This window comes from Pipistrellus kuhlii, unplaced genomic scaffold (assembly GCF_014108245.1).
Source record: "Pipistrellus kuhlii isolate mPipKuh1 unplaced genomic scaffold, mPipKuh1.p scaffold_m20_p_6, whole genome shotgun sequence".
NCBI classification, from domain to species: Eukaryota; Metazoa; Chordata; class Mammalia; order Chiroptera; family Vespertilionidae; genus Pipistrellus; species Pipistrellus kuhlii.
Window position 1 is genome coordinate 9772058 of NW_023425562.1, and position 144179 is coordinate 9916236.

A 144179-nucleotide genomic window follows, 5' to 3' on the forward strand; every position below is an offset into this window, starting at 1 on the left:
GGGCATTATCACATTAGCATTCCAAAATTCCCAATGCAGCTACAAAATGTCCACAGGAAAAATATTTTCATATAAAACTAAAAATATGTAAAAGAATGGTTTGAATAAAAACTCTGTGGCTTGAGATTTGGACTTATTTTGAAATGAGGTCAGCCTGGTTGGGTTTTGAATTTCAATAGAGACATTTTGCATGGTTCTCTGAGTTATACAAAGATATTTTAAATGTAGGTAAGAAGAAAGCCCCTCGCAGATAGCAGCAGGAATCACACTGGCAGAGTTGAAGGAAGTCGAGAAACAAATGCAAAATGAGGAGAACAAATACATATTTTCTCTCAGGGTGTTTAAAGAGCAGGAGAATAAAAGAAACCAAAGGAGATGGTCATGGAAGGCAGCTAATACTGAACCTGCAGAGATAGCAGGGCTCCTTGTTGAAACAGAAAGGTGCTGGGTGTTCAGGTGCATAAAGCAATGACAAGGACGCTGTGCTAAGAATCTAATCTATTAGGCCTCTGTCCTGGCCCAACTATTATTGAATCTTTTGACTTTGAACACATTGTGACATATTGAGGACTCAAGTTTTTTTAACTGTGGGGGAGGGGTTTGGTTAAGGATTGGATGTCTCTGAAAGCAAACCTGGTTGGTGACATGAGTCAGGGATCATGTATGTCTGCACTCTCCATGCAAACTACTATGGACACATTAAGAGAGCTGCCATTGAGCCTTCTATTCACATAGACAATCGGTTATGCACACCAAGTTGTATTATTGCTAAAGAGGCCTACACACACCAAAGAATGTTCTCTGATAAGCAAAAAGAACACCTTTATACCTTAAAGTAAATGCTTAAAGTAGGGCTTTTACACTGAGTGGGCCAGATTATTATGATGTCTGAATGCATATAATCTGGTCACTCAGTGTGTGTGTGTGTGTGTGTGTGTGTGTGTGTGTGTGTGTGTTTAGAGTTCCGGTGCATAAATTTGCATATTAGACTTTTATTATATAAGATATACACTAAGTGGCCATATTATTATGCATTCAGAGATCATAATAATCTGACTACAATAATCTAACAATCATAATAATAGATTATATGTTAAAACTCTAAGGAATCTAGAAAAATGTATTTTTATAACTGGCCTATTGGAAAGTGGATCTTCAACAAGGCCCCAAAGATTTGAAAGTGGCTTCAGGATGACTCTGAAAGTTGTGGTTCACTGGGGTCTAGAATGGAGCCCTGAAATCTTTATAAAAATATCCCCATGAAATTCATATGAGTGCCCAAGAGGAGAGGCAAAGAAAGCTGGCCCAATAAAAGATATCCTAAGCTTCATAATGTCATATTGATTATCTAGATTTCATAGTACCTACAGTGAGCATACAATTTTGTGTTTGCTCAAGTATATATGCTATTTAACAACCTAGAGAATTTGGGAAACTGACTTTGTCCCTCTTTAAAGAGTAAATTGACAAATCTGGAGGGAGAGGTAAAAGGATCCCCCAGTACCCTCACCAGACTCTATTGGAAGGAAGGATTATGGCAGAAGGATTTGGAAGCTATGAAGTGATATGAGAAAAGATGACCAATATGACTCAGTTCTCACAAAAAAATTGTTATCATTGACTTTGTCTATCACTTGCTCATAAAGCCAAAGTGATTTGATTTTTAAATTTGAGGCTAGGTTACAGGATATCATGTATATGTCTACAATACATAGTTAAACAATAAATTCTTGAAAAACATATAGGAACATTTTAAAAATGTGTTTCATTGGTGTTAAGATTATGAGTGACTTTGAAATTTTATTCATATTTATCTTAGTTCCATCAAAACTCAAAGTAAATTTGACCTCACTCATGTCAACTACGTAGATAAGTTTGGCTTCATATTTTGCATTTCTTCTTTCCTTGACACTGATTTGGTCTTAGTGTACTGTTATTTTAAATATCCACATTTTACTACGTACTTCTTCATTGCCTTACTGAAAAACATGGGGGAAGGAAGAAGAGCAGATATAAGGGCAATGAATGGAGGGAAGAAAAAATAAATTAGAAGGGATGGAGGGGGGATTAAAAAAAGGAAGGAAGCCGGCACCAGTTTGGCTCAGTGGATAGAGTGGCCTGCGGACTGAAAGGTCCCGGGTTCGATTCCGGTCACGGGCATGTACCTTGGTTGCGGGCACATCCTCAGTAGGGGGTGTGCAAGAGGCAGCTGATCGATGATTCTCTCTCATCGATGTTTCTAACTTTCTATCCCTCTCTCTTCCTCTCTGTGAAAAATCAATAAAATATATTAATTAAAAAAAAAAAAGGAAGGAAGACAGAAAACCAAGAAGGAAAAAAGAAATAGGCAGACTCATCCAAAGAGAAAATCCTCTGAGCCTGATGCTACAATGAATTTGGAAATACATCAGTTTGGAAAGAAAAGAATAAAATCAATTTAGCAAAAATTAGTGAAGCCTTATGGAAGAAAATCATAATATGGGGTCAGAGGATGTGTCATTTTAAATTATGAAATTATCAAAATAACTTCATAATGGTTATTGAACAGGCATGGCTAACATTTCTTCAGAACAATCTTTCCAATTAAGAAATACAATATTTTCTAATTCCAAAGAAGGCAAAGCTTAAAAATGTATAGGTTGCTGTGAACAGAATATTTGTCTCTTAGAAACATCCCTTCTGTTTACCGAAATGTATGGTGTTTTTTTTGTTTTGTTTTGTTTGTTTGTTTGTTTGCTAATCTCACTGGAGGATACTTTTCCACTGATTTTCAAGAGAGTGAGAGGGAGAGATCGAGAGAGAGAAACATCCATTGGTTTCCCCCCACACCCGCACCAACCAGGGCCAGGGATGCAGCCTGAAACCTAAGTGAGTGCATGCCCTTGATTAGAAACAAACCCAGAACACTTCAGTCTGCAGGCTGATGATCCATAAGTTTGGCTTCATATTTTTTCTTTTCTTCTTTCCTTGACACTGATTTGGTCTTAGTGCTTTGTTATTTTAAACGTCCACATTTTACTATATACTTCTTCATTGCCTTACTAAAAAACATGGGGGAAGGAAGAAGAGCAGGTATAAGGGAAATTAATGGAAGGAAGAAAGAATGAATTAGAAGGGATGGAAAGAAAAAAAAAAAGAAGGAAGACAGAAATCCAAGAAGGAAAAAGAAAGGGCAGACTCATCTGAAGAGAAAATCTGACTAAGGCCTGAAATGGTTTTGAATTAAGCCTGAGAGTTACTTATCAATTAAATTTTCTGAATACAGCATTAGTATTGCTTTGTGCATAAAAACTTATTTTAATCAGGGAGAGAAACCTTGAAAATCTGATTCTTTAATATCATGTAAGTAATGACCTCAAATCGGGCTGATTTGCAGGATGTCAGGCTGTGAAAACTTGACTGGCACCTCCCAACTGTGTAGTTTTCCCAAATCAGTTTTACATAAATATAAAGGTGTGCAATCTGCCAGTTAATATTAATGTGCTCATTTGTGAGTGAGTTGAAATAACATGGCACTTCTGGGACTGGCCTCACTGACCCCTTTGGCAGTGGTGATTCATTAAGTGGTCACTCCTTGAGATAGCAATATCTGCTCAAGCAGCTATTAACATTTAGATTTTACCTAGGTATTTATTGCTTTTTAGTAGAAATCTGCATCATGGTCAGCTAAAGACAGGTTTTTCCTGTGTGTGTGTGTGTGTGTGTGTGTGTGTGAGAGAGAGAGAGAGAGAGAGAGAGAGAGAGAGAGAGAGAGAGAGAGAGAGAGAGAGCGCACGCATGCTAGAGCTAGAGTGGAAACAGGGTGACATAAGCTGTAATAAATAAATTCTGGAATTATCTACCTGATAGAAGATTATAGGAGAGTTTGAATTGAGAGCAAGATAGGTTTTCAAGTGAATTGTTACTGGTACCCTTGTGTAGAGCTTGAAATCCATTCCACACTCATCCATTCAACACATTTTCGGGGATACACACCACATTCCATTTAGGCCTGATGCAGAGGGAAAAATAGAAAAGATACCTCCTGTCTTAGTGGTGGGCAATAAACAGGTGAGTAGTAAACACGTAGATGCACTGATAGTGAGAATGTATAGGGTAAAGGAGGGTAGAGCGAGACAAAAGTGATGGGGAACTTTAGACAGAGTGATCAGGATTGTCATCTCTGATGAGGTGAAACTTGAGCAAGGACCTAACCAAGTGACAGAAGGAGTATGCAGGTATCTGGGAAAGAAGATCCCAGAGAGAGAAAGCAGCAAGTGAGAAAGACTTTAGGGGGCAGTGGGTTAGGCTTGTCTTGAAGAATAGCAAAAAGGCCCAGCCTGTGGTAGAGGGAAAATACACACACAAAAAACTGCTTGTGTGGGACTACCAGCACCTCACTACTTTAAACACACTAAGAAATGTTGTTGAGATAATCTACTTATTCTCAGTGGAAGCAAAATTGATGAGAGCTAATATTTAATTCTAAATCTCTTCATTCTGAAACTTGTTCATTTTCTATACTCTACCTTACATATTCTTATCAATAACAAGATCAATCCAATACCAAAATCAATTGTCTATAATAACCTTGCTGGTTCTTTTTTCATTATTTTATATCTATTTGTTTTATCTCCTAATATATCCCAGATGATCCAGTGAGTGATGTAAATCTTAATCTTCAGGAGCACTCCTAAACCCCCCACCTGACCCCACAGTCCTCAGCACCGAGCTGTGCTGGCAGTAATCAGTAACACTTACTGAGTCAAATAGGATCAACTTAATAAAGAGGGGAATGTGTTTTGAAGTTATTTCTCATTACCCAAATCAATCCTTTGCTTTACAACCTGGTTTCCCAACAGTCAACCAATTTTTGTATCCTGTGAACACTGCTTGAAAATGCAGTCTGAGGAAATCTCTCATACTGAACATTTGAAAATTGCTTCCAAACTAAATCCACAAGCATCCCTCAAAACCATCAGTTCTAGCAACTCCAAATAAATGGAGGATGTGGGTCGGGTAGAGAGCACTGTTCTCTGCTTGCTGTGATGCTTTTTGCAGAAGTTGTGTGACTATTATCAGTAAAGAGCCGCCCTAAATGCCCTCCCTTTATTATACAGCTCCTTCTTTTCTTCATTTTGCATCCTTCCTGCCTAGGTTTCTAAGCTACAGCCTTGGTAGGAAGGATGATTATTCATATCAATATTATTCCAGACTACAAAGATTTAAGTAAATATCTGAGATCGGAAATGTTGTAGAGAGGATAATTCTTATACAACACAAACTTCATTCTATGGGTCTGCCATCCTCCCCTCTCTCCTTCAATCTCTCTCACCCTAGTGCATCTTGTCTAGTTACTAACATTATCTCTTGTGTACTTTTACACTATATTCAGTATAAATGGTATAATTAGCAGTGGAAAATATGTTGCCGTCTTCTTGCATTTATTTATGTTCAAAGGATCATGTAAAGTTCTGCTACATTAAAATTTAATTCAAAAGAAATCAAGTTTTGTTCATTTCTCAATGTAATGCCCATTTCTGTTCAGCTTGTATGAATGATAAAATTTTATCATCCCATGTATTTCTATTTGGTTTCTAAGCATTTGTGTAAACTAGTTAGGAAAAAGCAAGTGTTGCTGTGTTAGGCTAGTGCTCACAGAAGTATTGTAGAGACATATTTTATTCCAGGCACCCTGTCACCGTGTCGACAGGGCCCAATCCATTATTTAGCAGTTAATTTGTTAATCGATTGACCAATTGGTCCAGGGAATTTTTACTCTTAGATTACCAAAAAGAAAAATAAAATAAAGGAAAGAAAGAAAACAACAGCAACAAAAAGCTTCCTCTGTAGGGTAAATTTAAGGAAATTGCATCAGAATTGAAAATGTACTGGTGTTTACAGATCTAGATTAAATCTGACATAGACTGGCAAACAATGAAAAAAGTTTTCTGGCTCGGAACATAAATATTTTGAATCTTACCAGTGGATGTTAAATCTCAGAAAGTTGGTAAACTGAATTTCCCTTCTGGGGTGCATGTGGGGACACTAGAAGGTGGGGGCATAACTCTATGTTTGCTGAAGGTCTAGTTTTTCCCCAAGGTCAGGAAAGGGACAGAATGATTTCTATTCCTCAAGATCCTCTCACAACGCTCACTTCTTCTTTCCAGTCTTTAGCTGGAATTGTACTGTGAATAATATATATATATATATATATATATATATATATATATATATATATATATGCTGATACCAAGGGTATGTAACTGGACAATCAATGGATCTGGGCTTCCTGCCATTACTTGAGCCAATTATCAGAGACAGAGTTGATCATATATGAATGTTTATTCCAATGATGCTGGCAATATGGGAGAGCAGCAGGTCATTATAAGCCAACTGCTTATATTGGATAAAAGGATGAAAATTATCTGGGAAAGTATGCCAAATGGTATGCCAAATAGGCAGTTTACAGGTAATGGGGGCTGGAGATTTGCAACAGCCTCCAAGTATGCAAAGGACTGGGTGTCTTCAAAGGGATGGCCTCTCTCGTTTTAGTAACATGGTTGTTAATCTCTCCATGATAATAGGCAGCTCCTGGATGTAGAGGAATGACCTCATTTCCAGGTGAGCTCCCAAGTCCTACATGCAACTCCCAGCCAGGTGAGAATGTGCTCTCTTCCTCTCTCACCTCACAGAGGCTTCACAGAACTTTACCACCTTAGACCCCACCTCCGCAGAGGGAACCCTTCTGAACAACCATTTTATATCCCAATTAGCCTCTGACATATGCCAGCAACTTCAAAAGTAGACACAGCTCTACAAACCCCTCAAAAAGATATTGTTAACATGGCTAGGAGACCCAAATCCAACATTGAAGGTGAGAACAGGCCAATGCTTAGGCCAGGAAGGAGGTCTTTCAGCTCCTAGCCACTGCTCTCACAAACTCAAAATGAAGGGCCGGTCCTCCAACAAAGGATAAGTTAGGGGCTAACCCTACTCTGGGCCCATGCTTTAAAAGCAACAAGAAAGAACAGTGGGCCAAGTCCTACCCAAATCTGAGAGCCCTGCCTGAGCCCTGCCCAAGGTGTGGAAGGGAAGGCCACTGGAAAGCAGACTGTAGTCTGGCCCCTTCAGGTTGGACCTCACCCAACCCAGCAAGGCTGCCCTTGATCTGTTTTGGAGTTCCCAGACCTCCTTGGACTGGCCACCAAGTACTGAAGCTGCCAAGGTCCTGACAAGGCCCCACAGACATATCACCCGGGCAAAGCCACGGGTAATGATTGCTATGGTGGGTAAGCTGATCTCCTTTTCTTATTCTGCCCTCCCCAAGTTCTCTGGGACCCTTGTCCTCTCCCCAATCTCTATTGTGGGGGTTGAGGATTAATCTCACAGCCATTAGCTATCTCACCTCTGCACTGCATCTTACCCCCATCCACTCTTTTCTCATTCTACCTCCTGACTGGGGCTACCAAGCATCCCTTCATAAAGCCCACTTGTCCCAAATGGTAGCCACCTACCTTGGTTTCATTCTCACCCCACAAGTCAAGCAATCACCTTAGACAGTGAACAGCTTATCTCCTCCATGACTGTCCCCTTCTCTAACTAAGAGACACTATCCTTTCTCAGGTTCACGGAATAAATTTTTCCATTGGGTTCCCAACTTTTGTTTTCTCACAAAGCCCCTCTATGATGAGCGATGGGACCCATCACTGAGCCTTTAGATCCCAAGGCCAACATTCTCACCCCCCTTGAATGCTCTAAAAATTGCTCTCACCTCAGCACCTTCTCATACACCCCTTTCCAAATATATATATATATATATATATATATATATATATATATATATATATGTATGTATATATATATATATATATATATATATATATATATATAATTATTGCCCAACTACAAATGCTTATTTAACAGTCCTGCTACTATAAGAAACTGAAGTTATTATTATTCAAATCTTATCATGGTATCTTAAGGAAAAATGTGGCAATTTTAAATCCAAATGGCTAGAGGCCTGTCCCAGAACCGGCTGAGGGGCCTCATTCATGCACCTTGTACTCCCCACCCCCACCCCTGCCTTTTCTCCAGGCTCATATACCTAATTGGTAACTTAAAAGCTTTGGAGCATTGCTGGGTTAAATGATGGATATCTAAATATTTCAACAAGTTCTAAGTTCACTTGATTTTAGCTTTTGTTACAGAAAATCTATAAAGTATTTTTGGAACTGTTAATGTAATGTCTTTATTGAAAAGGTGTTTCTTGAAAGTGAGAGTGTTCATAAATGTTAATTTAAGAAATATTCTAGCTGTTTACTTTTTGGTTATCATTGGAAAATTAAGGTTTCTAAGATTTAATGCTAATTAAATTTTAAAAAAATGTGGTTTTGGTAATAGAAGGCATGAGACATAGACATGACTTTTGAAGGAAAAAGAAAGTGAGTTAAAGTTGTAAGAAGGTTAAGATATGTAAACGACACAGGCCAGTAAGCCAGAACAAGTAGAATAGGGAAACTGAGATAATTAAACAGCAGTTTACAGCCATCTAGTAAATCCTCTTTATAAACCAAGGACAAATAAAGCTTAGAGAATAAATTTCATTTGGAATATTAGAATACAATCCCTCAAACTAATATCTCTTTTCTTTTACCAGACTGTTTGTCATAATTCTTATTCAATAATACTAAATAATACTTTTGATTCAATAATACTAAAATTTATAAAACATTGTGCTCCACTAGGTTACACCTACTACTTGTACTCAGGAAATAGCACCCCTAGACACCATCACAACCTTCTTTTGTGCCCGGGCCTCATTGTCCCTCTGACCCAAAGAGCAAGGATGATGGACCAGGCACAGGTATAGGACTTAGTGGATCAGAAAGCTCCAGATAACTAGCAAGGGACAAAACTGGGAAAACATGAACCTCACCCCCAGGATAATATATACTCCCCTTTTATATCACTAGTCAGGTAGCTTAGACCCCTGATCTTTTCCTTCATAAAGATAACATCTAGGCCTCAGTTGTATTTCGGCTCCAGGCCCAGAAAAACAGTAAAATCAGTAAATGTTCTATGGCAGCACCATGACCAGCTTCTACCACCTGGGACCTTTCAGTCTGCAGGCCAACATTCTATCCATTGAGCCAAACCAGTTAGGACTACTTCCTAGCCTCTTTTCAATGATTCACCTCAGGAAACAGAAGTTATTGCATTTATGGTAAGTAGAAGCACTCCTTTACTCATTGTTCCATTGAGTTTCAAAGACCTTCAGGGCCAAGAACATTTCTTCCACCTATAGGTGCACAATTTACCTCTGAAAAGGGTAGTATTGACTACATTACCTTAGGAGGTATGATCAGGATGGGGGTGTGGACATCTGGGCATTTTGTCCACAATAAAAGTGAAAAACATGTTCAGCATAATCTCCTAAATGGGCTGGGCAAGGCCTTTGTCATATAAGGCAATGGAAGTCAGCAGCTTCCTCTTCAGAAACGTTACTCTCAAATGTCATTTTAAAAATTATATTCCTCTGATCACCCTGTTCTCAGAAGGCGATTCTCCCTCTGATGTTTGTTTGACCTCTACTCACTTCTCTGTATTGCTCCCATGCTAGCTCTTCTGGAAATAACTGCTCCTCAGTAGGATCAGCCAGTCTCTTCTTCCCCACTCCTTCATTTCTATTATTGCTATTATTGCTGGCATTATGTTGTAATTTAATCATCATTGTCTAGGTTTGTTGTCCCCCTTTTCCAGCATTTGTCTCATTATACCAAACTAAGAGCTTCATGAAGCAAGGGAGACAGTATTTCTTTCTAGCTTCAACCACTCTGAGTTTCTGGTGTGCAGTAGAGCCAAATGATTGCAGAAAGAAATGATACAGTTCAGGATTATTTGATGAATGTCCCTAAATCAGAAAAGAGTGCATACATTTGCAAATGCCCTATAACAAATTTATCCTCTTGCAATAAATGCAGGATATCCATTTAATTCTGTTCTGTTCCTTCAGTTGACTCACATTTCAGGATTAAGTTGAAAGAATAACAGTACTTGAGATTTCTAGATTTTAGAAAAGTGGTACTTCGAGTTTAACATGCGTCAGTGTCTCAGGCTTGTTAAGCACAGGTTGCTGGGCTCAGTTCCTGAGACTCTCATTCAGGAAAAGAGGTTAGGGTCTGAGTATGTGCATTTCAGACAATGCAGGAGACGCTGATGCTGTTTGTTCTGGGACTTACATTGAGAATCGCTGTTCTAGATGCAATAGCTGCAGCTTCTACTTTTAGGAAAACATTCAAGGTAGGCCCATGCTTAATTCCTAGGCAGAGTCTGGAAGTTTTCATTCACTCTTCAAACTCTGCCTTGGGGATGTTCCAAGTCATTGTCTCATTTTGCAGGAACACAAACAGGGGTGAGGTAGGTAAACAGCCAGCATAGTGGCAAAGGGTTTGTATTTTGTTAACCTTGTGTACATTCATAAAAAAAAAGTTTTGTTTTCACAGATTTTCTTATCTTGAGACTGTTCCCTCAACCCCCAATCCACATGGTCACAGCAGGACTCTTGCGGGCTCTTTTAGTAACACAGGACATCATTTCCATGGATATGGTTGAGAGGTCCGGATGTGAATATCTGGCTGAAACTAAAATAATCATCATTGTCTGAGAGAATTTAAAGTTGGCCTTCTGTATATGCCCCAACCTGGGGTCAAACCTGCAACCCAGGCATCTGCCCTCATGGGTAAACAAAACCAAAACCTTTTTTTTTTTTTTCCCCCTGTGTTGGACAATGCTCCAACCAACTGAACCACCTAGCCAGGACTAGTCATTTTTTAAAATAATTTTTTATTATTATTCAATTACAGTTGACATAATATTATATTAGTTTCAGATATTCAACAGTGATTAGCATTGACATAACTTATCAAGTGATCACCCCAATAAATTTAGTATCCATCTGACACCATTAATTATTATTATAATACTAGAGGCCTTGTGCAGGGTGGGGTCTGGCTGGCCCAACCCTATCAGAGTTTATCAGGGCCTATCAGGCGAGTCCGGCACGGGGAGGTGATGTGGGAGGTTGAATGGCCAGCCCCGCCCCCAGTTAGGGTAGCACAGGCCAAGGGGAGGGACCACTGGCCGTTGGCCAGTTGGCCCATACCCTGGTAAACTCCCAGTCAAACTCTTGGTCAAGGAGCCAATTTGCATATTAGCCTTTTATTATACAGGACTAGAGGCCCAGTGCATAAAATTTGTGCACAGGGTGAGGGGTGGCATGTCCCTCAGCTCAACCTGCACCCTCTCCAATTTTGGGATCCCTTGAGAGATGTGCAACCACCGGGATCAAGTTTAAATGGGCAATTGGACATCCCTCTCACAATCCAGGACTGCTGGCTCCCAACCTTTCACCTGCCTCTGCCTGATTGGCCCTAAAGGTTTCTGCCTACCAGCCTGATCACCCCCTAACCACTCCCCAGCCAGCCTGATCTATGCCTTACTGCTAACTGCTTCCGGGCTGGCCTGATTGCCCCTAACTGTCCTCCCTGCAGGCCTGCTCCCTCCCCCAACTGCTCTCCCCTACAGGCCTGCATACCCCCCCGCCCGACTGCCTCCCCTGCAGGTCTGGTTCCCCTGAACTGCCCTCCCCTGATGACCTGGTCTCCCACAACTGCCTTTCTTTATCGTTCCAGTCATCCCTAACTGCCTTCCCTGCTTGCCTAATAGCCCACAACTGCCTAGTGCATCAGGCCTCTAGTTTTTATATAAATACATATGTTGTATATATTCTAGTATATCAGTATATAAATATATATTCATAAAAATGGAGAGAGACTAATGAACCAAGAGGTTACTGGTTTAATGTTTAAGGGGGTTTAAGTCACATATACACAATATCATTTATATGCTCACATTGACTTACTATTTTAAAAATCTTGGATCATGTACTTTCATATTCCCCTATATATAGATGATTCAACATGACAAATACAATTATAATTACCTGCAATCAATACAACCAATTCTAAATAGTGAGCAGGATCTATGAAAAGTGGTAATTTAAGATACTCCTATAAACCACAATTACAGATATGAAACCCTCCAGGAAAGAAACATTTATCCCAACAACCTGCTTATTACCACAGAGGAAACTTGAATTGAGTTTCATAAACTTTGCATTGAAGTTGGGTCTTTCATCTCAGTGAATGGAAAACAGTAGTTAATCCGTATCTGGTCTCAATGTCTGAGTGTTTAGGAAAAACATTATCCATTTTCTGCTGGGCAAACTGATTCTCATAGCATGCATTCATTATCCAAAGCCATGTTTAGGTAAGAATTGACCTCCTTCTGGACCTGGGCTCTTGATCAGGGCAAAGGGAGACTGTCAGGCATCGTTAAGCATGATTTATTCCTCTAACAGGCTTTCAAACTAAAGTATTTCATATGGAATTCAAATGCAGATGAAAGCAGCAGCCTCGTACTCCACTAGAAACGAGCAGTAGCATTCCAAAGAAAATGGGAAACTGAAGATCTAATCATTAACAGCAGATGTTTTAACTCAAATCTGCTAAACAAGTTGTGTTGTTTGCTTTCCTTTCTCTCCGTATCCACTTCAACTTAGTGCAAGTGGGCTTGCATGTGAAAATACTGGGTCCTACTTCAGCAGCATGGACTCACCTGATGGAAGGAAAACTGCTATGGCCAAGCTTGATTTCTTTTTTCAATTTGAAACACAAATTGACATCTGATTTTCAAACAAGTCCAAGTTGAAAGTATGCCTGCCTATTTTGGGGTGTGTGTGGGAGAGAGAGGGAGATTGAAGAGAGAGGTGGAGAGAGGTGGAGAGAGGTGGAGAGAGAGGGAGAGAGAGGGAGAGAAAGAGAGAGAGTGTTAAGGGAGAATAATGTCTCTTATTGTGGCCTTCTGACAAAGCCTCTTTATCTGGTAATATTCCTGTTCTTTGTCTGGTCTCTAATCAGGGCACTTGCCCTACTAAAATCACAAACCAGAAGGGTATTTGTTATGCATGTCTTGAATCTGTCATCCTCTTCTTTATATCATTTTTTTAAATATGTTTTTAATTGATTTTTTAGAGAGAAAAGAAAGGGGAGTGGTAAAGAGATAGAAACATCAGTGAGAGAAAAACATCATTGATTGGCTGACTCCTACATGCCCCCTACTGGAAATTGAGCCCACAACACAGACATGTACCTGGCAAGGAATTGAACCAGTGACCTCTTGGTTAATGGGTTGATGTTCAACTACTGAACAACATTGGCTTGGCTCTGTATTCTGTTTTAAAGAAGAACTCAAGGATGTCATGTGAAGAATATCAGAGAATATGATGAGCATCAGAATTCTATATCAGAAAACATCATAGACATAAATAAACATGCTTATGTGGTCCCCAAATTGTAGCTCCTAATTTGGACATGTAGGATAATTAAATCAAGTTTCACATTTTTCACCTTTATGCATAGTGGGTATATCTTTAATAATTTTCAGAATGAAATATCCTTTGAAACATGTAGATGAGTAGTTCCAATACTATTTTATGTACAACCCATTACTGTATCCTTAGTCTTTAAATGAGTGGGAGGCAATAGGTTGCAGAAGCAATATAGTATGTATTTTAAAAATAGCCTTAGTATTAACTAATCAGTCACAAAAAGGACCAGAAGACAATGAAGAAAAATTCTTTATCAGATTCTAGTTGTTATTATTCTCCATGACTTCCTTAGATGAAAAATTAGTAGAGGGGTCTCTTGGTTTACTTAGAAGAACCTTCTTACTTCAATTAGCTTAAAAAGGGTCCCTGAGTCTTCTTTCAAATCCCCCAGTTATCCACTGGTCATGCCTCAGAGACTCTCAGGTCACCTCTGAGAAGTCCTTCTCTACTCATTGCTACCCAGAGGACATGGAGGATCCCTGACTCCTTTGGTGGCTTCTCTTTTCTTCCACGACTTCAACCCTGATTGTCAACCATATATTTGCAGGAGATAAAGCTAAGAAAATGTGTGAAACAGAAGAAGGATAAGAACTAAAATATTCTATGTCTAGCCCCATGATCATTACACATATGAAATATGATATTTTGCGTTGCCAAAATTAGTCTTAGTAAAATGTTTCTATTGTATTATTCAGAAAGATAGGTGGTCTATTTTTTTGTGTGCATTTTTAGCTTTAATCACCTTGCAGAAGGTTAAATTCTGCAGACCACAGACTGAGAGGAGATCCTCATAATACATATATCCAATAAGAGACTTGAATTCAGCATATAGGTTTTCAAATCAGTAAGAAAAAGAAACAATCTGATTAAAATAGACAAAAGACATGAGTAAACATTTGACGGTCCCCCCCCCCCCCCAATTCAAAATTGCAAATAGTATGTGAAATAAGCCAGGAGGAAAATCCATTTTAAAACCACACTCATCGAAGGGCTAAAACTAAAGAGATTGACAATACCAAGAGTTAGCAAGGATGTGAATGAAGCAAGTAAAAGTTGTTTAGACACTTTGTAAGATAGGTAATATCTATCAGAGCTAAAATGTGTGCCTCCTTTGTCATTGTGAAATCCCCTTTCTAGGTATGACTCAAAGATAAATTAGAATTTCTGATGCCTTCTTTTAGGTCATTTATCTTGTATAATTGTTAGCAGGAAGTAGAATAGCAGTGCCTACATGCTCTATACTGAGACATTTTGGCCATTGGGGTAAAATGAGGAAGGGAGTAAGAGAACTGATGTAGCCAGAGACCTATTCCAATGTAAATGATCAAGTATTATAAACTCAGGATTTAATGGGGGGGGGGTACAGAATGGTAATTATTCTGGTCTGGTGTCAAAAGCCAAGGGTACAAGTGTTTGGCAACAGAAGAAAGCACAGGCCCAGAATTTCTGGTAAGTTCCCAATATCAAAAAGACTTATTATCCCTTGTTGAAGGGAAGTACATCAAAGTTAAGGTCCATCCCCAAGGAGAAGAAATTAAGAGAATTAACAGGTTATTTCAAGATCCAGGACATGCTGTGCTGACTTCAGGGCCCAGATCTGACAATAGCAGATTGCTAGTGTGGGTACTAGAGTCCCTGATAGATGCTCCTGCAAAGACATAATGTGTTGCCATTGGAGAAAGTTTATCATAATCTCTCCAGAGCCTGTAAGTGTAAATAGACTATCACCTCTCTCACACTCATGGAGAAGAAAAGTATACATACTTCATATATTTATGAGGTATAGTTAGTCCTAGTTCTAAACAGTTTGGGGTTTGAGCAAAACTTGGGCAACAGATGGTGGATTTTCATTATGTAGACTCGGCAGAGGAAGCAGGGAGTGTCAGTGGCTGACACTGGAGAAAAATATTTTTTTCTATCTACATGCAGAGCGTCAAAACAATAGATTAAAAGAATAGCCCAAGAGCTCGCCTGCTTTTTTCGTTTGTTCGTTTATTTACTGTGTAAATGAGACTCCAGTTGATTGATTTGAATGCACTGACCCTTGGTGGGCTGAGTTATCAACTAATACTATTAAACTATTTTATATATCTCAGATGATGTTTATGTATGTCACTGATGCCACTGTTGTTTAACCCAACTTCAGATCACAAACTATAGTACTTTCTATGGAAGAGGAACTCAATGGTCAGGACTTGTTATGGGACATATATTTCAGTTTATTGTTAATCTTGGAGAAAATTATGCATTTCCAAGGATAGTTAAGGTTAACTGCCATATTTTAATAACCATATATATTTTTGAAAAAGTTTTACCTTTTCCATATTTGTCAATAACTTGTTGAGCTATTAATTCATCAGTAATTACAATCAAGAGGAACTTGACTGGGAGAGAACCCAGAGGTTTTTTTGTTTTGTGTTGCTCTATAGTTTTATCCCTTTATATCTTAACTAGAGGCCTTGTGCACAAAATTCATGCATGAGGATGAGGGGTCACCCTCAGCCTAGCCTGGACCCTCTCCAATCTGGGACCTTGGGGGATGTCTGACCGCCAGTTTTGACCTGATCCTGATTTTTGGACATCCCTCTCACAGTCCAGGACTTCTGGCTCCTAACTGCTCACCTGCCTGCCAGGCGGATCATCCCTAACTGCCTCTGCCTGCAGGCCTAATCGCCCCTGACTGCCCTCCTCCCCACCACCAGCCTCATCAGTCCCTAACTGCACCCCCTGCTGGCCTGGTCACTCCCAACTTCCCCCCCACCGCTGGCCTGGTTGGCCCTCACTGCCCCCCCTGCCAGCCTGGTTGTCTCATGCAGCCTGCTGATCAGTCATTTGGCCATTCCTTGCTAACCCCCCTGCCAACCTGGTCACCCCACACAGCATGGTGTTCAGTTATTACTGTGAGGGCATGACCAATTTTCATATTACCCTTTCATTAGTATAGATCTGTGGTCAGCAAACTGTGGCTCATGAGCCACATGCAGCTCTTTGGCCCCTTGAGTGTGACTCTTCCAGAAAACATCATGGCCTGGGTGAGTCTATTTTGAAGAAGTGGCGTTAGAAGAAGTCTAAGTTTAAAAAATTTGGCTCTCAAAAGAAATTTCACTAGTTGTACTGTTAATATTTGGCTCTGTTGACTAATGAGTTTGCTGACCATTGGTGTAGATAATAGAAATCAAAGTATCCAAGTTAAATTATCAGTAATGATAATTTATATACTGTTGAGCAATAATCCAAAAATTAACTATTACAGATCCACAACATTGTAGGCTGAAGTTCAGTGTCTCATTAAAATAGATTATTTTTCCTATATATATTTAGATTAAGAAAGAGAAACAAGTCTTTCACACAGTATTCATCCAAATTCTAATATGTTGGCTGAAACATCAAAGGCTCTCAGTTAAAATAAAAATAATTAATGACTACTTGTAAACGACCATTGTATTGTTTCTAAGTCCCCCTGTTGGTTTTGAGAAAGAGAATTATGTATTATTGCTTCCAGGACTTTCACTATACTTTTAATTCTGAGATGATCATAAATCTAGCTTTGCCTATAAAACATAGACAGACATGACATTCCACATCTGAGCAGAAGCTCTAAAAGACACTGAGAGGTTTCACCGACTCTTGATCTTAGAAAGAAGCCTCAGAGCCAAACAGGATGGCATGAAACCTGCTGGTATGTAATTTGAGCAGGAAATAGACCTTTGCTGTTGAAGGCCACTTGGATTTTACAGAGCTGGTGAATATACTTCAATTATCAATTGAATGGGCAGGGAAAATGTGTCACCAGTTGAATGCTTAACCCAAAGCTGTCTGTGTGTGTGTGTGTGTGTGTGTGTGTGTGTGTGTGTTATTTTTAAACCTGATTAAATAATTTAATAGACTTTTTTCACTCGTAGTAAATTCAGGAGAGGGTCTTTCTTACCCAGGGAAGCCAAGAATATGTACCTAATAGGTTTTCACACAAAAGGAAAAAAATAGGTTAGGGCTATGTCAATTTATAAACCAGAAAAACTTTGATTAGGGTCTAGTTATCATAGGGTAAGGAGACTTCAATATGCAATGAGGATTTGCGCACTTTTATTTATTTCCTGGTAGATTTCATTTGTTGTTTTTCAGAGCTTCTTAGCAAAGTTGTTCACATGCCTACCATTTTGGTTGTCTCAAGGGTAAAAAGGTTTTTTATTTCAACTCAGTTTTACTGTTGACAATAGAAGAAATTTGGATGGAATGCTTTAGTCTGCAAGTAACAAAAAACTCAAATCAAAACAGTAAAATTAAGGTGGTAAATAAGATATGTGACTGAAAGACTAAAGATCAAGTAGAGTCCATGTTTCTTGTCTTTAATACCTTCACTTCTGTTGTATTTTGCCTGTATTTTGGGGGACTAAAACTTGCTTTTATTGTGTTTATTTTTTTAAATGGCATCTAACAAAAACTAAGACAATATTCTTTGTATCAAATTGAAAGTTTAAAAAGAAATGGTACCATGCTGAGTGAAATAATCCAATCAATGAAAGAGAAACACCACATGACCTCACTCATTTGTGGATGATAAAGAACATTATATCCTATAAATTGATGAACCAAGAGACAGATATAGAGACAGTAAAGCAACAGGCAGACTGTCAAATTACAGTGGGGAGGGGAGGAAGATCTGGAGGAGATAATAGATCAACTGAAGGACTTGTGTACATGCATATAAGTACAACCAATGGACATAAAACTCTGGGGAGGGAGGGTATGTATGGGAGGGAGGGAGGGGGGCAAAAAAATCAATAAAATATATTAAAAAAATAATAATAAAAAATAAATAAATAAAAAGAAATGGTACCCAAAAATTTTGGAATAATATCCCTCACTCTGTCTGATTGGTATAACTGGTCAACTTTCTTCTCTCAGGATCATCATGAGTGGAAATGCCAGTCACTGAGTGGGTCAAGTTTGGCTGACTGAACCCATCACTGACAAGAGTGATAGGATTGTGGTTAGCTTCCCCTGAACTGATGGCTGTGGGGTGACCAAACATTGGTGGTTCAGTGGGTATAATATAAGGTGTCATGGATGCTGATAGTCAATCAATAGAGTCTAATCTACTGGTGTGGAGCCTAAATCCTGAGGAGTAGAAATTCAAATAGATGTGGTAATTATTGTTACTTCCTTCTTCTAAAGTTCTCCTGTTTGCCTTCAGAATAAATTACATTTTCTTAAATCAACACTCAATTTATCTCTTTACTATACCCTCAGTATATCTACATTTTCATATCCTCATGATTATTTCATTCCCTCTGCCAGAGATGACTTTCTATAACAGATCTACTTATTCAAGTTCTGCATATCCTTCAAGACCTGGTTAAATTATCTCTTCCTTGGAATCTGTCCTGTTCAATTCAGCCCACAGTGATCTCATCTACCTAAGATCCATATAGTCCTTGTCAAAACTACCAACGTATTAATTAACTATATACTGTCTTATGACAGTATAACTATTTCTTACTGTTTCATTAACCTTTTTTTTATAAGCCTTGCATTTCACATTTCACTGAGATTTCATTTCTACAAAAAGAGACTGTCTTTCTAATCCCATATAGTTTTTACAATTATCTACCAGACAGAATGTGTAGTAAAGTTTTGTATATAAATTTTCAGTAAATTTTGAATGATATTATTATTAACTTTGTTTTCTTTTTCTTTTTTTGTGGGGTGGCAAGTAATGCTTTCAAAAGTTTATTAACACTAGAATCTATACAAGTGCAAATTTATGTAAGTGCAAATATATAAACAAACCTTTTTTTATGCAGCCTGGACAAACACAATTTGAAAGTGAAAATAACTATCCTTTATTCTGTAAGATGGCTTGAAACAGCAATACCCATTTATAGAAAGGTGTTCTTATTTCCAAAGGATTCATCTTGGGATTTCCTCAGGTCTGGTTATTTTCTACAGCTCAGGTTCAGTTTCAATCAAGTATAATGGACCAAGTTTTGGAGAATGATTTTGAAAAACATCAGGATCTCTCTTATTGAACTTTATCCTCTGGCTCTGTTCCCATAGATCATAACTGAGTTCTAGAGATGCCTTCATTAGTGAATAAAGGAAAAAAAAAAAGAGGGATAGGTTACTTTTTTATTTGATTTGATTGATTTTTTACAGAGAGGAAGAGAGAGGGATAGAGAGTTAAAAACATCGATGAAAGAGAATCATTGATCAGCTGTCTCTTGCACACCCCCTACTGTGGATGTGCCCGCAACCAAGGTACATGCCCTTGACTGGAATCGAACCTGGAACCTTTCAGTCTGCAGGCCGAGGCTCTATCCACTGAGCCAAACCAGTTTCAGCCTTTTTTTTTTTTTTTTTAATAAATGAGGCAAGAATCAACAACTTGGACTTCATTCATTCCCTCTTCGAGTATTTATTGAGCACAAATCATTTCCTGACTTGAAAAAATGAACAAGCTAAACTCTAAATCTAAGTTCCCAAGATCATACAAGGTGGATATATCAAGAACAGAGCCTGAATTTCAAGTTTTATAATCATTCTCTTTATGCATCCTGCCTCCATAAAGTCCCCTTGGTCCCTCACACAATTTCCCAGATGGACTAATGCTCTGAGAGTTGAATGTTCATGATAAGAAATTGTGCTGAGTCTGTGGCCATGAACTTCAACAAGGGTATGTGCCCCACTTTTCTTTCCGCCCCACTATATACATAAATGGATGGAGCTACTTACCTGACATAATTAGCTAATGTGCTGCAGGCAGCCCTCTACCCAGTGACTGACAGAAAGACTGCTGTTTTGATCCTAACTCCCCTGACCTGCCTATCATCATGGTGCTTCCCCACCCAAGTGCTTTTAAAGCCCCTCTGAATCCAGTGTCCAGACTTGGAGGCCTCTGGTTGTTTTCAGTATTAATTTGATACAATTGATCTTGGAGAATGCAATTAGACACTATAAATTATTCTTTCTCAATTAAATATTTAATCACAACAGAAACAATGAAGATCCTAAATGCAGGGAATTGGAATCTTTCTCTATGCAGAAAGCGAAAAGAAATGGGGACTACTTTTTTTTCTTCCTAGAAGGAAGAAATAATCTGTAAACAATGTAATAAAAATAAGAAATATTTAAACTTAATTTGCCAACACATAACTGGATTACTTCATTATAAATCAATAATAATAATAACAATGAAACTTTATACTAGTTTGCTTTTATTTAATTATTTTATTTAATTAGTTGCATCTGAATGTACTGCAATTGTTAATACATCAAACTATAAATGATAAAATAAGATTAAACAGCAGTTCCCAAAACATGTATATTTTACAATGTAAGGGGGGCAAATCACAGGAAAATGTCATAAATAATATAAAATATAATATAAAGTATTCAGTTTGTTAGGAATTATTTTTGAATAATGAGAGTAGAGATCAAAAAACTAATAACTTTCTCAGAAGTGTTTTTCCCTATTTCCCTCAATAAACCAGTATTTACATATAGGTGATTAGAACTTAATGTTCCCAGTGCAGTAACTAATTTACTCCAAATTATATATATATATATATATATATATATATATATATATATATATAGAGAGAGAGAGAGAGAGAGAGAGAGAGAGAGAGAGAGAGAGAGAGAGAGATAAAGATTCTGATGCTTCCAAGGAGTGGAGAGATTTGCTCCAAGCTGGAATTAGAACCCTGATTTTATGAAGTCTCAGACTGGGCAGAGCTTTTCAACTTTATAATGCTCCCTCCCATTCTCCAGTGATGATTATGAAACATCCATTTCTCTTTGATTCTCAGAAAGTTCCCCCTATGGCTAACACAATTTGCTTGATATTTGAGAACAGAGCACAAAATAAAAGTTGTATTGAGTCACCAGGAAATAAAACTCTTACCCTATTTTGTGCTACTAAGTATAACTGATACTTTAGATGCTGAAGGGCGATAATTTAAACAAAATTGACACTGTGCTGGTTTTATGGATTTCTAATGTGTTTCATCTTAGGTACATTGGACATATTGCTGCCTGGGCTTCTGTCGCATCTAATAGTGAGGTTTGGAAATTTATACAAATCAAAAACTACAGGCTCCTTCTTCAAAAGGCAGGCACAATACTATTTTTTTCTTCCATATTCAGTTTGTGTACTTACTAAAAACTACATATTTTAGGAAGAAAAGAACATTTGGTTAAAAATTGATTTAGTAGCTTTTAGTCTTTATTTTTATTGATATCAAGTGATTTCTTAAGTTTTTCACATTTTGATTAAACAGTTCTCTTTGTAAGCTTTATAAAATTAGCCTGTCTTGTGGAATTTAAGACTGAGTTATCTGGCATGTCACATCTAAAAAACAGAAACAAAAACACAACACAACAAGGTAAATAACAACAAAACAAAACCCCTAACCACCAAAACAAGGACACAGAGATTAAAATTCCACAAGCACTTTATAAGCAGAAGAGCCAGGTAGAGCTTTATTCAAGTTTTCTGAGGTCAGCTGTCTACTTTGCCCACTGGACATTACTCATATTTTCTTTTAAGTAGAGAACAAGAAAATTATCCTATTTTCCACTTGGCAGCCTGGTGTAGAGAAGGAGGTAAATGCACTTGTGTCTCTCTATTTCTGTCCCTATCTGTGAATTTCTTTCTCTTGCCATTATAGCTTCTGTCCTCTAGAAAAATTTATATTATTCCCAGAACATGCAGTGTAAAAATGTGTCTGTCTCTGAGACTTTATGAACCAAGAAAATAATCACAACTGGTAGTTTTTAGGATTCCCAAACCCCATAACATGTGGTCTGACTTTTGCTTTATTTTTCATAATTTTGTAAATCTATTTACATTAATATTTCCTCAAGCATGTAAACATTGAGAATCAAACTTTTAATGACTGCATATATTGGAGGAAATAATAATACAGTCCTGTATAAAGTATTTCAGAAGTTGTCCTCTGATAGAGCATCTGTGTTTGGACCCTACCTTTCCCAAAATACAAATAAAGGGATCTGAGATCCAAGATCAGCTCAGTAGGCTGCTGTGTGCAATGGGTGTACACCCAGTACTCTCTAGTGAGGTTTCATTTTCATGAGAAAATCCCACATGTCTGTGGCCTAAAATGCCCCATCCTTGTGGGACTTTTGCTTTAGAAACTAATATAAATTTTAATTATAATGCTTACTGTTTGAGATCACTTAATTATTTGTAAAATGGTGGCCTGCCATAGATATTTTGATACATTGTAGGAAAAAAATGTGCTGAACATTTTAAACTATGATTGGCTCAGGAAAATCTGAATTGTGTAGGCACTGGTTTTATGTATCCAACAATGGATATGAATCTGGTTCCACTAAGGATTTGAGGCAGCTAACAAAAACTAAAAAAATATAAGTAAATAAAAATGAATAATGGAATTGAAGTAAAGGGAAAACAAAGTATACACAATGGCCTTCTATTGTTTGTAAAGAAGATTGTCAGATTTGGCTGTAAGCTTCCTTGCAGTTAAAGCAAAGAGGCTGCACACAGTGTATTTGACACACACTGAGTATTTGTTGACTTAATAGGATTGTTGATTCATGAATTATGGTTGAAATATTATTTGCAACATAACAAAAGTTTAAAAAATCAGATCAAATAGCTTTGTATGGTGTTTGAATATATGTAATATGGTGCCTTCCACGATCTGTTCTCATTAAGTTCTGAATGCAATACATTCAATGCCAGCACTGTATCTAAAATGGCCATGTATTACATTATTTAGGCATGATATAAATCCAAGGACTTATAAAAGTACATAAAACCTATATTCTTAAAATGAATTTAAAATTTAAAAAAAATATTAAAAAATAAAAAAATAAAAAAATTGTTTTATTTTTATTAAAAAATAAAACAAATTTTTATTAGTTGCAAATAGATATTACTAATTGGCTCATCATTTTCAAATGGTTTGATATGATATTTCAAAGAGCTAGTGTTTCTCTGTGGTCATGCAGAAAGTACTTGAAGGTGACCGCTTTATTCTTCTAATGGTTATCTGTCTGTCTATCTATCTATCTATCTATCTATCTACCTATCTATCTATTATCTATATATTTATATAAAGTCAGAAATCATAATGGCCATAATGGCCATAACAACTGGCACCCACTCTATGGCACCCACTGTGGCCAATGAACCAGCAGATCAGGGGGCAGGGCTGGCCAGCCAACCACCTGCAGCCCCTCCCCCCAGCTGGCCCTACCCCCAATGGGCCTTCATCACCCTGATTGACCCCTCAACCTCTCCTCCTGGCCACTGTCTCCCAATCAGCTCCCCAACCCTAATCAGGGGTGGGCCTCACCATCCAATCATCCATGGCCGCTTCCCCCAGCCTGCCCAGACCTGATTACCCAGATCAGAGCAAGTCAGCTGGCCAGCCTCCGGCCATCTCCACCTCCTGACAGATCCAGCCTCGATTCACCCCAATTGGGGCCGGCCGTACCCCACCCATGCACGAATTTGTACACTAGACCTCTAGTATTGTAATAACATATTTTATTTTCTATAGCATCCTAAATTTATTTGGGAGAGGAGGGGAGGGAAGTGATCTATAAACTTTCAGATAAGCTTGGAAGAGAAGAAAGTGAGGATTTGAGGAAATAAAAAGTTAGCTGTCATGAAAGACATCTTAGAGGCTTCTAGATTTCCCATTTCATTTGCTCTTAAAATAAGTCACAAGAACAATGTCATATGCCTGAGAAATCAGAGATCAATAAATAGCTTATGTTTTATTTTTTAAGTTGTTTATGAACTGGCCTGACACAGGGAATTAATCACTGAGTACCGTATTTTCCGGCATATAAGACGACCTTTGAAAGGAAAAAAAGTCAACCGAAAATCGGGGGCAAAAGACCAAAATTGCACAAAAATTACCTGCAGATCTTGATTGCAAAGTAAGTCTTTTCTTTGAAGTGTGGGGTAGTCTTATACAGCGAATATAGGCCCAAACCTATGTTTTAACTGTAAAATTAGGGGGTCTTCTTATATGCCAGAAAATTCGGTATCTGTCTTCCTCTTTAAGAAAAGTTCTCATAATCTCAGAATCTTCATTTCCAAATTTGTAAGTGTGGTATTTACAGAAGGAGCTAAATTTCTTCCAACCGTAATATCCATGTCATTCAAAATAATAAATGAAACTCTAGATGTGAATCACCAATGCATGTGATCATCCCTGTTTAGAAAAGTCTGTATTCTAGAAACTGGAAAAATTTACTTACAATGCGTGGTATTTAAGAAAAACTCAGAGGAGAGCTTGAGTTTATTCTTTCCTAATGTTAAGTGTAATTAAGAGTGCTCCCCCAAAGGAATCTATAATAATAAAAGGGTAATATGCTAATTATACCAATCATCAGTCATTCTGGATGTCCTTCCAAATGAAGCCGGGGCCAGAGGGTAGCCCAGGTCCCAGATGCACCGGGTCCTGGGTGCCAGAGGGAAGTGGGTGCCAGCAGCCAAAGGAAGGAAGGCTTACTCTTGCATGAATTTCGTGCATCAGACCTCAAGTGTTAACATATTTTAAGGGGCATTTTATATGACTACCCTATCAAAAATCAATAAATTATATACAAAATATCCCCTTCACTTTTCTATTCAATTTATAAATAACTGTTGAGGAAGTAGCATTCTGCTCCTATCTAGGGACAGGGGAGTGAAGATTTATTTCAGAGCTCATGAAAGGCACTTGCTCATTCAATGATTATTGAGTGAATGGGCCTTCCTACCAACTTTGGACTATCCTGTCCTCTTACAAGACAGGACTGACTATCAGACTCCTAAGAAATCTGAGAATATGAGGGTTTTGTTGATGGTTTTAAACAATGCTACTGGGGAATGAAGAAAGTGATAACTCTTCTTTGGAAGATGATTATTATCTATCTAAGTTTAATAATTTTGTGTGTGCTATGCTTATTTTGTTATGTGCACCTATTATTCCATGTGTATTTGGACTCTCCATCTATACTACCTGTATTTCAAGTGCAGAGACCATTCTCTCATTATTGCATTTGCCCAGGACCAACTATTAACATCTCTGTTGATGTGCAGGCATGGGGATGCTGGAGAGATGCCTTCAATAGTCCATGACAAAGGAGTCTTTTTGTCCCTCCACTTTTATAGTACCTTCTTTTTCCTGAGCACATACCATAAAACATGAATTATCAGTAGGTTGCTGTGTCTTTGTAACAAACCTGAAAACAATGAAGCTGTATGTGTCCGGGATGCTCATTTGCTCTTTTAAAATCAGGAAGCTCTCAGTTGTAAATGACATGCATATTTATGAGTGGCCCAACTGTTGCTCCTGCTTCCTTTCCTTCCTGGTGGGTGTCTCCTTCTGAGAGTGCTACATCTGCCTTTCAGAGCCCTTTGTGGGGGGTAGATAAAGGAGAAGGAAGGAGTTCTCTGTTATTTTGCATATCTGACTCTCCCCCTCTCCTTTCTTTTAACGCCTCTTCCCTCCTCCATCCATATAAGCACATGCAGCATCTCTTCTCCCTTTTAAAAGAGTAAAAATATGAGAAGGGGAGGTAGGAATTTGCAGTGGCAGATTTCTGAAAGAATACATTTCTCTGCATTTGTCTTTATAGACTCCAAAGACATGCCACATACACAGATGTGACAACATTTTTTTTAAAAGCTAATTTGAGCAAATGCCTGTCTGGCAACTTACTCTGGGAATAGTTACACTTGCCCGAACTGCAGTTTGCTTTTGTAGAGGTGACACTGATGGCGTACTATTGCTGCGCTCTCAGAACAGAGACACCAGAAGAAGGAAAAAGGAAAAGACACAAACATGAAGCATGCATGGCTGAGTTTTTTAGCATCTTTGTTAATTGGACTAGAATAGAGGTGTTTGCCTAAATCTGACTCTGCTTTTGTAAACATAGTCTTATAGAGGCATCTGGCATGTACTGAATTTCTTTGTTTTTCTTAATAAAGACCTTCCTCTAATGCAGCAGGAAGGAATCCAATCTAGGGACTCCAATAAAGATTTGGGAAGGGTGAGGGAGAGTGAGCTGGTTCCCATTGCCTAATTTATTTTTAAATTGTACCTTTTCCTCTTAGTGATACTTGTTTGTATCTAACTTGTCACATTGCTCTTTCAGAGTAGGTGCTGTGTGAACTTATGGCAAGTTGGGGAATAGTTCAAGTTCTTGCCAAACTGCTTGATGAGGACAGGTGAAGGCTTTTGTGGAGGGAAAAGAAAGTGGCGGTTCCTCTATCTGGATTGTACACCCCAATTTTCAAGTCATTCGCAAAACAACTACCCTCCTTTCTTCCTCCCCATTCATTCTTGGTATTACAGTATCTCTCTTCTTCTTTCCTTTATCTTCTTGTGTTCATCCTTTAATCAATGCAGCTTATATTTCTATGTCTTATTTAATGCATTGGGGGTTGTGGGGAATGCATAATGCATTTGTGGGGAACATAAAGAATATTACGTGCTGCTCGTACCCTCAGGAGTTTGCTACTTGGGAAGACATGATATATATATATATTTGTGTGAAATGTTGAATACAGATTCATGATTTGAATGACAATATAAATCAAATGAGTAATAAATACTATCAAGATTTTAGTTGAGAGATCAGCACAGACTGGATGGTCGGAAAAAAGCTTTGTTAAATTATTTTATTCTTCTGGAACATACAATGCTGACGTACACTTTCAAGTATTATCAGGTTAGTTACCTTTGATGCCTTCCCTGTTTATCTTCCCGAATGTTTCCAAAATACAACTCAGCCTTTAAAGTTTTGATTAACCTTTATCTTTCCTGCAAAGCATTCTGTCACCTAGGTTGACCCCCAGCATCTTTCCCTGAATTCCTTGATATCAATACTTTTTTATCACATAGTGACTGAAGGACAACACATTATATAATTTGTACTTTGTCTTATATGTATAAAGCTAGTCCGTATAAAGCTAGTCCCACATTTGCACTCAAAATCTGTATTGTTTAAAGCAAAGGATACTGTGTGGTACTTCCTGTAGAGCTCATAGTACTAAACACATCCTCTGATCCAGCCTGTTCAATAATCATTTATCAGGTTGATTCATAGCCTAGACCAGTGGTCGGCAAACTCAGTCAACAGAGTGGCAAACCGCAGCTCGTGAGCCATGGTTTGCTGCCACTGGCCTAGACACCTTGGACAAATTCCTCCAGTTGAGGGTATCCCACATCTCTTCCAGATATAATACCTAATGAAGCATTGTTTTTATAGCTTGAAGCCAAATCATTCTTACAGATATTATAGGAACAACTAGAGGCCCGATTCGTTTACGAAATTCATGCAAAGGGCCCAGCTCTCTCAGCCCCAGCTTCACCTGGAAGGTTGTTCTGCTGCTTGGCCATCAAGTCTAATTAGCAAATTACGCTTTTAATATTATAGATTCCTGTTTTGCACGATCATGATAGAGATCAAAGCAATTTGGGGAGATACATTCTCATGGAGTTTAATGGCTAACAAAACTGGACACCGCTCACAGCAACGGGGTTGCCACATAGAATAGACTAGTACACTTTTAGATGAGCTAACTACTTCTGAAATGCCCAAGACCACCTGATAAGTTTGAACCTTTAAGGATTATTTTTTGCGATTTCACTTTAAATGCATTTGAAAAGCCATTCAGTTGCGGGCAGCATAAGATGATCTCAATGCCCCTCAGGCTGTCATTTTAAGATTTCTGTATCCATACACATACGCATACACAAACACATAGAAGGCATTGGGATGTGGCTAAGTACAACGTTCCCTCACAGACAGACTCCCTGTCTTTGAGATCAGCACCCCAATTTTCTCCTTTGTGCCTCCTGGGCTCAAATTCTGTTTGGCAAAAGAACAAGAGCCATTGTGATTCCTGGGAGAGTATTTAAAACGACAGTTGCTGAAAGGTTACAGCAAAATCTATTAGAAAAGAAAAGTTGAGGGAAATCAGGTGAGCTCATAGAAGAAAATAAGGAAAGATTGGATCCCTTTTGGGATTAGGTCTAATTAAGGTGAGCAAGCAGCTGGGCCTGTTTGGAATAACAATTGTGCTAGCATGTCACTTTTTTCTGCTTAGTTGAAATTTATATAGTTTGGGAATGGTGGATATAAGAAAATTAGAGCTCATTTAGAATCTGTTGAAAGGACAGTGTGCCTTCATTATTAGTTTTGCATCTGAATTTTCCTGGGGCAGTCCTCTCTCTGTTATAGGTAATGGATTTTTCCCCAGATGTAATTGGATGAGTTTAATTTTTTCTTTCATTACCTGTCGAGGAGGCCTATGCCCCTACTTCCCTTTGTGTTTTATTAGGACTGTAACCCCTATTTAAATAAAGGCTTTGATTGTGCTTATATATGTTCAATCAGCACTTTCTGATTAAATAGTTCTGGTCACACAATGCTCTCGCCTCGCATTTTTTACTAATTACATTTTCACCCTGACTAGGTATGAGGAAACTTTGATGGTGTTTGTTTGCTGCTTTTGATTACACAGGTGATTTGGTCTATATACAGTAACACAGGACTGAGAAAATAGATTGTCAAAGTATTATCCTACTGGTTTTTAATGGGTGACTTAATTTTGTCTTTTCTTTTACTGAAGAGATATAAAGTCAAGTTATATGGTGGTATATGGTATATTTGTCAATTAGTTTAAAAAAAAGAAAATAAACAAATAAACAAAAGACATCTCTGACTTGTAGTTTTTGCTGATTTCCATGATGTAAATATTCCCAACATGGCTAATTTCCATGTGACATAATCAAATGTGGAGTTGGGAGGAGATGGGTGATCTGATCCCCAGAGCTGGTTAGCAGCTCCAGTCACCACAGAGACTCTCAATCACTGAGGTAGCACCTTATCATCTTCACATTGTAGTGATCATGGATACTGGTTTATAAGCTGACTAAATTAGAATATGGTTTCAATGGCTTCTATATGGTGAGCATATTTATGTTTTGTAGTCAAAGCCATTTGTGGTGGTTCTTCTGCCTGTACTGAGAAGTTAGAAATATAATGGCATAGTATCTTAAATGAAAAACGTTTCCTGAGTATTTTTTTAATATCTATGTATTTTATTAATATCTAGTATATAAACAAGAATTTTAGTAGATGCACTGTACTAGGAGTCAGAAGACCTTGGATTTTTGTCATAACCATCCCTAATGTCTGTATTCTTGGGCAACCCATTTAATATCAGTGCTTCACCAATTTACTCATCACTTATGGAAAACGAAAATGTGCAATTATAACCTCTCATGGATACCTTCTCATTTTTACCTGGATGGCATCACATTATTTTTCATTGCACTTTCATGGTATTTTATCTTTATCTGCCCTAAAGCAGATTTATAACTAGACGCTTAAGTGATAACATGTTTACATATATTGTATCTGAAGTAACTTATATTGCTGTATTTTAAAAGCCTACAAGGAAGAAACCATGCTTTATTCATGTCTATATGTTCATTAACATTTAGCCCAGGAACCAGAGCCGAGTGAGTACTCTGCTATTTTCATGGAAGGACTTAGTGGCTGATGGCCTTCTCCATTAGCCATAGATATTAGTATGGTAACATGAAGTATTTCAAGCAAAAACTTGAAATTAAAGGCTGTTACCAATGATAAACATTAATTTTATTTTATATAGTGGTACAAATCTGTTACTAATGTCTAAGTAGGGGTGTCGAACTCAATCAGAGAAGGGGCCAAAATCTAAAATCCAGCCTAAATCGCGGGCCGAATGGTTTACTGAACAGTCATAAACTGTCATTGCGATGGAAACGCAGCGGAGTGCAGTGATGACAGCGCGGTGCGGGCCACATTGCAAGGCCTGGCGGGACGGATTTGGCCCGCGGGCCTTGTGTTTGACACATGTGGGACTCTAATGTTTAGAATGCAATACTACTCTACTGGGTTTTAACGGGTAAAAATGATTAAAATTAATTTTATTCATATATTCCTTACAACTACATTTTGACAAACTTCCACATAGCTGAAGATTTAAAAAATAATAATTTCAGTTACATTCAATAAATATTATACTTTAAGTGCAAGGTTAAGGTAATAGTGAGAAAGACACTTCTCCTATGTTGGAGGAAGAGCCCATGGGATTGAGATGGTTTTTGCTTCCCAGGTCAGTACTCTGGGGAGGCCTCCGGGGCTGGTGGTGTAGACAGTCGCTTGGGTCAGTCTTCAGGACACTGGCTGTGCTGAGCTTTGCTGAAGCCTGTGGCTAACAGGTTAGGAGACTGGGCCTTTTCTTCTGAATCTTGTCACTCTGCCTTTTAAGTTTCCATATTTTCTTTCATAATAGAGAACAGATGATAATAGCTACTTTGCCATCCAGTATCAAGTGGAATATGTATAAGAAAAGAACTTTAAAATATAAAAGACCTATAAGAAAATAGTCTCAGAATTTTCATTGCTTCTCCTCAGTCCAAAGACTTTCAGGCAATACATCTAACTATAATATTAGCCAGTATAATTGAGGAGGCTGTTGTGACTTCAATATGGAACTGGGTCTGAAGTGCTGTAGCAAAATGGTAGACTAACATAGTGCTGATACCTCCCACTACAAGAATCTCAAATGAAATGAAACAAAATGAAATACAACCAAAAAACTACTCAATACATGGCTGAGTTGATAAGAAAGAAAGAGAAATACTCACTTTCCCCAAGCAAAGAGAAGCAGTGAGGATAAAGAGGGCCAGAAATAGCTAGGTCTTAGATTTTCATCAACTTACAGAAAGATGAGACCATACCATGGCCTGAGATAAATGGGAAATAAGAATTGAGAGTTTCTAAAATAAAACTAGGATCTATCTGCCTGCAACAACCCACACAAGAATGTTCTTCGGACTATTTATGTGAGAGAAATGTAAAACATAAATAAGCAAGAAAAAATGTTAAGGTGTCCAGCAGGCTCATACTCTTATTACAGACCCCTCCTTACCCTCTGTCCTCTACCAATTCTCATTTGTTGGGATGTATACACTAACCTTTGTAAATTAGTCCCTTCCTACACTTCACTATCAAAAGTAGGGGTGGGGTACAGTTGGAAATCATTTGGTCTGGCTCTACCTAGGTATTAGGGGTTATTTAATGAAATGTTTGACCAAATATAGGAGGCTAATTTTCAAGTTGATAATTCTGTATGGCCCGTGAACACTGTTATAAATATCCAAAAGGCCTTGGCAAAAGAAAGGTTCCCACCCCTGATCTAAAGCAAGGTCTTGTCTCTGGCAGAGCAAGTTTGTATTTTGGCTCTGATACCTTTTCATTCATCATGTTATTTCAAAATGACTTAGCAGTGGGTGGTTATGGGAGATCTCTGGGAGAAAAGCTTTAGCCATTGCCATCCTATTGTGCATACAAACTGCCTACATCCCTTTATACATATTTATATAGGCAGGAGACTTGGGTGGTTGTGTTCCCCCCCCCCCCCCATCATGAATAATTTTAACAGCACAGACATTTCACTTTGAATCAACAACTAGTTTCAGAAGAATGTAATTGCAGCCAAAGAAAGTTTCTAGCTAAAATTAGTTACTTCTCATGTTTAACAAACTACTGCCTGCTGCATTTCCTGTGATCTCAGCTTTCATCTTCCTCTCATATGGTCACATGTAACAATGCCTCCTTCACTTCCACGTCTATTTTCTTCTTGGCTTCTCTAAGTGTAAAACGTGTCACTCCTCCTGCCAACTGACTTTCCCAGGCTGTGCTGAGAGACACCAGTCCAACTCATGCTCACACTCTTTCTCATATTATCCTCAGACTTCAATGGCTATGACTTCCTTCGACCTTTACATGTATCCAAGAAATGAAATGTGATCTTTATAGAAAAACAAACAAACAAATAAATAAAAACACTGTGAGAATAAGAATTTAAACAAGCACAGCCTGTGTGACAGAGTGGTTAAGCATCAACCTATGAACCAGGATCAGGTTAAGCATCAACCTATGAACCAGGATCAGGCTCTGGTCAGAGCATATGCCCAGTTGTCAGCTTGATCCCCAGTAGGGGGCAAGCAAGAGGCAGCCAATCAATTATTCTCTCTCTTCATTGATGTTTCTCTCTCTCCCTCTCCCTTTTTGTTTGAAATATTTCTTTAAAAACTTGAAGCAAGATCTCTGGGTACAGTTTCAGGCACATAATGTGTTGGTTGTTTTCAAGAATTATATCTCATTTAATCTTTATAAAAGTTGGGATGGTAGCTATGATTATAGATATTTACAGATGAAAAGTTTAAGCAACTTGCTCCCAGTTTACTGATAAATCCTCAACTATGATTATTTTATTTGACCCCTGGGAAGGTAGACCTCTGTCTTAGTCAATTTGGCTGCTATAATAACATAACATAAACTAGGCTTAAACAACATTTAATTCTCACAGTTTTAGAGGCTGAGAAGTCCAAGGTCAAAGTGATACCCTGTTTCCCTGAAAATAAGACAGTGTCTTATTTTAATTTTTACTCCCAAAGATACGCTAGGTCTTATTTTCAGGGGATATTTTATTTTTCCATGAAGAAGAATACGGTACACATTTATTGTTAAATGAAAGTAAAGGAAATTTATTACCTGTATACGGTACAGTAGTATGGTAGTTGTCAGCACAAAACAGACAAACTGAATCCTACAGTATCAAGAATTTACTCATTTATTCAATGACAAGCATGTCATCATTTTCTGGAACATCATCATAACAATCCAATTCCTGAATTTCCTGGTGAATTTCTTGTGACTCCATTTCTTTCAGAATCAGTAGAACAAATCTCTCATGTTTAGCAATAGCATTCTGAGACAGAGCCTGGGGAGGCCTTATTTTTGGGGGATGACTTATATTTCACTCAGATGGAAATCTGTAAGTAGGTCTTATTTTCGGAGGATGTCTTATTTTCCGGGAAACACAGTAGTAGATTTGGCTCTTGTTGAGGGCCATCCTTTTGACTTGTAGATGGCCACCTTCATGCTATATCCTCACATAAGGAAAATCTGATAATCTACTTTTCAGATAAGGGTACTAATCTCAGTATGGGGTTCCACCCTCATGACCTCACCTAACCAAATTAGTCCCCAAAAGACCCCATGTCATCACAATACCTACTTTGGCTTTGACATTTGAATTTAGAGGGTCAAAAACATTGTCTATAACATGGTTGTCTCTTTCTGACTAACTGTTTGAGGGCATGATAGTTACTTTTTAATTTATTTATTTATCTTTATTGTTGAAAATATTACAGATGTCTCCTTTGGCTTTTTTTCCCATTGACCTCCTCACCCAGTACCTCCCCTTCCCAAACCTTAGCCACACTATTGTCTGTGTCCTTGGGCTATGCATATAAATTCCCTGGTTAATCTCTCCCCACTCCACCCCTTCCCAAACTTTCCCTTTAAAATTCTTCAGTCTATTCCATGGTTCTTATGTCTCTGGATCTGAAATCTAATGAACAGAATAAACTGATGAACAAAACAGATCCAGAGGAATGCATACTCCTCATAGGAGCTGTCCTGATTTGTATGGATCATCTGTTACAAAATGGAAATGGGAAGAGTAAGCACAGGGCTAACTGAAGGAAGCACCCTGCTTTACAAGTTAAGATTTTTTGTGACTCTGTTTTGTGGTTGCTAGAGACAGATTGAGGATTTTATTAAGGAAACTTCTTTCAGTCTCTAGTTCTCCCTCCTCTCTCTCTTTATCCAGCTTCAGAACTCCTGTGTTCTCAGCATCAGAATGCTCTTTACCAACATTTTGCATTCAGATATTTAACACTGGAGGATGTGTGGTATGGGGTTTGAAATAGGGGCTCTGGGATCTAAGACTCCACCTCAATTTCCAGCTCTAGCATATACTAGATCCATAATTGCTCATTGCCTCATCTCAAACCTTAGTTTTCCCTTCTATTAATTGGGGCTATTAACAGTATCTATTTCATGTAGTTGTGGGGAGGATAAAATGTCTGAAGCTCTTAACTTAGGTTAAAATATTCATTAATTCTGAATAGAAGCTACAGTTTGAACTTGCTTATTTTATTAAGTGTAGCATTCTTTCCGCTGCCAATTCTCATGATTCTTACCATAAATATTTGACATTTAATAACATCTCATTTTATTTCCATGTTAAGCGATAGATAAGTTTTTCATAAAGTTGTGCTTTATTGAAATGCATCTGATGTCTCTAAAGGATAATGCTAGTTATGGTAAATTTATAGGTTACCTGGAAATAACAATCAGAAAAACTGAAATACTCACCTGGCACCTTAATTTTACCTTCTTATATTCCTCTTTTGTGCAAAAGGAAACTGGATTTTACAGAACTAGGTAGTGGGCAAAGAAAGAAACTGACAAAAATCCTAAAACTTTCTGGATCTCAATTTTCTCATCTATTTTTGAGGGGTTTGAATTTGAACCTTAGTAAACAATACCTACATTTTCTCCTGCTTTAGGTTTAAGTTTCTGTGACTATGATTGTTTCCCATCTAATTCAGATTAAACAAACAAAAATCTTTATATCATTCTTGTCATCTTTAAAAAGGGAATTCTAGAAGGCATATATGATTAATTGGATTAATTTAAAAATGCTTTTAAAAACAAAAGTTGAGAAGTGTTTCATTTCAGATCTGTGTGATTTATACTATAAATCATGGTTCCTGGTGAAGTTAATTTTGGTGCCAAGACTGACTCCGTCCTTGGATCAGTTTCACAGAAGCATGTGAGAAGGCTGATGTGTGGGAGTGAATGAGTTTCCTGCTAGTTGATGGTGCTCCTGGAAGAGCCTGACCCCTGATGTACTTAGAGATTTTTCCAAAGTGCCTATTGCTCCAGGGTCAGTGGGACTGGAGAAGAGCCTGAGGTCCATCCATGACTGGGGCCATGAAGGTTTGTGTAACATTGTCCTCATTAAATTCTCTTTTTTAAATCTATCTGCTTAGCTCTTCCGTAGTACCGTTTTTCTTAGCATATGTACTGACTTAATACAAACTAAAATATAAAAATAAAAAAATAATTTATCCTACTCTGCTACCTTCACAAGCTACTATATTCTCTCCTTCTGTTCTTACCACTGAAGTTCTTGTATGCCTTGCAGCACTAGAATTTCCTGCTGAAGAGGCAACTTTCTTTTCCCCTGTCGTGTCATTCTTAGAACAACCCACACACTTGGAACTTTCTCCCCATCATAGATACTGAAAGACAACTCTGTTTCCCCTCATCTTTTCCTAGGGGAGTAAAAGTAAGAAAACCAACCATTTATTGAGTAGAACTAATACAGGAACTGATTGATGCTCACCTTAACCCCTAGCCTTGGGGGAGGAGGGACAGGAGTAGAGTGGAGAGTGGGGAAAGGTCAATGTTTGCTCCACATATTCTCTGAAAGGATCCCAAAATATAGACTTGAAACTGAATGGGAAACTGGAGGAGTATTCAGCTTGAGCTTCTCCATAAACTGTCCCAGAAATACAGTGAAATCGAGCAAACTGTGCTCTTTCAAGAGTTTTGTGGTTGAATAAACAAACTGTGGTGCCTCAAACACATCCAATGTGTTCCTTGTCTTTGCTCTTATTTCTCCTTATAGTGTTCTAGAACTGATTTCTTAGATATTGTTTCATTCTCTTCTAAACCACAGCACTGTAAACCCTTCCTATTAAAAAAAATCAGAATTGTAACTTTTATTCTGTATCTTATCTTGGATAACTGTTTCTACCTTTCCTTCTCCTCCTTCTCCCTCCTCTTCCCCCCCACCCCATGCTTCTCAAATATAGGAACTACAATTTGTTCACTGTTTATCCTTGAACATGCATAACACAATGCCTTGTATGCAGTGAAAATTCACTACTCGCTATTTAATTGTTAACTGGGGCAATGAAACTTTAATGCCTGATGGAGCCTCATGGCAAGCAGAGAAGATGTGGGTCAGTAAATGCTCTGACAATTAGGCAGCCTAGGTTTTGGTATCCATCACATTTTGCCTGACCAATTCTTCTGCTAATGTATGACCAAATCTGATCAATATAAGTATCCTTTGGGTGGGACATCATCCACATGTAAAATGAAAACACTGCTATTAAAAAATCTCCAGGACTGCAGAAACCGGTGTGGCTCAGTGGGTAGAGCATCAGCCTGCGGACTGAAAGGTCCCAGGTTCCATTCTGGTCAAAGGCATGTACCTTGGTTGTGGGCACATCCCCAGTGGGGGGTGTGCAAGAGGCAGCTGGCCGATGATTCTCTCTCATCGATGTTTCTAGCTCTCTATCCCTCTCTCTTCCTCTCAATAAAATATATTTTTAAAAAATAAGTAAAATAAAACAAAATAAAAAATCTCCAGAACTTTGCCATGTTGCCATATTAACACATTTCTCAAATTCAGGGGTAAGACAGGGGTTCTAGTCAGAGTTCTAGTCTAAGTTTCTTACTTTCTCCACTCTCCTTTTCCGCTCAGCACTTTCTCTCCATTTTCCTGATTCTTTATTCCACGTATTGATCCTTGCTTATCAATATCTCCCATTGTACTGCCTCCCTTGTGTTAGGCTTCCTAGATACTCTGCCCCTCTTTCATCCCCTCTCCCCCAAAACACCCTTAAAACTCTCAGCTCTTGAAATTGTTCTTGTCTAGAGAGCACTTCCATTTCAAGATAACATAATATTATATTTACCCTGCAGTATGTTTTTCTCAGACATAAGAGGGGGGGGGGCACATTTATAGACGTAGTAAAAAGTTTATAGAATGAAAAGTAAATTGGTGTAAAACCAATTTGGAAGAGTGAAAAACATTTTGAATCCTGGAAAGGAGAAAAACATAGGTTAGGATGAAAGGAGAGCCACACCCTGGGCTAGCAGGGAAGGGTCTCTGGAGGAGATATCTAGGGAGCTTTTCCCTGAGTGGTAGAGCATGAGCAAAAGAGGGGCCAGAGCAGCAAGCAGTGTGGTTGAGGTGCCAGAGCTAGAGTAGCCGACATGTTGGCCACTGATCCCTCCCAGTGAGTCTTAAGTGTTTGAGTGACTGCAAGAGGCAGTGTACAGTCCAGATTCTTTGATACTTTGTGGGGAATTAAAGGGCACCGAAACAACTGTTGCTGCGTTTAGTCTGTTCTTGTCTTTTTCTGACTCTCTCTGAATACACTGCAGAACACAGGACAAAGCAAGACCTTTAAACCATTTTTCCTCTCAAGAAGGTAGCCTGATCCAAAGATGTAGCAGATAGATGTACAGGATAGCCTGACTATAAAGATGGGAGAAAAAACCCAGGCTCACTTTAACTTGTAAAAAAATGTTAACATATTTCCACAAAAGAAATAGGTTACATATAAGGAATAAGTTAATGAGTGTTTTCATACAACATTCCAGCAGGGATTGTGGATAATATTGTATCTTTTAAAAAATGGAATAAAAATTAATAAGAGAACTTGGATATAAAAATATAATTGATAAAAACTGGAACAATAACAATTAAATTTTCAGTGTATGTTATGATATAAAAAATGAGCACAGAAGATATGAAAATTGATTATATAAAAGGCCTTGCCTATTTTCACAAGGAAGTGTCACATGAGATTAAAGTAAGGTGATCAGACGTCCCACTTTTGGTGGGATAGTCCTGATTCTTAACAATTTGTCCCGCGTCCCATGGCATTTTAAAAAATTTCTGATTTTTGGAAAGAATGCACAACAAGCTAAAGAATGGTGGGAGAACGGGAAGGAAATATACAGTTTTCGGCGGCCATGTGACTATTTAGACAGGATATGAGTTTTATATTATTTTTGTTAATTTTATAATATTAAACTTTAATAATAACAAATAATTGTTGAGAACTGATTATCGAGAACTGCTTATCAAAGTTCACATTCTTAATCAGTTGTTAGAATTGTGGAATAGGCACTGTCCTTACCAGGAACTAATGCTGCGACTGAACGCGTTTTTTCTATGGTAAATAAAGTATGGACATCAGAAAAATCACAATTAAGTGTTGAGATTTTAAAAGCCATTTTATGTGTGAAATATAATTTAACAAATTCTTGTGAAAAATCTCATGACCTTTTAAACAATGACAGCAATCTACTAAAAAAAATTCACTCAAATGAGAAATATGCCAAAGAATAAAATAATACTATACATATTTTTCATTTATTATATTTGTAAATTGCCCTTATGTTGAAATTTAGAAGAATATATTACAATAATATTTTTGTATTCTATGAAAATTTTTGTTGCTCCATATTGACCAAATTTTAATCAAGACCCTCCCGCCCCCCAATCAATGGTGTCCTACTTTACCAATATTAAAATCTGGTCACCTTAGATTAAAGAGATGAGAACTGTATAAATAAGAGTGTCAAGAGTGCCCTGACTAATATGTTTAGTGGTTAGAACATCAGCCTATGCACTGAATGATCTGGAGTTCAATTTCTAGTCAAGGGCATGTACCTAGGTTGTAGGTTCAAACTCCAACCCCAGTTGGGGCATGTACAGGAGGCAACCAATTGATGTGTCTCTCTCACATAGATGTTTCTCTCTCCTCTCTCTCTTCACTCCCTACCCCCCTTCTCACTCTCTGAAAATCAGTGGAAAAATATCCTCAGGTGACAATATAAAAAAAAAAAAAATGAGTGTCAAGCGTTATTAAGGAGCCATTATCATTAGGCTAGGCCATATGGGTCAGGGATTCATTGCTATCTTTTCATTTAAATATACAATGAACCCTTGAAAAAGGTGGGGGGATTGAGGGCACTGACCCCTGTGCCATCAAAATATAGTGTGTAACTACATTTGACTCTTTGCATCATCAGATTCCAACTAAAAATTGAAAATACATGCATTTACATAGATTTTTCTATCTAATAAAGAGTGTATATGCTAATTGACCCTCACACTGTCACAAAGATGGCAGCACCCACAGCCAATAAGGAGGGGATATGCTAATTGACTATCACACACTCAAAGATGGTGGTTCCCAGTCCCTTCAGCCTTGCCAGGGTGGCAGGCACATGGCAAGGCAAGGTCCATCCCCAGAACGGGGCCCTGTCATGCTGTGCACCTGCCTCTGGAGTCCCCCAGACCCTCAGGCCCTCAGCCACCCAGGGCCGTCCCAAGGTACATGCAAGTTTTGGATGGTGGCTACCCAGGTAACCAGGTAACCTGAAGCTCAGGTAACCAGGACCAGCCAAGGCTTGTGCTTGCCAGAAGTGGCAGCAGCAGAGGTGTGATGGGGCATTGCCTTCCCTGGATCACCTGGTCGCCTCCTGCCCTTGAGGGCTCCTGGACTGTGAGAGGTCAGGCTGAGAAACCTCTCCTCCAGTGCATGACTTTTCATGCACCAGGCCTCTAGTAAATTTTATAATATGTTTAAATAACAAGGTGCTACAGTATCACTAGACCAAGAGCCAAATGAAAAAAAAAAAATTATTCGTTATTTGGACCACCATTTTCCACTGAGAATATGTTTGCCAATTTTGGAAGAAGCAGCAGAGAGTTTGAGAAGTGCTTTTGACATTCATGGGAGGCTACATGATCACAACATTTGCAGTTGGCATGCAAAGCTCACCATGGGTAGAATTCCTGGTTAAGTCCCAGTACATTAAGTTATCCATAAAACAAATCTCAATAAAATCTAAAGGGCTGAAATCATACACAATATGTTCTCTGTCATAATAAAATTAGGCTGTGAGTCAACATCAAAGGGATAATCAGATATGTTTAGAATTTAAAATATATACATTGAAGTATCCAAAAAAATCAATGAGTAACTCAAGATGAATATCAGGAAACATTTGAAATTGACTGGTAATAATATATATATATGATACCAGAGCTTACAGGATGCAAGCTAATCAATAATCAAGGGAAACTTTATAGTCAAATGTACACATTTTAAGATTTTATTCCCCCCAGCTTCATTCAGATATAATTGACATATAACATTGTATGATTTTAAGCTATGCAATGTGTTGATTTGATACATTTATATTTTGCAAAATGATTACCCCCATAGACTTAATTAACACCTCCATCATATCACATTATTACCTTTCATTTTGTAGTGAGAACATTTAAGATCTACTTTCTTAGAAACTTTCAGGTATATAATATAGTATGGTTAAATATAATCACCATGCTATACATTAGCTTCCCTGAATATATTCATTTTATAATTGAAATTTGTATTCCTAGATCAATATCTCAATTTCCCCAGCCTCTGGTAACCACGATTTTACTCTCTGTTTCTATGAGTCTGACTTTTTTTTATTCCATATAAAAATGATATACAATATTTGTCTTTGACTTATTAAGCACAATACTCTCAAGGTCCATCCATGCTGTAAAAGTAACAACATTCCCTTCTTTCTCATGGCTGAGTAATTCTCCATTGCATGTGTGATATCTTCTTTACCCATTCCTACCCATTCATCTGTTGATGGGCACTTGAATTGTTCCATGTGTTGGCTGTTGTGAATAATGCTGAAATGAACATAAGAATGTAGACATCCCTCTGATGTCCTGATTTTATTTCTTTTATATGTATGTCCTGAAGTAGGACTGCTACATCATATAATCATTCCATTTAACTTTCTGAGTAGCCTCCATATCAGAGGTTATATCTCATTGTAGTTTTGATTTGAGTTTTCCTGATAATTATTGATGTTGAGCAATATTGTTGTATAAGCTAAAAAATCAAATAAAGTCTGTAGTTGATATATTTGAATTAAGAAATGAGTTTTGCAAAGTTACTGGATGCAAGACTAATATATAAAATGTAATTGTATTTTTATATACTGAAAAATGCATAGCTAGATAATCAAATTAACAGTAAGTATACCAATTTTAATAACATTAAGAAATAAAAAATGACAATTAATACAAATAACACAATGCAAGGTTTCTACTCAGAAAACTATCAAATAGTACTAACAAAAATAGAGACCATAAATAAATTGAGAAATAATCCTTATTTATGGAAAATAAATTCTAAATATTTCCCAAATTAGTCTTATCATTCAGGGTAAACACAATGAACATTTCATAGATTTTGAAGAAAATTTGAGAATCTGATTCTAAAGCATATATGGAAATTCAAAAGGCCAAGAAGCACCAGGATAGGGCAATTAGGGAGGGGTTTAATGTAAATGATCAGAACAGGACTATTTGGCGCAAGAATAAACAAAGAATCTAATGGAACAAAATAGAGAGCTTAGAAAGTGTGTACCATGATATACAGACATTCATTTAATAATAAAAGTGTCCCTAGACAGCAGTGCAGTATGGAAAGTGATTTCAATAAACGGTATAGAGTTAGTTGGATATTTATATTGAAACAAAATGTAAACTGGACAAATACCTCATCCCATACACAGTAATCAGATCTGTAAGATATTTAAATGTGGAAGGAAAACAAAACAAAACAAAACAAAACACCCTATTAAATTATATAAGAAGACTGTATTTTTTACCTTGGAATAGGGCAAAAAGGAAAAATTGACTTAAATACCATGAATCTTAAAGAAAATATTCACTTTTTAAAACTGCAATGATATATTTATTTATGAAAGACATTATTATATGTGTGAGATTTAAGTGGTACTGTGGAAAAAGATATTGGAAACACATACAAAGAAGAAAGACTATACCTAATAGAATCCTTGGTGCCCAGGCTGATGCTCTAACCATGGAGTATACTAGCCAGGGCAGGAGGCCCTGTTTTTTAATCACCCCACTAACATCATTAGGCTAGAACTCACTTCCTTTTTTTTATTATGCCTTACTAAATCAATAACATTAGTAACCTCCAAATATATTTATTATATACTAATTACCTCACCCCTAGCCTTCCAGTGAATCCATTTCTATGAATCTATGGTTATTTCTTGTGGTTTCCGAAGTGTCTAAGTAAAATTAAATAATTTGGACATGGATATGATTGGTCCCAGCTATCCTAAACTGACATTTTATATAGACTTGAACTCACTATTTTATATTTACAATCAGTCATAGTAATTGACTAGATCTTTAAAGGTGAGATCTGTGGTTAAATCTGCATAATTTTAAGACTGAGCTGGTTACTCTCTGGGTATCAGCTTTTTTTTCAGCCCTATTGTCCTAGCATTTATCACTATGAGTTCTGAGACATGGAGTTAATAACAGAATTAAAGTACCACCACTTGTCAAAACTTAAAGCAAAATGAAGGTCATTCATGTCTTGGTTTATGGTTGCATGTTCATTAACTTGCCTCTGGATCTTCTTTGGAGTGAGAATTGTGTAACAGAAATAAGCCTGGCAATGCACCCCTTTAGGAGGGAGTACAAAATGACTGAGAATGGAAAGATAACTCCATGGACATATTTGAATGAATAACTTATATAGGACTGCTTGGTGTTGTATGGTAGTACTCAGGAATCAATTCTTCCCATTTTTCCTTATCTTTTCCTTCCAGTGTGTATAGATAACCTATTGTCTAACTTGAATTTTATATAACTCAATCAATAGATGTAAACAGTTAGAATAAAAAGAATACATGCAGAAATTATTTACTATATTCACTAACAGTTCTTAATTTGAAGCATCAAAATAATTTGGATTTTTATTTTTGTCTGTAACTCAAAAAACAAATGATTTATTCCTAAGATCTAGCCAAGGGCTGTATTGGAACATGGTGACTGCAGTTCCAGAGAATTATGGCAAGGTAATATTAATTTTTTCAATCAAGATCCTCATATCTTGTTAGCAATATGTCACCACATTAACATATTAGCAGTATCCCATTGCATTGTATTAATATTCATATCATCAGAATTTATTGTTGCTTATACAGTGTTAAAGTCATATCACATTAGCGACTTTCATATCAGGTTAGTGAAAGTGGATCCTAATAAGACTTTCATATTCAATTACTAAGGTAACAGTTTTGTCTTTCCGAGTCACTTCTAACTCAAGACCAGAGTACAAATTGATGAATGTGGTAATAAAGCAATCTTTCTGGCTGAAGATGGATGGCACCTGGGACCAATGCCGCTGTGAAAACTGAACTTGAATAAAGGGGCCACAACTGACAGGAGAAAAGTTCTACCCTTTGCCTACATGGCTGTACTTCTGAAGCAAGGACATCATAAACTTAAGAAATCAGAGATTCAAATGTTTTCCTTGAATATTTAGACCCCCCATCACCCGGTCCAATGATTTAAGGCACTAATGAACAAACAAACAAACAAACAAGGTAGATTGAGAGAGGAAGATGACAATTAAAATTCTTGGTTATATTTTATTTTTGTAATTTCCCAAATTTGACAATATTTTTTTCCTGAAATTTCTCAATTTATATAAAATAAAATACTAAGGAATAAGTAAATTAAATAAAGTACCTCATAAAAAGAAGTGGCATAGTTTTCTAGGACCATAGAACCATGGGACAATTTTGCTAGAGCATCCATTTTTAGAAATTAATGTAGGTTTCATAGGGAGAGAATGGAAATAAAGTTATATAGCAAATACCACTAATAGTGATATAAAGAATACCACACACACACACACACACACACACACACACACACACACATATGTGTGTGTATGTGTATATAGATACAGAATTTACCTCAAAAAAAAATATATATATATATATATGTTGAGGTAAATTCTGTATCTCAATAAATTAGATACAAAGGAGTAGATCTACATATTGGATGGCCTAAAGGGTTTATGAATTTGAAGAGGCCACTTTAAGAAAGTAGTAGAACTTCATGGACACAGAATTGCTAGAGAATGGAACAGTGTTTAGGCATTGAAAAGAAAACATAGATTGTAAATAATGAAAAGATTATCTTGAAAACATACTTATTTTTTCTTTATTGATTAAGGTATTACATATGTGGCCTTACTCCCCCATTGTGCCCCACTCCCCTAATCATACCCTCACCCTCACCCCCCGTGGTTTGCATCCATTGGTTATGCATATATGCATGCATACAAGTCCTTTGGTTGATCTCTCTCCCATACCCCCACCCTCCCCTATCTTCCCTCTGAGGTTGCAGCATCTGATGGATGCTTCTCTGTCTCTTGGTCTGTTATTGTTCATCAGTTTTTGTTGTTCATTATAATCTACAAATGAGTGAGATCATGTGATATTTATCTTTCTCTGACTTATTTCACTTAAGCCTAATGCTCTCCAGCTCCATCCATGCTGTTGCAAATGGTAGGAATTCTTTCCTTTTTACAGCAGTGTAGTATTCCATTGTGTAGATGTACCACAGTTTTCTAATCCATTCATCTGCTGATGGGCACTTAGGCTGTTTCCAAATCTTAGCTATTGTAAATTGTGTTGCTATGACCATAGGGGTGCATATATCCTTTCTGATTGGTGTTTCTAGTTTCTTGGAATATATTCCTAGAGCTGGGATCACTGAGTCAAGTGGGAGTTCCATTTTTAGTTTTTTGAGGAAGCTCCATACTGTTCTCTGTAGTGGCTGCACCAGTCTGCATTCCCACCAGCAGTGCATGAGGGTTCCTTCTTCTCCACATCCTTGCCAGCAGTTGTCATTTGTTGATGATAGTCATTCTGACAGTTGTCAGATGGTACCTCGTTTGTGTTTTGATTTGCATATCTCAGATGATTAGTGGCTTTGAGCATGTTTTCATATGTCTCTTGGTCTTCCTTATCTCTACTTTTGAAAAGATCTATTTAGGCACTTTCTTCTTATAAATTAATTATTTTAACTGCATAGTTTCTTATGAGAATATAATTTTTAAAATCAATAGTAGCAAACAGAAATACAATGTTGCTATTAATATCATTTTTAGAATCTTTAGCCATCCATTATACTCTCACTGTCTCTCTATGAAAAGCATCTCCATGAGACACAAAGTTCCCAGGCCTAGCCTTCCAGCTTTGGGAGTATTCCCCCATGTCTCACTTTGTAAATGTTCATTTGCTTGTAATGGCAATTTATGTCACTGTGCATTATACGGATGGCCTAATCCAAGGCCAGTACCCGGCCAGTGGAGATGTCTTCACTTGGAGGGAAGTTGGTTAATGGTTGGAACCAGGATGTTTTATTGTACCACATCAATGAACTGTATTCTCTACAATGGCTTTTTACTGACTGCACCTAAAAACATTTCATTATGCTCAATCATATGCACTCATTCTCATTAGAAGGTTATCATTTCCCTGTAGCCCTACCTGCCTGTTGGCAGTGATGCTATGAAGGGGTTTTTCAGACCATTCTAAGAGAAGTGTTGGTTTTAAAAATGAGAATCTTTATAACCCATTATGTTTCTAGTGTTTTAAATAAATAAAATGTGTCATCCTTTATTGAAGGAGATAGTTCCCTTGGTCAAGGCCTCACATATGTGGAAGTGGAGGGGGCAAGCTCTAGGACCTAGGACTCCAAAATGCCTCTCATAGGTCTCTCTTCCACCAATCTCTCCCACTCCACAGCATCTTTTTCCTACAGGAAAGCTCTTTCTGGCATCCCTTAAAATTATCTGTTTCCTCCCTCTCTCCCTTCTTTCCTCCCTTCCTCCTCCTCCTCCTCCTCCTCCTCCTCCTCCTCCTCCTCCTCCTCCTCCTCCTCCTCTTCTTCTTCTTCTTCTTCTTCTTCTTCTTCTCTCTCTCTCTCTCTCTCTCTCTCTCTCTCTCTCTCTCTCTCTTTTTTTCCCTTTTTTTAATAAAAGCCTTGGAGCAGCAATCATATTTTGTAATTTCTGTTTGGTTATGCAAATTCAAAGATAAATTATTCAATATTATTAACATTAAAGAAAATGATGTAAAATGGAGATAATATATACAATCTTAGAAATGATATTGGGAAACCCAATAACTATAAGCAAAATGCCAGTGGAGCACAAGGAAATGGCAGAGAAGCCTCTAAGGAAGTCACAGGTTTACTTGAGAGTTAGCAAGGGGGCCAGTTTGACAGAGGGAAAGCACTGAAGACAGCCAGTGAGAGGACAACATGTGAGAAGGAGGTGTGGTGTGCTTACATAAAAGTGAGTAGGTTTAAGTAGGCTGAGAAGTTCAGTGGAATGAGAATGTGAAGTCTATATGGTGGGTCAATACTGAGGAGGATCAAATATGGGTGGACACACAAGGATGGAGAGTAAGTCAGAGTTGGGTAAAGGTTCATATTGTAACTACTGTTAGGTAATGATAACAATGAAGGTTAATACATTTTTGGAGTATTAATATTGTTATAAGTATCGAAGTTCTTTGTATCAAAATGGCATCATTAAAATGACTATCTTGATGTAGAATGTGTCTACTGCATGTATCCGAGCTACTATCTCTGTCTCCCCTTTGTCAGCTTCAGAAAGCAGTGAGTTAACCAATCCTATCCAAACTGTCATCAACTGAAAGTCATCTGGAAGAAGGATTTTTAATGCTATCAATTTCCTATCCTGAAAAAATGGCTTGAGATCAAATATTAAACACACACACACACACACACACACACACACACACACACACATATCAACCTTTTTGTCAATTTCCTCCAAAATTTTATAGGCTTATATATTAAATCTACATAGCATAGGAGAATTTATTCATTTAATTACTGAAAGATAAAGTTTGTATGACATTTACCACCAAGAATTCACCAAAAATTTCTTTCTAAAAATACATATTTTATAGATACTTACATGCTTGAGATTTTTCTAGGGCCAAATTGACTTACTTTGAAATTTTTCCATTCTTAAATTGTGATTACTTAGTAATGCTTTTATTTTAGGATATATATCATACTTTAAAAAAAATGTATTGAAGCCACTTTAGTAATTCCTTAAGAGCAAATCACAGTCCTTATTCTAGATTTTTCATGCATTGTTGAGATGTAGACTGACCATCTTATTTCATTTGTGAATTCTACAACCTATGGGATTTTCTTCTTTGCTTTTCCTGCTTTCTTACAAGTAGCTCAGAGATAAATTTATCACTCCCATAAGTTTGAAAATTCTCATTGTACATATTTCAGAGTATCAATTTTACACATTGTGTCTTTTTGTTTTAATTTATTATTTTTCACCTTGGCATTTTTTAAAGTTATCTCTATTGTTAAAATTATTAAATTTCAACAAGTTTCCTTCCCCCTGCCATTGATCCCTTCTAGCCTGCACACACCTTCTCTCCCCCCTTCTTGCCCCAGGCCTTCACCTCACTATTCTCTGAGTCTATGGGTCATTCATATATGCATGTAAGTTTTTTGGTTAATATTTTCCATCCATCTCCAACCATCCTCATCTTCCCTCTAAGATTCAACAATCTGTATTTTTAGATGTTTATTTCTATTTTGTTGTTCCTAAATTTAATGTTTATTTTATCATATGTTCTACAGGCTGCCTAAAATCTAATTTTAATCAAATGCAATAAAAACATATAAACACAGGAAGTGTTCTTCTTCACATAAAACTAAGCATAAGCAAATATGACCCTGTGCTTTTCCACGTTATGGATGAGGTGTTGAGGCTGAGTGAGATAACTTGATTGGGGATGCCACCTACCCAGAACTGAAGTTGGGTGCTAGAGGGTAACAGATGGCCATGTGCTTATCAGCTAATTTGGCCACAAGGCCCTATATTCTATGTATGAGAGCACTGCATAATTTAATAAATAATAACAATAATGATGACAGACAGGAGGAGAAAATTATAACTGTTGATGAAAAAATACTACCTTTGTTCAGTAAAAAAAGCAAAACAGAGAATCTGGCTTGCCACCCACCAAAGAATGCTGGGAGTTTAATAATTAAAGGCTGCTTCTCTAGAGCCTAGAAGCTGTCTCTCCCTCCTCATTGGCAATAAAATATAATTCATTTCACCTCGCCCCCACCTTTAGAAATCAAAGATCAGGCGACCGTAGCAGATGCATTTGAAGGGCGAGGTCTTCTTCCCCCTTGCAATACCATGTCTCCTCTTCAGGGATCATTCTCCTGTTCTATTAATTATTGTGCTTCGATGACATTATTATTCATGGACTTGCATGTCAAAATACTTGACTTAACTCTGGGTCTGGAACTAATACTAATAAGTACAAGACTGAGTAGTGGGTAAAGTTTTTTCTTTCTTTTTTTTTTCTTCATTTTTTTTCATTTTCCCTTCTGCACACAAAGAAAGAGGATACTTTTTTTTCCCCTCACCCATAATTCAACTGCCTTGCACTTTCATTCAGAATTTAGCCTGTTGGCTCATTAGGGGGAGTGCCCATAGATAAATGCACCTCTAGGGCATTCCTAAGAAATTGAAAATGCCAATTCCAAATGTCCATGAACGATCTAAAGAGGAAGCTGACTTGTTTAATTCGCTGATTTTAATACAACTTACAATAATATCTGTTTTGGAGGGCAGACAGTCTTTACTCATTCGCATGATACCGGTGATTGCAAACATGGAGCTGTGTTGGTGAAAGGGATGATGGTATTTAAGGTAAGATTATGATATAATGAGATTGATTTTTTTTTAAAGCAAACATAGTTGAATACATTCATTCAAAGAAGACAAGTCCTCATCAAAGTAGCCAACATGAAATGCTATTGTATCAATTAATAGTATATTCCCAATTAGCAGCTGTTTCTAACTAAACAGACTACTAGTATTATCAAGAATCTTTTGACATTGGGTCACCTGTGACAATGAAAGCGAAGTCACTTTCTATTTCTTTGCTCTACCATCCAAGTCACAGAGGCTTTTGACTGTTATTTGTTGTTCCGGGGTCACATCATGGCTGACTCACCTTCAGTGTAACTTTATATACAAGGTGCAAAAAGGTGGGGCAGGCAAGCTTCCTCCTGCTTCTTTACTTCTTATCAGGAAATTAAAAGACATTTATCTTTTTAGCTTCTTATCAGAAACTGGCTCTCAAGCCTTTCCGGAGAGAGGTTGGCAGAGCAGATATATGACTCTATATTCCCTATTGTGGTAGGTGAGCAGGGGAGAAGTACACTGAGGTTAGCAGCAGTGCTGACCAGAAAAACATGTCTAGTACTGAACAGAGGGTTACTCCAACAAGGCTTCATTATTTAAGGTTCTTCTTTGTTAACGAACTTCTTTTTCAAAAAAATTTCCCTTGTTCCAGAGAGCTCCTCTGCCTTTGCTTGACATTGTATCACTGCCAGCATAATGCCTATGAATACATTTATTGAATGAATGAATTCACAAATGAATAAATGAACCAACACAGTTTCTTCACTAGGTACCTATGGGTAGGTTGTATGTGACTTTCAACCAAAGAGGGGTGGATGATAAATTGGCAACTGAAAATGTGAAGCAGAGGAAATATATATTTTTTTCTTTTTTTTTTCCTTTTAGTGGGTGAAGTGGTACAAAATATTTTGAAAAGAGGATCAGAGATGGACTGATCAAACCCTGCATGCTCATCCAGCCCACATCTTCTTTCCTGTGTCCCCAAAATCTAGGACTGGGACTGCTCCTCACAATTAACATGGCCTAGAACTGGACTGAAGGGCCTGATCCTGTCCCCTACTGATCTATCTCCTGGTCATTCATGCTATTTCTTCCTGCCATCCCCTTCGTATTGTTGTGTTTGCATCCTAGGAACTCCAGCTAAAGAGAAAGTTGACTTTAAAACTTTAATTAGTTTTTTCATTAATTCCTTTTTTTAATAAAGATTTTTTTCTTTTCACCTAATACTTATAAGCTACATGTCAATCTCTAAAACAATACCTCCACCATTGAAATTGCTTGAGCTGCCTGTGAGTTTATTGAAATGCCTGGCTCTCAGTGATTTAATTTTTGAGAAGCTGAACTACTGAGGTTGTCTTTGTATTGTAGTTTATGTCTGGGAACTATCCTGGCTGGCATCCCTGATAGCTTAATTGAACATCTGTGAAATGATGGGGACAAACACTAGATGTGAATAAAGAAAGGACTATGACTAAAATTCTCCTGAAGCAATAATTCCACCACATACAATTAAAAAATATATAGGTGGACCATTTTAGCTCTGTCCATGATTTGTAATTATTTTCTTCCCTTAAACTTGCACCTCCTCTCATTTCATGTAATCTTCTCACCTCAGCCCCTACCACCTTACCTATTTTCTCAGGTTCACCAATGTTGCTTCTCCCCACAGTCCGAACAAATTATTTAAATTACTGTTGCATGTTATACATTTAGAGCTGTCATAATCATTATTGAGGTTAATCAGTTGAGTGATACGATGCATAGAATGAATATGATTACTTCTCTTTAATAGAGTTAGAATAAACTAGGGTACTATGAGGTTAAATGTGATCAAGCCAGTAGTGCAGCCAAAACTAAAGCCCTTGTGTTCTCAGTCTTACTTTTAGCAATATAAACTCAAAAATAAGAAACAACAACATAAAAAGATATTGTAAAGGTAGAAATATTACTCTTATTATATTATATCTTACTAGAGGCCTGGTAAATGAAATTCGTGCATGAGGAGGGATTCCCTCTGCCCAGCTTGCACCCTTTCCAATCAGGGACCCCTTGGGGGATATCTGACATCCCTCTCACAATCCAGGTCCACTGGCTCCTAACTGCTCACCTGCCTGCTCACCCCTGACTGCCCCCTGCTGGCCTGGTTATGCCCAAATGCCCCCCTTTCGGCCTATTTGCCCCCAACTGCCCCCCCTCCATAGCCTGGTTGCCCCTCAGTAACCCCCTTGCCTGCCTGGTTGCCCCATGTAGCCTGCTGCTCGGTCATTTGGTCACCCTTCACTAACACTCCTGCCGGCCTACTCACCCTACGCAGCCTGTTCGATCATCTGTTCAGTTATGATAGTCACTTAGGCTATATATATATATATATATATATAGATATATAGATATATAGATATATAGATATATAGATATATAGATATATAGATATATAGATATATATAGATATATATAGATATATATATATAGATATATATAGATATATATAGATATATATATATAGATATATAGTTGTATAAAAATGAAATGCAACAATGTCTCTAACAAAATTAAAAATACTATGAGTGGTGTCCAGCCTGTATGGCTCAATGGTTGACCATCAATATATAATCAAAGAAGTTAGGGTTTAATTCTGGTCAGGGCACATTCCTGGGTTGTGGGTTCAATCCCCAGTGTGGGATGTGCAGGAGGCACCTGATCAATGATTCTCCTCTCTCTCTCTCTCCTTTCCTATCTAAAATGAAATCAATATATATATTTTAAATACTAGGAGTTGGTAAGGTGTCAGCATATGAGGCCAATATATAAGGGTCAACTGTATTTCTATACAACAGATGAACACATTTAGAAAATGTAAAGGTTATATAAATCACTAGTTAAAATTGTAGGTTTCTCTGCCCTCATGTGTCTACTAAATCAGAACCTTCATTTTACTTAGTTTTGCAGGTGATGCTTTTATTTTTTTAATCCACTAAAGTTTTTAAAGTATCATCTCAGGTAAGAGAGAGCCATGCTATATATTTTTTTATCAGTAGCAAAGTCTTAATCATATAGAAGATAAATGACTCTAAGCAGATCTGGACTCTGAACCTCAGGGGTTTTGTTTGTTTATATGATGATTCAATATTAAGTGCTTTCCTAATATTAAACTTCTCTGAAATTTCTAGAGAACAACCAACTTGGATATCAGGAATTTCTCTTTCTTATGTTGTTGGGTTGTACGTATTAATGTGTTGTTAATAACTTTGAGATAAAATGTTGACCTACATGATTTTCCCTAATTTTATGACTTTTCACATCAAGGTCATACTAGCATCATAAAATGAGTTGAGGAGAGTATATTTATATCTTACACTAAATCCTTTTTGTTTATTCATTCCTTATGTGAGATAAAAAAAAAGTCTGTTAAACATCACTAGAGCCCAGCCTGTGTGGTTTAGTGGTTGAGCATTGATCCATGAACCAAGAGGTCATGGCTCAATTCCTAGTCAGGGCATATGCCCAGGTCAAGGGCTAGATTCCCAGTGGGGGTTTGTGCAGCCAATCAATGATTCTCTCTCATCATTGATGTTTCTATCTCTCTGAAATTAATAATAAAAATAAAAAAACTATATATTAAAAAAACATGGCTGGTGTCGGGCAGAGTTTTCTTCCTGTGAAGAGATGTTAGCAATGCCAGAGGTGTAGTCTTTCCTTTTGGAGAGCATGTATTTTTAGGGAGAAGAGTCTCAGGTGGGGCACAGAGATTGTTTCACAAGGGCTTCTCTTCCTCTTCTGCTGCCGGGCTCATAATTTTTTTATCCTCTCTATGAATGCTTGATAGGCTTCTAAGAGGAAAGGCCTAGGAAAGGACCCCCCACCCTCCTAATGCTGCAGATGTCAGGAGCTTCTCTCTTGCTAGCGCACACTCAGGCTCCAGGAGCTCATCAAAATGAGTGGTGAAGTCTTCTGCCAGCTTGTGGTGTTGGACCACGTTTGTTCTAGGTAAGCAAACCTCAGATCCTACATTTCCCTGAAGGCAGCTGTATTCCAGAACACGAGATGACCATTTGTGCTGTGATTTTAGTTCTCCGAGGAGTCCAAGAAAAGTGGTAGCTATTCAGTTTTTCCCCCAACTTTTTCTTGTTGTAAAGTGGGAAATGATGACTCCCACCATCTTTAGTTGTTGAATGAGAAATTGAAAGAGTGCACAGGCAAAGGGGAACATTATTTTATTGCGCTTCACCTTATTGCTCTTTGCAGATATTACTGTTCTTTACAAATTGAAGGTTTGTGGCAACCCTTCATCAAGCATGTCTGTCAGTGCCCTTTTTCAAATAGCATTTGCTCACTTCCTGTCGCTGTGTCATTTTTCGGTCATTCTTGCAATATTTCAAACATTGTCATTAGTGTTATGTTTGTTTTGGTGATTTTGATCAGTGATATTTAATATTATTGTTGTACCATTGACCCTTGAATAACATGGGTGTTAGGGATGCTGATGCTGGCATAGTAAAAAATATGAGTATAACTTAAATTGCCTTTCCTCATATGCAGATTCTAAGCCACAAATTGAGATTAGTCAAGTTTCTAGGTAATTATAGAAATGCTAAAAGCTATTAAAGCTTCCCCCTAAAAAAACTCATCCCAAGATGAAGAGATGGCACATATCCTGGGAGATTTCTTTTATATGTATACTAGAGGCCCAGGGTACACTTGGGGTAAGGGGAAGGTTCCCCATCCTGGTCTGTACCTTCTCACAAACCAGGAGCCTTTGGGGGATGTCCGACTAATGATTTAGGGGAGCGGGCCTAAGCCATCAGTCTGACATCCTTAGTGCCTCTGCAGAGAGGTTCCCACCACTGCTGCTGTACTCACCAGCCATGAGCCAGGCTCAGGGTTCTGGCTGAGAGGCGCTCTCCCTGTGGGAGTGCACTGACCACAAGGGGGCAGCTCCTGCATTGAACGTCTGCCCCTGGTGTTCAGTGCACATCATAGTGACTTGTCGTTCTGCTGTGTGGTCAATTTGCATATTAGCTTTTTATTATACAGGATATGTATGTATGTATGTATGTATGTATATGCATATATGCAGATTATATACACATTTTCCCACTAATACTCTTATGTTTGGCCACTAAACGTCAGTGGCTATTAGAGAACTGGCAACTCCTTTCTTCTCGTTATTCTCTATTGTCAGAGGTTGTTGGCATTGTTATAATTTATATTCATCTGATTATCAGAGTGTGGAGGTGACGTGTCCCAGAAAGCTGAATTGAGCACAAGAGCTGCTTCTGGAATGAAGTAAACAAACAAACAAAAAGACTTCTCAATTCAGAGGTTTCCCAAAGTGTCTAATTCATATATGAGTCATTCTCATGAAGTGGATAAAATTCACATTTACAAAGTCAGAAATGAAAATAAAGTTATTTTTAATTTAGGAGACAGAAGAGTGGGATGAATATCTAGCTCAAGAGGATCCTTCTGAAAATGGATTTCTAGCAGAGAAGTTTCACCCCTCTAAGCATAGAGATGCAAATTTTGCCTCCCATAAGCTAATCAAGCCCCCCCCCCAAAAAAAAAATAAACAAAAGAAAACCAGTCTAATCCTGAGTAAACCTGGCTTTTTCCTTCCTTATTGGGTCTTATAGGAAAATCAGATTGCAATGTTTAACTCTCTAATATATGTAATAAAAGATTTCAGCAATATTTCAAGCTTACTACTTAGCCATTCAAATCTTTTCATATTATACATATTTCTATGCACTGTCACTTGAGATTACTTTGTGCAAGAAAGCTTTGTTAGGACAGAGTAATTTGATGAATGTGAAAGCCAAATGTATATAGAGAGATATAGATATATAGGATGGGGCCAATCTAATATCTATTTGACTCTCACACAAATCATACTTCCAACACATTTCAATGAATCACCGTTCCATGCCAGGCTGGCAGACAGGATACACTCTGGACATGGCCAGGGAGTGAGATTTGAGATATTTCAAACATGGCCTCTGAAGGGCATTTTTTTTTCAATAACATCAGAAAGTACAATACTGTATTATCTCTGCAGTCTATTTTAACCAAAGAATTTAAATGAAAATGATACTCTATCTAATGTCTCCATGAAAACATGGCTGCCTTCTTCTGACTCTTTGCAGAGAGGAGCCACCCTTCATAACACCTTTTTTATATTTCTAGAAGTCTGCTCAGAAATACTTTGTGCTACATGAGAATATTTATGATTGGGTTGGGGTGTGCAAGTGCTTCTCAAGCACACACATTCTGCCTTATGCCTGCACAGCTTCCCTTACATGCAAAAGACAAAGCAAAGGGCTTGCAAGTATCTGACACTATTGAACAGTTGGGACTGAATTATTGGCCTAGATATCTACCTTTAATTTTTATCACTTTGATAAAAGGTACCGCAGCTCTGATATTAGGGCTACTCTGGAACATCTGTGAGCAGGTGAGGCAGGGTCACTATGATAGTGAGATAAAACTTAAGAGTCTTCAATTTAAGAGTAGCTGTTGCTACCAATTCTCTCTTACGTACAATCCTTAGATTTCGAGAATATAAATATTTTATATTGAATTAATTTACATATACTTTTGAACAGGTGTCTGTGACATGCTCAGGTTGAATTTTATCTGAACAAAATTTATGTTTTACTTTGTGATCTGACTTCCTCGCTCTTTACTGATTCTCAATTCTTTTATGTTCATTGATATTACTGAAGATGCTATCAACTATCAAAATATAAATATTACCTGTAAAACCTAACTATGAAAGGCGTGTTGTAGCACTATAACATGGAATTATTTGTTTGGGAACACCTTGATATTTCCTATGCCAAATGCCTTGTCTTATTTTTATTAATTTATTTTATAAAATTTATTGGGTAACATTGGTGAATAAGATTATATAGGTTCCAAGTGTACATTTCTAAGACATGCTATCTCTATACTGCATTGTGTGATAATTTGACTTTGGGCGAAAATCCCTTATTTTATAAATGAGGAAACTGCCACAAGTGTTTCTTCCCTCAGGCACAAAGCTACTTAAGGAATTAACTAGATTAATTTTCCACATACATCTGTTCTTTAAATTACTACAGCACAAGACTAGTTTGAATGAGAATGGTTAGAGGTAGATCACTGTGAATGTACAACATACTAGTACACCCTCGTAGCTCATATATACCTTGTCTCTCCCCTTCCCTAATCCTGGGCATCTAGGAAACTCTGAGCTTTATTGGAAACCAGAAAAGCATGTCTGCACTGCTCCATATAAAAGGTAAAAGGTAAAATTATGCATCTTAGTTGATCAATTTATGTGTGTAGACAGTGTACAAGTTAAAAAACATGGATTCCAGACTAGATTTCCTGGTTTAAATCACAGCTTTAGTAAGTTACATAATGTGTCTGCTCCTCAGTTTTCTCCTTTGCAAAACTGAAGTAATAATAGTATCTAATTTGACAGGATCATTATGAAACTTAAAATCTTAATACATGGACATTTAATATATATGAAAAGCATATAATATAGTACCTGGCCTATAATTAATGTGAGCTGTCATTATTACCTTCCAGTTGCCTAGGGCTGTAGGAGTGGACAGAGAACACCTTTGTCAATTTGGTGTCTAGATAGGAACAAGTTAATTTATTTAGACTTATTTCCCAAAATGTTCTCTCTTCATGTAGCTTCATAACAGCATGCTACTTTCCATATCATTCCCTCTACCTAGAATAGCTGATTTCTCTCCTCTTGCCTCTTCACCTAGTTAACTCTTCCTAATTTTTACATAGTTTGAATGCATATCCTCTAGGAGGCTCTACCTGACTTGAGTTGCTCTCTTAAGCAATAATACTCATCTTAATCATATTTCTGGATAATTTCATGAACTGAATTATATTGAAATAATGTTTACTTGACTACACTCACCTATCAAACTATAAGTGTTCATGTTCGGTGTCATAAGTTTGTTTATATCCCCAGTTCCTACTATAGTGCTCAGCACATATTAGATGCTCAACATTTATCTGTTGAAATAAACCAAGTTGAACAAGCAAGAATCACATTTCTATTAATCTTAGAGTCCAGAATGAGGGATGAAATTAAGGGAAGGAATATGTTGAGTTACAGAAGGGAGGAGGTATGAGGAACTAAACTGAAGTCCCAAGAAAATAGTTGTGTAGATGAATTTGGTACAGAATTCAGCTTAGCATATACAAAAAAATATAGACATTGCACATCACAGGTTAATATTTACTAAATAGCAATATAAGAATAAAGGGATCAACCAATCAATACATAACCCATAAACAAAATATCACAAAGAATGAGCCCATTTTAGAGAAGATAAAGGGGATTGGATCAATGCAAACAAGTATCTAGAGGTACTTGATATAAAAAGATGTAAGAATGTATTTATAATGATATTATTGGATAACATGATTATTTGAAAACAGACAGGTTGCATAATTGGAATTCTTTTAATCAGCCATTCCACAAACTTATATTTATTGTGCATTCTGTGTCAATCCCTGCTGTCTGTACTTTTGTGCTCACATCAACAATTGGGAAAGGTGCTTAGTAAAAAAAACTACCCTCAGACAAGTCACAGCCAGAAACGTAGAAAATAAACCTTTATACCTTGGGAGAATAGCCTGATCCCAGGCCTTTTTTTACTTTCTCTCTGATCTTCTGGGCTGTCTGTTTAAAATATTATTTTCTTAAATGCATAAACGAACATCTGTTTGTATGATCCCATAGGGAAATAAAAGCATTAGTAATTCAGTTCACTGCCACCGCTCTGCTAATAGCCAGAAATGCTATAGATGGAATAAGTTTAGATACACTAGATGTTGATCAGCTTTCATAAAAATGCACCACAAATATAAATATAACTAACAAACATTGCACTCAGGGTCCCTGCTTACACAAGGCACAAATCATAACAATACTGATAGAATTGTATGGTTAGGTGGCCTGGAATCTTCAGTGTATTACCCATGACCTGCCCTTGAGTCTACATGATCTTTTTAAGCTTTTTCTTACAGCACAGGTTTATGCCTTCTTAGTCCAAATATAATGCAGTATCTTGAAAATTAAGTCATTTCTTTGACTATTCTTGGCTGCCCTAGCATGGGTTTTGGCACAGAGTACATATTTACTGACAGATTTTAAAGAGGCTTTAAGGTAGACTTCAAAGAGACTTCTACAGTGAGAAATGTAGATCAAAAAAGAGATGGAGGAGAGGCTGGTGAAATCCAGAGGGAATGGGGTACAAGAATGAGGAATATCATTCATGCTCTCAGAAGCCAAGCAGGTGGCAGTGTCTTTACCCACAGATCACCTGCTTTTACTTAAATGAGTATCTGTGACCTCCTTCCAATGGTTCCTACTATGGAATTCATTTAAGGGAATCCAGGGCTGTGATCTCGGGGTTCTTAATGGGGTCATTTGTGCCCAAGATTCCATTTGGTGCCCGTGCAGCACATCCATTAGCAGAGGGTAAAGAAATCATAACCATGCACATCTACAGAAATATGGGTGGAAGACTAAAGAGAAACGGGACTGAGAATGAAAACCCTAAGCTACGACAGTAGGACAGTAGTTCAATCACACCCCTCCCCCCCTTACACAAGCATCTGGTGACCATAAGTAGGCCATGAGTTGTAACATAGAAATAACATAACGCACCTAAGCGTGGATGTTTGAGCTCTATCCGTAATGCTGGATTTGTCTGGGCTTCTCTTTCAGGAATAGGAACATGCGCCAATGATTTTTTAAAAAATTATGGTGATTGTGAAGATAAAATCAAATGATATTTCTAAAAGTGCCTGCATAGTGCTTGGCTCTCAGTAGATGCTCAGAAATTCTTAGTTCTTTTTCTGCCTGAAAGGGGCATCAATAGGCAGGACTGTGCCAACGTAAATAACACCGAACCACCTTGCAGTTGGCTTATTCCTGCTACTTTATGTTCCACTTGGGCCAGCCACAGAGGCAGCTGGAGGCTTCAGTTTAAGCAGAGGCTGGGGTGAGAGTTAGAAAGAGAAGCATCCAAGAAGCATTGACTGCACACTGCAGAGGCAACTGAGATGTAGGGGCACAATGAATGCCTGGGGCAGCAGCAAGTGGGTTAGTGTGAGTCATAATTGGTCTATACAGTGTAGTTTTATTGAGATCTACAGGTTCAGTTATCAATACCTTCTATTTCTCTTCAGCATTATAACCAGGAGGAAGTTGTGGTTCCTTGCGATGTCCTACAAATGGCAGCTTCTTCCCCCTTCTTATGTGGTTGAACCTCTATTATGACAGAAAGCTTTAAGAATCTTTAAATTCTTAGTCATCCTATGCATATTTTTATCTTTTTTAGCTCCTTTAGCAAATCCCCCTCATATTGCTCCATTGCACACTTTGGTTCATTAAGAGACTGTACTATAATTAAGGATACCAAACACGACCTCACTCAATGCCTCACTTTACAATTGGGCAAATAGACGAGAAGGGACTTATTTGATATCAAATACTAGTTGGAGACAGAGCCGGGACTAATTATATTCCTACTTTGTAGCAATATTTTTCTTTTTTTCCCCCCTGAAGGACTTATTGTTATCAGCCTACCTGGGAAGCTCCTTGTAACCAGGGTCCATCTCCTCTCCTTGTGGTGAGGAGCTTTCTTATGGGGCTGCCCCTTTGGTGTTACAGCAGATAATTAAAGAATTCCTTTCTCTCTATCAGCAACTTGATAAGGAAAAGCTCACTTTTCCAACAAATACAAGTTAACAGCTGCCATCTCTTGGCTAAAAGAGGCCTCCCAAACTGCTTTGCCTGGCCCTTCTGAGGTGGCCAACATGATATAGGACATCCCAGTTTATGCATCAACTCTGCTGCTGGCTCTGTCATTCACATTCTAGAGAGTTGGTCTAAAGAAAGTGGGCTTTGGTGACACAAGGTATGGGAGGCTCCCTAGCAGCAGAAGTAGAGCCACACAGACAAGCTCCTTTCCCCATTTCATTTCACACTTCCAGTGAGACACCAGAGCAGAGCTACTGCAGGTGCCTGTTGGCGTGTCCCCTATCTCCTTCATGCACACCTTCCACACCACCTGAGTCTGCCATGGTTCTCCATCTGAACTCACTATTATCTTCCACTCATTTATCAATCAAGTATTCACTAAAGGATGGTGCTCTTTTATCTTCTATTCTTTTTATTTTTATTTGATTTATTGCATGACATGCCTTGACTCTCTGCCTAGACTATGAGCTTACTGGTGCTAGGAAAGATATTATTTGTTTTGTCTTCTTCATCTTACCTCATATGGTACCTGATACAACAGTGTCAATAAACACCCAGTAACTAATGATCATTGAAACTGTTTTGCATCTGATTTGAATAGGCAGTGCCTTCTGTAATATACCTTGGGTTACTTTTTTTTTCTTTTTGCACAAAAAAAGAGGGAAAATTGTTTCTCACTTAAGTATATGTGTCTTTTCTCTCTACTGTGTTCAGGAAGATTAGAAAATTAAATTAATAACTAGTATTTATTAAGCACTTATAATATGTTAAACATCATAATTAGAATTCCATTACCAACATCAATTTCAAAATGTGGAGATTATTAACACCAGCCTTCCCAGGTTGATTGTGAAGATTGAAGGAGATAATAACCTGTGAACAGGAAAACATGACTGAGATATGGATTGTGATAAGGATGAGTCCATTTATCATAATGGTGGGATTTCACTCTGGAATACTGAAAGACCTATGGGACCAGATATTTTAAGACAAGTTTCAATGAGGGAAAATCTTTAGGAAAAATCTGAGTGCCAGGATAGATGGAGCATAGATTTTGGCCAAAGAGGGAAGTACAAAATAAATAAAGGTTCCTAAAAATATATTTCAAAATGCTGGTCCATGCTAACCACTCTCTATTCCTGCCTAGAGCCACTCCTGTTCTTTCTCTAAAATTGTGAACAATAATGCCTTTGATCTTGCATATTTTTCTCAATCCAATCATTGTTTTCTTTTCAATCTAGTTTCACTTCTCCTGAGGGCTGCTAATTCAACAATAGGTCTGAATACTCAAGCTTAAATAATATATATTTAACTTGTTTTTAAAGGAAAGCTCTGTAATTCCTGTAAAAAAATGAATCATTAATTCTGCCATGACATTATATATGAAATCTACCCAGGAGCTCCCAAATACTCTGCAATTCAGAGGAGTCTAAAGTTCAGCAAACCAAGCTGATGTAATATTATATTTGCCCTTTAAAAAAGGTCAGAATATTGTTCAATTGATGCCAACATCCATGAACTAAATGAAAGGGGGCCTGAGAAGATTAGATGTGGTTCAGAGTTTTATGGAATTCATGAGACTCCTTAGTTGCTGTGAAATAAAACTCCCTAGCAAACCTTCTTGAGAGTAAATCCTGGGAGTATTTTGACATTGGATATGAGCAATCAGCAGGACTATTTTCATTGAGTTTGGATCAGCAAAGCCATTTTTCAGTTTTTAAAATTCATAGTGCATTATTCCTTCCCCTAATATTATTATTTTTATTTTTTATGAGGAGTCAAGAAAGAAATGAGACTTGGGCCTATTACAAAGTCAGGACCAATATACAGGATCTGGGAATTGTGATTTAGCATTAAGACAATTATATTTAAATTTTCTAGCTTTTTTACTTTGGGCAAGGCTAGAATGTATGTAATACCCATAAGTAGTCTTCAGTGCAGCCATTCTCAACTGCAGTGTTTTAGATTTTTAATACTGTTTTTCTTCATTCTATTTTACCCCTTTTAAAAATACTATTTTTAAGCAATCAATGTACTAGGATACTTTTAAAAATTCAAATCATAGTATAAGTTTCAAAATGACAAATGCTGGGACCCCTTTGTTCCCAATTCCCACCTGCTAAAAACAGATTCCTATTCTTTTAGCTGTATTTTTCCCAATTTACTTTTAAATATCTGCTTACACTGCTGTATTTCTAGGGCAGTTTTTGCTCTGATGACTGGCTCTCTATGGCTGGATATGGGCATTCGGCACTATTACATGCTTCACGTTTACAGTCCTCCTTTCATCCACCTTCCCGTGTGTGGTTATGACAATAAGGCAAAATTCGTCCTCACTACATACATTTTTTTGTAAGAATTGTTCATAACTGAGCCATAAATGCACAGTGAGCACACTTTCTTTCTTATTCCATATTTGGTCATTGCTAGAGGTGGTTATCAGTTTGCTGGTAACTATATCACTAATTGGGAAGATTTTTCAGCACTTAGCCTGGAATAAATGCTCATCATTTTCACCCTCATTCCACAGCTAGACCTCAAGAACACAGCCACTTCTCACTGGCAGGCTAGAAAGTAGAAGCCAGAAAGAATGTAGAGAAAATGGAGAAATAGGGATTGATGAAACCTTTCAGCAGGGTTTTCTTTTCTTCTTCTTCTTCTTCTTCTTCTTCTTCTTCTTCTTCTTCTTCTTCTTCTTCTTCTTTAATCTTATTTGTATTTACTCATCTTTATTTGTTTTAGTTGTTTAGCTGGATTGGAATATATTGTGATTCTTAACTATGTTCAACTGAAAGTTTTAATAGTGTGATTTTTCCTTTCCTCCTTGCTTTCCTCCCTTCCTTATTTTCTTCTTTTTAATTTTCAAAGATCTAGAATAAAGGTTTTATCTTTTTCCTCTCAATAATATGATCTATTAATAGGAATATGCTTTCATTCTTGTGGCTATTTCCCATGTACTGTACTGTAATTGTAGTATAATTTAAAAAAAAAAAAAAGTTTAAGACCTAGAGAATTTGTCTCAGAGGATAGAACAGTTTGTAGACTGAAGGGTCCCCAGTTCAATTCTGGTCAAGGGCACATGCCAGGTTGTGGGCTCAGTCTCCAGTAGGGGGCGTGCAGATGGCAGCTGATCAATGATTCATCATTGATGTTTCTAGCTCTCTCTTCCTCTCTGAAATCAATAAACATATATATTATTAAAATTAAAGGTTTAGCATCCCTCCTCCTACCCCAATCCCAGACAAAGAGCTTCTGAAGCATGCCTACCTGACTGTGACTTCTGTCATGTTCTTTTACAGCCTGATATGAGTGGGGGTGTTTTGTTTGTTTCTTTCTTTATTTTTATAAAATAAAACAACAGGGACTAGTGTAAAAATATAATTTGTTGAGCAGAAATATGCCTGTTATTGTATTTGGAAATTTCTATTAAGTTAGGGTAGGCACCATATCTCTTAAATCTCATTTGATTGTTCTTATCACCATGTCCATGTCATATTCAGATAAAAAGAAGGCTTCTGACTCTTTTTTTTAATGTCTTTTATTGATTTTCTACAGAGAAAAAGGGAGAGGAAAAGAGAGTTAGAAACATCGATGAGAGAGAAACATCTATCAGCTGCCTCCTGCACCACCCCCCTCCCCTGGGGATGTGCTTGCAACCAAGGTACATACATTTGACCAGAACCATATCTGGTACCTCTCAGTCAGTGGGTCAACACTTTATCCATTGAGCCAAACCATTCAGGGCCTGATCTCTGACTCTTGCTTAAGAAAGTTCTCAGTATGACCCGTCAAATGTCCATCAACACAGCGTAATGGAACCCTTACTGTTGAAGGAATAGAGAAGCAAGTATAGACAGAAGATTCACATATTGTTGTACACAAATCAGTGCTAACAACAGATAAAGTTTGCAACAATAGCACCAACAAAGATATATGAAATTAAAAAAAATCTACTTCAATCTCTCTTATTACATAAAAATAATTATACAGGGTGGGACAAAAGTAAGCTTATAGTTGTTTGTGTGGAAAATAATACAATGATATCTATACTAATAAAAGCCTAGGTGGCCCTTGCACGTGATGGCATCACAAGATAGCCGCCACAAGATGGCCACACACACAGCAGAGGCGGAGCGCAGTGGCTGTTCCACACAGTGAGGCCTGGGGGTCCCACAGCTCCACACAGTGTGGAGGAGGCTGGTATTGGTGGAGGAGGCTAATCATGGCAGGGGAGGGCAGTTGGGGGCAATCAGGCAAGCAGGGGAGCAGTTAGGCATCAATCAGGCTGATAGGGGAGTGGTTAGGTTGAAATCAGGCAAGTAGACAGGCGAGCAGTTAGGAGCCAACAGTCACAGACTGTGAGAGGGATGTTCAACTGCCAATTTTGGCCCTATGGGATTGGACCTAAACCGGCAGTTGGACATCCCCTGAGCAGTCCCAGATTGGAGAGGGTACAGGCCAGGACACCCCCCCCCCCCCATGAATTTTGTATACAGCCACTAGTATAGTAATAAAAGTATAATATGCTAATTAGCCCAGACAGCCAAATGAACTTCCAGACATCATTCAAGACATCCTGGTGGCAGGGGCCAAAGTAGAGGCTGTTAGGGGCGATCAGGCAAGCTGGCAAGCAGTTAAGGGCCATCAGGCAGGCAGGCAGAGTGGTTGGGCAGTGATCGGCAAACTGTGGCTTTCGAGCCACATGAGGCTTGCGAGTCACAGTTTGCTGCTCTATTGACTAATGAGTTTGCCAACCACTGCATAAGGCATTACCCTTACCCAGAAGTTTTGACTTCATGTTAAAGACATTAGTACATTATGAAAATGTTTTTTAAGTGTTTTTAAGTAAGGCAGAGTGATTAGGGGCAATGAGGCAGGCAGGAAGAGTGGTTAGGAGTCAGTGGTCCTGGATTGTGAGAGGGCACAGGCCGAGCTGAGGACCCCCACCCCGCCTCATGCAGAATTTTGTGCACCAGGCCTTTAGTGAATAAATAATAATACAATAATACTGTCTGTGTTGCCAACATTCACAACTATAAACCAACTTTTGCTCCACCCTGTATGTTAGCATAAGGCACTGTTGTTCTTGTCACTATGCCTTAATACTTAACAATACCATAATATCTTAAGAAATATATTTTAAATACATGGGGGAGGAAGTATATATTTTTATCCAGAAACTGTACTGAGTTCTATATAGCCTAACTCATTCAATGTTCATAACTTTTTGTTTAGGTTCCATACACTCCAATTTTAAAAGGGTAAGATTAAGAATGGGAGAGGTTAAAAAAACAATCTGGCATTACCTTTTGAGAGTGGCATGGAGCAAGACCCCTTAAAGAGAGAGACCAGGAATAAGTGAGAGAAGAAAGCCACATGCAGAAGACATGAAGAGGAATAGATCCTTCAGAGAGATTCATGTTTAAGAGAGAAATGAAATTATATTGGTGAAGAAGAATTGAGCTAATTTTAGCTATTGTTGCACAACAAGGATAGCTAAACCGAAAGTTAGTATTTGAATAATATCATTAGTAGAAAAAGGTCTTCTTTAATCAGAGCAAAGGTAGACTTTGTATTAAAGTCTTATCATGGGTCTTGGTCTGCTCAGTGCTCATCTCCCCTGGGAGAGAAGTAAATGAAATCAGTTGAGATGTTTGTATCATCAGCATGCACACACTTCTCTGTACCTGGAAGAGTCCATGCTTCTATCAAACAGGCCTGCTGCTTTTCTTCATTCTGCTGTGATTGAATTCTAATGGAGAAAAACAAGTATATCGGTAATTCACACTCCTTGCTTCCAATGGTGTCTATGTTTCTACCAAAGGCTTTCAAGACAATTCCTTTTATCTCTCTACTCTCTGCCCTCCTAAGTAAATGGTTTGTTCTTATTAAAAGTGGCTGTTTTAAAGATGCCCTTTTCTTAAGGAAATTCAACCAAATAGTTTGCATTGCCCTATTTCTTCACATTTTCTTGCTTCTCTGGCAGGCAGTCTACCTGGTATCCATAAATGCCATTCTACCTTGCTGTCATTTAACCCACAGTTCATTATTTGCTCTTCTTTTAAATGCATTCGTGATAATTTCCTCAGAATGTCCTCCTTGCCAGCTGGCCTCTTCCCTGCAGATTTCCTGTGGCCAAATGTCACACCTAAGCTTCTGCACCTTTGGTGATTTCTCCCAGCATTTGTTTAGACCCTATCAATCATTATCTCACAATAAACAACGGCTTTGCAAATGGAGAGCAAGGCTACCCAGTGATTGATGCTTCTGGATGCCTGTCTTCTCTCCCCATGAGAATCACAAATCCCCCTCTCCCTTTATTTTGAGGGCTCTGGCTGTACCTGCCATGGCTTGTGGGAAAACAAGGTTAAACTGCCAATACCAGAGGCTCTCTTCTTTTTCTCTTACTGCATTTCCTTATCGGTTGTGACAATATGCCACAATTAATGATAGCAGAAATACCCACATTTGATACCGCATGCATCACACTTAGGCTTGATGGATTAGCAATCAAGGAAATTAATTCTGCTATTACAAAATAACATCTGAACTTTGAAGTTAGGCAGTTGTATTGTGTAGGCTTGTTATGAATTCAGCCATAAGTATAACATTAGGCAATCTTATTTAGGAGCAGAATAGTTTCAATATTGTTAGATTTTTAGTTTTCCCAAGCAATGGTTTGCAAACCCCCCCCCCCCATATCAACCATTTTTATTTAAAAGGGATATAAAAATTATCAAATTTCAAGGTCAGAAAAACATTCAATGATATTGTGTATTTTTGACCAAGGAAATAATATTTCTAATATACTGTTCATGATCACAGGATCTTCAAAACCAGATCATTCTAGACTAAGTAATTCAGTGTTGTCAGAAGGCATCAGGCTTATTGTAGTGTGCTTCTATTGGTTTGAGAAGCCCTTCATTCGCCAAAGGCCACCTGTTTATCTGTGTTTCCTGCAATATTTCACATTTGGTTGTTTTATATAATTTTATCCAAAAGCATGAATTTTGGAGTTCTCTTTTACTTGCTCAAATACCTGGTTCTCAAGTCTGGACATCTTCTGTTGCAGTGTATATATATACAAACCATGGGATTGCTGAGGCTGCCAGGTCAACCAAGTAAAATAAAAACCATGCCTATATGCTATACAATGTAGTAAACAGTCAAGACATATAAAAGTCTTCTATTAAGTGCAATCATATATTCCACAGGGAGTAATTTTCTATTCAGCTTTGGTTTACACTGACACAGTCATGCTTCTATCGCCATTGTGGGCACAGACTCAGCTAACATCAGTGGATCTATTTGTCCCACTTTAGTTCAGTTAAAGCCATTCTGCATAGGACCAATGTGGTAAATGGCCATTTCACAGCTGTCTACTGATCTGGTTTGATCCACAGATAGATAGTAGATTTGGGCCTCTAGAGATTCAAATGAGAGGCAAAATGTTCCTCTATATAATAATTGTTTGGAGAAAACATAGAGAAGGAAGAGGAAATCAGGAAGGGTGTTGACTTTTTTCTTTATCACATCATCTACAAAAGGGTCCTGATTTGCTGATTTTTTCTAGTATTGTTTCTTTGCAGTAAAGCACTATGATTCTCATGAAAATACCAATTAAGCAAAACTTTATGAAGTCTACTAAATATCTCCCTCACCAGTACCTCCATTATTTTGGAATTAACATATCTATATCTATATTAAAAAAAACCATATACCATAATGACCAAATGACCAGTCACCAGGAGGTGCATTGCTGGGCCTTGTGCCACAGCAGGTCTGGGTCTCATGTGATTTAGCATGCTGGGCCTCTTGTTAAATAACATTCTGAATCAGGGATGGAGCAGCTAAAGCATTTCATAAAAAAAAAAAAGTATTTGGTCAGAATATTAAGAATCTAATTAAGTACTCAGAAGAATGTCTTAGAACATTTAGAGAATCATTTCAAATGTTTTAGACACACTAATTTGATTGTATTAGTTTGATTTATTAATTGTGAAATTTTATTTATTCTTAAGATGGTTTCTCTGGAAGTTATACATGATAATACTATACTATATTCATTATAGAATGTGTCATAAATGTTGCATTTCCTTAAAAACTTTCTGATAGTCATAATTCATAATTTAAACTGTCATTTTACTCAAGTAGTTTAAATGAATGAACTCCTTTCTTAATTGTTTGGCTTTTTGCTGTTTTCATAGTTTTATTCCATTTAGTTAAACACATACTCATTAGCAATTTCTGTAAGGCATCAGCTGTGCTGGTTCCTAAGAGTTAAGGACAATAACAGTTAGAGATTACTATTTTTATCATGCCTAGCTTTCTATAAAGTGGATCCATGGATGTTGAGCCCATGTTCACAATGGCTATTGTAGTCAAAAGACAGCATGCTTATCAGTCTCCTTTTACACAAGAGTAAGCTGAAGTCAGGTGCTAAGTATTGTACATTCATTTGTAGCAAATACAAATCTGGAACTAAGTAGCCTCTATATTATTCACATGATACATTCCTATTCAACTGCTGTAATTTTTACTTTTGACATTTGTTTTAAGGGCCACAAAATCAAAATGGATTTCTACATATAACAAGCAGTTAAAATGTATCTGAGGCCAGGGATGATCTATGGCACATGTTAACCCATAAATCAGAACTTTTCCTGAAACAAAATTTAAGTTTCCATGTGACTAATGCCTTTTTAAATAATTGCTTCCCTGACCCTTCTCATTTTTAATTTTATATTTTAAAAATACTTCAAAATACATTTAAATTGACAGTAACCAAATTTTCCATTTGTTTGAGACACAAGCTATCTCAGAAATTTGACATAGAAATTCTCCTAATACCAGCCTCTTATTTTTGTGTTCATATATTTGTGGTTTCTCTAAAATACCAATGCAAATTGAAAACCTATTGTGAAATAAATAAGATTTGAGGGGAAAAGTACAGTGAAAAACTGAAAAATATATATGTAAGCTTTGTTTCCTGGTAGCTGTCATGTGACCATGATTATAATGTCATGTTCTTCACAGTTATTTGATCAAGAATGTGATGAAGAAGGAAGGAGCATGTTTCACTGCCTTTACAAAATGCAATTTTTATTCCCCAGAGTGATGGCAGCATGATTTATGTCCATGAAGTTAGGTGAAGTTCTGGATGGTTGTTTCAGATAGTGATATGCTTCCTTCAAAGCTCACATGCTCTCACTCTCCACATACAGAAGTGTATTGTCCATAACACAAGAGAGGAGTATCTCACTATAGTAATAATGATTATGAAAACTTGTTATATTTATGAAAACATATTGTAATGATTATTTTGCTTATAATGATTGCATATTGAAATTAGAATGTGTGTGTGTATATCTTGTGTACGTAAGCTTAAAATAATGTTGAAGTTCTTTATTATACCTAGCCTTGTTCCTCAAAAACCAAGTTAAAACAATGTAAATAGTGTAATCAGTATTTGATTTAATTAGCCCAGTATCTTTTTTAAATCACAAATCAGACATTGTTTCTATTAAGAAATACCACTGACAGAATTAGGCATCCATGTAGCATCCAGTTTGTTGATCATGTGTGCCACGACACAGGTGGGAAAGAGAAAGATTGAAGAAGTCAGCTTATAGCCCTGGCTGTTGTGGCTCAGCTATCTGGGTGCTATCCCATGCACTGAAAGGTTCAAGTCCTGTTAGGAGCATATAGGGGACAACTGATCGGTGTTCGGTTCTCACATATATGTTTTGATGTCTCTCTATGTCCCTGCCTCTCTCTCTAAAAATCAAAAAGAAAAATACATATTTTTAAAAAGTTAGAATCAAGAGCAGGGTAAGACAAAAATGACTAATGAGGAACTTCATGTTTTCTGCAAATATCTTATGCTGTCTTCCTCTCCCTGGGCCTATTCTATTCACTTCATTTCCTCATCCAATGGCCATTCCAGAGAGACTCCCCCCTTCCTACACTGTCTTCAAGCCATAAATCTACTATTTTCCTTCCTTTTTAAAACTCTTGTCTTTCTCCTGCTCCTCAGAACATGTTGCCCAGTGACATCCATAGAGTCTTTATCAGATGGTGTTCAATCCCCTTTGGCTATAGCCATAAGCTCTTCAAGGAGACAGGTGACCAACATGACAAAAGTTTCCAGCAGGTCGCAAGAGAAGGTGAAAATAATGTGATAGAGCAGAACTTCTTTTCCTCTCTTGGTAACTTAATGTTATTCAGTTTTTAAAAATTACTCAGCATTATCCTAATTATATTATGGATGGATGGTTAAGGGCATTAGTTCCAGGATCATACCTCTTGGATTCAAATATTGACTACTCTACTTACTAGTCACATGGCATGAGACAAGTTATTTAAACTCTGAGCCTCAACTCACCCAGTTATGAAATGTAGGTATCAATAGTGCAAACTTTATAGAGTTACAATAGGATTAAATTTCTCATCATATGAAGTACTTAGAACAACTGACATATACCTAGTACTGAGTGTACTGGTATATCATTTACCAATAGAAAAGTACAGATTAATTTATTTCATCATCAAACAATACTAATGATAGGTATTAGATTGTTTGAATGTGATAAAAAACAACAACTAGGAAGTATCTGAGCCAGCATTTGAACTCAAGCTGACTCCATGAATTATAATCTTTTTATAATGATTTTAACCATTTGGGGACTATGCTTCACTCTTGAGAAGGCCTAATGTTGTACTAACAAATTGGTTATATGAACAAGAGCCGTACAAGATGTCCCAGGCAGGCGTAATCATGCCAGTGTCCCTCTAGTCTACATCCCACAGAGAGTTGTCTTCTTTGTCTTGTGAATGTGGATTCAGTGCCTTATGCTAAATTGTATATTCCTTTTATACCATCAACCTCTTAACTCAGAGGCCCACCTCTCATGAAACGTAAATACACATGTACAAAGATTACTATGGCAGTAATCCTGTCTCACGGGAATATAAACCCTTTTCTGGAAATAAACAGAGAAAAGAAATCCTCTGACAACACAAATTAATTGTCATAAAAACCCAACTACAAAAGGCAGGTACTTATGTTCTCCTTACAATACCTAACAGCTTGGATGAACACACTGCGCTTGATTATCTCCTTATTCATAACAGAGGATAATTTAAGTTTCAAATTAGAGAAGAGATAGAGGTTTTATTTGAATCAGGGCAGACTGACATTTGCAAGAAATTATAGTTAGTAACAAAAAATGTTATACAAAAAAAATCAGATTAAACATATCAGTAAAGTATGTATTTCCAGATAGTACAGAAATAATCATAATGGTACTGATGTATCAAGCAGTAGTGAAATGATGTTTAGGGTTTTCTGTGATCAGAAAGCTTAGAAAGATTTCCATCACACTATATTGAAATAAGCTTATTTTCCAGATTCTGGTTATCTGGAAAATACCTGTACCTTTATAATGCTAGATAAATTAAGCGATAATATAGTATGTTCTGCACAGAACATAGCTATGCTATGATGATTATTAAGCATATACATTTTCTTGTTAAACTGAATACTCATCAAGGAGAGATTGAAATTTCACCAGGAGGCTAAACATTGGTCACTCTTGATAGTATGCATAATAATTAGTTTTATAGCAAGTACACTTAATATGCAGAGTAGAGAAGTAACATTTCAGAAATCTGGAGCCTGCAGATACTGCATCCTGTACATAAAATAACTTCTGAAATAGTATTCTGTTCTTCTGCTTCCTTAATAATTTAATTCTGTTTGAGAAAGGGAAAAAAAAGATCTCAGAAGATTCAGAGTTCTAATCATATTAGCAGTCAAAATTTGGGATGTGTCCTCGAATCTCCTGGGCCTAAAAATGTTGGCTAGAAATGCCATGAAAACACAGTTTCTTCACAGCATTTCTGGCAGTTCAACTTCCTGCTCCTGGCTGCAAGTTCAAGTGCAGAGACGCATGAAATTGAACAATGATAATAATAAAAACTTTTCTGAAATCATTTTGAAGCTGCAAAATGTGGGGTTTTAGGTCTATCTAATCTGGGGAAATGGTTTAGGTATAATTTTATAGTCAAATGGATTCATCTATTTTTCTTTTTCCTCATTTGGTTCCTCTCACATGATCATTTTACCCCTTTGTTAAGGAATTCAAACTTCAGCACCACTGAACTGATACCTGCTAATTATTTGGAGTCTAACTAGTTCATTTGTTGGCTAGCAAGACCCCTTTGTTCTGGCTTTTCTTCCTGAGCAATAAAAATTTAACTCAATGATCTCACTCTTCTCTCACATGTGCTTGGTGATGCTGTGAGAAAACTGATTAAAGTGATAAGTGAAGTACAATAAATTTGGAAAATTATCTCTGCATTTTATTCCTTCAAGACCTTCTTTGTCTTAATAGTGGGGAACACGATGTTAAGATCTGTGTCCAAACACTCTTGGAGCCATTATCATTTCTACATTTTAAAAGGCGAATGCTTCAGTATTAAAATTTTCATTGAATTTTAAAATATTGTCCCTAATATAGGAACCTGTAGAAGAGAAAGCAGAGGTAACATTATTTGTCCTCTTTTTAATCTGGTTCCTTTTTTCCCCCCTAAAGTATTTATTTATTTATTTATTTATTTATTTATTTATTTATTTTTAGGATATGAAAAGACAATCCTCTTGGATGAATAGTAAAGATGAATTAATGGGTTGTTAAAAGTCTTAAACTTACAAAAGAGGTGTTTATGACACCCTAAGGGAATGTGAAACATTATCTATCTGTTACTTTTACCATCAAAGAAAGGGATGCCTTTCTGAAACAAATTCTGCCAAGCTAACATAACCCAGAGGCTCCCAGGAGACATTTTGGTGCAGAGCCTCTCAATTATTCCTGATATATGATTTAAGATGGTACAGATGGGAAGTGATGAAGAAAGAATACATTGATGCATTGAAATATCTGTGATTTCATGAAAGAGTTACCCAGAGTCCTAACATTACTACGTTCTGTCAATCATATGCAGGCAGGCTCTATAAAAGGTTCATTTTCTTAGAAGCTGCAAATACCGAAGACCCTTTAGTGTTTTGCACATGGCATTTGTGTGGTCGTATAAATGCTCTGTTCATTTTTCTTTCCAGACATATTCATTTAGTCAGGGATTATTTTTATATAGACGGATTATTGTGATTAGAAGTTTCCAAAGGAGTTTGCATTCACAATAAATACTGATGATTTTTGCCTACTGAGAAGTTGTGTATAGCAGTTTGTTTTCCTAGCTCAAGACCCTAAGTCTACCTTTAGAAACAGCGGGGTCAATCAACCACAAAAGAACTGCTTTATGCGAAGCCCAGTAACTCAAATTGCCAGAAAAAGGAGAAAGTAAAGAATTTTAAGAAATGACCACTATTGACTAGTTCATATGGTGGTTAGCATTTGCCTTCACCTGTGGGATAATTGGACCAGGGGATTGCAAATCCATAGCAATACAAGGCTTTACTTACAAGACAGTTAATGCACCATCAATCAGCTAGTAGGAATGGTTTTTGTGTTGTAATTTAAGTATGTTTTCATTCAGCTCATTTGCACTTCAAAGCTGAAGTCAATAATTCAGGCCCAAGTAGGTGCAATTTGGGCTATTTCCTTTTTGTAGCATAGGAACACAAGCTGAGAAAATCTCTCAATTCATTTGCACAGGGCATTACTGGCCAGAGGTGCAAAGCTGAGAAGCTTCTATTTTTCTATAGGTAAGTATTATTGCTATGAGAGCTAGGGGCTCCAGATAAACATGGTTTGCTCTCTGTTGGTAATCAATGGTTTTATTACATAAAATATAAGGATACTCTTTGCTTTACAGCAGATTTTGGGTTTTTATCTTCAGCAAAAACACTTGTGAGGTGAATTAATAAGCCCAACCAATCATCATCATGGATTAAGGAATGTTTGGTGAATGGGAAGAAGGAAAATGTGACGGGAAAGGAAAGCTCTGTGTAGTTGGGCAACAAACTGGATTATCATCAGGAAGGGCAACCACCAGAAAGGTGGTGGGAAGACAATTGCAACCCTTTTTGTTCAAGTAGCATTTAATAAAAACTCTCAATAACTACTGCAGCACCATGGGGTACCTCTGTCATATTGCCCTTCTGTAATTTTTTTCTGTTATTTTGTTGAATCTGGATTCCACTAGAACTTGCTAAGTGCCTGCTTTATGTACTGACACCTCATATCACAATTTCTCAGGACAATCTGCAAAGTTAGCCCCACAATCAATCTCTGTTCTCACATTTCTACTACAGTCAATGCAGTCACTTACTCTTCATTGTGTTAGGGAATTTTGCAAGCATTGCATGTTTTTTCAAGTTATTTTTTTATTGTTGAGAGTATTACAGATGTCCCCTCCCCCTCCCCCCATTGACCATTCCAGCCCCCTCTTGTCCCCTTTCCAGGCCCTCCCTGCATTATTGTCTGTCCATGAGTTATACATATATGTATATAAGCTCTTTGGTTAATCTCTTCTCATCTTTTCCCCTTCCTTCCCTCTGAAATATGTCAGTCTATTGCATGCTTCAATGTCAGGATCTTTTTTTTTTTCTTCTCTCTCTCTCATCAGTTTATTTTCTTTATTAGATTCCACATATACTGTAAGTGAGATTATATGATACTTTCTTTCTCTGACAGGATTATTTCCCTTAGAGTACTACTCTCCATTCTGTCTCAAAAGGTCAAGCATCCTTCTCTTTTATAGCTGCATAGTATTTCATTGTGTAAATGTACCACTGTTTTTTAATCCATTTATTTATTGATAGACACTTTGGCTATTTTCAGATCTTGCAGTATATAATAATGCAAATTTTGTTTTATGAGCTACTTATAAAATTATCTGAGAGATGATTACATTTAAAGTAATTGGCTCAACCTACCAGCTAGGATTTCTTTGAATTATTTTTAAACTAACACTTATTGAGTACTTTCTTTATGCCTGAAACTGTACAAAACACTTTGTATACATCACATGATCTCATTTAATCACTGAAACATCCTTATGTCTGTGCACTTGCATTGCACCTATTTTACAGCTGTAAACATTGAGGCAGAGAGAGATTAGGTGACTTGCCCAAAGTTAAGTCACATGTTCAGATTTTTCTGCATATAATTAGATTATTATACATTGGTGTGAACTTTTGGAAAGATTTATTGAAAATGTTTCAAGATGACTGAAAGCAGGCAATAACAGACAAAGTAATTAATTGAATTTACATAAAATTGAGAAAAGGGAGTTCATTTAGGAGCAATGTGATTAGGTTTGGGGAGTCTCAATATTGGTATTTAATCATGGGAGGATAAATGAGATGCCATTTCTGGCAAGGACATAGGTTTTAAATTAACTCAGATTTCCTGATGGTGAGTCCAGAGTTTTTATATTATGCATACTACCTTTCTATGCTCATGACACAGGGTGATACACTTGTGATATTCTTTGGGATACATACCATGGCTTATTTAAAGGAGGATATGAACTTCTTCAAAGGGGATAACTCAACTTGGGAAAATGCCTATCTAGCTTTTCATATTCTTCCTATCCTGGACTTCCCCCAACTATTTCATCATTTGTCTGTTATTTCTCCAATGCTTGTCTTTGTTTAAATCAAGTCATTTGCTCATTGCTCCTGAAATACCTTATTATCGGTATAAAACTCCAGATGTTCCCTTGCCTGGTATGCCACCTCCTGTATCCTCCCATCACTGGGAGGATCTTTTTATCATTGAATAAAAACCTCACCATCACTTTGCTTCTAAATGAGCTTCCTTTCCTCAATTTCATACAAATTTCTATCTCTCTATTCCTCTCAATCTCTCTAAAATCAATAAAAATATGTTTAAAAGATTCACAATTGATTATATTTGTCTGTTCTTGCCTGTTTGCTGTCATCTTGAAACATTTTCAATACATCTTTCCCAAATCTCACACCCATATGTCTAATGTCTTACTGCAGATTATTGTGACCTCTTTACACACAAGCATTGAGGCTTTGAGAGATGAGTTTTTGTCTAAGATAATGCTAGTGGCACAGCCAAGACCCACAAGTCATGGCTCCTAAAGTTCTTGTCTATCTCACATTATGATGACTGTTCCCTTTAGAGTGATTTTCCCTCTCTCACTAATTCACACAACTTTCAAAGGTATTCTAGTGATTGAAAGAATCTAGTAACATTTACAGTAACGTCTGGAGTCTCAGCAGATCATGTCAGGCACACTGGCCTTATGTGGGTGGGCAGGCAACCTTTCTTGGGTCCCTCTAATCCTCATCTAATGGGTAGAAATATGCACATCAGGGAAAGGATGGGCTCTTGGGTCATCCTTCCTGTTTGGGAAACTTCATTCGAGAATATTAGAACAGTAAATGTGCTGCTTTTCTGCAAAAGTAAGATATTTTAAGCAAAAGTTTCCATAGAGACTCCTTCGAAATTTGCATGTTTTCTTTTGTTTCAAAATTACTGTTATCATCTAATGAAGAGAAATAGGTTAAATTAATCAAAGGAAAATTTTAGTCTGAACATAAAAAAAAAAGTCTGCTAATAGTGAGATCCATTAGACTCTATTAGAAGCCCCATTGATTGAGTCATTTGAAAGAAAACTGATGATCCCCTGAGATGATTCTGAGACTTCCCCAGGCCAGAGGAGAGAGGATCAGATGGAACCCACAGGCCCCTTGATTTCAAATTTCTTTTCTTTTTCTTTTTCTCCCCTGAATTCCCTCATTTTGTCTCCTTATCAACAAATCCTGCCATCCTCTTTCTCTCACATCTTTGCAGCATGTTTCCAGGGCTGTTAAGATAAATCATTCCCTAGGGAGTTGGAAACAATGTCATTTTGTCATTTTTGGGGGGGACAGGAAGGGAAGGACAGGCAGTTTCTGCTCTTAAAGCTTTCATGATGAAAAAGGAAGAAAAAAGGGAGGCTTCTGGTTCACGAGATTCAAGAAGCAACTTCACTCAGCCTCCCTATGCAGACGGTGACTGGACACTCCATAGTCAGCCCCTCTCATTATTAACTAGAAAAAAGAACAATTTGGGACCACGTCCACACCCCTACACTTACTGGCACTAATGAGCTACATGAACTTAATCATTACATTATATCTGAAAAGTAAGAGGGATTTTAATGATCACCAGGTATAACCTCCTTCTTAATGCAGAAACTCCTTTTAATTACAGAATTCCTGTGAGATGGCCATTGGAAGCTCATTAGTTCATTGAACTCTCCATCCCAGGGTTGTTTCATTTGCTAAGAAAGTTATCCTTTTATTTATGTAGGACATTTATTTCTTAGTATTTGTTTTTTCCCATCGTGTTAATAATATATGATAAAATGGTAATAATAATGATGAGTTTTAGTAACAGAATTTTTTTCTATATATTAACACATAATATAATTTGCATGTGTTTATGTTGTTTTTAATGTTTTATTGATTTCAGAGTGAAGGGAGAGGGAGAGAGAGATAGAAACATCAATGATGAGAGAGAATCATTGATCAGCTGCCTTCTGAATGCCCCTACTGGGGACTGAACCCAAACCCAGGCATGTGCCCTGACTGCAAATTGAACTGTGACTTCCTGGTTCATGGGTTGATGCACAACCACTGAGCCAAACTGGCCAGGGCTATGTTCTCATTTATTATCACGGAAATCTTATGTTAGAAGCATTGCTGTTTGCCCTTAATTTATAGAAAGAAGAACTGAGATTTAGAGTGCTAGAATGACTCTGTTGATGTTCATACGACTAATAGATGGAGAGTTAGAATCCGTGCCCAATTTTGCTTGATTGAAGAATTCAAGCTCTTACACGCTTTGCACACTGGACACAAAATTGCTTCCAGCCCCTCATTTTACACATTCAAAATCCATTGTCTCCTCCTTTCTTTTTCTTCTGGGTTGCACATCTCAGCTCCCTTAAGCATTCCTTAATTAATAGGACTTTCAGTCACCACATGATCCTGGTTCATTTTATTTTAGAAATTTCTAGTTACATCCCTAATGCATGGAACCTTAAACTGGAAATACACTAAAAATGTGCTTTGACAAGTACCGCATATAGAAGATTCTATCGTCAGCCTCCATCACTTTTAAAAATCCATTTTCTGCATCTGCAAAAGCTATTAATAGCAAAGATGATACATGACATCAGAAGAACGTCAAAGTACAAAACTTTAAGGAGATAGGAAATATAATTGGGTTTGAGTAGGTTGTATTTTCAGATCAGTAGGGTTCCCTTTATTTGGAAGAACTCCATTTTCTCTGTAGAAGTGAATATAGAACTTAGTTTAAATGATTTCCTAGTTGGTTTGAGAACATGGTACTGCATCTCTCTTTGTCTGATGACATTTGGACTCCCATCTCAGCTACCCACAAGCAGCCACACAATGAGCACATCATTCCTGTGGGTTCCAGAGCCCCTGGTGTTGCTAAGAGGAGCTTAGGCTTTCAGATTAGTCAGGAAGTGAAATGAGAACTATTAATAGATGTGACTGTCTTTGGGTGGCCAAAGAAAATCAAAGAGGTCAAAGAGCAGGAGATGCATAGGCATTATTCCCACAACTATCATGGAGTCAGACCGTTACAAAAGTTACTAGATGCTGAAGCCCTTGCTCAGAGCTCTCAGGGAAGCTCTGATGCTGACATGGGAATTGTTCTAAACAAGAGCAAGTCTCTGAGAAATTTCCAGGGAGATGTGGGGAAGGAAGCTAGCGTACTTTCAAGGAGTTCAAATACTTTCCTATCAAGTAGCAAGACCGGTGTCAAAAGAAGATAGAACTCAATAAAGGAAGAAAATAATTATAAACTTAGTTATAGTAATAAAATATATGTAATAGAATAATATCTATCTAATAATAGAATAATATACCAATTGGTTTGGACGCTTTCATGTAATTACTAATCAGCAGACTGCGTCCCTGCCCACTGCTCAGCAACTGCAAGGGCTGTTGGGATGGAGGGGTGGACAGTCCAAGGCCTTCCAGTCGGAGGCACTCCTGCTTCACAGTAACAACACTCAGGTCATGCGGGCCTCGGCCACACTCTCTGGGTAGGGTGCCCTGCACTGGGAGGGGAGGTGCAGCTTATCTGGGGTGGAGTTGGACACTAAAGAGGGTACCGCTTTTGTCCTGACGGCTGGACCCCAAAGACACTAGCCAGGGTTAGTGTCACGTTAAGTGTACTTTGTTCACCAGAAGTTGGGGCATCCTGGGCAGGGAAGAGAATGGCAGTGGGGAGGTGGGCAAGGGAGGAAGGGAGGTCAGTGAAGGCCTGGCAAGGGCTGGGCCCTGGGCACGCCAAGGTGCAGAGGGGGAGGGAAGAGGGGGAAGAAGGGGGTAGAAAGGGGGTTTTAGCCACCACCCCCCAACGGAAACTTTGGAAACTTTAATATCAAAGTGTGCTCAGGAGGGCCTGGAAGCAGGTTCTAGAGAGAAAAGGGGAAGGTTTAAAAGAGAAACCCGTGAACATGGTGGAGGGCAGGGGGTTAATAATAAGGAAGGAGGGAAGGATTTACGGTTCAGGCTCACAAGGGAAAGACGAATGCAGGGGAGATGGGGAGGAATAAGAAGGGGACAGACGTGGGGAATGAAGGGAGAGAAGGGAGAAGGAAGGGAGGGAGAGGGGCTGTAGGAGGTTCAAATGAGGGAGGGAATGAAAGCAGAAAAGAGAAGGATGCTAAAATGGGGTGAGGCCAGGAAAATAGTTAAATAAAAAGAAAGAATGTGAGAGTGAGGGGAGTTTAAAAGAAGTTAGTAAAAAAAAAAATTAAGTACAGGGTGATATTTTAAAAGTGTGGTTGGACATCCGCTGAGGGACCCTGGACTGTGAAAGGGCACAGGCTTGGTAAGCCCCCTGCCCTGCCCATGCATGAATTTTGTGCTCTGGGCCTCTAGTCAGTAATGTAAGTTATTAAGCAAGAGAAACTCTGGAGTTAGGCTATGACTATGCAAAAAGGGTCCACAATAACGTGTCCTGGGAAAGGCAGCCCACTGAATGAAAAGTAGACACTAGTAAATGCCAGGAATTCTGAGTTGCCATTCTGATCACTAAGTAGTACTATGGTTGTGACACTTTTGTGATTAGATTAAAATATATAAAGATTTTAGCAGTGGCCAGTGTGGTTCAATTGGTTGGGGGTCTTCTAGTGCACTGAAGGGTCATGGTTGGAGCACATGCCCAGGTTGCTAGAAGTTGGGGCTTAATCCCCAGTTGGGACATGCAGGAGACAATCCATTGATGTTTTGCTCTTGCATAGACATTTCCCTTACTCTCTCCCTCTACCTTCCTATCTCTCTTAAAAAAAAAAAAAAAAAAAAATTCAGCCCAGCCTGCATGGATTAGACCTATGAACCAGGACCAGTTGCTAAAGTAACTGGCAAAGTCTCAGTTGGCTGTTTTTTGTTGTTTTTCTTTTTATGCTCTGATTTTATGTTTAGAAGTAGGTATTTTTTTAACCCATTCTTTTGCATAATTGGGGCACCCTTTAAGTAGAAGATTCATGCCTTTTTTCAAATATGCAAAATTCCCCCGAGTTATATATTGCTTATTTCTTCTCCTCTATTTTCTCCTTCTGCACCTCATTTTTGTTTATGTTGATTAGTATCCTTGATTGTTCTCCTATGCCTTTTATATTTTACCCCATATTTTCTGTCTCTTTGTCCTTTGTAGAAACTCTGTTTATGTAGAGATTCTTGACTTTTATCTTACTCTGTTTTTTTGTGTGTTTTTTTTATATCACCCTTTAAATCTCTCTCAGAATACTAAGTAGATTTTTCAAGTTTCTTCTTTTCCATGAGTTATTTCTATTTCCACTGGGATTGTTGTGTTTGCTTATTTTGCCATTTTAGTGCTGCTAATTTTTTCATATACCTGGGTGATTATAAATTATTTATGCATATATAAATAGCAAGTATTGAGTTAAATTATCCAAGTAGTGAATTGGATTTTCTCTACTGCTATATATCTCTTACTTGTTTTCCCTGCAAGATTTTTCAGTAAGAAAGCTGACCTGGCCAGGTAGGCACTTAAATCACTGGGAGTCTGGGTTTGGTAGGGGATTACCAAAATGGGAGGAAGGTAGTGGTTCTAATTCTACCTAAGCAATGCATTACATTTTTTAAAAGAAGGGATCAATGTTTTCCTTATGGTGATTGTTATTTAACTTTGTTTTCTTTTGACTTGGGTCAATGTGTGATTTCTTATACTCCTGTTATGCCTAGGAGTGTGGGAGAGAAAGTAGAGGAGTTAGGAAATAGATTGGTCCTTTGATGTAGAGAAAGAATTTTAGTCAGATCCTCTATTTTCTCCACCCACCAATTTTGGCTCACTTTCATGATCACACCCTTATACTTATACTTACTAATTTTATTCCAAAAGCCTTTGGGATTTGCCTAGAAGATTAGCTCTCTCTTTCACCGCCATCTCTTCCTGTGTTAATTCTGGGCTGTTGATTGTTCAATTACATGGTTCTCATCCATTTTCCATCTCCCAGAAATGCTTTGAAACCTAATGTTGAATAATGGCTCTTCTGCCATTCTCTTTCCTAGTAGAGTTTATAGATTTAATTCTGTTTTTATTCTCTCTCTTTTTAAATAAGAAGTGGAGGTAAATGTAGGCATTTGATCACCATATTTTAAAAATATATTTTATTGATTTTAGAGAGGAAGGGAAAGGAATGCAGAAATAGAAACATCAATGATGAAAGAGAATCATTGATTGGCTGCCTCCTTTACACCTTCTACTGGGGATCAAGCCCGCAACCCAAGCATGAGCCCTTGGCTGGAATCAAACCTGGGACCCTTCAGTCTGCAGGCTGATGTTCTACTATACACTGAGCTAAACTGGCTAGGGCTGAATCACCATATTAAACAAGAGTCACCCTGTGCACTTGCAAAACATAAAGCATTGTATTGCTTTTTTTTAATTTTATCTGCAATGCCATCAACTTTATTCTTACTGAGGGCCATGTGTGATGAGTCGGGATAACTAAAACACATATGCATATTATTAATGTTTCCTGCACACAAGGCACATCACTATCTTTCCAAGGTTTTTAATTTGCTTGAAAAGAACACCATAGTATAATGAAAGGCTGGTGAAAGTCAGGATTTGAATCAATAGCCCTTTCTCTTGCCATATCTGTTTTTTTTCCAACTGAGACTTAGAAAAAAATTGGATATGTCAATTACAAAATTCAATGATTAAACTATCAGTACTGCTTTTGAACATACCAAATTGCAATAACTAAATTGAAAAGAAACTTAAAAAATAATAAATGCAGTGTCATAAAACTAAACCATTTTAATAGGTTTTTGTTTGTTTGCAGCTTACATGTTGTATCTCAAAGATCTTGAATTCAGGTTTTATTCTTGCAGTTTTCTACATCTATAATTAGTCCCCAACTTGTTTTCCTCACTTCTTATGAGAAATACATCTGGTGCTTCTAAAAAAAAAAATACACTCACAAGTGCTTGTGGGTGACTTATTGGTGCTTATATCCAGTATAAGTGGAGTGTATAAAATTTGCCTACTCCAAATGTCCAGTATGGCAGCAGCATGGTTTTTTATAATTCCTCCAGACTTCCCTTCTGTCCACCTGCTTATCTTAAATCACTCTGCTTTGGCGCTCCCTGCATTTCTAGACTCTCATGATATAGTCTGGTCCTGGTCTGTGCCTTAACCTCCTCCTGCCTCTGCTATTTCATTTGTCTCTTTTTCTCATTTATGATAATCTTGTTGTCTGTCTTATTCAAAGTTATATGTTCAAACCTCTTTTGACTCCACGTTTATTAGCCTTTTTTTTCTTTTTAAGATTGGACTAACCAGTGGTTGCGAGCTGCATGTGGCTCATGAGTTGTGGTTTTCTGCTCTATTGACTAATGAGTTTGCTGACCACTGGACTAAACAGCACAGTTTAATGTAGATGAGGAAAAGAAGGAACAAAGGAGGTTTCTCTGTTATGAGCTCTGTGCATTAAACTAGAGACAAATACTTGATTGCATGTAAGGAGAACAACTGTTTGTTAAGGCCAAAGTGGTTGTGGTGCAAGGTATACAGAGTGCTAGAGAATAGAGAAATGTGTTGGAAAGTCAACAGAAGGTGGCCTAGGTGATTATCAGAAATAATGGATAAAATTCTCAGCTGTACTATTGTGGGTGGTGATACTTTATAAAGTAGAAAGTACATTTGAAATTAAAATTTGAATCTCATCCTATTTATTATCCATTGGAATCAAACATGAATCATTCATGTGTTTATCAAAGATTCAATAGTTGCATACTATGCAATGCATTTTAGTTAAAATTATGGGAAATTCAATAGTGACTAAGGCATTACCCTCAAAGAACTCAGGAGAGGGGGATAATTATACATGCAATGGAGTGATTGAAGAGAAGAAAGAGATGACAGTGTTTTATACATGGGAATATATTTTATTAACTTGTATTTTATTTTTTAAAACATATTTTATTGAGTTCAGACAGGAAGGGAGAGAGAGTGGAAGAAACATCAATGATGAGAAAGAATCACTGATTGATTGCCTCCTGCATGCCCCTACTGGGGATCAAGCCTGCAACCTGGGCATGTGCCCTGATTGGGAATTGAATCTTGCTTTCTTGGTTCATGGGTTGATGCTCAACCACTGAGCCATGCTGGTTGGGCACAGTATAAATTATTTAAAACTGAAAGGACACCATGCATTTGTGGCTGTAGTCTTAAAAAATATAATTTTTTTTATTCTAACCCTTGGATCCACAAAATCAAGCCAGCCCTTCCATTGGGGAGCAAATGGGAGGTGAGAAATAACAAGGACAACTTGCCAGACAGCTCTGTTGTAGCCCAATGCAATGCATAAAGTCGAATTTTCACCTATTGAAAGCAGCTGAAGGGGGCCAGAAAAGAACTTCCTGTTAAATCACTCTTGTTTGTCTACAAAATGAGGATACTTACTTAATAAAAATATTTCAAATTGTGTCACCTGGCAAAGCATCTTGCCTAATTACAAGTCTAATTTTTTCCATTGGTTTTCTCACAAAAGTTGAAGATACCATTCTACTTTTGCAATCATCTTTGAAAACTAACATGAAATGTGACTCACCCAGCTCTAGATGATTCTTTAGATAACTATACCTTTTAAAGCATTTTGCTCACTGATGTGTTTATTTGTACTTCTATAATATATTTCATTTATATTGAGCCATTTTGCCAAAGGGAAGGTCATTCTGTGGTTAATGTAACTCATCTTATTAGAACATCCAAGCCATTATTATAATATGACTTAGAAGACAATCTACTCAACAGAATTGTTTCTTTTTCCATTCTTCTTGCTTTTGGTGTTACAATAATCTGTTTAATTCTTGTATTTCTAGCTTCTGAGTACACACAGTGAGAGGGTGATGCCTTATTGTAAAGATACCTTGCAATATAAGTAGTGATGCTTGTAACCCAGACTAGGTCTAGTGGGTCGTGCTCGGCCTCTGAATTGTGAGGTAGGATAAATTGTGAAGAAAAGGAAGATACTACCAACAACCTTAGCATTGCTCAACATCTAGGGGTGGCACGCACAGACTTTAGTGAATGGGACTGCTATCTTGTGGAGGCCGTACTTCATCTCTATTCTTTGGTCAAATACAACAAAGCTAAACAGTGAGTTTGTTTAGGGAAAGGTAGCATCCCACTGCCACATAGAAGAGAATGTTGTGACAAATATCCAGGTTATCCCATGTCAAGAAAAATAAAAAGTGTTAAAATATGAAATTTGAGTATCCTCTCATTCATTGAAATCAAACATGAATGATCTGTTAATTTATCAAAGATGCAATAGACACATATTATGTATAATTTATTCTGCTACTTTTATGGAAAGTTCAATGGTGAGTAAGGCAGCATCCTCAAAGAAACCAAGGATCTGGCAGGAGAGCAAGATAAATGCATATTTGTTAGAACAAGGAAAAAGAGGAAAAAGGGGGCAATGAGTTGACCATAGAAAAATCTATTTTCAGGATATCAAAACCAAGACATAGGTTTTATGATATAGATTACAGGTGATATAAAAAACAGAAACATAGTTGATGATAAATATATTTATATTTACAGAGCATGCAGATATATTTTTATAGATAAATTTTTGTGAATTTATATATGATATTGTGTGGCTTTGGTAGATAATAGATATAAAATATATTTTTAAAATATGTAAATATGAGTGATGAATGAAGTGTCCTGTTAGAAAAATGGACAGAATAGATAAATGATGGGTGGATGGGGGAGAGAGATAGAGTGCAAAGGACAATTATTTATTTATTTATCATCTCCTAAGGATATTTTTCCATTGATTTTTAGAGAAAGCAGTAAGGAAGGGGAGAGACAAGAAGAAACACTTGTGTGAGAGACACACATTGATTGGTTGCCTCCTACATGCACCCTGACCAGGGCTGGGAATAAAGCCATAACCAGTATGTGCCCTTGACTGGAATCTAACCCAGGATCCTTAAGCCCTGCAGGCTGATGCTCTATCCACTGAGCCAAACTAGGTAGGGCTATTTTATCCTTTAATATCAAATATAATCATGTTTGTTTGGACAAAAATTCATTAAAAAAATCTTTACCTGAGGATATGTTTTTCACTGTTTCTAGAGAAAGAAGAAGGGAGATGAGGGAAAGAGAGAGAGAGATTAATGTAGGTGAGAATCATAAATCAGTTGTCTCCTGTATATGCCATGACCTGGGATTGAACCTGAGAGGGGTACAGGAGGACACTAGGCCTAAAAAGGCATTTTGAATTTCTGATATTGTCAGGGATGCAATTAAATTTCACAAGAGGTAAATTTCAACCTAGAACTTCCTTGTGCTTGATGAAGTCATGGTAACAATTCCATTCAAGTCTCTATTAAGTGAGTTTTTTGGGGGGGAAAGAAAAAGGATAATTTATATGCTCAGTGTTCTTTATTTTCTTAATTTTGTTTTTACTTATTGATTTGAGAAATAGAGAGAAATATCAATTTTTGTTGTTCTACTTATTTAGGCATTCATTGGTTGATTCTTATATATTCCCTGATGAGGATTGAACTTGCAACCTTGGCATATCAGGACAATGCTCTAACCAACTGAGCTACCAAGCTAAGGCCTATTCTTCTATAAATTTGTCCTTGTTCTTCTTCAAAGTTAAAAAAAAATAGTTTTATAAATGTGTTCCTATAGTTAATATAAATTTGCCCTTGTTCTTCTTCAAAGTAAAAAAAAAAAAAAGTTTAATAAATGTGTTTCTAGAGATACCCGTATGATAGGGGGAAAAATAAACATTGATAAAAATGAATGTACACTCATTTTTTTTTATCAGAATATAACCTTGTTTCTCCTATCCATTACTCTTCTCTTCAGGAGAGTTCCAGAATTTGACTCAATCTGGAATCATGTTCCGCTACACTAGCTCCCTGAACTAGCCAATTATCTATGAAGGTTTCTTCTTGGATGCCCTCAGTTAGCTCTGTTCATTCAGTGGAAAACTTGTGGTACTGAATTCATTCTAGATGACAGGCAGAAAAACTTGTACTATTTGAATGGCAACTTAAATATACAATGCAAGGTATTTGATTAAACTTAGATTAATTTAATTTAGCTGTCAAAACCCCAACAAAGATGCTTAGTGTTTCCTGTGATGTCTATTTTATATATAGAGGTGTGTGTATGTGTGTGTGTGTGTGTGTGTGCGCGTGCAAGTGTGTGTGTACATGAGACTGTGCAATTTTCCTCTGCAGTTCTGATGGAAGTTATGTTTGTTATTTTTCCCTTGTAAAAGTTAGAAAAATATTTTACATTAACTTATACAAGTTGTAAAATATGATAGAAACTATTGTCATTATAAATTACATCACATAACTTTCACTAGTGTTTCTTAGGATTCTTTCCATCTATTCAGAATTCTGCTATAGCTATGCTTAGACCATCTATCTTCTAAGAACAGAACCACAACAAATTGTCTATAGTATACTCTCTACTATCAACAACATGTCAAATCAACAACATGTCAAATTCCAGGACTGGGTGGAGGATATGAAGGCATAGGACATATAGTTTCTATCCCCAAGTAAGTTTTCCAAGATTCTTATTTACTTTCTTGGAAAACCCCACAAGTATTTACCTGGACACATAACTTTAAATAACAATGTGAAAAAGTCCAAAACTGCTGTAGGAGTTTAAAAGAGGATATAACTGAGGAGACTACATAAGGCATGTTAGAATTGAAATTACCCAGCAGTTTAACATAGTTAATATTCCTATGAAAGGAAACATTGTCACTACTAAACTGAAAAATGGCCCAGCCTGTGTGGCTCAGTGGTTTAACTTTGATCTATAAACCTGGTGGTCACAATTCCATTCCAGGTCAAAGCATATACCTGGGTTCCAGGTTCGATCCCCAGTAGGGGGTGTGCAGGAGGCAATTGATCCATCAATGATTTTCTCTCACCATTGATGTGTCCATCCCTCTCTCTCCCTCTCTCTCTCTCCCTCTCTCTCTTTCTCTCTCTTTCTCTCTCTTTCTCTCTCTCCTCTCTTTGAAATCAATAAACCATATTTAAAAAAAAACACACCTGAATAATGGATGGCAAACAATGGTTGAAAGATCTTATCTAGTAAGAAACACAAATTTGGTGATAAAGATCTGGGAAAGGAGAGGTAAAAATAGAACAAAAGGTGGTGGATATTAAAGTAGTACTAGTAAAAAAAAATATTTACCTCAATCTGAAACTGTTTTTCCTCAATAATTAAATTTTAGGAAATTTCTAATAACTTTATTTCAACATAATTTCTCAGTTGTTGTTGGGATACAATTTTGTCATTTATAGAACAACATTTTTATGACATTTTGGGGCAACTTTTCTCATCGGCTCCTTCATCTACTCCACTTTACCCCACAGATGGGTTCTCGAGATGGCTGGAGCACAGTGCAAGGCCCTGCTGAGTATAGATGACCATTGCAGATAGCTTCTGAATGAGTGGAGGAAGAGTGTGTCTGAAAAGCCACATTATCCAGAGATACCAAGCAAAAGAAATGGATATTTATTTAAATGTGTACTTTAGAGCAACTGATTTTTTAGCCAACAGGATGAATATGTGGGAAACCAGAAAAAAAAGAAGGCCATTTTAAATAGAAGTTGGAGAAAACACAGAGATGCCAAGCACTTCCTAAGAGATATTTGCAATGAATATTTAGAGGCTGCCTCTGCCATTAATGGGAGGGCAGTCATCAAAACCACCCCCTTTGCTATGGGAAATTGAAAGTAAGTTTAATAGTAGTGTCTTCATCAGGTATAATTTGAGCTTTTGAGCTAGTTTCAGAATTTAACTGGGTTTATATAAATGAACTTCATTCCATAATCCTATACTAAATACTGGGACATTTGGATCCAACAAAATATTAAGACTGAAAATGCTCCCTCTGGCTTCCCATGTATCTGTAGCACTGGTGTGAGAATGTAGCTGTAGACCTCTTATATTGATCCTATCTGCTTTCTAGGGATCTGCCCAGCCATAGTCCTTCTGGGGTGTGCATCTGGCAATGTACACATGTACCAAGCAAGAACTGGCCAATATCTTTAAGTTATATGGTAGATGAGATTAAACTAAAAAATCTTAAAAAAATAAGTTATTATATCACTATAGTGGTATTCTCAACAGGTCAAGTTTGCATTTGCCTGACACATGGTAAGAAATGAGACCACAAAATATTGCCAGTCACAAAGGAAGCATGCTGAGCTCTTGGCAAACTCTCTAATTTGCCTATCTGGAAAAGACATTACAGGTTCTTGCTTCCTCCGGGATTGATTTTCTGACAAGAGGCATGTGCCCTATATCAACTTTTAAAATATTCATCTAAATGTTTTTCTCTCACCTGTGTAAGTTTTTTTACCAAGCCCCTTTCTGGAGGTCATTGAGTATGTGATGAAGAGCTGAACATAGTCCCATGGAAATGGGAAGACTAGGCAAGGGTTTGCGTTGTCACTCATTTGCTGAGTGTTTTAGCCTAAATACTATTTGTGGCTGTTCCTCACCATATTTGTATTTCAAAGCTTCAAAGTGTCACTTAAATGTACTTGCCACAAAGCCTAATTGATGGCTTTGAGAACATAGTGTATAAAATACATTTATTTAGTCAACAAATGGGCCGGGATTCTCAGCCTTACCTATCAGAGGAGACCTGACATGTCATGCTCAATGTGTTGCTTCTCTGCTGGTTCCCACATTCCCCTCCCATTCTTCCCTTTGTTTGAAGCTTGATTTTGAAGATCACAATTTAAAATTGTAGGTGAATCTTTACTGACTGTCCACTGTTATTTCTCAGCTCTCTTCTGGTTTCTATGTCTAGTTGATCAAATATATGTGCTATTCCTTCTAAAGAAGGGGTTGTGATTTCTGACTAATAATAAACACTGGTACCCCTCCACCAGAGTTCTGACTCCCTCTGGTGTGTAATGAGTAGGTGACTACAAGATAGAAATTGAGCCATAGACTCCAGGCTGTGCCAGCAGTTCTTGCAACAGTATTCACTGTGGACAATGCAAAATATCTAACTCTAAAGTAAAAAAGCAAAGCCCTTTTGGGCCTTTTTAATATTTTAAATGTTTGTTGACATTTTTATTTATTATTTTTTAAGATATATTTTTTATTGATTTCAGAGGGAAAGAGAGAGGGAGAAAGTGATAGGAACATCAAGGATGAGAATCTCTGATTGGCTGCCTTCTGCATGCCCTCTACTGGGATTGAGCCTGCAACCCAGGCATGTGCCCTTGACTGGAATGGAACTTGGGACCCTTCAATCCACATGCCAATGGTCTATCCACTGAGCCAAACCGGTATGGCAATGTTGAGTTTTTTAAAAAAGCAAAACTTATCTTTCCACTTACATACCTTCACATGTAATTGGAAGTAACACAATATACATGTGGATATATATGAAGATTGCAACCTAAAATGAAGAAATGAAAAACATTACATATTCTTGAGTTCCAAATAATATAGAAAGTAGACTTCCAAATTATACAAATAAATATGATGTGATGCTAAAAGCAACATTTACTATGTATAAAAAAAAAACTGGCTTAATTCGTTTCTCATTCATTTATTTATTTAAGTAACCTTGCTACTTAGCTCCTCCTCTATGATGTATTAGTATATGGTGCTTAGTGTTAACTATTAAGTATATTTTGTTTCTATCTGAGGATTGAAATTTTATTGTAATGTGCAGCATCCCTGCTCACAATATGCAGGGGCTCTTTCTAATTATGTTTGTAGAACTGGTGATATTTTTAAATAATAAAGTACTAAACACAAGCATAAAGTCTGGAATTCCCACATGGCAGTGGTGACTGGAGAAGGCAATTAAAAGGATGAAATCATGGTAGTAGTCGGCACTTGATCGTAAAAGAGGCAACTTCAAGATGGCAGCAGCACCTCCTCTGATTATTAATAAATAAATATTGACATTAATTGAGCACTTTTCATCTCCCAAGCACTTTACAATTATTAATTAGTCCTCTTAGGACTATTTGAAATATAATTTCTGAAGTTTGCATTTAAATAGGGTACTCATGATGGTGTTTTTTGGCTTCTTGTATAAGGCTTTTTAATTTTTTTTAATTCTTATATTAAAAAATGGAATTAGAGATATTAGCATGGATGTAGCTAAATAGACATTCCAAGAAAGGTTACCTCAGGACATTGAGTCTAGAGGAGCTGCATTTTCATGTTCTCACAGCAATGGACCTAGGTCATGGTTTAGTTTCTCTAAAGGCTTTCAACCAAGGAGAGGTCTTTACAGGTCATTAAATGAATCTGCTTTTGCACCCAAACTTTATACAGAGTATTTTCTATGCCTGGAGCTTCCACTCCAACTGTTTTCATTTTCCCTTTGCCTGCTAACTCCTATGCATCTCAGTTTTATGTTTTATAACTGTGGATTTAAAAAAGTCATAAATGTTTATTAAGTAAGCAAAAAATTTAAAAATATAGATATAAATCCCTGTCTGATAGCCCATAGGCTAACAAGAGGATGAAGATTATATGAATAACTACTATACAGTGTAACAAGTATTTTTTAACAATTATGCATTTTAATCAGTTTATGTTTACTAAAAAAAGAAAAAAAATGAGGGAAAAGTAGAGAGAGTTACCATATACTTCCTTAACACAACCTGTCTCCTTCCCCTCCTTTCACTCTCTGAACATTCTCCTACTATTCACATCTTCCATCAGTGGGGCACATTGGTTGGAATTAACAAAACATTAGTGTTAATTAAAACCCTCAGTTTCCATTAATTTTCATTCTTTATCTATTCTGTTTTAACAATTGTATAGTGATATGTATTTACCATTATAGTATCATACAGAGTAGTTTCTTTTGTTGTGTGTTTCTCTGTGTATGAGTTAATAAGAATTTGACTTTATGCACTCACCTTTCTCGCAGACCTGCATTTCAAGGAAGTTGTTTGTGTCCCTTTGGTGACTGCTTCTACAAACACCGAAACATCAGTTGTCTTGACTCCACTGAGCGAGGAGTTTCTCTGTCCCCAGAGAAATACATTTCATTCAACCTGACTTGAAGATAAGACCAGAGTCTAAGGGCTAGTGATGAAGGGAGGATGTGTGCAATTTAATCCAGTTTGACTTAGAAGAGGCATTCCCAAATATATGTGCCTGTCATGCATCCTGTCCAGTTAGGGAGCATTCTGGCACCTTTTTTTTTTTGTTTGCAACACCTGTCACCTTCCTTGTTTATGTACTGTTCAGGATCATTGTAGGCTCCACAATTGCATCTACCCCATCTGTGAAGCTGCAAATGGATATACTGATGGTCAGTGGAGAATCAACTCTATATTTTCAAAAGGCAGCTTGAGCTTGTTTAACCCAAACAGATATACTCTCTTATATGCTTTTTTTTTTTTTTTTTTTTTTTTTTTTTTTTACAAGATCCATAAACTATTGTTGAACTACAATCTCCTACTTAGTATACAGGGACAGTCATTTCATATCAACCTAGGCATCAAATTGCTTTGTGATTATTTGTCTATGTCTGTGTTCTCTCCTAGTCAGTAATTTACATAATGAAAAGAAACTATTGTTTTTATTTACTCTTGGATCCCTCAAATATTTGAATTTTGCCTGCCACATGATAATCTGAATTTCTGAATGAATTTAAAATATAAAAAATAAAAACAAATTTAAAAAACACCTATGGGGAGACTAAATCAACTAGAAAATTAACTTTCTGTAATTCTTTAAGGAGATGGTTTGAAAAAAAATTCTAACTTTGCTACTTAATCCTCACACCTAATGAATTTGTAACGGCACAGAGAAGATGAAAGGAAGGGGAAGGTATGCTTACGCTTTGTAATATCTCGGCATAAAACCTTGATGAGAATATTATATGTGCCTCAAGTTTAGCCCCCTTTTGTCCTTGAAACTCCTCTAAATGTCACATTAAAGCACTAAGGATAAAGGTACTGATGATGAAAAGGGTAATTTTCCATTCCACCAGTGAGGACACCTCATCTCTTGACCTAGAGAGGAAATTTCAGACCCCCCCTCAAGGTACCTCAGATCTGCCCAGAGTTTTGTGTCTCCTTAGAGGCTCAAAGGCAAGGCTTTCAGTTTGCCTTTGGGCATCCTCTGGACAGCTCTCCCTGGCACCCTCCTGTATCTGGACCAGGTGTCACTATTAGGGCTCCATTAGCACGCTACAGCCTCTCTCATTTCCCTCTCACATTGGATTGTAATTGCCTGGATACTTGCCCATTTTCTCCACCAGGCTTTGGGCTACATTATGACAAGAAGCCTGTTTGCCTTGCTTACTGTTGCATCTCTTATGCCTAGCTGAGTGTCTGGAATATAATATGGGGACAGGCAAGGAAGGAAGGAAAGGAGGGAGGGAGGGAGGGAGGGAGGGAGGGAGGGAGGGAGGGAGGGGAAAAAAGCAAGCAAGTCTCACATTGAGAAAACCATAAACTTTTTCTAAAAAGCCCAGGTATATCAATGTGTAAATTTTCCTCCTAGACTCTTGACTCCTAAGAAAGCCCTTAGCTTTGGGGGGAAAGCAAAAGGCCTACTTAGCAAGGTAAACTAGTTGGCCCAAGCTCTTTTGGAACCATCCTTGATACTATGATTAGCTTTGATATTGCCTTCCATCTGTCTGACCTATATTGGATGATGGTAGATTCACTGACCTCGGCTATAATTTATTGCTGTATTCCATGGGATGCCTAATCGCTACAGCCACATATGGTCATGTTCCTGGCACTAATAAACATTGTGGTCTTATGTGGTTATGCCTTGCATTATCCTAATGCCTTTTCCTTGGCTGACTATAAGCTATATTTGCTTTTGTGTCTTTTCTGTGATCAGAGATGAGTAACTTGTTATTCATACTAGGCAGACTGTCTTTTTTTACTTATTATATATTTTCATTTTTATACCTATCATGCATGTCTTATTGCTCACATTAACTGAAAACACAGACCATGTCATATATTGCCTTGTTATATCTTTCTATGGTTAGCATATTATGTTGAACACAATAGGTACTCAGTATTTTTAAAAATGATAGAATGTATGAAAAACAAAGGGACTTTTCTTATCAGAAATAGAAATATTTCTTTCTAATTCAATTCATATGTGCTCCAAGATTCTGGGATTTATATTAAGAGTTTAAGATATTCAAGGGACAGTTTTCAAAAACCAGTGGCTATATTTGTAGGTATATTATGTATGTTTCTATTGGGTAAAAACAAAAACAAAAACAAAAAACACACAAAAAAAACCTATACGTGCTTTCTTTTTCTGTTGGATCCTGGACTCATGAAGGTAAAAGATTCCATTGCAAATACTCTCCTCTCTGTCACCACCCATGCAGACCTACTGGGCTCTATCCTCATCCATGTCCCAAAGGGCACTCAGCAGCAGAAAGGTCAGAAACAAAAAGTTCCAAGTTCTTAAGATTGAAAGGTAACTTCTCAGGAGTTGGATTGGAGCCCCAAACCATAGAAGGCTGTAAGGTCAGAGCTGAACTGTTTTTCCATTTTATTGCTCAAGGACAAGAACACTTGATGCATGAGATTCTGGCACCATAAACTGTCTACTGAGGTGGCCATTTCATCATGTATAGTTGCAAGTTGAGTACTGACCACACAATTTAAATCGACAGCGGCAGGGCCCTGGTGGGCATGTGAGAAGCAATGTCACATACAACATCCTTTTCCTAATTATTAGGACCTGGACAGGTGGCAGGAAGGGAACAAGGGGTGAAGTGAGGGGGAGAGGGAGGGGCGGGGAGGCGCAGTGACATTTCCCATCTCAGGAGTACAAGATTCATTACCTCTGATGAAAAGTCACCGGGCTGCGGTGAGTCCTGACATACTTCGTGACAGGAGAAAGTGACATGGCCGTTTGACATTCAGGGCTAGAAGGTTGCAGGTCTGTAATCACTAGTTAAAATTGAATCTTGTACATTGCACCCTGCCAGCACAGCTCAACTCTTGATAATTATTTGGATGCTACTGTATTTGGATTTTATTTCCCCAACAGCGAGGGGAAGTTGGATTTATAGTTTACTGCTGGGTTAAGATTGGAACAAGCTAGATCTTTTTTTATGGTTAATATGGCAGAGCCAAATAAATCTAGAGATGTTTTTGTCCCCATTTTAATTCTAAACCACTTGGGGGTGGGCGTGAGGAGCCACATAGAAATCAAAGGGTGCGTCTTCTAATTTTCTGTGAACAAGCTACAATTCTGTCTGTGCTGATATTTTTCTCTTTTTTCCCTCTCTTACTTCATGATGCTTTAAACCAGCCATCTGGACACAGACAGGGCTGGGAAATGTCATTTTGCAGCAGCTATAGCATGGGCTGCCTCTTGGATGAGGATAGAGACGGTCAATGCCAGTTAACAACCACTTATTCTTTACCTGGGGGTCAGTAAAAGGACAAGAGAAATGTTTTACAGTGGGTCATTTTGCTGTAATTATAGTGTGGCCTTGAACTGTTGATTTTCATACAGGCAGGCCGATATTCTAGTAAGAATATTCTCTTCTCCTATACCTACCTGGATGCACAGAACCCTCTGGTCATTGCAAGAGCACAGCCTGTATATTCACCCCATTAAGCCCAGGAGGATCCCCAATATCTGGCTTGACAGGTGCAATCTAACGTTTTGAGGAGTCACAAGCTACCTGTTCGTAGGAAGGGAAAGTGACAGCCAGAACTCACTTTCTGTACAGACAGAATAGGTGCTGTCTGTGTCCTAAGGGTTATCTGGGCCCTGCCAAGCAGACTGCTGGTCTGACTCAGATATCCTCACCATTCATTCCCTCAAGGTCGAACAGCCCATCATTAGAAAAGCATAAACAAAAACAAAAAACAACAAAAATACACACAAAAACAAAACAAAACAAAACAAAACATTGTGTTCCAAGGGTTAAAAAATAAGGGACTACTACTTCTTACAAGGAAAAAAAAAAAGTATTTTTTTCAAACACAGCCAATGCTAGGTAAGCATGGTGAAGAGTCCGCTGGGAAGAGGTCTGGATTCATTTTTCTGGGGGGCTAACTATGCCAGCTGATAGCTATCCCATCACTAAGAGGTCTCATTACTTGCACAGCCACTAAGTTTGTAAGACTGATGTTTGGAACAAGAATGTAATTCACAGTAAGGAATAATAATGAAACAGGGTTTGGAATGTGTAAAGGTCACACACCACGCAGACACTGCAGGTAAACAGGCCAAATTCTAAACAGAAGGTGTCTGATGGTCCAAGAATGACCAAAAAAGTTAAGATGGATCCAACTCTTTTCCTCTTACTGATAGTGTAGGTGTAGCCAAGGCTGTCGTCACCAAATCCAGGACTGTCTTATGGAGTTGGAGATAGCATCCTTCCTCAGTAGGGCACCGCTGGGACGACCACTGACAATCGCTCTTTGTTCAGTTCTCAGTAGTAGTGCCACCCCCTTTCCTCACTCTCCAATTACACCAGACACTGTTGATATCAGAGCTCAGATTTCAGAAGGCAGTTTGTATTTTTCTGCTTTGCAGGTCACATAGAGATATAAGCAACTTGGAATGAATAAATTCATTACTTGTTTTATTCCACTAGACAGTACACTAATAGAATAGTGCACCTGAAGGACAAGGTTTCTTGTTCAAAGAACAGATTTTTGAATAGGGACAAGTCTAGGGAAGTCACTGAGTTTTGAGAAAGTTTGCCATCATATGTACAATGAGAATACTTGGGAACATACATAAACAATTAAAGGAAAAGTGTAAAGGACAAAGAAGGGGACATAAAGAAAAGAAGAGAAGGGAAGATAAAGAAAGGGAAGGAAAGAAAAGAGAAGGGAAGGGAAGGGAAGGGAAGGGAAGGGAAGGGAAGGGAAGGGAAGGGAAGGGAAGGGAAGGGAAGGGAAGGGAAGGGAAGGAGAAGGGTAGGAATGGGAGGAGAGGGGATGGGAGGGGAGGGAAGAGAGAAAGAAAAAACCTTTTAAACCTTCTGGAAACTCAATTTTCTCATCTACTAAGATGAAGAAATGGAAATATGGGCCTCAAAGGTCACTTCCAGTTCACATATTCTGTAAAACTATGTTGTGCTTCCTTTGTTCTTCTCTCTGAAGGGAAATATATTTTCCTTTGTTTAATTTGCAAACCCCTGTGTCCAATCCAATAGAAGCAGAATGCCATTGAGAGCCATGCTCAGGACTAGACTCCAGGAACACCATAAGGCATATTCAAATTTCAGCCCTCCAAGACAGCAACAGAGCTGTGCTTCACCCAGTGCAATTGTCTCAGGCTGTGGCACTGCTGATTCTGCAACCAGAGCACAGGAACTCTGTGCTTAGATAGGATCAAATTTTATTTTTTGAAACATTCTCATTAAAAAAACGTGTCCCCTGATTCTTCCTAGCCTCCTCTCATTTGTGAATGTTTCTGAGGAGACTGAGCTGTCTGGAGCCTGTTTCTCACACAGCTCCCAGTGGGGAGCCTTCCCCACAGCTCTTGGTGCAATTAGCATCCTGTAATGTGGAGCAGAAGTGATGCTTTCATGTGACCAAGGACACACAGCTAAGGCTAGATGTCAGTTATTGCTGAACACCAAAAGGAAGGAAGAATACGAACGTAACCGCACTCCCAGCTGAAAGGAGCATACACCTGCAAACAGACACCTAGGAGCGAGGGCCTTGTATTTTGATATTATTATTATTTTAATATGAACCTAGTGTTCTTGTGGAGTATATCCATTACATGCATTGGCATTACATAATTGGTGATAAACTCATCAACATGCCATTGAAGAGGGGAAAGGGGGAGAGCATTTGTGGCAGCCTCAGCCTCAGGTGAAGCCCAAAGATTGGACAACTGGGTTTGGATAGATTTTCTTTACTTTCCTTGGAATCTGTATGTCACCCAGGAAGGAAGATTTTTGTCGCTAAGTGGGGTCGGAGCTTACTACTTGCCTTAGAAACACAAGGGACAGGAGCCCCCTTGTCCTAGGTGTCCCCTGGCCATGCCATCCGATAACTCAGCAGCACTTCTCCTCTGCCTTCCTGGGGCTATTTCAGATGCAGGAGGTAAACGTGGCTTTGCCTTTTGTGTCACTCTCTTAATCAAGGTGGTTTTCTGAAATGCACCTGCAGGAAACAGAATCTTCCATTTCAGTTTGTACAATGGTAGGGGAACCTGAGCCCCTCCTTAACAACATCAGGAAAACAAAACTGTCCCCACCTGAAGGCCTCTTCACTGGTCTTGAAAAGATTTTTTCGGCTGTTTCCCTTAAGCTGCCTTCTCCTTCTGTGTAGCTTCCCAGTCCCATTCACAAACTGTTGCCATGGTAAATAATTATATCACAGATGAATTGTGTATACTTCCTTTTCATAGCTGGAAGAGAAATTGTATAGGAAAGGGGGAAAATCAAAATCCTTTAAAATTACAGGGGAGATGGCTGAGGCAGGATTGCCTCCTAGTTAACATAATTAGCTCCATGAATTATAAATTGATGTTAGAAGTTGCTCTTCATGACAAAAGGAGTAATTATATTTACTCATGTAAAATTAAACAATACCCCCAAAAAAATTAATGGGACTCACCAGAAGCTCTCTTGACATTATAAAATGCAGAGATCTGAATATCCTGCAATCTGAAGTGATTTAAGCAGCATAAACTTTACTGCTGCTCAGATTTGCTGTGCAGAAATATATCTCCTGGCTAGTTTATAATTGAACTCCCATGTTCAAAAACCACACACACACACACACACACACACACACACACACACACAACATCCACCAAAACAACTCTTAAATGGCTTATTTTATAGACTGATGTACAGAAATAGCGAGATTCTCTGCACCTGAGTGAAATGTGGAAATAGATTACATGGAAGAATATTTTTTTATTGATTATTTCAACATCAAAGCCTCTGAATAGAAAGTGAGTGTTTATTTAAGTAACTCTCAGTTGTGTCTAATAGTGGGCCTGATAGGAGAGAAAGTTGTTTGTCTAACTAGCTGTGCACATCCAAAGAAGTTTCCCATTTGGGGAGTGGCAATGTGCCAGAGTGGCTCTGGGTCAGAATGGCAGTATGGTGGTATCTCTGCATTTGCTATTTAGGCACTCTAATAATACCTGTGATTGCCAACATTTCAAACCGGTGGATGCCTCACCCCAGACTAGGAGGACAGAAAATAGAGAGGAGCCACACTTGTACCCAATTTTATAAGAACCGTTATGGATATTTATAGGCAATGTTGATTCCTTATAAAATTGTGGAGCACTGTTTTCAAATATTTATATTTTTTAAAAAAATGTTCTTTTGAAGGGGGTGAGGGGAGTTCTGGACTAGCTAATCAACAAAACCAAATTATCCTCTAAAAATCCTTACTTTGTTTATTGCTCTTATTTTTTATTCACAATTTGTGTACATGTTTTATTGCCCACATTTCCTCTGCCTGGCCAGACTCAGTTCCACTCTGTGTACAGGGCACAGGTTTAATAAAACCAATGACATTTTACCCAGAAAACACTTTTCATAGGATCTTATTACCTTCCAAAATGCTATGGAAGCTTTCAGCATATCTGTTCACTTCTACTTGCCATTATTATATTTGGAACTCCTCACACTACTTTCTCCTTGTAAGGTAAGTCGCAGGAGCCTCCTTTAAAATATATGGCTTATATAGCATATCAGATCTACTGACTCAATTGTATGAAAACAATGAAATAATACTTGCATCCTAGGTAGAAGGATGAATACAGGTAGGAGTCTTTGAAGAAAACTTTAGTGGATACATTCATTCACCTATTGACCTCTTTTGGAGGAGGGGGGATCAAAAACATTTATAAATGTATGCTGAATGCAGGAATGGGAGGAGAGGAACAAATAAAATAAAAAACTATTTCCTATATTCCCAGAATTTATGAATTCTAAAATCCCAGACTTTCATTTGGAATAATATGTAGCCAAAATTATGTTTACAGTTGAAGCCTTGAGAATATGACAAAATGATTAAATCATACGTTAAGTGAAATAGCGAGATGTAGAATTGCTATTCTGATGATGCCTGGTATGTGCATATGGGATGACAATCTGTCACTGCTTTTCCTTCTGGCCATTCTTCCTCCTCTGAACTCCCAGAGTGTAGATGATGGGCTCTTTATTGGAATTATCTTCTAGTCTGTCCCTCACTTTGCATTTGAGGATGTTAATTTAGGCTACTCAATAGGATGGTGGATGGTGGGCTAGGAGGCTAATCTCAGGAAAGAACCACCATCTTGCATGTCAGGGTATCACTCAGGGCCCATCAGAAAACAGCTTGTGCACCTAAATGGAGTGATTATGGAGCTATTAATAAAGGGCCCATTTACAAAAATATAGACAAGATTAAGAGAAATCAATAATGGGTGGTGCAGTATTTCAGAACTAGTGACAGTGAGGAGTCCTCACCATCCCTGAAGGGGACAGAGGAGTAAGTGGTCACTTGAACTTGAAAATGGAAGCTTTAAAGAAGGAAGACTGAACAGGATTTATAACCTCTGGTATAGGGTCTCAGGCAGCCTGTGGCAACTTGACTGAATAGGAACAAGAAGAATGAACACTCCTACCCAACACTCTGCCTGCCCTGTGTCTTCTGCAGGTATCCTCCATCGGCAAACCCTGATGGGAAGCCAAAGGGAAATTGTTCTTTCATTTATAAAGATTGGTGTCTTGGGACACAAAGCATAATGGAGAAGGGAGAGGTGTAGGTTTGGAGAGACAAGAAATAGCTAACACAAATGTGTGAATAGCACAGACCCGGAGACAACTTTTTGAAAGAATAGAAACTTTTTCACTGTAGAACATTATGTATTTCCAAGTGAAAATATCTGTCATTAAATTTTAAAAAATGATGCTAAAAATATGGTATGAATCATTACAATAGACTGTCTCTTTGATTTTACTTTGCAGTTAAATACATTTTTGAACCAAATAAATCATTTAGTCTAGTCAAATATATTTTGACTAAGTTTCTAAAACCCAGATTGTCTCGCCAATAAGACAGTTTCAAGAATAATTTTGTTCTATGAATATATGAATGAGAGGATGAATGGTGAAATTCCCTGGGGAAATTTTCTCTCTTATTGGTGGAGTCCTTGATTGGATTTTGCTGGATTTTTGTTCATAATCTTACTTTCTTCACCACAGTAGGCTCTGCTTTCCACATCTGAGGAGATCAGTCTTGTTTTCCCCTGAAATTATGTGCCTTGAGGCTCATGCTATGTTTTACATTAAGGCTATTGGGTAAAAAAATATTTTTTTCTAATGAGGTGGCATGGCTGACTTTTATTTAGCATTACTATGTTATCATTTGTAAGTAACTCATTAAATATATGTGCCATGGTTATTTACTCTAGGGAAATTTTTTACTCTGGGCATTTTCTTTTATCTTTTTTTTTCTTCAGGCTAGCACACTGATATTAAATAAATAATAGCATAGGTTGTTTCTTTTTAAATAGGCAATATTAAATTTTAACCTTTCGAAATTGACCATCTCTGCTTTTGTTTCCTAGACTATTTATCTAATAAATTTTATCAATCTATCTCTTTTAGGTTTGATTATATACTACATAACCACATAAGGGTTTTTAATAAGACAAATTGTCTTTGTCACTAATACCTTCTTAAAGGTATAGATAATAAGGGCCCCTAGAGAAGAGACACTAGAGTTAAAGAAAGAACAAACAAGCTTAGGAACTGGGATTTATTTTTAGATCATATATGAGCAAAAGTGTGAAGATACCCAGGCAAAACAAGGTCAGACCAGGAATGGAAAAAGCCTGTTGTCTATTCTGTCACATGAGAGACACGGCAGAGACCAAGCACCATGTGTCCTCTAGATCTTAATGCAGTGCAGCCGCTTTGCTCCTCTTGTGCACTCAATCACCCAGTCTCAATACATCAGCACCCATCACAACTTCTGCGAATGCCTCAAATATAGTAGCTTGTTTTCAATGGAAAGAGCTTTGAAAGTATGTCTTAATACACCGTAATGTGAAAAGAACATGCTTTCTTTTCTATCATGTTCACATTAAAAATTTAGTGCATGACGCAACTTGGATCTGTAGAATTGAAACATGTAACATCACTCATGCTTATTTCTTTTGTGGGATTCATAGATGATATTTAAAGAAATAGATACAGTTTTATAATAACAATAACTATATATTTTATAATTAATTCCATAGAGTGTAGTAAACAGTAGAAAGACATTACTTAATTTTACCCATTTAAAATTATAAGGGATATTATTACGTCAACTTCACCACTAAGGAAATTGATGTTCAGAGGATGTCTGAATTACCCAAGATCACCATCTATTATAGTAGCCAGTATGTATTCTGCAATCATGATGACTGTCCGTTGTTGAAGACATACTAAATTTTCATGATAAATTTATAAAACAAGTATCATATTCATGTTATTGACAAATAAACTGGATTTGGAGAAGATAAGTGACTTTTCTCAGGTCATGCAGGTGCCAAACTTACAGTTGAGAATTGAACGCATGGCTGCCTAATAATGTCATGCATTTAAAATGTATTATCTGCCTAACCAATTCTTAAAAATTTAGGGAGTATTTGACTATGCTTCTGTAGGTCAGAATCTGGTTCTTTTCCCATAACTTTCCTATAGTTCACTGCCCAATCTGGGCAGTAAAAGTAAGCACTCAGTATTCATTGTCATCCATGTGAAGGTCAGAGGAGGAAGCTAGCTTATTTAAAGTTGGGTGTGCATCTGGAAATAGTGGAGATCACCTGCAGTTAGAGGTTAAGTATGGAGCGAAAATCAGATCGCAGCATTTGAAATAGTAGCTGCATTCACATCTAAGCTATCCATTGGCTGAATGCTCGGAAACCAACTCAGTAACAAATGTTGCTGGAAGTCTGAAAGGCATTCACAATGGCTCCTTCCCTGCTGGCTGAAATCCTCATCAGGGCAAGCTCCAAAGAGAAGTTATTTCACCTAAAGCCTGTCAACTTTTATTAGATCACCCTGGGCATTAATTTCAATTTTCATGTTTCTGCACCATGAAAAAAAAAAAGATGCAAAAAACTTTGTATGTGCCAAAGCTTAGCTGCCAACTGTTAAGGTGGGGGGTGGGGAGGGGGATTTGATTTCTATTGAATACTGCACTTTGGAATGAAAGAAAACATTGTCTAAATGAAGCTGAGGCTCTCAGTCACCTATTCCTATATTACTGTGAAATCAATTATGTGGGCTCTTTCGAAAGTTACTGATTGTAGCAAATTGAATGGCCTTCATTTCAGCATAATTTGGAGAGGTTGATGTAATCAGAGACCTTACACCACAGTGAGATACAAGATTCGTGATATTCAGATGGGAAAAAGCTACAGTGGTTAAGCTTGTTCCTTACCTTCCGCTTACCGGCTGTAAGGCTCTCATAAGTACAAATGAAATTGTTTTGATCTAGGCGGTGAGGGTTCTGCAGGGATATGTGAGGGGGTAAGGGAATGGAAATAAGGTTTCTGGAAATTGTACGATTGTCTTCATATGCAAGGAGGCTGCGAAATCTAATCCTAGGCCTAATTGGCTGCAAATGAAACGCTTTAGTATCAAATCTTGAGTTATGCCTCAGAACTGAGGTTCAATCTTAGATGGAGGAGAGGTGAAATACTTGATTTTTCCTGCTGCGAACGTTTGTTCCACTTCATTCTTTTGGAAGTCTAGAGGCCCAAATAATTGCTCTTCAAATTATAAATTGATTCTCTCCACCTCTAAGACAGTTTTTGGCTTGAGAAAATTCCCGGCAGCTTTGGTTCCATTACATTTCCTAAATGAAATGCATTGTATGCTTTTACATATGGGGAGCAGCATTTTGTAGTCAGGTGTTTCTACTTTGTTATAGGCCAATTGGCACTGCCCAATCCTGAGACAATATGGCTTGTTCCAAACCATTGGCAAAGTGACCATACTCCATCACAGGTCTATGTGTTATGTGAGCACAAGTTATCTGGCCTTTGGGAGGTACACGATAGTAAGCAGCAATACAATTCTTACAAATGCTTATTCCAGCTTTGAGGAGTGTGTCTTTGACTTGGAGACAGATGACAGTACTGTTTCCTTTTGTATGCTTAAGTCTGTGCATTTTTCTTCACCAATTTCAAAAAACCCAGCTTTAGAACATAGCGCTGGCAACCATTTTCTCTGAGCCCTGAAGATAACTCTCTGGGAACCTACCCTTCACTAGAGTTGAGAGACCATAATGTAGTCAGAAAAAAATGGACTTAGCTTGAATCTTAAATCCTTCTGCCTTGAATCCATGGTTTATCTGGCAAGGTCTTCACAAGTATGTAGGATATATTTTGTAGGTTAATATAATTGTAAAACGCATGTATGTTAACGTATAATGATGAGAAAATATTAGTTATTATTATCCACTCAGCTAGATTGTTAGAACTATAAAAGCAACAGTCACAGTTTTCTCTTTGCATTGAATACATCTGGCATATATTAGGTACTCAATATTTATTGTTTGACTCAGAATCTTTCCAGTCTTTCCAAAAATCAGGACTTTTTAAAAACGCCATGGGACGTGGGAAAAATTGTTAGAAATCAGGACTGTCCCACCAAAAGCGGGACGATCTGATCACCTTATGCTTGAGAAACATAATATTTTAAAAAGAGAATAGATTAGAATTCAAAAGCTCTAGGACTATTTCCTTCCATCATTATTCTTTAGGGACATCTGTGGTCTAGTCAAGTTGGTACATGGAGTTGACCATCTCACAGCATTCCTCTACATGAGGAAAAACAGTATCACCATGGAGCTGGGACCCCATGCTTCCACCACCCCCTCCAGTTAGGAAGTAGATTCATGCTCACCTCCAACCATGAAGGAATACCATAATTCTGAAATTATTGTTATTTGCTAATGTCATTCATATGAAAAAAAGCTTTTAAAAAACACAAAGAAATATTAATACATTACAGGGGAAATTTTGAACTATCTCTGGCAATCTGCACATTTTTACTTAGTAAATACTAACTATACTAACTCTCTCTGTTGCCATAGGTTCTAGTGGATTTTTACTTTGCCTGAATGTTTTACTTTATATAGTGAGAAGTTAAAGCACACACAAAGTTTTATTACCTCAGTTCTATCATTCACTTAAATATTTACTGAAATACAGTGAAGAAGCATAAGGCAACTTTTGCTTGAGATTATTTTATAATCATCTAGGGGAGAAAATCAAACATATACGAATATTAGAGAAAAATAAGATTCTAATCCTCTACTAGATTTTGTGGGAGACAATTAGTGTCTAAAGAGGAAAGTCAGATAGAGACTAGAATTTTAACAAAGGAGCGACTTGGGCAGAAAATAAACCTTGAGAGATACTTTGAAGAAGCAAGAAGGCTGGAAAGCATCCCTGGCATGGATAAAATACACATTGAAACAGGATGATGAGAGTGGGCATCGTGTATATTAATGACATTTTAAAATTCAGCCTGAATGTTTGGGATTTAACATAGTCTAACTACAACCTAGCTCTTTTATCCCCTTGATCTGAACACATTTCTTAACATATACAATTCATCTGATAGTCTAATATGTAAAACGTCTAAGCAGATATCTTCATGTAAATCTAAAAGTTACCCTTCTGCTTTTCTCTCACTGCTTCAAATAGACTGAGTTATAATTATACAATCATTGTCTTTGAAAATAAGTATATTGGCTGCATTATCACATCCTGTAATGCCACACTCGGTATCTGTGTTCATTTTAAACGCAATGCTATCACATTATCCATATTAATCTAACTCACTTTAAAAACAGCCAAGGTGTCTTGTTGTGTCTGAGTCACCTTATAGGTTCTACCAGGCCAGTGACAACGATTCACCTGAGAGGTTTTTTCCCAACATATTATTAAAAAGACCAGAGAATGAACCTAAAGTAATTGAAGAAATATGATATCTAAAAATAATATTTTTTTAAAAGCTTCCAAACTCTCTAGTGAATCAATCATCTTATGAGGGCCCTGCTAGTGAATACATTTGAAGAGTGTTGGGGTAACCTGTTTGTTCCTTCCAGGCAGCAGACAGAGAAATCATGATTTAGACCAGGGTTTGGACTCAAATATTCCTGTTTCTATCCATACTGCCCCAGCCTCTCACTGCTCTCATAGATTGTCAAACTTTCAGTTTCCTCATCTTTAAGATGAAGATAATAAAACCTACCGCATTCTTTTACCATGAGGATTAAACTACAGAGTATCTTAACAATACCTAGTTCAGCATCTGGATTCCATTGTAATCCCCATTCCTCATGTCACCCATTGTTATTAGCTTTGCTGAAAAGATAATCACTCCCAAATGCCAAGATGCAGTTAAATGTTAACACCTCCAAGGTCCTTTTCCTGATTCCCCTAGTCAAAAGCATTGCTCTCTAAATCTAATAGATAATTGAATTTGTACATCTCCGTTAATATTTATCATACCATCTCAATACATATTTAATTTCCTCTACTTCATTGTTAGCTTCTTGAGAATAGGAACCACAATGCAATTCACCTGGATATTCTCAGGAAATGAGTAGAGTAGCAACACTAACACACATTAATTGAGGACTACGTAATATATGTCAGATGCTCTCTCAGTGACTTTTTAGATTTTTATGAATAATTCTATGTCTGAGGTAGTAGTAGTATTCCTAGTTTGGAGTAAAAAAAGAAAAGAAAAAAATAACATTCCTGATATTTAAGAGGGTTCAGCAATTTGCTGAAAGCACATAACTACTGAGAACTTGAGCTAGGTTTTGAAATAAAACTATAATTCCAGAATTCATCTATTCATCTCTGTATTATGAACATGAAGGTCTTGATCTGAATGTAGCCTTTGGCAGTGGAGATTTATTTTGTTATTTCTGCAGTAATAAATCTATCTTAGGTGATAGAAAGAGTTCTAGATGGAAAATGGCATAGCATTTTGATCCTAGGGGTTAGTAACAAAACTACTAACCAGAATACACTCATGCCATCTGGGAAAAGCTAGATCCAGACATAACCATTGGGAAGGCCTAGTAGTGGAGATGGGCTTTACTGCAGACCAGAAGGGATATTGCAGAAAGTAGCTCAAGACAGTGTAATGAGACAAGTAGCCACTTTCAGGCAGATCCAATAAGGAGATGGGGAGCATCTGAATAGGGAGATGCAGTGTAAACATGTTTCAGAATAGAACCATATGCTGGAATCCAATAAGATTGCATTTGAAGTTCAGTTCTATGGATTATCAATCTCTTAAAGGAACTTATTAGAGGAAGACACATTTCTGATCTTAGAGGGACTGTGTTCCAATACAGGGACAAATTTTGAGAGTAGGAGGAAGAGATCCAATAACCACACAAGAGAAAGAAGTTGCTAATTACATCTCAGGATCAAGACGGACATGTTGTGTGCTAAAAAAAGGTACAGAGTCATAGACAAACTAGAACCACTGTTGATGCGATGCTGAGCCAATTGAAATAATTGCATCTTAAAACTAAGCTTTCGGTGGAGCTGATGTTATCTTCATTATCTCTAACTATAGATGGTGGCGGGAAAAGAACTTGGCAAATCCGGATGGGCACATTTTGTAGAGAGAGCCAAATTGGCTTTTTGAATTGTACTAAAATGAAAGCAATGCTAAAATTTAGCGTAAACACCTAAAAGAGTTTTATAAGCAGGCCCATAAACAAGATTTTATTTCTGATAGACAACAAAAGACAGAGAATGCACAAAAATAATGACGTCATTTCTATTACTGCTTCAATTATAACTTTGTTTGTCAAAGTCTTGCATTTTCTCAAAATCACCCAGAGAGGTCTGAAAGCACCATTTTCTAGGCCCCACCTCCAGAGTTTGTGATTTAGTATATCTGTGATAAGTGATCATAATTTGAGAACCCTTGAATTAGAGTAAAACTTCTTCTGAGTATCACTAATAAAAATTGATCCAAAGTCACCTACTCTGAACAGGGAGTAGAAATCATTACAGAGAAAAACCAGACTGATTGAAAGATGAGATTCTTTTATGGAATTTAAGAAGTTATAAATTATGTTGGATTCATAAATTCCCAGACTTTTAACTGGCCTCTTCAGATCTAGCACACTTGGTACATATCCCAGTCTTAGTGGTCTAGATTCTTGTTTGAAATTATATCTTTCAAATATACCCTTAGATGGGCTCCCACACCATGGCTATTTTTTTTCTGTGCACATGTTAACATGGGATTATTAAATCATCTTTTCATGAAATCAGTAATGTGTCCTTCCGAACAGCCTTGATTTTCTAATTATGCACCTAAATTTACCTAAAAATTTTGAATTATAGCTTTAATGTGAGGAAAAATAATGGCAAATAAAATGGTTATGAGCACAGATATTAAGAACAGAAGTGAGGTCTGCACCATTTTTGGCTCAGTGGATAGAGCATCACCATGCGAACTGAAGGGTCCCGGGTTCAATTCTGATCAAGGGCACATACCTCAGTTGCAGGCTCCTTCACAGCATGGACAGGGCACATGAAGGAGGAAATCAATTGTTGTGTTTCTCTCATATCAATATTTCTTTCTATCTTTCTCTCTCTATTCTACTCTTTGGAAGCATATCCTTGGGTGAGGAAAAAAAAAAAAAAAAAGAAGAAGAAGTGAAGCACAGTCACATTTCCACAAGGATTAAGATAAGTCAGGACTAATAGTCACTAGCCATGGCAGAGCTGAGAAGCAGGTGTCCAGCATTAATCCACACAGTGTCATGACGTTAATGGGAGTCCTGTGGCTTCATTCCCAAGCACCACTTTGAACACTCATCCCAAGATATGAATTAATACAATGTAGTTCCTGCACTGCTGGGTCTTATTGCTTAATTAATGTGATCATAATGACAGCGGGGGACTCTAAATTTTCCATGTCACTTCATGTCCTATAAAGTTTCAGTAGAATAATAAGCTTCATAAGAAGATGAGTCATTTGCATATGAGAGTTTAAGTGGGAGGCTTAGAGGCAGTGTCCACTACTAAAATGAGGTTATGCAAAGATACTGGCTGAGAAAGACATATGATGTGCACAAAATTTTAATATTTTTGGATAATTATCTCAGAATTAAATTCTGATGACTAATTTATCATTCATATGCACCAGGTCTTCATTATACCCCCAAGAGAGAAACAGTGTGCTAACTTGCTATGCTATTGACTGTTTATTTCCCTTTGGACAGATGGGTATAAACTCTCCCTATATAAAAAGTATTGCCCTACAGTATTCTGGGTGTGGTGCAGTAGATTGGGGGGAACAAGTCAAGAAAATATGCTGTATCTTTCCATAGTTTTGTACAGAAATAATTTCTTTCAAGTTTCTAGTTTGCTCCCCTTTTTATGTATTTATCCTACCTACTACCTGTAATGTTGCACACTGTTGATCGTCTCTTCTCCTTAAATCTTCTTTCTTCCTTGTCTGTACTCCCACTAACATCACCTTGTCCTCTTTCTTTAACCCTGGCACTACTCTTATTCTTTGACTGTCCCTCATTAACATAACCATTCAATAAAATCTTCTTCTTTATTGTTTCTTGTGGATATTTCATGTATTTACACAACTTGAACTATTATCTATAAGAAGAAGGTACCCCATAAGTAAAGTGGGGAACCAGGGAGTGAAATGTGTTGGTAAACTATGCAAGACATGCAATATTCCATCACAGCCCCATGCTACATTTGAGCAAAACTACCTCTGCACTAATATTTATGAGGTAACAACAGATATTTTTCAAAATAAAATTAATACAAATAAAGTAAAGTATTTCCATCCTTTCATGATCTCCAGCAGCAAGCCCAGTCACATTTGAAGTTATGAATTAGATGAAGATATTTGGTTTCTACACCAGGATTATGCATACTTATTGGTATGGGAACTTACTTCTCTGAATTCTTACACTGACTGTGGTCTAGAAAGCTGTGACATTTATTTATAAATTTAGTGCAGTTTAAAAAAGGGAAGGATACTCATTTTCACCAATGGATAAACTTATGACATAGTATAAATGATGGTCTGCTTTAATTGCATGGGCTGACAAGAAATGACACTCTCATGATCTCAAGTTTTTGAGGTTTAATAGTCATCAGGAAACTTGATTAATAACATCTTATGTTACCTTTCTAATATTATTGAAATAAAATATTAAAATTCACAAGAAGTAGAATGTTTATTTTTCTGAGGTTATGATTTAGATGTTATGGGTTTTTGAAAATGTAGATTTTGTAACCAGGCAATCTTTAAACAAACCAGATACAAGCAGAGAAATGTAATACTTGAGACTTTGATACCAAAGATTACCTAGTCTCCAATATATATTAAATATCAGGATTGGAGTGCATAAAAATCCAAAAGGCCAGCATATGTACCAAAAAGCATAGAAGGGTTTTATAATAGCATCCGCCAAAGAAAGTAAAAGAAAAATGAATCAGGAACACTCTTTATAAGGTAGTTTAAATTACAAAGTCAATCCAAACACTTAAATAATAATAATAGGCCAAGAAAAATAGAGATATGCAACTTAAAGGAAAATAGGATCAAGTATATTTAAAGCAGAAAGTTCCTGCCTAATTTTACATAGTTCTTATGGGACAGAAACCAATCTTAGTAGATAAAACTGATTCTTGCCCAACATGTGGGAATAGACAAAGAGAATCTGAGCACCGTGGAATATTAGAATAGATCTCTGATATCACCATGCTCATTAATCTTCATTGTTATATACAGAGATCCAGGGGCCCAGATAAGAAAATACATGCCTAGGAAAACGTAGTGTTAAAGTCACACTTGAAACAAAAGCACACCACCTAACTTCCAACCCAATTATCAAAACTGTCATCGGAAGTTAGTGTTGATAAGACCCAAAGAACTAATTTTTAATGTGTATATATGTATAAACTGATTTTAGGTTTATATTATTTACCTTTCTCAAGGTCTTGGTTGTAGAGAGGGCATTAAATTACAGACTTTCTATATATAAGAACAGAAACAATATTGAGGTCATGGACCACATTTGCTTATTCCTTTTTACCTTATGATTCACTGAACCCAAACTAGATCCCTCACCCAATATATTATTTATTTTTAAATGTTCTTTCTGTATCTTGAGCAAGAATAACACTGAAATCTTGGCCCAAAATTAAAACGAATGATCATTTGATGAGGCATTCACCTTGGGAAGAAATTTTGCTCTGAACCACAATGAAGTGAGATCAGCATTTATACCACTGACAATCAATAACAGTTTGGTTTCTTAAATCCCTGTTCAGTGTATTTCATTTTTGCAGTGAAAGTTCTAACTCAAAGATGGAGTATATATTCTTAATAGAGTAATGTACAATTTCAGAAATTGCCATTCCTATTATTTTTGCAGCTCTATAAAACCATTTGAAATCCCATGCATTTCTCTATAACTATTCTCACACCAAATGCTAATTTGTAGGCCAGCCTTTGAAGCTGTTTTGTAATCTCAAAAGTCACTTGGAAGTGCCCAGAGGGGCCCCAAGGGGAGTCCTTATGTTGTAACTGAATTCATATATTAAAGACTTTGTGAAACTATTTCTGTTAGTGAAATATAAGTCCAGCAGAATGATAATGGCTGATATGTGCTAATGTCTTGCATCCCCTGTGAGACACTGGATTTTGTACATTATCCCAAACCTAGGTGATAATCACTTCTGCATGGCCTAAGGCTTGACTACAGAGGATTGGTGACCAGTTGGAAGATTCCACAGGAACATATTTCTGTAGGAGGATTGTTAAACATCCACCTAATTTTAACTCAACTGAAGAGAAGAAGTCCAACTTGGTTTGATGGTGAAAACAAAGCTCTTACATCAAATAAACTGAGGACCCAGAACCTAAAGGCTCTAAGGCTGAGGTCTCAGGAGTCTATGGCACGAGCTGTAAGAAACATGAGAAAAAGTTTCACTAACAGCTTGTGGGGCTTTGGAATGTGTCACATTAACTGTGAGTGCGAAGTGGAGAGAGGGGGGCCCTACCTTACCTTGCAAACAGGTGACCGTTGGACATCTTAGGCTTCTATTGATTTGGATTCTCACCAGGTGGTCACATTGAAACATTCCCAAAGATCATGGCTCCTAGCAGAGGTCAGCTAAGACCAGTTTGCCAAAATGTGACTGCAACCTGGAGAGAGAGTGACATGACTTAGAAAAGCATTAGTTTGCTTAAGGGAAGTCTGCAATGCTGCAGAAGTGATGATTATAAACATAAGTGGGATGACACCTATGGATTCTTAAAGGTACTCTAGAAAGATTTGTAGAAGACCTCTACTTAAATTAGAGGATAGAGACCCATTATATAGTCATTGTTGCTATTAATGAGTATGCATACAAAGAGTGCAAGTATGACAACTGAACTTTCTCTGGTCCTAGGTGGATAGGGCCAGAGAAAGTTCAGTTGTCATACTTGCACTCTTTGTCTCCTACTATTCACTATTCACTAGCCAGCTATGGGCATTAATATACCCTGTAGCATTTGAGTTCTTTTTAGCACAATCTCAGTAGATTTTGCATCCTGAAGAGCAAAGCCAATATTCTGATTCTTCTCAGAATTTGCATATCAGTTAGCACCAAATCAACATTATTGTAGACTCATTTGTGTCCCTGCTTATATTGTCCTAAATGCCTAAAAACTGCAGATATATACTTTTAGGTTTTTCAGGAGCAGTCTCTATCTCCCTCACTATACTGCGAAGTCTGAGATTGTTGGGACTTGTCTGTATTTAGTTTAGGGTAGTATCCACTGTGTTATAGCAATGACAGATATTCAAAAGCACTTGAGTGAATGCATGAATAAAATATTTAATTTTCCATCAGCAAAGCTATGGTGCTCTGACACAAGAGCATGCCCAGTTGCTGTTACATGGTTTGGTTCATCTATTTACAATGTATTGTAGCCAATAATAAATAAATGGTTGGATTCTTCCTCTCAGTAGGGTATAGCAATTCCGTAGGGCAATTTCTCATTTGTCAGAATTGCATTATGATAAAAGTACAAAGAGAGAGGTGAAAAAAATGGACAAAAATCTGCTGATAAATTTTAAAATAATTTCACTAAAAACACAGCAGTAAAACAGCTGAAGCTCAAATGTAGAGAATCATGTCTCCTGAAAGTAAATATCCCCCAAGCTCATAAACACCAAGGCTAGTGGTCAGGAATGAACAGATGTTTATTGCCTCATGCACCCTCTGCTACTCTGGATAATCTCTTAAATATCCCAAATCCAGTTTGAATTTAAATTAGATTCATATTTTCTTTCACGATTATTCCATTAAAAATATCATATGATTAGCCAATTAAATGGAGGAAAAAAATCAGTAGGAGGGCAATCCCCTTTAATATTTTCAATTAAGATGTAGTGTGGCCAATAAAAACGGCTTACATTTTCATTTTATGGGTACCTATGGAGAGCATTATGACACAAATGACTCAGAAGAAGGTAATCGTTTCAAAATATATTGTAGTGGAAGACTGTAAACAGTGCAGTGTGTTAGCTTACAGGGGATGTGATGAAAATATAAAGTTTTTTTCAAAGGGTATTCATGTTTATTTTATAGTCTTTTAGGGTGCTTGTGCCTGCCAATTTACAATGCGTAATTCTAAAATGTCATGTACTGTTCTCTCCTAGGAAAGGGTGGGGAGGTAAGGATATACCCAGTAGGGGATAATATGTTTTTTTAAGGAGAAGAGAGTCATGTAGGAATTCTATCCTGTCTGCAGCCTGGATTTGAAATGGAACTTCATCAGGGTGTAGTATAAAATCTTATGTTCTTATAGGGTCATAAGGGGAAGGCTGAAAGTCTGGGGCTACATGATGTCAAATACAGAAAGAAATATGGAAAATTTCTAATTCACAGCACAGCATCAGACATTTTGAGATCTGTACCACTGAAATTTGGACTGAATTATTTTCCCTGACTTCTTGAAATTATGTTACTTCAATTATTAATCTTAATGGTTTTTAATGGTTACAGTATGTCTTAGCATTTTTTAATAAGCTCTTGTGTACATGAAGAAATAGGCTAGCAATGATAAATTTCTCATGGGCTGGGAAAGGTCCTCCACTCCTCAGTATTAATTTTTTCTTCTAGTTTGATTTAGAATTTAAATACTTCATTTTGACTGAGAAAGAGTTTATCAAGACCATATTGGCTAAGGATCATTTCTTGCACATAGGGATTTAATAAATATGTACATAGTCATTTATAGAAAAGAAGACCAATAGTATTGAAAATGTTTCTCAATGAACTAAAGCAGCAATACAAAAAAAAATAATAATAATTAAATAAAGAAGCAACTGGGAATTAAGATGCATACTATTAATAATAGACATTTCAGATCCTTAAAATATTCTTAAATAGCTTAGCCAGGGTAGCTCAGTGATTGAGCATAGATCTATTATATAGATGGTCACAGTTCGATTCCCGGGTCAGGATACATGCCCAGGTTGCAGGCTTCATCCGTGGTGTGAAGCATGAAGGAGGCAGCCAATCAATGATTCTTTCTCATCATTGATGTCTCTCTCTCTCTACTTATCTCTCTTCCTACCTCCCTGAAATCAATAAAAATATATATTTTAAATATGTGCAGATCTTACACTAAATCTTTAATATATATCCCTCAATACTTTCCACAGTCTATTGAGATTGGTATTCTTATCAGAATCAACAAAGGCCACATAACTTCCAACCAGCAGCTAGTTGAAGTGTAATCACAGTATCTATGGTCATATCCTATCTAATAAAAGAGTAATAAGCAAATTGACCATCACTCCAACACACAAAATGGCTGCCCCCATGTGGACACAAGATGGCCGATACAAGATGGCCAGCAGGAGAGGGCTGTTTGGAGGGACCAGGCCTGCAAGGGAGGGCAGTTGGGGGTAATCAGGCCAGCAGGGGAGCAGTTAGGCATCAATCAGGCTGACATGAGAGTGGTTAGGGGGTGATAAGGCTGGCAGGCTTGCAGGGCAGTTGGGAAGGCCTGTAGGCGAGTAGTTGGTAGCCATCAGTCCTGGATTGTGAGAGGGATGTCCGACTGCCCGTTTAGGCCCAATTCTAAATGGACAGTTGGACATCCCTCGAGGGGTCCCAGATTTGAGAGCGGATGCAGGCTGAACTGAGGAACACACCCCCCCATGCATGATATTGGTGCACAGGTGCTGTTCCTAGGCCTGGTAGGACTCGCCAGGGTTCAAAGTACAAGTGCCTGGTGTGGAAGGGCAGGTCCCAGCTGACCTCTGGGCCCTGGGCAGCACCTGTGCCGCCTGGCCCCTGTACACCCCCATCTGCCTGAGTCATTGGGGCCCTCTGAGCTCCCTCAGTGCCTGGGAGCTGGACAGTTGCCCCACCCCCGCTGCTGCTGCTGGTCGCCATCTGTAGGGCATTTGGCAGGGCAATCTGGACCTGCTCACACTGTCCTTGGCCTGGTGCTGCCTGCTTACCTGCTCCACCATTCCACTGCAATCATGCTCTCATTGAGCCCATTGGGGCCAGCAGCTCCTCCATTGCTGCCCACTGCCAGCGCTGCATTGCCAATGCCTGCCATGTTCTGTGCCACTACCTTATGGTCAGTGCACATCATAGCAAGCAGTTGAACTCTCTGTAGAAGGGACAATTTGAATATTAGGCTTTTAGTATATAAGATTGTTTGGGTACATGTACATAACACCATTCTAAGCCCAGGAGATACTGGAATAAATAGAGGTGATCCAGTCAGTCAAAATCCCTTCCCTTGGGGAATTTACATTCTATCATATTTTACGTATAATTAAAATTGTTCCTCAAGCTGTTTGATAAAATGCCTACTGTTTTAATAAATATGATGGAGAATTTTAAAAAATGTGAAGCAGAACATGGCACCAAACTTTTTCTCTTTCTATAGCTTGTGCTCATATGGAATGGGCCTATTTTTTCCATTTTTGTATTTACCCAGTAATTATACAAACTCCATCAATAATTAATTTAAATATCAGACTTCAGGGACAAATTCTACTTTTTCTTTTATATAGAAAAATTAGGAAGGACACTACAAGTATTTTTGGGTCACAGCCAAATAAAAATTCTAGAAGTTTGTTTTGTTTATTCAGCCCTATACAACTGAGTTAGACTTCTCAAACCATTGTGCTATTTCCCCCCAAAATTATCATATAGAAAGTATATTAAGTTTATTTATCAGGGCTTGGTATGTGGGGAGGGATGAAAGACAGAGCACAGAAGATTTTCTTAGAAGTGATCCACTCCTCTGTATCATACTCTAATGGTAGATACTGGTTATTGTACATTCATCCAGACCCATGGAATGTATATTATCAAGAGTGAATACTAAGGTAAACTCCTAACCTCGGGTGATTTTAATGTGTCATTGTAGGTTATTTGTCACTGTAATAATTATACCCCGTGGGGAGAGATGTTGATAAAGAGGGAGTCTGTGTTTGAGAGCAGAGGTAATATGGGGAATCTCTGTGGCTGTCTCTCAATTTTAATGTGAACTTATAACTTCTCTAAAAAATAAAGTCTTAAAAAATACTTGTCAGTATCAAGTGGTGATGAGGAGGGACAGCAAGTCTAACCCTCATGCACTACTGATTGGAATAACGGATTTTATAGTCACATTAGAAAGCAGTTCAGCAGTTACTTATAAAGTTAAACACGCACTTATTACACAAGTCAGCAATTCCATTCTTAGGTATTTATTCAAGTGAATTGAAAACATAGGTACTTTAAAGTTTCCAGCAGCTTTATTTATAATCACCACAATCCCAGTTTTCCTCCAACAGGTGAATGCATAAACATTCTGCGTATGTCTATGCAATGGAATACCAATCCATAATAAGGAATGCACAAGTGATTCACACTACAAACCTGAATCTTAAGAGCATTTTTTTAAGTAAAAGAAGAGGAAAAGCTACATAAGTGTGTGTGTGTGTGTGTGTGTGTGTTTTCTTTTTAAAGTGTATGTAGGTGAAACTATTAAAAAATGTATACAAATTTGGCAGGACTTGGGGTAAGAGAATTGATTGTCTACAAGGAATAGCATCAGAACATTTTGGTGGTAAAGGAATTGATCTCTCTAGTACTGTGATGATGTATGTATACATGGATGGATGAATTTGTCTAAATCTATAGAACTTTACACCACAAGTGGTAAACTTTAGAGCATAAAAATAAAAATAAAAGGTAAACTAAGATGGTGGAGGAACTCAAGATGGAATGCAGATTGAGCCAAACTACTCTAGTAACATTATAAATTAGTAACATAATTGAATATAAGAAGTACATAGCAAGTATATAAGAAAGGTGCTAGTCTAAAAAAGCTTTGGAAAACAACTGGTTTTGCAAATTATTTTTAAAAATTAAATCAAAATAGAAATTAAAAAAATTTATACTTATAGTATTCATATGTTGAAAAAATACTATTTATAAGTTATAAAATATATCATAATATATATACTATATTGACATATCTATATATATAAAAGTCTAAGTGACTGTCTATCCAACTGTCCAACAAACCAATTGGCCGGTACATATATGATGTACTCTGGCAATTTAAAAATAAATGTTGACTCACGCATGCATGATATTTGTTCCCATCTGACACTGGCCTCCATGTAAATTAATTTAAAGATAGTTTCCCGTGATGCCAGCATTTGCAATGACTATTAATAAACCACAAGGAAAAACTCTAGGCAGAGTAGGAATATTTCTACCTGAACCTGTTTTCGGACATGGTCAGTTATATGTTGCTTTCTCTCTAGTTCAGTTACAATGTGATGTTAAAATTGTAAATATTTCATCACAAGGGAAATTAGTCAAGCTCTGGAGTGATGGTCAATTAGCATATTCCCTCTTTATTAGATAGGATACATGGTAAATTTTTGTGAATCCTCCATATGCATTTGAAATGAAGATACAGTCTGCAATTTATTGGTGCAATATCTATATATGTTAATTAGGTAGATCTTGTTATTTGTATTCAAATCTCCTATGTAACTTTACTGATTTGTTTGATTTTTGTTTGGTATTGAAAAAAGTATACTAAAAATATCCCATAATAATCATGAATTTGTTTAATAACTTTCTATTTTCTATTAACTTTTGCTTTATATATTTTCATACTATGTTATTGAAGCCATGGGGATTTAGGGTTATGTTGTATTCCTAATGGACCGATTACTTATTTTTTATGAATGGCCACTTAAATATTGTTTTAGCACATATCACAGATATTGATATATTGTGTTTTCATTTAAATCAGATCTAAGTAATCTCAATTATTCTTCTGGATATATATATATATATATATATATATATATATATATATATATATAAATTTACTCATGAATTATCTAAAAGTGTATACTTCACTTTCCATATATTTATGACCTTTCTGAAATATATTTAACTATTTATTTAATTCCATTGTGATCAGTTGATAACTTCAAACACTTTAAATGTATTGAAATATTTCCACTTATTTACTTTTATTCTTCCAGTATATGGCCCATCTTGGAAAAATTCTGCATATACTTAAAAGACTGCATATACTAAAAACAAATAAACAAACACACGCACACACACAAACAAAAAAAAAAAACCACACACATGCACGCACACACACACACACACCAAAAACAAAAAAACAAACAAACAAAAACAACCAACATCTGAATGGATTTAAAGGGTTACTTATTGTCAAGATTGTGTATTGTACTTCTTTTCTACTATCCACAGCATCTAGGATCTAGGTAATTTTATAAATATATAATATATAATATATACTCTGTAAATAAGATATACTTTTATTACCAATAAAAGATATAGATCAACATTTACCAGTAGACCAGATAGTCAAACAAACTTAACTCCTTCAATCTTAATTTCTATGTAATTGCAAGATTTACTACTCTGATAAAATAAATACAGACTTTTAAAAATTACCTAAAATAATACTTGAGAATATGTAAACTAAAAATACCTCTTAGGATTTTACATTAGGATAGGAGGTCTTATACCATGTGTCAAACATACTTTATGATCTTGTCTTTCTCAGAGGAGAATATGAATCTAATTCTGAGCTTCTCAAGAGAAAAAAGATATTGGCATTTAATTAACACCATAAGGCAGACAAACATAGCTCAAGTGATCTTTATCTCTGATGTTTGCCTTAGATGCTTTCAGGAATAGAAAGCTTTCAACAATTTCATGCTTTTTATAGCTCCTTTCAGGTACCATCAGACATCAGACACATAAGCTACATGCCTAATATAGATTTATTTATGGAGACACTTGCTATGGCTTATAAGAGGCTGGTTTTTATTATTAATCAAATATCAAAATGATTATAATGAGTTACTTATGTAAGCACTACTGGAAGAATACACTCTTCTTCTATGAAAAATAAGTTTAAATCATCCATATGAAAAGTACTATAGTAACTCAGCCAAGATATAATTCTACAGGATTTTCAGAAACTAGCTGAACTGACTTGACAAAACATTATTGACTTTTTTACTTTATTTACTGGTCACTTTGGTACCATAGAAATGGAAGCATAAAGTTGGAATATTCAGTGCAAAATAAGAAAAATAATAATGAGTAATTTGACAAATATTCCAGAAAGTATTTTTGATCACTTCCTATGTCCCAGGCTACAATAAAAGTTTTAGGGATAAAGCAGCAAACAAAACTTAAGGTAATTTAATTGGAGTTTAAGAAGAGACAAAGAGTAAGCAAATAAATAAATAAATTAACCAGAAAAATATCAGATAGCAATATAGAGAGAATTGTGAAAAGGGTGACATTGCCCTAGCTGGTTTTGCTCAGTGGATAGAGTGTTGGTTTGCAGACTGAAAGGTCCAGGGTTCAATTCTGGTCAAGGGCACAAATCTGGGTTATTGGCTCAATCCCCAGAAGGGGATTTGCAAAAAGCAGCACATAAATGATTCTCTCTCTCTCTCTCTCTTTCTCTTCCTCTCTAAAATCAATAAAAAACTATATATATATATATATATATATATATATATATATATATATATATGTGTGTGTGTGTGTGTGTGTGTGTGTGTGTGTGTGTGTGTGTGCGACATTATATAGAATTCGAGGAAGAAGGGTCCAATTTTAATTATTTAAACTCAAATCTAAAAGACAAAAAGTGACATATGGAATAATAAGGGAAGAGGGGTTTTGTTTTTGTTTTTTAAGCAAACACTATAGCTCATTCAAAGAATTGTTTATTATTAGAAAAAAATAAAAACCTAAGAAATTATGTGTGTTTTTTTACTTTTAAAAAATATACATTTTATTGATTTTTTACAGAGAGGAAGGGAGAGGGATAGAGAACGAGAAACATCGATGAGAGAAACATCAACCAGCTGCCTCATGCACACCCCCTACTGGGGAGCCCGCAACCAATGTACATGCCCTTGACCAGAATTGAACCTGGGACCCTTCAGTCCGCAGACTGACACTCTACCCACTGAGTCAAACTGGTTTTGGCCTGACTTTTGTTATTATCTAAATCTGTCAATGTTTTATCTTCTACAAACATCATTATTAAATTCACTGAATAAGAAAAAATAAATAAAAACAAAGACCAAGGTAATCTACTAGTCATCTACTGTAATCTACAATAATCTATTATTTAACTTATAAAAGATTACTTCTCCAGGTGCTTATTCAACAGGAGTTGACGTGTTTTCTGCTTCATCATAGCCTGTCAGGATCTCAAGCTTAGCCTTCTCCTGACTGAAATCCCACCATATTTTGTCTGTGCCACTTGCCACACAAAGCCATTATAGATGGTAAGGCAAGAAAAGAGAAACTAGAGCATCACATGAAGTCTTTTCACTGACTTAGCCTAAAAGGGACATGCCATTCCTGCTTATATTTTATTGGACATATCTTATCAAACATCCTGCTCAATTATAAGGGGGGTTTAGAAGTGAATCTTCACATGATTAGATTCAGAGAACAAGATATTGGTGAACTCTGATAATATCTCTCTTAGGTAGAAAAATAGCTTGAAAAATAGAGACAGATTCATAGATAGAGAGCAGGCAGACAGCTGAGGCTGGAGGAGAAAACTCATGGACATGGAGAACAGTGGTGACTTCAGGGTGAGGGCAGGTGGGTGGAAGTGGAAGAGGGCATAGAGGGGATAAATGGTGATGGAATAAATAAACAGATACATAAGATTTAAAAAATAATATAAGAAACACAATCAAATGGCTAGTGCAGGAATATAGAGAAGAGGAGAATGTCTTATAAGGTGAGGTTAGAGACAGAGGAAAGGATTTTTTATGGGTTTTGTAAGCCAAGAGTTGATAGTTTAGATTTTATTCCACTTAGGATAAAACAGGAAGATACTGTATGCTTAAAACATTATCTGATTTGCATATTTAGAAGTTTCTTCTTTGTGGTATATGGAAAACAGACATTGGTCACAATATATAAGTTGGCAAGTAGGAGGCAACTGAAAGCTTTTAGGAAATGTGTTGATATGAAAATTAACAATAAAGAGCAAGAGAAGTAGATTCATTTATAATGTGTTTTATAGGTAAAATTTACAGAATTTCCTGATATGTTGGCTGTGGAAGAAAGCTTAATGTTTGGATTTTGACTTGAGCAGTGACATGGTGCCTATTTCCTGAGATGGGTGAGACATATATGGGTTACAGGTTTTATAGTATAAATCCATTAGTGTCTTTTGCACTAATTTGATAGTATTTGGGACCATTAAATGTATGTCAAATAAATGCTGTTCCTGGTAATTCAGGAAGTAATTGAGAATGGAAAAAAATAGTTTTGAGTCCTCAGCATTATCTGGTGTTTTTCAGCCATAGGCTGAATTTACCTAGGAGTACCAGATGAGTATTATACAATAGTTTTATTGTTGGTATGGGACTAGAAAGAAAGCAAGTGTCAGGATTCTTAGTTTTAACATTTCTTCCATTGTTGCATGCATTTTTTTTTTTTCTGGAATAGACTACAAACATTTTCATGATGACAAACAACATGGTAAAATTTCCAGGGAGTAAGCCTTAAAAATGGCCCGCTCTATTCTCTAATAAATAAGAGACCATTTTTAAGACAGCTGCTATTTTCTGGTGCAGAATGCATCTCAACATTTCCTGGCTGAGTGGTTCTGGAGGCTGCTTCATGATTGCATCTTATGTTACTTATTGAGAGCCCACAATTACTGTGCCATCTTTCACAGCAAAAGATGATTCTGTTGACCCACCATTGCAAAAGTAGGAGAATTAGAGAATGGGTTATTGATAGGTATGCATATGATCTTGCCTAGTTTTTTGTTTTGTTTTGTTTTTAATTCTCTCCTGAGGATATTTTTCTATTGATTTTTAGAGAGAGTGGAAGAGAGAGGGAAAGAGAAAAACATCAATGTGTGAGAAACACATTAATTGTCTCCTGCACAAACCCTGACCAGGAGCCTGCTACCAATGTATATGACCTTGACCATAATCAAACCTAGGACCCTTGGGTCTGCAGGCCAATTTCTTATCCACTGAACCAAATCAGCTATGGCTTGCCTAGTTTATTTACTTTTTAAATTGTATTTTTATTGATTTCAGAGAAGAAAGGAGAGAGAGATAAAAACATCAATGATGAAAGAAAATCATTGATTGGCTGCCTCCTGCATGTCCCACACTGGGGATCAAACCTGCAACCCAGGGATGTGCCCCTACAAGGAATTGAACTTGTGGTTTATAGGTGTGATGCTCAACCACTAAGCAATGCTGGCTGGGCTTGCCTAGATTTTGTTTGTTTGTTTGTTTTTGTTTTAAGAAACTAACCAAGTAATTCTGTTAGAAAGTCTTTATAATCTCTATTTAGCCAAATCCTACTTATTAGATACAAACTCAAGTCTGATATTCAGTTCAATTTCACCTTAATAATCTCTGTGTGTTTCATTTTGATGTTAAAATGTGTAAACTTCTAAGTTTTAATCTAATCTTTTAAATACATATACACTTCATCTTCTGTAAATTATTAGGATGTGTGACTTTCATTTTATGTTCCTCTTTACAATTTTAAAATAATATAAACTGGCTTGGAGAACATAGGTGTTCAGTATATTATGTTTTCTGATGTCTGTGCATGTGTGGGTGTATGTGTGTGTATGAGAGAGAGAGAGAGAGAGAGAGAGAGAGAGAGAGAGAGAGAGAGAGAGAGAGAGGGGGGGGGGGAAACAAGTGCCAAAAATTTTGTGAGTCCATTTTTGAAACAGGGTATGTGTGTGTGTGTGTGTGTGTGTGTGTGTGTGTGTATACACTAGAGGCCCAATGCACAAAATTAATGCAATGGCCTTGGCCCCCGCCACTGCCGCATCATGGCTTCATCCAGAAGGTCATCTGGAAGGAAGGATATCCAGCCTAATGAGCATATTACACTTTTATTTTTATTACTTTATATATTTTATTTTTATTATTCAAAAGCATAGATTGTATATATATGCTTTTGAATAATTTCAAGTTTTTGAAATATCCTAAGAGATATATGTTACATAGCTTTAAATATTTTGGGATTTCTGAAAAAAATCTTTCTCTAAATCCTATATAATAAAAGCATAATATGCAAATCAACTGAAGGACAGAATGACTGAATGCCCACAGCCCCTCACCCTGGCCAGCTCCACCCTCCAGCAGGCCCCCCCACAATGATTGGGGGTGGCCTCTAGCCCCAGCTGCCTCTGCCCCCAATTGGCCACTGGCCCCAATGGGCCTGGCCAAGATGGACCTCGGGTAAGCCAGCTGGACCCCACCAGTGCACAAATTTGTGCACCAGGCCTCTAGTCTACACTAATAAAAGAGAAATATGCAAATAGACCATCCCTCTGCTATGCCCACCAGCCAATCAGGAGCAAATATGCAAATTAATCCAATAAAATGGTGGTTGATTTGCATATGCAGGCAAGGAGCAAAGACTGAATACAGCATAGAAGGAAGCCAAGCACTGTAAAAGGGAGTGAAGCAGTTAAGAAGGGAGTGAGGCAGCGGATAAGGGAGGGAGTGAGGCAGTGGAGAAATGAGTGAAGCTTTAGCTATAAGAAGTCCTATTCCTGCAGGAATAGGCTGGAGGAAGCCCTATTCTTGCCGGAATCTTTCTGCAATGAGCCTCTAGTATCAAATCAAATTTAAAAAAAAAACAACCAAAAACACTGCAAAGACTGATTATTGAAGAGGAATTTCCAAACAGGATGAAATTGGTTAAAAGTAATTAGCTTAGACCATTTTAGGCAGAAAATTTAAAGATTTCACTTCAGGTTATTAGTTACATCTACAAGAAATAATCTAAGTTACATTTGCTTATATTCATGTAATGAACTAGATTAAGTTTTGCTTACATGGCTTAGATGGCTTTGTCAGCTCAGGAGATCTCCAAGCCTTCTCTTTATTTTATTTTATTTTATTTTATTTTATTTTATTTTATTTTATTTTTTTAAACAATAACTCAGTTACCATCTCAAATATTCAGAGGCACAATTTACTTATATTACTATTTTTTAAATAATTATTCTGTATGTCAAATGCAATAAAAAATAAAAAATGATTTTAAAAATTAAAATATATGAAATAAAATATAAACAAAAATATATATGATGATGTTCCTTGAACACTTTTCAGGCAATCCCCACTCCTAACTTCTCTTCTGACTTACATTAGCATAGAATATAACTAAGCACTCTTTTGTGTAAAGCATCTTTAGCTAAACATAAAATGTGGCATTCCTACATTTGGTTGTGTTTAACTTTAGTTAATTCTTTTTTTATACAGTAAATTTAATGAGAGTAACCTATGTATGGATATGACACAATTTTATGTCCTTCTCTCCCCCCCATTATCTCTTGATGGAAAGTTAAGTCACTTCCAATTTAGAGCTACTAGGAATAGAGTCTTTCAGGACATATGTTTTCATTTCTCTTGGGTAACCACCTAACAGTAGAATCGCTGTGTTGCAAGACAGGCTTATTTTTAACTTTATAAAAACCTTGATTTCCAAAGAGGTTGCTACATTTGTAACTCCCATCAAAAAAAATCATGAGGATCTTTGTTCTGTTTCCTTAAGAACATTGTGTACCAAGATGCCCAGATTTACCAATACTAGTGAGTGTGAAGTGATATCTATTACTTTGACCTTTCTATTTTTTTATATCTGATAATAAAAATATATTTTAAATGCACTTGCTAGCTATTATTTTGTCTTTGTGAAATTCACAAGTATTTAGCATTTTTGGATTTTTGTCTTTTTTTGATTTGTAGGAGTTATTGATATTCTATACTAATAAAAGAGTAATATGCTAATTAGACCAGACATGTTCCAGACAACCTTCTAGATGTCCTTCCAGACAAAGCCACAGTGGTGGGGCTGAGGCAGAGGCAGTTAGGAGAGATCAGGCTGCCAGGGGAGAGCAGTTAGGGGCATCAGGCAGGCAGACAGAGTGGTTAGGGGAAATCAGGCAGGCAGGCAGGTGAGCAGTTAGAAGCCAGTGGTCGGATTGAGAGATGGATGTCTGAGTGGTACAGGACTGGAGAGTGTGCAGGCAAGGTTGAGGAACCCCTCCCCTTTGCACGGATTTCATACACCAGGCTTATAATCTATAATAATAAAAGCAGAATATGCTAATTAGATTGGATGTCCTTCTGGACAAATCTAGGGCTGGGAGGGAAGCCCAGGTTGTAGGTGTCTGCCAGAACCCAGAGGAAAGCCCGGGTTCCAGGTGCCAGAGGGAAGCCAGTGCCTGCAGCCGGGGGAAAGAAAGCCTACTCTTGCACAAATTTCGTTCATTGAGCTTCTAGTATTCTGATAAAAGTCCATCATATACTTTTAAGGAACTGTTTTTTCTCAGTCTGTATTTTGCAGTTTCATTTTCTTAATGATTTATTTGAATGAGCAGATGTGTTTCATTTTGATGCAGTCTAGTTTATCATCTTTTTCCTTTTGTTCTTAGTGCTTTTTATCTTATTTAAAAATAAACATCTCTCTATGTAAAGTTTACCTAATATTTTCCTGTATGTTGTTTAAAAAGCTTCAGACCTTTAGCTTTTTTTTTTAATTGATTATGGTCTCACATAATTGTCCTTATTCCCCCATTCCCATCTCAATCCCTCCCTAGATATGCACCCCCCTCAACCGCCGTTGTCCATGGCCACTGGCTTGTATGCACGTAAGTCCTTTGGTTGATTTCTTCCCCTTACCCCCATCCTCCCTTACTTTCCCTCTGAGGTTTGAGAGTCTGATTGCTGGTTCTCTTTCTCTGGGTCTGTTTATGTTGTTCATTATTTCCTCTACATGTGTGAGATCATGTGATCCAAGAAATAGCCTTGTAAGAACCTAAACTGCAACAAGCCATAATGGTTATGCTGAGAGGCAAATGAATCAGTCTGTAGTGAGTTCCTTTCTGGGCCAGCAGTTCTTCTGAGTCCCAATTTCAATGCCAGACCTTTAGCTTTTTGTTTAGTTGTATCTATGATCAATGTCAAATTAATGTTTGTATATGTTATAATATTAGGTGATTGGGATTCATTGTTTTTTGTTTTAAAAAACATTTTATTGATTTCAGAGAAGAAGAAGGAGAGAGAGAGAGAGAGAGAGAGAGAGAGAGAGAGAGAGAGAGAGAGAAAGGATGATGAGAGAGAATCATTGATCAGCTGCCTCTTGCATGCCCCACACTGGGGATTGCGTCTGCAAACTGGGCATGTACTCTGACCAGGAATGGAACTGTGGCCTCCTGGTTCATACATCGATGCTCAACCACTGAGTCATGCAGGTTGGGCAGGGGCCAATTCTTTTGTTTCCTTCATACAGATAGCCAGTTTTTGCAACATCCTATGTTGAAAAAGTGTTTTTCTCCCAGTGACTTGCCTTGATATCTTTGTCAAAATTAAATTTTTTATGTTCTTTTTTTTAATAAGTTTTTATTGTTCATATTATTACAAATGTTCCTTCCCCCCCCACCACCATTGCTCTCCTCCACCAGGTTCCCACCCCACCCTCTGCCCTTTCCCCTCTCCCCATTGTCCTCATCCATAGGTGCACAGTTCATCATCAAAATTAAATTTTTGATGAAATAAGATGTGAAGTCGTTTGAAAATCTTTTGTTGAGACTAATTTTACTCATGAGGTTTATTGGTCCTAATTAAATTTTTCTTATATTATTCTTGTCAGGTTTTTAGTAACGTTCTCATTTTCATTTCTAATTCTGGAAGTTTTTATTTTTCTTCTTCTTTCCTTTATCATTATTCTTGGTTTTTATTAAAGTTCTTAATATATAAATCATTTGGCATTTGCTCATTTTCTCTACTCTTTTTCCATTTTCTATTACATTGATTTTTTTTCTTTTATTTTTATAATTTATATTCTACTTTGGGTTTGTCTTGATTTTTCTAGATTCTCAAATTGAAAACTTATTTCATTAACTATAAAATTTTCTTCTTTAGTAATGTAAACTTTTAAAATATACATTTTTAATAACTGCTTTAGCTACTTATCTCAAATAATAATATGCTATGCTTTATTATAATTCACATTGACTTATTTTCTTATTTTCATTTTAATTTCTTCTCTAACCTATTAGCTATTTAAAATTCTATTGCTATATTTACAAATATTTGTTTTAACAAAAAGTATACTGTATATAATTACATTATTTTGAAATTTGTTCCGATTTTTTTTATTGTCCAATATATATTCTACTTTTTTGACATGTAAAGATAATGTGAATTTTGCATTGTTGAATTTGGTATAACATAAATTTCAGTTGGGTAATTTTTTTATAATGCTTTTGAAATCTTCTGTAATTTTATTGAATGTTTGTCCTAACAATAATTGACAGAAGGGTATTATAAACCAAAATTATAAATATGTTTCATTCCTTCATTTCTGTCAATATTTTCTCTGTTTTAAAATAATCTTTTTTATAAAAATATTATTATGTTTTCATTATTGCCTCATTGCCCAGAGCAGGACTCAAAAACAATGTGAAATACAAACTTTGTCAATCATCCTTGCCTCATTCAGTCTTCAAGAAAAATCATTCATTCTTTTACCAAGCATGTTACTCCTGGACATTCTGTGACCGGGTTTGTGGTGCTTTACTCTATTTAGCCATGGCCTCTTACTTAGCAAAGACTCAAGGCAACCTCAAATTGATTTTTGGAGGCCTTTCTCTGAATAGAAGTCCATCCTTTTTATATTTCTATTCCACAACTTCTGGATGCCTCATTATTCCTATTTCCAATTTTCATCTCCTCAACTCACTAGGCTCAGTGATGTGGTACATAAAATCATGTTATTTTTATGTATAAAATCCACACATATTGTGAATAGAATCTTTTTATTACACTTTAACAGAAGTTGCTTTAGATTTTACTTTGTCTAAAAAGTAACTATTTTTACTCTTATCTTTTTCAATACTGCCCAATGAATATTATTCATCTACTTTATTTATAACCATTCTATCACTTCTTTAAAAAAAATATTTCTTCTTAGCCTTCATATTTCCCTCAGTTTGAGATTTGGTATCTTTATAACTATATTTTAAATAACTTATATTTGTTTTGATAATTAGTATGTTTAATCTTATTTGTGACTATATTGTTGTATATTTATTTATGACTTATTACTTTTTTATTATATTTAGTCATTTGTTGCAGTTTATATGTATATACACACAGATGTGATATAATTTAATATTAGACATTAAAAATAATAAAATGGATACTATTTGTATATTAATTTGAAGTCTTTTAAAGTTGAGAAACACAAAAGCCTAGAAATGAAGTGATATTTGTTAAACTTGAAAGCCTATTCCCCTAAACAGTATGTCAATATTTCTCAGTTTTTGTTTCTCATCTTCGTATTCGTCATATTTTTTTTTTACTGAATCAGGTTATTGTACCTTAATCCAATCTATCTATAAGGTGTTTTCCCCCCCGCCTCGTCTTAATATTTTCACATGGGATGTTAGGTGCTTTTATTATGTCATAAAAATCTTTAAACTTTTCTTTTATACTTTTAATAAATCCAGCATATATTGTACTCTTATGTTGGATTTCAGAATGGGTATCTTTCTCCTTAACAGAGAGTTTACATGGGACTTTAAAGATTTATAAGTCATTATAACTTTTCTGGGAATATGTCTACAGTCACATAACTTGTTTCTTAGTATCATCTTACTTTCTCATACCAGCACCTAAAAACAGAGCATACACAATTGTAATTAGGACTTACTAACTTTTTGCATGAATATATAAAATCAGCAGGTAAAAATTGGGAGGGTAGTTGGGAGGGACCAGGTCTGAAAGGGAGGGCAGTTGGGGTTGATCAGGTCTGCAGGGGAGGACAGTTGGAGGTGATGGGGCCAGCAGAGGAGGGCAGTTGGGCATGACAAAGACTGCAGGGGAGGGCAGTTGGGAGCAACCAGGTCTAGCAGGGGAGAGCAGTTAGAGGTGACCAGGTTGGCAGGGGAGGGCAATTGGGGGTAATGAGGACTGCAGGGGAGGGCAGTTTGGGGCAACCAGGTCTAACAGGGGAGGGAAGTTAGGGGTGACCAGACTAGCAGTGGAGGGCAGGGACAACCAGGCTAGCAGGGGAGTAGTTAGACATCAATCAGGCTGGCAGCAGAGTGGTTAGGGGCAATCAGACAGGCAGGCAGGCAGGCAGGCCGGCAAGTGGTTGGGAGCAAGCAGGCTTTGATTGTGAAAGGAATGTCTGACTGCCTGTTTAGGCCAGATTCCAGTGGCAGTCGGATTTCCCTCGAAGGGTCCCAGATTTGAGAGGGTGCAGGCTGGGCTGAGCAACACCCCTCCTCCCCACTCCCTCCTGCATGAATTTTGTGCACCAGGCCTCAAGTTTAATATAAGAGGTCAAAATGATTGGCAATCATTTTTCTATAAATGGCCATATAGTAAATTTTTTTTTAAAAGTATTGAGGGCCAGATAGCCTTTGTTCAATTATTCAACTCAGCTGTTATAGTATGAAAACAGTAATAGATGATATGTAAGGAATAATAGTAACTTATAATAGTTCTATTAAAACTTTATTTATAAAAACAAATAGCGGTGTAGAATTGAATATATATATATATATATATATATATATATATATATATATATATATATATATATATATAGTTTGCTGTCCTAAGATTCTTGATTTAAAAGCTTTCAGTCTTTTTTATTGTTAATCCTCACCAAGGGATATTTTTTTTTCCATTGAGTTGTATACTTTTGTTTTGTTTTGTTTTGTTTTTGTTTTTAAGAGAGAGTGGAAGGGAGGGAAGAGGAGAGAGAGTGAGAAACATCAATGTGAGACATCAGTTGGTTGCCGCTCTCACCCTCACACACCTGATCAGGATTGGGGATCAAACCTACAACCCTGGTTCAAGCCTTTGACCCAGGACCCTTTGGTGCATGGACAAATGCTCTAACCACTGAAAACACCAACCAGGGCAAAAAACCTTTCGTCTTAATTGTGAAAAATATACCTCCCATGTGTGGCATAGCCTCTGCGATCAATAAGCCTGTCTTTCCTGCCCTACTTCCTAGTCTTTTTCAAGTAAATGCAGCATTTATAATGGCCAGAGGAGAAAAGTGTTTTTGTGGCTCAGGAAAGGGACAGGGGTCTTTCCCTATAGAAAAGCAATGCCCTTGCAGTGGACAAAAAGCTGCTTTGTTCTCTTATGTTTTCTGGGTCTCTGGGAGAGATGCCTTCTCCCCATTTTATTTCCAAGGGAGCAGACTTCTCTGCTTAGGGAACTGAACAACAGGAGAGCCACCTATTATTTTCTCAACCCAGTTCGGCTATCTTTTTACTTCATGCCAAATCTTTTCAGATAACAGCCAAAGATTAGCTGTCAGTTGGTTGGTTTTTTTTTTGTTTGTTGTTGTTGTTATTTTTTTGGGGGGGGAGGGGTGGTGAGTGTTCAACGCCTCTTTTTCTTCTAAATCATTTCAGCAGAGACTGTAGAGTCTGTGTTGAGAGCTGCTGGACGTATGCTGTTTTGGACCCAGACGTTGTCCAATGTAATGCAATAAACACATTGCACAGCTTTGGGATTTTTTTTTTTTTTTTTTTTTTTAGTATGAAGTTATTGAAAATAAAGGGATGAAAGGGCAGACTTTGGCAGTAATTAAACTTTCCCAGAAGGCTATGAGTCCCCCAAACTCTCAGCAAACTTATTAGAAAGGGCCTGATTCAGAGACAGGTGCCGGCCCCCATAATTCAGGAGCATATGCATTATCTCAGCCTGGGGAATGGAAATAAAGGGAGAAGCATTCATCAGAACCCTAATCAGTTAGCGACACAATAAGGTTGATCTCACCTTATTTAGTTGGGAGCTCACACAGAGGCAATATCCAGGTTGTCGCCATTTTCATACTGATTATATCAGGAAAAATGAGGGTCATGATTCAGATTTGGCAGCTGTGGTGTTCTCTAGTATGAGAAACTAATAAAGGGACACTAAATCTTGATATACTTATCACATTTGGGCTGTCAGGAGTGTATAATCTTCTCCAGAGTTTTGTGGATTTGTTCAGGGCAGCATATTTCATCAGGAAAAGTCCCCTCACCCCACCTTTCAGAGCACGGCCTCAGGAATCAGACCTAGAGAAGCAAGCAGGCTTGTTATGTAAACAACATCCTTATTCAGGGTTTTTAAAGACACACACACACACACATTAACTACATGTTGATGTCTGATTTAATTTTCTTGGGGGATGAAGAAGCTTCTGATTTGTGGAAATCTTTGCAGTTAAGTATATTGATGGGTAAAACCCACTTCCTGCTGTCACATGTATTCTTACACTAGATATAAAGGGTAGGGCCAGTAAAGAGATGGCAAAGGCTACTTCACACCTACGTGCAAAACAGAAACCTGGAGGTAATGGTGCGCACCTGTGGGCACGCATGCGCTCAGTGTTCGGGAAATTCAGGCCTCAAGTTGAAGCAGGTGTGGACAAATACAGTCAGTTTGACGTTTGCTATGAAACGCCTTGCTTCACCAAAGACTGAGCAAGGTAGACCACTCTGCGGAAGGACAGGTATTGCTGCACTTGTGGAGTGGTTCTCTGGGCTGCTGACGGTGGATTTTCTAACTACAAAAGTAGAATGGAGGAATTAACGGTACTTTGCATTTCTTTGTTCTTCTGTCTGTTTCAGGGCATCTGGATGCTGGGCCTCTGATTTTGTAGGAGCTGTTTTATCACTGCACGTGGCTCTCTGAGGTAAGACTTTTCACTGAAGGCCCTACATCCCCCGAGATGTCCCGTGGTCCTCCGATTTCCTGCTTTTGAGATAAAATATCTGAATGTGTACCCATTTGCATGAACATGTATGCATTTTATGAACACTCTTTGAAAACAAATACTTCAAGATATAGGCTTCTAAATTTGGGAGGAATCTAACAACTGTGAATGTAACCTCTGAACAGAGACTGTGTGGCTTATTGGGGGGGAAAAATACTAAACTTCAGGTCCATAAACTTAGTTTTGAGCTTTACCAACCCTTTACTAATAGTTTAGACAGCAGAATTAAATACTGAATCCAGTGTTTTTCATCTGAAAATGGAGGGCGTCATCTCTGCTATGTACTGCACTAGGTTGTTAATATAAATTAGATGATAACAGAAAAAAGTCTTTGTAATGTATAATGCACTATAAGAAATTTCATTGAAATCATAAACCTTGCTCACTTATTTCATTGTCTATCTTCCTAGTTGACAAAAATCTCAAGAATAAGTTTAGAGCACTGAAAAGTGTTTTGTTTCCTTTTCCTACAAAACTATCTTCTCAGAGTGTTTTGTTTTTTACAAAATACTCTTCTCACAGATAATCTGCTTACTGCCTTCAGGTCTCTACAGAAAGCCAGCCCTCACCAACTTATCTCAAATGAGTTCCTTTTTTCTGAACTTTATTATTCGCCATTCCCTGTCCTACTTTATTTTCCTTCATAACTCTTATCACCTGATGTTTCATATATTTGAGTCTCTACATTTATTTTATCTACCAAAACTTGAGTTCTTTTTGTTGACTGTTATCAGTTCTTTTCTAGAGTAATGCATTTCATTAAAAGGGATCCACTAAATATTTGTCTGTTAAATGAAATATATAATGATACATTCATAATATAAGTAAAGGTAATCATAATAAAAAGAACTCAAGTATTGGTTAGCATTTAGGAAAAAAGCAAATACTATGAATGCTATCCCCATTGCTGAATTAAATGGCATAACAAGGCAGGCCAAGTACATTTCCCCTGAAAGTAGATAGTTAAGTAATATCCAAAGAGCACAATGGAACTTGCGGAAAAATGCATCTCTATCAATTATTCTTGTTAGCATTATTGTTAGGTAGTAGGCATAGTTGGTCTGATTTTTAGTGAATTATTTTCCCAATATATCTTTGCAATAAAGAATAAGGGCCGGTGGTGTCCCCTCTTCCCAAGGAAATAAGATTGAGAACAGGGCCTCTGCAGTAGTTAGAATGGCAGATGCTGTGTGTGTGTTTGTGCCTGTAAGTGCCTGCTAAGTGTTTAAAACAGACTTTGTGAATACTCCAATAAAGAATAGTCTTGTAGAGTTTCACTGGGTAATTAAGGCTTAAAAGGAAATAAGACTGTTGTTTTCCTTGGGAGGTAAGTTTATCTTGAGAGTTGTGTTTACTGATTTAGGTAGAAAAATGGTTATATAGACACCTGCTCATTGCTTTTGAAGTCAACCCAAAATGTGTATGATTCACTCTCTATTGTTTCAGTAAGAGCTTTAGAAATGTGTTTAGTAAAGTTTGCAATGTATCATGGAAGGATTATTTTACTTCTAACATATTCTTCAGCTATAAATATTAACAAAATAACTATTTATATAGCATTTCTATATTTATGATAATTTGACATCTATAACAAAGAGATTATTTTTAAATATACAAATTACATTATCAAAATAAGGAGACATCAGAAATTAAATATTCAAAACATTCTAGAATAAGTATTGTTAGGAGCAACAAATATTTGTACCTATCCACTTACTATAAGTCATTTGGATTTTTTAAAATTAATTTTCATAATATCCCTAGGAGACAGTACTGTTCCATGATGAGCAATATCTTTCCCATTTGACAGCTAGAGAAACAGAAGCACACAGAGGGGAAAGAAACTTATACAGACAGGCCTCAGAATCTAAGTCAAACATTAATATGAAGTTTTGCTGCATTTTATAGATAAGGTTTTTGTGTGTAGTTACAATCCACCCAATTTTTCCTACGTTCTATGATGGCCTGCTCTGTTTTAAGGGATAGATTTAAGGAGGCTGTTGTTTTTAATACAATTTTGTTTTGTTTGATACTGATGTGTTTAATCATTATTGCTCCTGGCTATTGTTTCTTTTCATGTATTTTAATACTTTAATCAATGGGAATTTTATTGGTACTTGTGCCCTGAGGCTATTGAAAATGGAGGGTGCAATTTTATAAATATACAATTGAAATAAGGAAAAATAAAACAGATGGGCATGGAGACCATGTTGGTAATAAAGTGATAAAGTCCTTCAGGAGCTGAAGAGGGAGGATTCTTTCCAGACGAGTGTTTGCACTAGACTCTGCATCTTAAAGAAGTCATTCAGCTTTTTTCATTGCATTTTCTCACCTAAAGTGTATTGTTCTATTCTGCTTCTTTAAAGTTCATTCCAAGTCCAAAATTCCATATACAACATTAATCTGAATAATAGGTATCTTTGGAATATCTTAACTGTGTTTTTTTATATATAAATATAAGCTTTATGCATTATTTTTGTAGTTGGTTATATTAAATGCAGTGACTGCCTTTATGGTGGCTTATAGTGCCTTACATTTGTTTTACATCTAATTAATTTTATCCTTTCTATATACTTGTTTCATCTTATTCAAATAGATTTTAGAATTCTGAGGACAGATGTCATATAAGATTCTTCTTTGATACATTCCCCAGAAAGTGATATGGTGCAATTCCTGTAACTTATTTATACATACCCGTGGAAACCAATATTTAAAAAAAGTTTAAATTACTAATTTGCCGTTACTTTCCTATTCTTTAGTTCAATAAGGAGATAATAGTCCATCTTCCATCTGCACTTCCACCTCTCTGCCACTTTGCTCACACTTGATTCCCTGTTGTCTTGTTCTAATAAAGATGATACCATACTGACAGTTTACCACCTTCCACCCTGTTATTGCCATATAGAGGTCTGAGGGGGTGCTGAAGAAAATAATATTTAATATTAATTATATCAAATTCTGAAATCGTCCTGGGAAATACTATAATCTCACCTTGTATCTATAAAAAAAATTAGGAATAACCATTGATTTACTAAATGTTAGTTTTCAGTTATTGTTGTTTTTGTAACTGCTGGGAGAAGAAAAGAAATGTCATGATCTGTTAGGGCTCTTTAACAATAAGGATAATCTGATTTCTTCATATTCATGAAATTGGTGGATTTGGACAGGTAGGGGTTTGGTGGAACTGACCTTCAGATGAGGAAGGAAGTTTTCACTCTTCCCCAATCTGGCTGAAAGTTGCATTTCTTTTAATGACTCCACTTAAAGCAGCAGGATCAAAGTGATCATCACCAGCAGGTACTTAGACAAGAGTGCGAGGTTGGATGTGGACTGCTCTATTAAAACACCCCCTTCTAAACGGGGCTTCCTGGAGCTTAAGTGCCCATTGCTGCAGAAGCCAGGATACCATCGCAAGTGCACAGCAAAGCTCCCAGTTCTGTCTAATGAGGGGAACTGCATCAAGTAGACATCCTTAAATAGATAAGAGATCCATGGCATCTAATGGACAATTAGTTAACTTCATTCTTCAGAGTTTTTAAGCATCTGATAAATGGAGTAATAAAGAAAAACGTTCCAAGCGAAACAATGAAAGGGAATTAAAAGCAGTCTAAAAGGAAATTACTTCTAGGTTTTACATATTTTCAATATGATTCTGTGCTTGAAAGTAAAACAACAGTGTTTGCCTTTTCCACCCCTTTGTTTACAACTGTGAGGTCTATGGTCAATGCCATTGTATGTGCTTAGAACTAATGCTGGGCCAGTTTTCTCAAATGCACATTGAAATAAAGGAGTGCATCCCAAGCTTTGTCAAATTTATAAAATATTACTCAATTATACTCAACATGGAATGAATTTCAGGTTACCTGTTCAGTTTTGTTATTCAACAGATGGTCAAAATGAGACCCAGAGAAAATAAGTTGTTCTTTGAGAAGTCAGTTCTAAAATTCAGGTTTGAAGTTTTGTTTTGTTGTTGTTGTTGTTGTTGTTGTTGTTGTTTTTGTTTGAGTTTAGTATTTGTCTCTCCATCCCAATGTTCATTTTAAGGGTATAGGGAATACAGACAACATGATGGTATTATAAATTCAGTCTATATTGTTTTAAGGTAAAATATAATCAATGAGTTTTAATTTATTGCTTCAGCTTGCTTAAGAAGCCGATGAAAAAATATGGGGTTTGTGTATACTCACTCTCAAGAAATTTATATCTAGTTAGGAGAGAGATTCAGGTACAAAATGATAGAATGCAATGTATGAAAAAAAGATAAACTGGCTATTATGTGCTCTCAGTGTCCCAGATGGGAAGGCTGAAAGGAAACTTAAGGCAGGTCTCTCTAACTAGACAAAAGGATATAAGGATGCATGCCCTTGGTTGCAGAATTGGGATTTATGAATGTGTGGTGTTAACTGACTAAATACAGAATATTTTTTAATGATCTCCATTTAATTGTGGAACAGTCAGTGCAACTGATTTCCTTATTTAGAGAAGTGACATTTGGCTTACTGAATCTAGCATCAGAGACAATGGACACAGTTAATACTAAAAGCAACAGCAAAACAACACTATTATTCTGTTCCTTATCCACTTGAGTGCTTAGCACAACACCAGGATTTGGGAACACTTCTTTTGCCCCCACTATAGATGAAGAATTTAAAAAACAGAGAAAAGCTGATTGACTCCTACAGTGTATGGCTCAAAATTGCAGGCTCTCCACTGTTACATTTTACTCAGAGAATTCATAATTATTATAAAAATACACATTGCTAAAAAGCTAAGATTAAACCATTAAATACAAATTTGCCTCTTATCATCATGCCCTTATTTTTCAGTGTGGGTTGAACAGATTCCAAAGGAAATCAAATCTTACCCAAGATCTTCAGATCCTAATATGAATTTACTCGGTTAATGTCTCCTTGCCATTCAGCTCCAGAGGTTGGTACCGATTGCGGCTGCTCCTGAATCGGGAGACGTGACTACGCCCTGGAGAACAGGGCCTGTCATTAAAAAGTTGCCATCTGTCTTTTTTTGATATCCGCTGTGCTGCAGTAAGTCACAGCCTTTCCTGATCCTTTCAATGACAGCTCATGGTAAGATAAACTCGCCATGATAAGATAAATGGCAACTTTTTAATGAAAACCACTATGTGTGAGCTGCTTGGTTAGGTTACAGTTCTTCAAAGTGCATCTCATACCTTATTCCCTAATATCAAAAGCAATGACCTATTCTTCAAAGGATTTTCTTTTCAGTTCTGTACCTCCGTGATTTACAAAGTTCCCTTCACCTTTTTTTTTTGTTTGTTAATATCCTCCCAGAATGAGATCTTAAGTGACCCTATAAACTTAACTTCTTACACCCAATTTTTTGGAAGTGTTTGTTTAGAAGACAAGGATATATTTTCACTATTTTGAAAATCATGTTGGAATTAGGTTGGCAATGTAAGTGAAAACAAGTAACTTGCTTTTATTTGGGTTACTTCCTTCTCTATAAAGATAGAAATACTTTGGATAGTGGGAAGAGTTGGTTTAGAACTATTCTATAGCTGAATGTAGTGTGATTTCTCCAAGTCTCTGACCATCCACCTGCCGGGTGGGAATGTTCTGCACAGTTCAGTCTAAACCTGGCAGTAATGCCAAATCAGTGAGGTGTACCAGCTTTCCACAAAGATGCCTCCTGGAGGTCCCTTCTATTGCTGCTAGCATCCCTGTGTGTTTTTATGATTAGAAGGTTAAAAGTGACATCATATGATATTTATAGGACCTTATACAATAGTTAAGATAGTTCAAAGAACAGTTAATAATTTATAAGCTTCTTATACTAAAACCATAGCAAACATGATATTGGTAAAGCTACAAATGTACTACTTCTGATCATTGAAAGCCATATCTAAATTCCCAAAATTATTTTGCTTAACGCAGACATACCTAACAGTCAAGGGATTAAAAAAAATTTTTTTTTCTCTGTGAATTTTACAAAGCCTTGAGGTCATCGCTGTAAACATAGATTTCTAGATTTTCACAGAGGTGGAGAAGTAATGTGATGGAAAATTGACTCAATTTATGCTGACCCAAACACAAGGAATTACATGTATTTAAAAAAATATTTTAATTAATTTACTACAGAGGTATATATTGGTATTTGCCACTTTACCCCCTAAAATTTAAATGAGAAATTATTATATTTACATTTTTACTTAACAACGCTTTAATTAAGCCAACTTTTTAAATATTTACTTTACTAAAAAAATATTCTTATATAGTGAATAAATGATTAATATATAAATAAATATGTGTCTGTATATGTATACATATCATACGTATTTACTCAAGGATTTTTTTTTACTACCTATCGTACAATAGGCTTTAATCTAAGTAATTGGGATTCAGTGTTGAATAAAAGAAAAGTCTCTTTTTCCATGATGAGAACCATTATATTTGAGGTTTGTGGGGAACAATGATAAATACTATGGATTTAGAGAACAAGAAAGTAAAAAATAGTAGCAAGTGTTATGGGATGGTAATGGATGGTTTCCCTCTATAATCAGTGAAAGGTGCTATTTGTGTTACTATCCAATGATGGGAAGAGATCAAGATTTAGTAATTCCAGAAAAATACCCAGGAAATGCAAGTAGTAAGGAACCTCACATATGTGAAGGTGAGAATGTATGTCTTTGAGTTAAAACATTGCCAATAAGAGGCAAAGTCTTAGGAAATTAAATTGGAGAAGTAGGCAAGAGTGAGATTATATAGAGTCCAATGCAAGTTTAGATTTATTCTAAGCATGGTTGGAAGCCATAGAAGGATTAAAAACATGAGTGTTGCATAAGCATTGTATGATCATAATTAAAAACATATTACTCTCTCGCCCAGCCAGTAAGGCTCATTGATTGAGCATTGTCCTATGAACCAGGAGGTCACAGTTAGATTCCCAGTCAGGGCACATGTCTGGGATGTGGACTTGATCTCCAGGAGGGGACATGCAGGAGGCAGCGGATCAATGGTTCTCTCTCATCATTGATGTTTCTATCTTTCTCTCCCTCTCATTTCCTCTCTGAAATCAATAAAAGTATATATTCTTAAAAATCTTAAGCTGAAGATTTAAAAAAAAAAAAAAAGAGGAAGTTCTCTGATTATATGAAGAATGGGCCATACCAGTGCAAAAGTAGGTATAATAAACAAAGAGAAAGCTACACAGTCTCTGAGCAATGGAGAGAGACTTATTCAGAGGTGATAGTGGTGAAATGGAGGAAATTGATGAATATGATGAATGTTCCAAAGTATCAACCAACTGTGCTGATGGATAAGACAATAGCGGGGGTGGGGGGGTGGGTAGAGGATTAAGGATACCATTGAGTTTGGGGCCTGAGCAACTACTAGAGATGGAAAAGTTTGGAGAACAGGAGTATTTGGAGAAAATATCTGCCTGATTGTTTTTTATTTACTTAAGTATGAAGTTTGAGATGCTTGAATAGATAAACAAGTAGCAATGGTAAGTAGGCAATTGGATATATGAGTTTGGAGTTTAGGAGAGAGTAAAGGTCAGCAATAAGATTTGTATGTCAAAAAGCATGTTTTGGTAGTTAAATGATATAGGAATGGATGGATTCTCTTAGGAAATGTATCTAGATAAAGGACATGCAGAGGACAGAATGAGAAGAGGGAGCAAGTAACATTGACTAAGTCAGAATAACCAATGAACCAGATCAGTATGCTTTCAAAGAGCTTGAAAAAATATTTAAGACATAAAAGAGTAGTTAATTATATAAAATGACATTGAAAAATCAAATAAAAGGAAGACTAAAAACTGACCTTGGGACTTGGCAAGTAGTTACTTGTACAAGATGCACATACATACATACATACATATACATATATACATGAAACAACTGAAAATTATTCATGATTTTAAATCTCAGTGCTTGCTGCATATCTCTAGTCATGAAGCAGTCAAATGCTAGCTCCTTATGTGGTTGATAAATTGAATGACCTGACATATTACCTTCTGCTACATCTATGGCTGTGATTATAATTTTACAGAGCCTATCTACCCTTTAAAAACTTTAAAACATATAATTTACATTTCATATGTTTAGACCCAATGAGATGACCTTATAAATCTTTTCAAGCCACTATATTTTAATTGATAGAAGTAAACAAAGTAAAACATCATTGCAAATACTAAACAAAAATAGGGAAAGCAGCAATTTTTACCTTTTCCCTCAAATAGTATATGTATTTGTAATAAAAGGGATGAGAAGGCAGGCCAAATTCAGGAATATTTATTTATTGATTGATTGATTTTTTTACAGAGAGGAAGGGAGAAAGATAGAGAGCTAGAAACGTCCATGAGAGAGAAACATCTACCAGCTGCCTCTTGCACACCCCCTACCGGGGATGTGCCCACAACCAATGTACATGTCCTTGACCAGAATCGAACCTGGAACCTTTCAGTCCACAGACCGGCGCTCTATCCACTGAGCCAAACCAGCTTCGGCAATTTTTATTTATTTAATTTCTTATTCAATAGGATGTCTGAGAATTCTTGAAAGTTATCTTACTTTTCCTTCCCTCCTCCCTCCCTTTTTTCCTCCTTCTTCCCTTCTTCCTTCCCTCATCTCTTCTTCCCTCCCTTTCTCCCTCCCTCCCTCCCTCCCTCCCTCCCTCCCTCCCTCCCTCCCTCCCTCCCTCCCTCCCTCCTTCCTTCCTTCCTTCCTTCCTTCCTTCCTTCCTTCCTTCCTTCCTTCCTTCCTTCCTTCCTTCCTTCCTTCCTTCCTTCCATTTACTAGAGACCTGGTGCATGAAATCCAAGCACTGGGATGTGGGGGATGTCCCTCAGCCCAGCCTATACCCTCTCCAATCTGGGACCCCTTGGGGATGTCTGACTGCAGGTTCAGCAGGGAAAGAGTGGTTTACATGCTCATGCAGTTGAATGAAAATCTGTTCTTCTACAGAAATAGTCAGAGCAAAAGGATGGTTTCCATAATCTATAAGAGTTCCCAGCAAGCCATACTCATATGCTGGAAGAACAGAGACCCAACTCACACTGATTTGCAGATCTGGTTGGGCTTTTGCTTGATCAAGTGTGAATTTGTTCTTTTTTTCTGCAATAAGACAATAAATGCCTCTGACTGCACTTGGCGGTCATTCCCGGGTCATAGCAGGGATTCGCTTCAATCAATAGAGAGCATGCTCCCCCTTGGCCATCATAGGTTTCTGTGGCATTGCTCTCTAGAAGCAAGCTTTAGGAGGTCTTCTTTTCAGCCTTGCTGACTTAAGCACAATTCAAAAACACAAACAAAAGTCTGATTATCGTATGCACTAGTATCTCAGATATCTTCATAAGCACTGTGTTTTCTTTGCCTTTAGAATTCACTAAATAATATAAATTCTTAATCCTTAGGACACACTCATGGCACCATATAGTTGAATACTATCTAGTAATTAATTCACCTTTTTAACTATTTCCATAAGCACCAGGCCAATGTCAAAGGAAAAAAATAGCTGCTTTACTATAAAGTACTTAAATTATCCTAAAGAAGAGGTTATTTAAACCATATAATTAAAACAACATTTATGACTATTTTACATAACTGCATACATTAACAGGAGTGACAAATATATGATGGATTTTGATGAACAATTTGATTCTCTTGAACAGAATGGTAATGCACTTGTTTATATTATTTTATTGCAAATACCAGTCTTAAGTAAGGGAGATAATAATTTGCAAGTGAAATCTGAATTGCCAGTTTGGGGTAAGAACAATGGAAACATAAACTTTTAAATTCTAGGTAATTACATTTTTCAAGGCTTGAGAGTTAAGGCTGAATGAATGGATGGATAGCTCTCTCAACTACCTGGGTACTAAATATTCATGAGGTTAAAGTTACTAGTAGTTTTACTTTGTCAAGGGTTACAGGGCACTTTGAATTCCAATAGTGTTTTTTTGAAAATGGATTATTTACTAGTCCAAGGGCAGACTGGGAACCAGGCTCTGAATGACAGAGGAAATGATTTTCTCATTTACAAGACAGAGGTAAGAACAGCACCTGACAAAACAAAAGGAAGCAAAGTACACACATCAAGGGTATTTTCTTCATAAAGGTGGTACTTTTAAGGGAAGATAGATGCATCATTATTTAGTCCGATTGAAACTATTATTCACAGAGAAATGTTAAGCCTGGATGCCTCATATTCATGGGTGGCAGCTCTTTCCTGTCAGCCACAGAGGTGGGCCCACAGACTCCTCATTCATGCCACTTCTTTCTGTTACCAAGTAAATGCAGCATCATTTCAGAGAGAACTGATGTTAATAAAATTAGTTGGTCACACATTGGAGCATTTATTGAGATCCTCTGGTTGTACATTTCCAGATCATAGTCAAGGAAGAAAACAACCTGTAGACCAATGAGAAAATGCATCAAAAGCTGCAAGAGCAGCACATTTTTTTCTGGTATCATCTCTTCTGGGAAACATTACCCTCCTGTGCTCTTCCACACCATTGATTCTATTCTGAACACATAAAAAGATATTATAAATCAAGAGAAGGAGGTACTGGTAGAATACTATGAATGGTTTATAACTTATTTTGTGAACAAAATTGAGACCATTAGAGTTGCTGAGCAGTCTTCTACCTCTAATCATTTTTTCCATTAACCAAGTTTGTTGCCCACTCTAGAGAGTGGCATGATGTTTATAGCAGCATCATACAGTAGAATTCTGAAGCATCAAAAAGGCTGTGCTTACCAATTGCTACCCACTTCATATACTTTTTAAAGGTGTCAGTACCCAATATGAGTACCCCTTCCTCTTGCCATTTTTTCTAGGAAATGAACCTCTTATTAGATATCTCTAAAAATAAAACAAAACACACACACACACACACACACACACACACACACACACACACACATATATACACACACTGATATAATGAAAGTGATACAAGATTAAAAGTCAGTAGACACTGGTTTAAATCCTAATTCTACTTCAAGTTACTTGTATAGCCTTAGGAAAAATTGCTTAACAAAACTGAGCCTCATTTTCCTTCTAAGGACAAAGCTGAAAATGAAGCCATGGGTATCTCATATGATGCTACATAGAAAAAAATAATGAGGTTGTTTATGTGGAGTTCTTTATAAAACTGAAAAAAAATTGAATATAAAAGCAAAATTTATTCATCACCATTTATTATCTTGTCATATTTTCATCATCATTTCTACAGTGTTCTAAATTTCCATTTTTTTTTATTCTAATGAATTCCATGTATGCACTGAGACTATGTTCTTATTTCTAGGTTTACATAGATACCAGTTGTTTCCACAGCCTAGCAGCCATCCTTCCTCTCCTGGTAATAGTTGCCTAATTTCTGTTTAGGACCATGATTGGCTTAACCATGCATCCATATCACCTCATAGGTTTTTAAAGATCTTGCCTCTACCTAAGTGCAGATTAAATGAATTAGGTATAAAGCAAGCGGTGTTGTATTTATTTGTCTTCAGTTAACTGTTTCAAGGATTGGTCTTTAATAAAACTTTAGAAGGGAATGTTCTTCCTCTTTCTCACTTGATGTCAACTGGGGAATATATAGCCTAGAGAGCTACTAGCAGCCATCCTGTGAGTGTTCAACATATGTCAGGGAATAAAGTCTTCCAGGCTGCAGATCATTGGCTTGAAAGACAAAGGCAGATTTGATGAGATTGTCTAAATCTCCATGTCAAGCTGTGACTGGGTCCATATCTGCCCTGTACTATTCAGTTATATAGCCCAGTAATAGCGTCCTTCCCCCTAAGTCAATATTGATTATGTGTATGTGTATGTTTTGTATCGATACTTTGAAGACAAAACAAATATATAAACTAAATATAATTTTCTGAATCGTATTCTTGAAAATCTAATTTTTTTAGTGCTTTTGTATGTTTTCAGGCATCCTCAGAAAAACTTTATGCCTTTATACACTTAATCCTTTCCTATAGCTCTCCGAGGGATATTATTTTTATTCCAAATTAAAGTTGAGGAACTGCCCTAGCTGTTTTGGCTCAGTGGATAGAGTGTTGGCCTGCAGAATGAAGGGTCCCAGGTTTGACCCAGTCAAGGGCACATACCCGGGTTGCGGGCTGGATCTCCAGTGGAGGATGTGCAGAGGCAGCCAATCAATGAGACTCTCTCATCATTGATGTTTCTATCTTTCTCTCCCTCTTCCTTCTTCTCCGAAATCAGTAAAAATTAAAAAAGAAAAGAAAAAAGTGAAGAACTGTAGACACACTTGTTAGGGTCACACAACTAGTAAGGGGAGAAGTATATAATTACAGTCTGTCAACAGAAACTATATTTTTTTATGCAATAAGATCTCCATTTTTTATGGAAAAATTCTTAACACATAATCAAGAAGCAAGAATATTGAAATTTTTTAACAGTCTTGGAACTTTTAACTATAGGGGCTCTGCCCTTGAACATGCCTCTTTTATGGGAACCTGTAAAAACCAGGAAAAGAGACTCAATAAGAGATAAGAAATTGACCCCAGAATAGAAATTAGGCTAGTGGAAACTAAAGTGAAATTAATGATTTCCAATGGTGGCCAGGGGAGAGAGACA